Source organism: Bos taurus, chromosome 21 (genome assembly GCF_002263795.3).
Source record: "Bos taurus isolate L1 Dominette 01449 registration number 42190680 breed Hereford chromosome 21, ARS-UCD2.0, whole genome shotgun sequence".
Taxonomy (NCBI): Eukaryota; Metazoa; Chordata; class Mammalia; order Artiodactyla; family Bovidae; genus Bos; species Bos taurus.
In genome coordinates, this window is record NC_037348.1 from 60,882,732 (window position 1) to 61,026,910 (window position 144,179).

Here is a 144,179-nt window from a genome sequence, read left to right on the forward strand (position 1 = left end):
TCTCCATTTACGGACTTGGTACACTTTCCTCCCATGGAACTATGGCCCAGCGAGGCTGTGGTTCACCCCTCCAGGGAGCCTTGCATAGACCTGGCCCTTGGTAGGAACTTAGGAATTGTTTTCGAGTGAGTGAATGAATTTAGGAAGGTCTCTCTGCCTTTGTATTAAGAAGTGATACCAGGGGAATGCCCTGGCTGTTCAGTGGTTACAACTTGGCACTTTCACAGCTGTCACCCCTGGTTTAATCTCTGATGGGGAACAAAAATTCTGCAAGCCACAGGGCAAGGCAAAAAATAAATAAATAAATAAATAAAAATAAAAAACAAAACCAGAAGTGATGCTAGGAGAGTGCTGCTAGTGAGTCTCTAGCTCTCTGGAAGCAGCAATGGCCCAGGAATCCAGCTCCAGGTTTTTCTTCCATGCTGTAGGAGCCCCTGGCAGCTGAGCTTCTAGCATCTGGCCATCACTCATTGTATATATCAGCCCTGATGTATATACATGGGCAAAGGAAAGCAGGTAAGGGGACATGGGGAGATGTTTTACTTCCTACTTCCTCCTCCTAAATTCCATCCATTCATTTATTCAAACATAAGCGCTTATTAGCGCATTAGTTTGTTCATCTGGGAAACATTCCCAAAGCACTTTATTTAAGCCAGGCAATTGCTAGGTGCTGGTGCATTTCGTGGATAAGTAAGAAACCATTCTTCCCCTCTCTCCTTCTCTGTAATTCCCTGGAGTACTTGTTCTAGCAGAACATGTGTTTAACTAGAATAAACATAAACAAACGTGCAATCTCTGTACCAAACCAACACGCTCCCCTCTCCCCGTGGACTTGAATTAACTTTCCTTCCCTCCTTCCATGGACAGCACACCTACTATCTGCAGGTTCAGTGCTAGGCGCTCCTTCCGTGGTCTCAGTCAGTACTCCACTTCTAGAGAGGAAAAAACTGGCTCAGAGGAACCTGGCAGGCTATAGTCCATGGGGTCGCAAGAGTCCGACCCCACTTAGTGACTACGCCACCGCCATCAGGAGGTGCCAGTGGTAAAGAGCCTGTCTGCTAATGCAGAAGACTTAAGAGACGTGGTTTCAACCCCTGGGTCGGGAAGATCCCCTGGAGGAGGGCAAGGCAACCCGCTCCAGCATTCTTGCCTGGAAAATCCCATGGACAAAGGAGCCTGCTGGGCTACATTCCATAGGGTCGCAAAGAGTGGGACACGACTGAAGTAACTTCACGCACATGAAATAGGTAACTAATGAGAACCTACTGTCTAGCACAGGGAGCTCGACTCAATGCTCTGTGGTGAATTAAATGGGAAAGAAATCCAAAAAAAGAGGAGATACATGTAAACATGTAGCTGAATCACTTTGCAGTACAGCAGAAACTAACACAGCATTGTAAAGCATCGATACTCTAATAAACATTTTTTAAATAATGAAAATAAATAAAGAGGTGGGTCCTGGGCCATCTTCACCCCTGAGATGTGCTATAAATAATTTATCAGGTGGCTTAGTGAGAAGCTCATGAATTCTTAAACCGTTTGTAAAGGCCTCCCAGGAAAAACGGCATCTGGGTCTCCTGACCCCTACCCTCTCCAGGGTCAGTTTCCCTGGTGTGGCCTTCAAGTCGAGAGTCTTCTAAGGAATGGAATGTTCCTCCCCCACAGGATCCCAAGTTCTCTGTGCTCATGAATTATGCATTCAGTACTTGGCAGAACAGCAGTCAGGAGACTATCCCTGGAACCCAAATCCTCTAAGAGTTCTGTGCAAAAACTCATCCCCTACCCTTGTTCCCATGCCAAGCTGCCAGGACCAAGAGCCGGCAGGTGGCCTGAGGCTCAGGACTCTCAGAGCCCATGGTAGACTGCCTCTCCCAGCAAGTTGTTCTTGTTCAGCTGCTAAATCATCTCCAACTCTTTGCAACATGTACTGCAGCACGCCAGGCTCCCCTGTCCTTCACCATCTCCGGAGCTTGCTCAGACTTATGTCCATTGAGTTGCTGATGCCATCCAACCATCTCATCTTCTGACAACTCCTTTCTCCTTCTGCTCTCAATCTTTCCCAGCATCAGGGTCTTTTCCAATGAGTCAGCTCTTCTCATCAGGTGGCCAAAGTATTGGAGTTTCTGCTTCAGCATCAGTCCTTCCAATGAATATTTAGGGTTGATTTCCTTTAGGATTGGAAAGGACTCTTAAGACTCTCAAGAGTCTTCTCCAATACCACAGATAGAAAGGATCAATTCTTCAGTGCTCAGCCTTCTTTAAGGTCCAACTTTCTCATCTGTACATGACTAGTGGAAAAACCATAGCTTTGACTATACTGACCTTTGTTGGCAAAGTGATGTCTCAGCTTTCAGTATGCTGTATAGGTTTGTCATAGCATTTCTTCCAAGGAGCAAGTGTCTTTTAATTTTGTGACTGCAGTCACCATCTGCAGTGATTTGGGGGCCCAAGAAAATAAAATCTATCACTGTTTCCACTTTTCCCCCATCTATCTGCCATGAAGTGATGCAAATAAATGCACTCAAAAAGGGAGAGGTGCTATAGAAAAAAATAAAAGCTGTTTTTATTTTAAGGATGGGTTACTTAAGGTTGGAAAGACTTCCCAGAGGAGGTGACTTTTGAAATGAAACCTGAACGATCAAAAGAAAGATTTGGAGAAAAAGAGTTTGAAGTAGAAGGAATAGCAAAGACTATGCCCTTCTGGGAAATGTGCTTGGTTTGTTGCTAAGACAGAAATAATAATAATAATAAAAAAGGCCTGTGTGGGCCAGAGCACAGTGAAAAAGAGGGTTGGTGGGTTGAGAGTGAAGTGCAAGGAAGAGAGGACTGAAGGACAACTCCTGCATGTACTAGGAGGCCTTCGGGGGAATTAGCAAAGGCACTCCTTCCTTGGGACAGATGTGGCCTCTAACCCAAGCACAGGATTCCACAAGAGGAACATGGCTGGATTTTAACCCCACCTGCCTCTCTGCTTGGCACTCTTGTGCAGTGTGCAACATGCAGAACAGTACATGGAGGACCTGGGTAGAGCCATTACCTGCTTGTGATGGAGCCCAGTGGAAATCAGAGCTCAGTGCTGGCCAGGTTAAATCTGAGATGCCATTAGCCATCCAGGGTCTTCCCTGATGGCTCAGCTGGTAAAGAATCTGCCTGCAATGCAGGAGACCCTGGTTCAATTCCTGGATCAGGAAGATCTGCTGAAGGGGGGATAGGCTACCCAGTCCAGTATTCTTGGGCTTCCCTTGTGGCTCAGCTGGTAAAGAATCCACCTGCAATGTGGGAAACCTGGGTTCAATCCCTGGGTTGGGAAGATCCCCTGGAGAAGGAAGAGGCTACCCACTCCAGTACTCTGGCTTGGAGAATTCCATGGATAGAGGACCGGGCAGGCTACAGTCCATGGGATTGCAGAATCGGACATGACTGTGGGACTAACTTTCCACTTTCAGAGGTTGCTGAATAGACAGTTGGATGGGCCCATCTGGAGCTCAGGACAGAAGTCTGGGAGTCCTCACTGGATCATTACATGCCTGGATGCAGTCACCCAGGGAGAGCTATAGAGTGATATTTCTAATATGCAGACATACCTGTGAGATGATTAATCAGTGGGTGAGGCCAGGAAGCTGCCTAGGAATTAAAATTTAAGGAGATCCACTCAAGGTCCCACAAGTACAAAGCTGGTACCTGAGAGTACGTGCCACCTTAAATTTTGTGTCTTCTTTCATCTAATCCTGGTCTGGGGTAATTCAACAGAGAAAGGATAGTTGGTGGTGCTGGCACAAATGAAAATTCATTTGGGAATGAAATAAAAAGGAACCTCAACCTTTATTTTACACCATATGTAAAAACAAAAAACTAGATCATAGACCTAAACACAAAAGCTTTAACTATAAAACCTTTGCGGGGAGGGGTAGGGGGATGGGGGAAATGGGGAAAATCTTCATGACCTTGAGAAAGGCAAAGATTTCTTAAATAGAACACAAAAAGCATGAACCATAATTGAGAAAAAAAAAAAAAAAAGACCAGGTGGATTTTATCAAAACTCAGAACTTTTCTTTGAAATACATCATTAAGAAAATTTAACAAATCACAGGCTGGGAGAAATCACGTGTAGTACATATATCTGACAAAGGACTTGTACCCGAAACACATAAGGAACTCTTACAATTCAGTAGTAAAAAGACTCAGTGGACATGAGTGTGAGCAAACTCCCAGAGACGGTGAAGGACAGGGAAGCCAGGTGCACTGCAGTCCACGGGGTCACAAAGAGTCAGACACGACTCAGCGACTGAACAACGACAACAGTAAAAAGACAACTGATTCAATTTTTTAAAACAGAGATTAGAATAGACCCTTCATAAAAGAAAATATACAAATGGCCAATAACTAGCAAGTAAAAGAGAGGTTCAACATTATTGAGGAAATACAAATTTAGACTGTAAAAAAGTACCACCTTATAACTGACAGAACAGTTTAAGTTAAAAATGATGAAAATATCAAGTATTGTGACTTCCCTGGTGGTCCAGTGGCTAAGACTCCCAATGCAGGGGGCCCAAGGTTCGATCCCTGGTCAGGGAACGAGATCCCACATGCCACACCTAAGTGTTCCCAGGCCACAGCTAGAGATCCTGCGTGCCACAACAAAGATCAAAGACCCTGTGTGTCTCAACTAAGACCCAGTGCTGCCAAATAAATAAAGAAATAAAAAAAAATATCTCTTTAGAAAAGAAAATATCAAGTGATGGTGACAATATGAAGCAACTGGGATTCTCATACACTATTGGTGGGAACACAAAATGTGTGAAACACTTGGAAAACAGTTTGGCAGCTAATTATAAACATACAAGTAAGCAGTTCCATTCTCTGGTTTTTACCCAAGAAAATGAAAACAAAATGCTTATACAGTGACTTGTGCACAGAAGTTCACAGGTGCTTTATTCATAACAGCTCACAGCTCAGCCAAGAAGAATGGATAAACAAGTTGGTATATATCCATACATAAGATGCTTTTCAGAAAAAAATGGAACTACCAATACATGCAACACTATGAATCAGTCTCAGAAACATTACACTTCACGAAGGAAGTCCAACAAAGAAAAGGGTACAATCGATAAGATACCATCTGTAGAAAAATCTAGAAAAGACAAATCTGACCTGCAATTATGGAAACGTGATCAGTGTTTGCCTGAGGCTGGAGCTGGGGGCTAGGGATTGACCGCAAAAAAGACAAGAGGGAATTTTTGGGGGAGAGTGGAACGTTCTATATCTTGATCATAGTTCTGGTTCCACGGGTGTGTATCAAGATTCATCAACCTGTGTATATAAATCAGGTACATTTATGTAAGTTACACCTCAATAGAGTGTCTTAAAAACACTTTAAAAAGCCTGACTTAAAAGTTCGGGCTTTTGCTGACAACCCATCCTCTGGTCATCCTTGTCACTATGAGTGTGGTAACAGAAGAATGTTTTGTTAAAGGACAGGGTGATTAAATAGTTCTGTTCACCTCCAGGGCATGGTGGGTGTTAAAAATGGACGCAAGAGGGGCTTCCTTGGCGGTCCACTGCTTAAGAATCCACCTGCCGATGCAGGGGACATGGATTTGATGCCTGGTCTGGGAGGATCCCACATGCCTTGAGGCAGCTGAGCCCGTGTGCCACACCTACGGTGCCTGTGCTCTAGAGCCTAAAAACCACAACTACTGAGTCTGCCCCCCACAACCACTGAAGCCCCGTGCTCTAGAGCCGTGCTCCCCAACAGGAGAAGCCACCACAGTGAGAAGCCTGCACACCGCAACTAAGAAAGACCACACGCAGCAACGAAGACCAGGCACAGCCACAAATCATAATTAATAAATACAATCAAAAACCGACTTACGATTGGGCCCGTGCCTGTTCTTTTGATTAGAGATGAAGGGACTAGGGCCCAGAGAGCAGGAAAGACTCATCCAAGAAGACACACTTGACGTAGGTGTGGCCTACAGGGTGTCCCTTCTCTTTCTTCAGAGCCCAGTCCTGGGAGAGGTCTGTGTTCCCCTGAGCAAGGCCACGCCTACAGGTAACTGCACAAACCTTTTGTCTGTAGAGCATCTTCTAGATGAGCCGCCGGTCCAAGTGTTACCTAAAGAGTGTGTGGATCTGGCTGCTCACCGCTCAAAAGCCAATAAACAGGCCAGCCTGGTGGAAAGGAAAGTTTGCTTTATTTCAAATGCCGGCAGCTGGGGGAGGGGGAGGGTGGCAGACATCTGTCCAAAGGCCGACTCCCCTCCACCTGGCAACCAGCTGGGTAAGAGCTCTTATAGACAGAGTGTGGGGGGGCGGGCTATATGCAGAAATAGCACAGTCATCTCTGACAGTCATCTTCAAATTGGTCACCAGTGGTCTGACCAGCGTCATCTTGGTTGTTCTAGGTGCAGTTAATCATCAGTTCTAGGGTCTATTTTTTCCCCATTTCTCTGAAGCCAATTCTGAGAACTGTGGCAGTTCATGTCCTGTGTACAGTTTGGTCATCATGTACTTAATTTCTCCACCTGGAGTTTTAGTATCTATAAGACAGCTCACAGGATATGGCTTAGAATATTATCTATAGCCCTTGGAAAGAACTAAAGTTCCTTGACTATGCTTAATGAGTATGTTATTATTATTTAGTCTCCTTTGAAGATTTTCCTTTGTTTTCCCATTTCTCACTTCTCTTGATCAAATTTATTCTTTGACCAAAGTTTTCCACAGAGAAAAGGCAGGCAGAGAATATGGTATGGAGGGCCAAGGACCACAGGGCCCTGTTCTGCTTCACAAGTACACCGTCCTCACAAAGCAGTGACGGTACAGGAGAGTGAGCCCCGCTTTCCAGCTGGCACCACCTCGTGCTGGTCTCCCCACCTTCATCATTGCTTTGCTCACCTCCTGGGGTCCTCATGAGAACATGGAAACGTGGATGTCTGCTCTCAACAGTCTTACTGAACCTAGATGTCTGGTCAGGGCTATAAAGCACAAAGCAAGGAAATAACAAACAGATCAGAAAGGAATAAGTAAAATGGTTCCTATTTGCAGATGACATAATTGTCTACACAGAAAATCCCAAGAAATTTATACAGAAAAAAATTCCAAGAACTAATAAGTTCTAGGTTCTAGGATACCAGACAAACAAAAAAAAATCAATGATATCATATTAGCAATGAACACATGAACAATAAAATGAAAAGTACAATACATAAAAATTTACAATCACTAAAAAAAGGAAAGAAAAGGAAGAAATGTTTAGGTGTGCATTTAGCAAACATATCCAGGCTTTGTATACTGTAAACTCTACAACACTGATGAAAAAAATCAAAGAAGGTCTAAATAAATGGAGACACATACTGTCTTCATGGACTGGAAACCTAACATACTAAAGGTGTAATTTCCCCAAAATCTGATACAGAATAATGTTTAATCAGCTATCTGAGCATCCTATGGCCCAGTGAAGTTGACAGGTGTGGTCAGAATAGCGTTACTGTAGGGATAGACAGGGAAGCCAGCATGCTACAGTCCATGGGGTTGCAAAGAGTCAGACTGAACAGCAACAAAAGAACTAGGACAGACAAGCCATAAACGAGCCCACACCGGGACTGAAAACTTGACAAACTTGGTGTCACCGATCATCACCAATCAAAACAGGCTGGACTGGTTCATAAAAGGGGTGGGATAATAGGTTATTAACATGGGAAAGGTGAAATTGCTGCCTTAACCCAGACCAAAAAATAATCAGTAAGAAAAGGGCTGAAATATGAAAACACAAAATTAAAGTTAAAAAACTAGAGTATCTCTATGATTTCCAGTTGGGAAGGCATTTCTTCCACAAGGGTCAACTCTAAAGTTAAGTATTAATAAACTCAATTAAAATGAAGAACTGTGTTGATGTCTCTTCTTATAAGGGCACTCATCCCATTATGAGAGCTCCACGCTCATGTCCAAGTGACCTAATTGCTTCTCCCTCACTTCCAAATACTATCAGATTGGGGATTAGGGTGAATTTTGGTGGCACAGAACATTGTCAGTAAGGCGCTGGTCCCATTCCCTTGCTAAACTGTGGTCTGTGCTGCCACCATGGGGTCGGGGGTCGGGAGTGGCAGGGTGTGTGTGTGTTGGGGGGAGGAGGCTTGTTCCTTGCATGACCTTCTCCAGGACAGCTGTGCAGGCAGCTGGACCAGAACCAGCAGCAGCAGCAAGGACTCGGCACAGGTGGCAGCACAGGTAACACACAGCCTATTCCCTACCAGGGAGCCCTTTGAGAAGGACAAAACTCCCACCTTCTCGTCTGTGTTCCAGCCACCAGGTCAGGGTATCACACAGACATGCACACACAAGGGATAAGCCCCTTCTGGCATCTCTGCTACCATCCTCATCTGAGCTATGGCATGGGCTCAGCTTGGGATATTGTTGAAGGTAAGGAAAGATAGAAACAGAGCCGTAAGGTATCAGTTGTGCGAGGTGCACACTGTGCAATTCTAGAAGGCATCATTCACAGCTGAGTCTCCGTTCTGCTATTAGCCACGTTGAAGCTCACATTTATTGAAGACACTATGTCCCAGATACATGATCTCATTAAATTCTCTGCTTGTTTTCTTCCTTTTACAGACGATGAAACCCAGGCTCAGAAAGCCACTCCCTTGCCCAAACGGCAAAAGCAGAGCTATGATTTAAACCTCCTTCTGACCAGCTTCAGAGTCCCCAGGACACTGGACTCTGGGCACAGGGTTGGCACAAAAATCTGTTAACCCTGACCCTGGCGAGCCAGCCCCATAAAAGCCCTGCTGGCCGCCCCTGGGGCTTGGGCACCACAGCACGGGGCAGGGTGCCCAGGGCGCTGGACTCGGATTCAGCGCTGGCTCTTGCAAGGACCAGACACGGGACCTCGGGCCTCAGCAGACCCCTGTGCCCACTTCTTCGCACCCCTCCCCGCAGGGAAGCGAGTGGGAGCGCTCCAGGGGTTCCGCCGAGTCCCGCCCTCGGGGGCGGGGCTGGGAGCGGTCACGTGGAGGGGCGTCCAGTTCCCCCGCCCAGCCCGAGCCCCGCCCCGCCCCCAGGCTCCAAGCCCCCCACCCGCCCTCCACCAGCCGAGAGCTCAGAGCCAGAGCAGGGCACCGCGCGGGCTCGGGACCGGCCGCCACCACCCAGCTGCCGAGGGTGCCGCGCGGTTTCAAGAACCCCTGCTCGCTGCGTGGCCTTCTCTGGCCAGCTGTGCGGGCGGCTGGACAGCAGCGGCAGCGACAGCGAGGACTCGAGCGCGGGCGGCAGCAGCGACACCATGGATCTGTCCTTTATGGCCGCACAGGTAAGGGGTCGCCTTCCACGCGCGCCTCTGGCAGCCAAGTTTGAGCAGGTTCGGGGCCACGGTCTCGCCCTCCCCTCCGGGGCTGGGCGCGCCGGGAGGGGTCAGGCCAGGAGGTGGCGCCCGCCGGCGATCCGAGTCCCGGTCCTTTGTCCGGAGCTGGCATCGCCACCTGGTGCGCGCGTCTGGGGCTGCGAGCGCGGCTCCCAGGGGTGGGGCCGGCCTGAGCTCCCCGCGTCGACCTGAGCTCGGGGCCTGGGCAGCAGTCCTCTCCCGGCCCATCCCCAACCCGCGGGGTCCCCCTTCCGTTGCCCCAGAGCCCTTCAAGGCGAGGCAGCCCCAGATCCGTGCGAGCCCGGGTTGGGCAGGCAACCTGGCTCTTCCCCATTCTGTTTCTTTCCGAGGCGCCGGGTAACCTGCCACTTGCTCTGACCTCCGGCGCCTCCCACCTCACTTTTCTCGCCTTTGATGGAGACCACAGACTGTAGCCCGAAGAAGGCGGCGAGACCCGCTATGTGACCCGCCAAGAGCCAGAGCTTAGAGTACAGCAGCGGCTCTATCCTTGTTTTGCTTCGTGCTGAGTCTGTAGCCTTGAGTGCCGGGCGCGATTGTTCTTTCCTCGGCACAGAACAGGTTCCCAGTGGCAGACAAAACAGATGACCTCTCATCGCTTGGTTTTGCTCCAGGAGAATCCCCCGGAGCCTTCATCGTGGAGTGTCGTTTGGTGCCTTAACTGTGAAGCCAGAACAAAGGCAAACGCCTGCTTTCCAGAGCTGTCTGTGGCCTTTCGGAGTTGCAGTCTGGTTCTCGGGAAGGTTCACCGCGTTTGGGTTGGGGAGTAAGTCCCCATGTACCGAGTTCAGACGTTGCACCTTCTGCCAGGTTGGTTATGTTGAGAGGCCAGTGGCAAGAAGGACCCCCAGGTTCCCTCTGTCCCCTGGGTATGTGGCAGGAGCCCCGCTGGCTGCTGTTTACTTTTCCAGGGAATGGCGTTTCAGAGGATATCTCCCTTTCCCCCCAAACTTCACCCTGGTGGAGGCCTCTTTAAAAAGTAACAGCACAACCTAGGCTATGGGGACAGTGAGTCCCCAATGCAGGTGATAATGGGTGCAGAATTCCCCAGGTTGGCTAAAGGGAACCCAGATTCCAGCTCTTGGCAGCCTCTTTACAGGTTTTCCATAATGCCAGTTGCTTTCATGAGCCATGCTGGTCTTTTTTTGCCTAATTTTCTCTCTCTTATTTCTAAATGCATGTTTAGAAATATTGTCTCATGGACATCATTTCAGGCAGTGGTGATGGTAGCTGTGTGGTGATTGATGAGACTTCACCACGTTTATTTCTGCAGGGGAGAGGGGCTCACACAATGTACCTCTGCCTCCCCCTCTCGTGGTTTAGTTGCTAAGTCGTGTTCGACTCTTGCAACCTCATGGACTATAGCCCCCCAGGCTCCTCTGTCCATGGGATTTTCCAGGCAAGAATACTGGAGTGGGTTGCCATTTCCTCCTCTAGGGGATCTTCCCGATCCCGGGATCAAACCCTGGGATTGAACCCCAGTCTCCTGCACTGCAGGCAGATTCTTTACCGACTGATCCCCTCTAGAGCCCACCAAACAGCTGACATTGCCATGGTTACAGGATAAATTGATTACTGCTAACCCTAGGACTGGCTGAAGCTTTAGGAGTTGCTATGGTAACTTGACAAAATAAACTGGGCTTTTCAACACCTACAGGCAGAGCCTGCTCAGAGGTTGAGCTCTGTTTTTTTCTTTTTTGTTTACAATTCATGTTTAATGTGGTCAGTTTATTTCTGAGGACGGTTGTTTGGGCATTGTTACTGCTCAGTCCTGAGCTAGCTGCAAGGACAGAAACATGAAGTGCCATCAAATGTGGAAAGACATTTACTGAGCACCTGCTCTGTGCCAGACATGGACACTTGCATACTTGATTATAGTAAATTCTAACACGTCTGACAAGTCTATGACGTTGGTATTGTTGTCTGCATTTTATAGATCGGGATACCACACTTAAATGAAATGAAGCAACTTCATTTAAAAAACAATTTCAAAAAAAAAAAAATTTCATTGGGTTAGCAGTAACCCAGGACACATCATTAGCAAGGAGGAACATGGGTTTCAAGCCTGGCTCTGAGGATTTGCAAAGCTGCTAGATTTTCCACCTTATTGCTTCCCTCCCCCTGAGAAAGACACAAAATAAGGGACTAGGCAGACATATTTACAGATGGCTCTTCTCTTCTCCAAGCTTCCCAGGTAGCTCAGTGGTAAAGAACTCACCTGCCAATGCAGGAAGCATAAGAGACATGGGTTCGATCCCTGGGTCGGGAAGATCCCCTCGAGGAGGGCATGACCACCCGCTCCAGTATTCTTGCCTGGAAAATCCCATGGACAGAGGAAGCCTGGGAAGCTATAGTCCATGGGGTCTCAGAAGAGTTGGACATAGCTTAGCGACTGAACAACAACAGCCGCAGCACTTATGCTTGGTCACAGTGTGTGCTCAGCGCAAGCTGTGGGTGTGCAGTGACCACCAGGTGGGTGTGTGTGTGACCAAGCTGCTGTCCCCACACATCAGCAGGGGACAGTTGGACAGAGACACGTGAATGCCTCCATCCACTTGTTCGGCTAATGCTGAGTGCTGGCCTGATGGATGCCAAGCTCTGTGTCAGGCACTGGGACGGGGATTCTGGGGGAGCACTTGAATAGGATGTACATTTTCTTTCTGGACCCTTGGAGAGCAGTGGAGAATGCCAGACCAGGCCGTTCCCAGATACAGCGACCAAAATGCCTGTCATATAGTAGACCCTCCATAAGCATCTGTGAGATGATTGGAAGAGGGTAAGACAAGATGTATGTACTAGAAAAGACGATCACAGGAAAAGACAGTGAATTGGAGGGGCCACATGCCCCCGCCCCTGAACACCTGCTCATCAGTTCTTGAGCCTGGGGGTTCTGATGGATGAGAACTAGAGGCAGATCCCCCCCGGTGGGCCTGGGAATAAAGGTATTCTAAACAGAGAGGCACGGAACTTCCCTGGTGGTCCAGTGGTTAGGAGCTGGTGCTTTCACTGCCATGGGCTGAGGTTCAGTCCCTGGTCAGGGAGCTAAGATCCTGAAAGCCATGCGGTGCGACCAAAAAAAAAAAAGGCAGAGAGGCATGGAGACAGGAAAGCCCAGAACGTATTCACAGAATCCTCCAGGAACCTGGAGGGTAGGGGGTATCGTAGAATTGGGAGAGAGAGGCCAGGACCTGGTGGCAGAAGGTACTGACTGCCTGGGATGAGAAGTTCACACTGAAGCAGGAGACAGTGGGAGCCATGGTAGGGGACTGAGCACAAATGGTCTCTAACTGAACAGCGCCCTGGGAAGACCTCAGCCTCAGCAGAGCCCAGAGCTGGAGGGATGGATGGAGTAGAAAGCGCACACCTATTTGAGTCACTGATGGAGTAGAAGAAACCACATCCTTGTGACTCCAAACCCCAAGTCTCTCTCCCTTCGCCAAGTTGTGAAATATGATTTCTCTTTGTGGCTTAAAAAATATCTGGAGGATACACACCATTTTAGATAAACACCCCTCTCAGAAGTTAAGCATCAAGAAGACACTGTTGTTGGATGTACAAGAGTGGACGTCAGTTATCCAGCAGATCCTTTTATGCAGATGCACCCTCCCTAGTGCATGTACATGGGGCTGTGGGTCTGGGTTTAGAAGATGCTGCGGGTTCTGAAGACATAAAGACTCAGCTCGCTCCTGAACCTTGGAGGCACTCTGCTGTCCTTTTCCACAACTCTGAAAACACCCCAGCCCCTCTCTACACAGTCCCTGGGTCCCTGGAGATTCTAGAAGGTTGAATGGTGAACAGGGGTGTATGTTTTTCTATGGCCAGAGATGGCCAGAAGAGGAAGGCTACCCAGACCCCTGGTAGCCGGGAGGAGGGGAGAAGCACAGATCTTGAAGACCGATCCTCAGAGCCCTGTGTTGGCAATGGGTAGCCTGTCTCCAAAAACGGCCCCAACCATTCCTTCCCTACCTCCTGGAGGCGCCTGCTGGCTACCCATTAGGGGGTGGGAGATCTGAGTCCCTCCCTTTGATCTGAGCCCGGCTTAGTGACTTTTCTGACCAAGACAAGTAGTGTGAGTGACATTCTGAGATGAGCTTGTAAGGAACCTGCAGCTTCTACCTGGGACTCTTGGAGCGCTTGCTCTGGAGTAAGTCCTTGAGCTTCCGTCATGCATGAAATGTGGAGATACTGAGACAGCCAGACTGAGGAAAGGGAAGGAACACTTAAGGGACCTACTGTGTGCTGGGCCAACACATGGAATGAACTAGAGGTACAAGGAGCCCTGTTCACATGTTTCTAGGTTGTGACCCCCTATAGAAAAAAACAGGCCTAGGGCATAAGAACTCACTTTTATTTTTGTCTTCTGTTGTCCCTACAGTGACAAATCTAAACCCCGGAGTTCCCAAATGTTGCGACCATTAGAATCACCTGGAAACTTTTAAGAGTCCTGCTGCCCAGGTCCCTCCCTAGACACTCCCATCCGAGTCTGGAGCTGGGAGCCAGCATCAGTATTTTATTGTCATCCCCTAGCTGCTCCCAGTGTGCAGTCAAGGTTGAGACCTGGGCCTGAAACCCACACTGTAGGGCTGTTCCCCTCCCACCTCTCTGGATGGAGCAAATCTTTGGCTCTCTGGTCCCTGTTAGGTCATAAAAAGCCATGTTGTCCCTGGAAGTCACTTCAGTATCAATTCAGCAAATTCAAATGTTGAGGCCCAGAATAATGGGAACTTGCTCCAAAATAGAGATCCTTATTTGCGATTAGCAGATACAAACTATTATGCAGAGAATGGGTTAACAATGAGGTCCTACTGTTATAACACAGGGAAGTATATTCAATACTGTTATGAACCTTAATGGAAAAGAATATGAAAAAGGATATCTATCTGTCTATCTATCTGTGTATCTATATCTCAATCATTTTGATGTACAGCAGAAACTAACACAGTATTGTAAATAAAATTTAAAAGAAGAAAAATTAAAATTGAGGTTCTCCCTTCTTCCAGACCACCCCTGCCGCAGGTGGGACATTTGGAGCCGGAGTGGGTGCCTTTATTATTCTCAAGGTACAGGCAGGGAGGAGATGGAGAGAAAGAGTGGTTCGGCTGACAGGCAGGGGAGCCAGGAAGGGAGCCTCGTCTGCTGACCACAGACCTGTCCTTCCCGTCCCAGAGCAGTCCAGATGCTGGGGGACAGGGGGGACCCAAGACCCTCCATGGATCAGCTTCAGGGAATCATCAAGCCTCCAAGGAACATGAAGTATCATGATCAGATACATTTTGAAACAAATTCTTAAATCTGTATTCATTTCCTATGGCTGCCGTAACAAATGACCATAATCCGGGTAACTTAAAACAACAGAAATGTAATCTCTCCCAGTTCCGGAGGCTCCAAGTCCAAAGTCAAGGTGTTGACAGGGCTGTGGTCTCTTCGAAGGCTCCCAGGAGGACAATCCCAAGCCTGTCTCTTAACTTCATGGTCTGCAATCACTGTGTCCATGGCTGGCAGCCACACTCTGGTCTCTACCTCCGTGGTTACCTGGCCCTCTCCCCATGTCTCTGCGTCTCTTCTCTTCCTCTTCTCAGCACACTAGTCATATTGGACTAGGCCCACCCTACTAATGTCACCCTCACTTGAGAGCATCTGCATAGATCTTATTTTCAGTTCAGTTCAGTCGCTCAGTCCTGTCCAACTCTTTGTGACCCCATGGACTGCAGCACGCCAGGCCTCCCTGTCCATCACCAACTCCCGGAGTTTACCTAAACTCATGTCCATTGAGTCGATGATGCCATCCAACCATCTCATCCTCTGTCACCCCCTTCTCCTCCAGCCTTCAATTTTTCCCAGCATCAGGGTCTTTTCAAATGAGTCAGCTCTTCGCATCAGGTGGCCAAAGTATTGGATTTTCAGTTTTAACATCAGTCCTTCCAATGAACACCCAGGACTGATCTCCTTTAGGATGGACTGGTTGGATCTCCTTGCAGTCCAAGGAACTCTCAAGAGTCTTCTCCAACACCACAGTTCAAAAGCATCAATTCTTCTGTGCTCAGCTTTCTTTATAGTCCAACTCTCACATCCATACATGACTACTGGAAAAACCATAGCCTTGACTAGACGGACCTTTGTTGGCAGAGCAATGTCTCTGCTTTTGAATATGCTGTCTAGGTTTCAAGTAAGTTCAAATTCACAGGTCCTGGGAGTTAGGACTTCACTATATCTTTGGGGGAGGCATAATTTAACCTATAATAGCATATTTTTAAAATTTTTATTTATTTTATTATGTTTTGGTTGCACTGGGTCTTCGTTGCTGCATGGGCTTTCTCTAGTTGCAACGAGCGGGGCTACTTTTCCTTGTAGTGCTCGGGCTTCTCATTGTGGTGGCTCCTCTTGTTGAGAAGGCTCTAGGCACGTGGGCTTCAGTGGCTGTGGCCTGCAGGCTCTGGAGCGCAGGCTCAGTAGTTGTGGCCCATGGGCTGAGTTGCTCCCCGGCATGTGTGATCTTCCTGGACCAGGGATTGAGTCCATGTCCCCTGCATTGGCAGGAGGATTTGTATCCTCTGTGCCACTAGGGAAGCCCTAAAATAGGGTCTTAAGATCCCTAAAGAGTGCAGTCTTGGTTCCTGTGTTAGTGAGCCCTGGTCTTTGAGAGGCAGTGGAAAGATCACTTCTCTAAACCTCAGTTTTCTCCCCTGTGAAATGGGGACACAATGCCTTCCTCGTGGAACTGTTCATCTAGTCATTCAGCAAACATCTCCTGTGTGGCAGGCCCTCCCCCTGGAGCACTGAGGGGCAGAGGGTCACAGGCCCTGCCGTGTGATAATGTGACAGGCTGGAGTAAACGCAGTTGCCCTGTACCCCAGAAGAGGCATCTCCTCCAGCTTAGGGGTTCAGGGAGGCTTCCGGAGGTCCCAATTGAGCTGAGTTTGAAGGATGCATAGCGGGTTATGTAGACAAAGGAGTGAGGACCCTCCAGGCTGGGGCAATGACGTGACACGGATGGGACTTGAATGGTGTCTCTTGTTGGGAATGAGGGGTGCAAGCACTTATTCCTTTGGGCCGAGCAGCAGGTCGTGGGGTAGTGGAGATAAAGCCAGCGGGCAGGGAAGGGGGGACTGGGGCCAGGTGGGTGGACTCATGGAGTGGAGCAAGATGGGGTGGGGGACTGCGGTGACCCGGGGCAGGGTCCTGGCCTGGACAGGTAGCAGCCCTGAGCTCCCGGAGCGTGCTCGTGCTGTGCAGACACACAGGCCGGGGGCTGCAGGTGCTTGTGGGTGTTTTAAGAAAACCGAAAACGCCGATGCTTCCAAGCAGTCTGGATTTTCCAATGTCGACAGCTAATTAAAATCTTTCTCTTAATTGGAATATAATTGCTTTACAATGTTGTGTTAGTTTCTGCTGTACAGCGAAGTGAATCACCTACATATGTACATATATCCCCTCCTTCCCCTCCCCGCCCCGCCCCTCTAGATCATCACAGAGCACCGAGCTGAACTCCCTGTGCTGCACACAGCAGCGCCAGGGACTGGCTTCGTGGAAGACCGTGTTTCCATGGATGGGGTGGGAGTGGGGGAGGCTGCCGGCGGTGGGGCGCAGCAGATGAAGGTGTGAAGGTTCGCTCGCTCACCCCACCTCCTGCTATACAGCCTGATTCCTAACAGGCTGCGGACTGGTACTACTTGCTAGGCAGCAGGTTCCCACTCGTTGTCTATTTTACACATGGTGGTGTATTTATTGGGCTTCCCTGGTGGCTCAGAGGGTAAAGTATCTGCCTGCAATGCGGGAGACCTGGGTTTGATCCCTGGGTCAGGAAGATCCCCTGGAGAAGGAAATGGCAACCCACTCCAATACTCTTGCTTATGTCAGGCCTAATCCCCCAATTCAACCGACCAACCATGAAGTGATCTGTTTTAATTACTTATTGCTTTCCCTGGTGGTTCAGCTGGTAAAGAATCCGCCTGCAATGCAGAAGACCTGGGTTCGATCCCTGGGTTGGGAATATCCCCTGGTGAAAGGAAAGGCCACTCACTCCAGTATTCTGGCCTAGAGAATTCCATAGACTGTATAGTCCATGGGGTCGCAAAGAGTCAGACATGACTGAGTGACTTTCACTTCAATATAATTTCAGCTAGTTCGTGGCTTAAAGCAATCATTTCATTCATGGGACCAGAATTTGGAAAGAAGTGGGCTGGGCAGTTTGTGCTGTGATGGTGTCATCTGGGGCCGCGGGGCTGAAGTCTAGACGTGCATCACAGCTTTCCTTGTGTGTCTAACACCGTTGTGCAGCCTGACCCTTCTCTGCACTTGGACTTTCATCCTGCAAATGTTTCTTTAGGCAGGTGGGGCTCCTCCCACCCCTCCCCACATGGTGGTCTCGGGGTCATTGCCTGGTACTGCCTTACCTCTCCAATCAGCATTCCCAGGGGGACCCTACGAAGTTTCTTATGTTCCAGATTTGGAAGTCCCAGAATGTCACAAACTGCACATTCATTTGGTCAAGAAAATCCTGAGTGCAGCCCAGATTGAAGGACAGGAGAATCAGAATCCACCTCTCATGTAGAAAGTAGCACACACACCCGGGGGGAAAGGATGGATGGCAGACATCTTTGGAGGCAGGCTACACCCGGACCAAACAGAATAGGTTTGTGAACTGGATTCATCCTGGGACTGCCAGTGCAGTAAGGATCTCTAGACTAGACAGATGTGTGTAGAGCTTGGCAACACCTTGTACATTTCCAAGCCCAGGAGAGAAGTAGATTATTGCTAAGTAACTAGACCAAAACTTTATCAGGCTGAACCGTATGAAGTTGCTGATATTTGACCATTTTGACCTACAAAGTGACAATTTCTTATCGTTCAGCCTATTAGGTACTAACTAGAAAGACAGTAAGTTATTTTGGTTTGTTTTGATATTAATTACATGCTAAGTTTATTTTTTATATTTATTTTAATTTTTAAAATTAATGGTTTAACTTTCTATTTTGCACTGGGGTATAGCGACTAACAATGCTGTGCCAGTTTCAGGTACGCGGTGAAAGAACTCAGCCCTACATGTACAGGTATCCGTTCTCCCCTAAACCCCCTCCCATCCCGGCTGCCACATAACACTGGGCAGAGTTCCGTGTGCTATACAGTAGGTCCTTGTTTAAACCTACAGTAGGTCCATTTTAAACATAGCAGTGTGTACATGACCTTCCCAAACTCCCTAACAATACCTTATCCCCATCCTTCCCCCAGTCAACCATAAGTTTGTTCTCTAAGTCTGTGAGTCTCTTTCTGTTTTGTAAGTTCGTGATCACTTTTTTTTTTTGCTTCCACGTATAAGAGACCTTGTCCACTGTTTTTCCTTCTCTGTCTGACTTATTTCACTCAGTGTGACAACCTCTAGGTCCATCCACATCGCTGCAAGTGACAGTCAGTTTTTTGCTTTATGGAGGGCAAAGGGCTGTGAAACCTAGGAAAGGAGGGTCACTGCCTGCTGGGGAGACTTGAGGGGGCTTCCTGGGTTTGAGGACCATGGGCCTCCCCACCGCTGTCTCCCTCCGTAGCCCAGCTGTTAGAAGCTTGTCCTTGCTGGTGGGAAGACACAGTCACATCTGGATGGATCTTCCCTTGGGTGGGTCTTTCTAGAAGACAGACGCATGATCTAATCATAGCTGAGATGCTGATACATCCACTTCCATCCCCTCTTCTCCCACCCTGCCTCCCCTGGGACCTGGAGATGCTCACAGTTAGTTTGTATTTTAATCATTTTTCACAGAAGGGGAAAAAAAAAAAACCCACAAAAGGCTTCTGGTCAAGCTGAAGAGATGAGTCTGTTATCTCTTGAAATGGTCATAGCTATACTCAAAGGCCTGAGGGAGCATTCTGAAAGATCTGCAGGAAGCCAGCAGAAGTTTCCCCTCCCCAGAGGAGGCACGCGCTGCCCAGAGAATTCTAGGGAGTCTGGAAGTCTGCTGCTTAGAAAATGTTTTCCACAGCCAGTGACTGCTCCTTTTTCTTTAAGCAAGAATTATCATTAAAATACAAATGGTCTATCATCTCAGATGTTTTTAACCAAAGGGCTTGTCTTGGTGTGCTTTGAATTGTCATTTAAAAGATTTAAATATTTTATCATTTTAATTAGACTTGCCTCAGGAGAGCATATAGTGCTACAGTTTTGCAGCAGTGTAATGAGAAGTTAAGGAAGATGTAAAAATCTGTAATAAGTTTTGTAGACCAAATTTCTAGATAGTGTGCTAAGAGTCAGGATATTCCATCTGACTTGAAACAATTGCAGTTCCCAGAGCTGAGAGAGCCAGGACATTTGGAGATGGATTGCACATTTCCAACTGAACACTTGAGTGTTTGTGGAGCACCTGCTGTCTGCTCCGCCCAGCTTTGGAGGGTCTGAACCCAGCTCTTTCTACTCTGAGATGATGGAAACCCATCTCTGTTTACTCCACTCTGATTCTCTTCTCTCAAGATGTCACAGTACCTTCTCAACTTGTGCTCAGTTGCTTTACATTGCTGCCCTTTATCAAATGGTCAGGAAGTACCAGGCAGACCCTGGGTTGAATAAGACGTAGAATCTCACTTCCTAATCCTATGACAGCCCCAAGGAATAGGCCATTTTAAGGTCCATTTTATAGGTGAAGAAACTGAGGCTTAGTGAGGCAAAGTCACATGCCCAGGGCCACTGGAAGAATTCAGACTCAGATCTCTGTGCCTCTTCAGCTTATTTTTTTAAATCCAGTCTCATAATCTCTGCCTTCTGACTGGAGTGTGTGTAAACCACTTATATTTAATGTAATCGTCTATATGAAAAGTGAAAGTGTTAGTCACTCAGACCTGTCTGACTCTTTGTGACCCCATGGACTGTAGTCCACCAGGCTCCTCTGTCCATGGAATTTTCTGGGCAAGGATACTGTAGTGGGTAGCCATTCCCTTCTCTAGGGGATCTTCTGGACCCAGGGATTGAACCCAGGTCTCCTGCACTGCTGCTGCTGCTGCTGCTAAGTTGCTTCAGTCGTGTCTGACTCTGTGCGACCCCATAGATGGCAGCTCACCAGGCTTTCCTGTCCCTGGGATTCTCCAGGCAAGAATACTGGAGTGGGTTGCCATTTCCTTCTCCAGTGCATGAAAGTGAAAAGTCAAAGTGAAGTCGCTCAGTTGTGTCCAACTCTTAGCGACCTCGTGGACTGCAATCCTCTGTTCATGGACTTTCCAGGCAAGAGTACTGGAGTAGGGTGCCATCATATTCTTTACCATCTGAGCCACCAGGGAAGCCCGACTGTCTTCAAAGTTGGGTTTAAATTTCCTATCTATCTCACTGTTTCCTATTGGTCCCATCTGTTCTTTGTTTCCCTTTCCCTCTCTTTCTTCCTTCTTTTGGATTCAATGAGAATTTAATTCTCCCCATGTTATCTCCTCTCTTGGCCTATTAGCTGTAACTGTTTTGTTATTTTGGTGGTTGCTTTTATAGGATTTATCTTTAGCTTATCACAGTCTATCTACAAGTGGTATTATGCCACTTAACATGCAGTGTAAGAACCGTATAACAATACACTTCTATTTCTCCCCTCTCAGCTTTTGTGGTATTAAATTGACTTTGCACATTTCATTTCTACATATGTTTTAAACCTCATGTTACATTGTTATTATTTTTTTAAGTCAGGATTTAAAGGGATTTAAATAGTAAGGAAAAAACTTAAATATTTTCCCATATAGGTACTATTTCCAGTGCTCTTTATTGCTTTGTGTAGATCCATATTTCCATGCGTTATCATTTTCTTTCTGCCTAAAAGACTTTCGCATTTCTAGTAGTGCAAAACGCTGGTGATGGATTCTTTCAGCTTTTGTATGTCTGGGGAAACATGTCTTTTTTTGGCTTTCATATTTGTTTGAATGCATTTGTGTATTTGGCTGAGCCTGTGTTGGCTGCAGTGTGTGGGATCTTTGATGCTTGCTGCCTCATGCAGGATCTGTAGCTGCAGTTTGTGAACTCGTTAGTTGCAGCAGACGGGATCTCATTCCCCGACCGGGGACTGAACCAGGGCTCCCTGTGCTGAAAGTGCACCAGGGACGTCCCCTGGCTTTCCTATTTGAATACTTAGTTTTTATTGAGCATAGAATTCTAAGTTGACTGTTTTTCAGTGTTTTAAAAATATTGTTCCACCATCTTCCTGCTTCCACTCATTCCACTGAGAAATCTGCTACCATCCTTATCCTGTTTCTTCCAGCATAATGTGCCTTTTTTCGCCCCTTTGGCTATTCACAGTTTTCTCCTTATTGATTTTGGACGCTTTCATTATAATGTACCTTAGTGTAGTTTTCTTCATGCTGCTCATCTTTAGGGTTTGGGAGCTTCTTGTATCTGTGAGTTTATACTTTTCATCACAGTTGAGAAAGTTCTCTGCCATTCTTTCTCTCCCCTCCTCCCAGTTTTATTAAGATATAGTTGGCATATGACATTGCATACTTTTAGGGTATACAACACAATGATTTCATACATGTATATATTGCAAAAAAGATTACCACAATGAGTTTAGTTAACATCTGTCAATTCACATATTTACAGTTCTGTTTTTCTTGGGATGAGAACTTCTAAGATCTACTGTCTTAGCAACGTTTGTATATACAATGCAGTATTGCTAACTATAGTCACTGTCCTTGACATTACATCTCCAGACCTTATTTATCTTATAACTGAAAGTCTGTACTTTTTAACTAACTTCATCCAGTTCCCCAGCCACCTGCCTTTGGAAAGCACCAGTCTGCTCTGTTTATATGTTTGTTTGTTTGTTTGTTTTTTTCAAGATTCTATGTATAAGAGAGATAATACAGTATTTGTCTTTCTCTATCTGGTTTGTTTCACTTAGCATGATGCCCTCAGAGTCCTTCCAATGTGTCTCAAATGACAAGATTTCCTTCTTTTTCAATGTCTGAATTATATATATATATATATATATATATTATATAATTATATTACTAATAATATATGTACACACACATGGGGCTTCCGAGATGGTGCTAGTGGCAAAGAATTGACTTTCCAATGCAGGAGATGCAGGATATGTGGGTTTGATCCATGGGTTGGGAAAATCCCCTGGAGTAGGAAGTGGCAACCCACTCCAGTACTCTTGCTTGGAAAATCCCATGAACAGAGGAGCCTGGAAGCCTGCAGTCCATGGGGTCGCTGAGGGTCGGACACGACTGAGTGACTTCAGTTTCACATTTCACTTTCCTGCATTGGAGCAGGAAATGGCGACCCACTCCAGTGTTCTTGCCTGGAGAATCCCAGGGTTGGGGGAGCCTGGTGAGCTGCCGTCTATGGGGTAGCACAGAGTTGGACAAGACTGAAGCGACTTAGTAGTAGTAATATACAACTTAATTTTATTAATTAAATTAATTAATTTAGTTAAAATTTTAATTTAATGTTTGAATCCCTGTGCTGTTTTCCATAGTGGCTGAATCAATTTACGTTCCCATTAGAGGTGTACAAGTAACCTATTTTCTGCACATCCTCACCAACACTTGTCATTCCTGTTTTGATACTAGTCATTCTAATAGGCACAAGGTGATGTCTCACTGTGGTCTGCTTTTCATTTCCCTGATGCTCTGTGATGTTAAACACCTTTTCATGTTCCTGTTAGCCATTTGAATATCTTCTTTGGAAAAACGCCTATTCGGGTCATGTGCTCATTTTTAATTAGATTATTATTCTTTTATTACTGTGTTCTGAGTTTTCTATTATTTCTTTACACATTTTTCTGTTCCTCCCTCTCTCTTTTCTCCTTTGGTGGTTCTATTTATATGTATATTCAGTTCAGTTCAGTTCAGTCACTCAGTTGTGTCCGACTCTTTGCAACCCCATGAATCGCAGCATGCTAGGCTTCCTTGTCCATCACCAACTCCCGGAGTTACCCAAACTCATCTCCACTGAGTCAGTGATGCCATCCACCCATCTCATCCTCTGTTGTTCCCTTCTCCTCCTGCCTTCAATCTTTCCCAGCATCAGGGTCTTTTCAAATGAGTCAGCTCTTGGCATCAGGTGGCCAAAGTATTAGAGTTTCAGCTTCAACATCAGTCCTTCCAACGAACACCCAGGACTGATCTCCTTTAGGGTGGACCAGTTGGATCTCCTTGCAGTCCAACGGACTCTGAAAAGTCTTCTCCAACATCACAGTTCAAAAGCGTCAATTCTTCGGCACTCAGCTTTCTTTATAGTCCATATCGCACATCCATACATGACTACTGAAAAAACCATAGCCTTGACTGGATGGACCTTTGTTGGCCAAGTAATATCTCTGCTTTTTGATATGTTGTCTAGGTTGGTCATAGCTTTTCTTCCAAGGAGCAAGCATCTTTTAATTTCATGGCTGCAGTCACCATCTGCAGTGGTTTTGGAGCCCCAAAAAATAAAGTCTGACACTGTTTCCACTGCTTCCCCATCTATTTCCCACGAAGTGATGGGACCAGATGCCATGATCTTTGTTTTCTGAATGTTGAGCTTTAAGCCAAGTTATCCACTCTCCTCTCTCACTTTCATCAAGAGGCTCTTTAGTTCTTCTTCACTTTCTACCATAAGGGTGGTGTCATCTGCCTATGGGTTATTTATATTTCTCCCGACAATCTTGATTCCAGCTTGTGCTTCATCCAGCCCAGCATTTCTCATGATGTACTCTGCATATAAGTTAAATAAGCAGGGTGACAATATATAGCCTTGACGTACTCCTTTTCTTATTTGGAACCAGTCTATTGTTCCATGTCCAGTTCTAACTGTTGCTTCCTGACCTGCATACGGATTTCTCAAGAGGCAGGTCAGGTGGTCTGGTATTCCCATCTCTTTCAGAATTTTCCACAGTTTGAAGTGATCCACACAGCCAAAGGCTTTGGCATAGTCAATAAAGCAGAAATAAATGTTTTTCTGGAACTCTCTTGCTTTTTCCATGATCCAGCAGATGTTGGCAATTTGATCTCTGGTTCCTCTGCCTTTTCTAAAACCAGCTTGAACATCTGCTAGTTCATGGTTCACGTACTGTTGAAGCCTGGCTTGGAGAATTTTGAGCATTACTTCACTAGCGTGTAAGATGAGTACAATTGTGCGGTAGTTTGACCATTCTTTGGCATTGCCTTTCTTTGGGATTGGAATGAAAACTGACCTTTTCCAGTCCCATGGCCATTGCTGAGTTTTCCAAATTTGCTGGCATATTGAGTGTAGCACTTTCACAGCATCATCTTTTAGGATTTGAAATAGCTCAACTGGAATTCCATCACCTCCACTAGCTTTGTTCATAGTGATGCTTCCTAAGGCCCACTTGACTTCACATTCCAGGATGTCTGACTCTAGGTGAGTGATCATACCACTGTGATTATCTGGGTCATGAAGATCTTTTTTATATAGTTCTTCTGTGTATTCTTGCCACCTCTTCTTAATATCTTCTGCTTCTGTTAGGTCCGTACCATTTATTATGCTAACTAATATAGTCTCACAACTCCCTGATGATTGTTCACTTTTTTAAAATCTTTTTTTCTGTTCGTGTTTCATTTTGGATAATTGTTACTGATGTATCTTTAAAGTTCACCAACATTTTTTTTTAATATCTAATCTTTGCTAATCCTATTCAGTGTATTTTTTACCTCCGACATTGTAGTTTTCATGTCTAGAGGTTTAACTTGGGTCTTTTTAAAAATATTTTCATCCTCTTCTGAACATGTTCAGTTTTTCCCACAGCCCTTTGAACATATGGGATACCATTATAACAATGTTCAAATGTCCTCATATACTGGTTCTAAATTTGCTTCAGCTCTGGGCTGGTTTTGATTGATAGCTTTTCCTTCTCATGAATCACATCTTCCTGCTGCTTTTCATGCCTGATAATTTTTGATTGGATGCCAAACATTGTGAATTTCACCATGTTGGATGCTAGATGTTTTCGTAGTCCTGTAAATATTCTCAAGCTTTGTTCTGAGATGCACTTACATTACTTGGAAACAGTTTGATCCTTTTGGGTCTTGCTTTTAAGATGTGTTAGGCAGGACCAGAGCCATTTTTAGTCCAAGAGTAATATTTTCCCATTACCGAGGTGAGGCTGCTCTGAGTGTTCTTCTCAATACCCTGTGAATTATGAGAGTTTTCAAAATGGCTGGTGGAAACAGATACTATTTCTGGCCTGTATGAATGCCAGGCATTATTCCCTGTCATCTTTTCTGGTGATTCTTTTTGCTGCCTTGGGTGTTTTCGTCACACACCTGTGCTCACCAGTCCTCTGCTAAATGTTTGAGTGGTCTTTTTACAGATCTCTGTCCAGCTCTCTCCTCTCCACCCTCTGCCTCCTGGTTCTCCAGCTGCCCCCAGGCTGCCCAGACGCTCAGTCCCATCTCTTCAGTGCCGGAGTCCACCAGGCTCTGCCTGGATTCCCCTTTCCTGCTCTGCCGCTTGGAAACTTCGCAGGCGGTAAACACAGTCAAAGGCGGGGCTTTCTTGCCTTGCTTCCCATCTGTCAAGGTCACTGTCCCTCACTGCCTGATATCCAGTGTCTTGGAAAACATTTCCCCGCGTTTTGTTCTTTTTTATTGTTTCCCTTGGGAGGGTAAGTCTAGTCCCTGTTACTCCATCTTGGCTGGAAGCAGAATTTTCTTACCCCTGTGTTTTTAACAAGTATGTTTCACCCCTACTCCTTTCCTCCCACTGGGGGAAGAGTAGTATAGTGCTAAGTCTGAATCTGGTCCCCGCTGTGGAACCTTGATCTGCACATCTCTCTTGTGAGTGCTGTAAAATGTAACCTCACAGGTGAGTCTCTGATACCAGACTTCGCCAGAACGTGCCTGGACTGCCCCAGTTAGTTCCTTTCTGCACCACTCTGCTGCTTGCGTTCCTTCAGCAAGTCCTGTGACAGAATACTCCACGGGATGTTGAGAGAGCCAGGTTGTCATCCAGGGCTTGAGTATCGCAGCTGGGAGGTGGGCAGCCTAATGAGCAGGGCCAGTTCCCTCTCGCCTCCATCCCAGGGACCTAGTCTTGGAGGAGTCTCCTTCCCTGGGAGGATGAAAGTGAGGGGGTGGGGAGCAGGTTGCTCCAGCCCCAGGCCCACCCAGGGTAGCAGCCAGCAGCCGAAACTGTTAGTCCTCTCCAGACCCCATTACAGCTCCGTATCCATCTCCTCAACACAGAGCTCTCGGAGGTGATTAGAAATGTATTAAGGCTTGGCTTCCAGCAGCTTTGAGGGGGACCTCAGGGAGGTGACTAATGCATTCCCCAGCCCCCTGCACCCCCGCCTCTCTGCCCTGAGCTGAGGCTCTGCCGCCTGCATCTCCTGCCTGCTCCCTGACATCCTGCCAGCCCTTCTTCACTCCCACCAGAGATTCCACCTGGGCCCCGCTGCGTATCCCAGCAACCACATCAATCAGGTAGAGGGGGCGGGTGGGACGCAGGCAGCATGCCTGGAACATCTCCTGTCTTATGTTGGGGGATGTCAAGGAGCCAAAAAGAAGCTATCACCAGCCTCTGTCATCTCTGTCACCCTCACCAACATCATGTGAGCATGAATTAAATACATGGGCTTCCCTGGTGGCTCAGATGGTAAAGAATCTGCCTGCAATGCAGGAGAACCCGGGTTGGATCCCTGGATAGGGAAGATCCCCTGGAGGAGGGCATGGCAACCACTCCAGTATTCTTGCCTGGAGAATTCCATGGACAGAGGAGCCTGGCGGGCACAGTCCATGGGGTGGCAAAGAGATGGACACGACTGAGCGACTAGTACTTTTGCTTTCACGAGTCTTTCACATTCAGTCTCAGGCTCACAGGTGAGGCAGGATCCACCCTCGGGTGGAAGAAGAAGGGGCAGGTGGTGTTGGTGAACTTGAGCACCTGCTGAGGGCCAGGATCTGTGCTGGGTGATGCCCCTATGAGAGCAGGGCTATCACGTGCCCATTTCAGAGAGCCCGAGGGTCTGGCCCAAAGTCCCTAGGCAGGAAGGACTAAGACAAGCTGGATCTGAGCCCAGGGCCTGGGTGTCAATGCTGAGTGGCAGCTGATGGATTGCAGAGTGTTGAAGTGGAAAGTGGAGAGGGACCCGAGCCCCAAGCAGGTGTGAGTCTGTGTCACAAACCTCTGCAGCCCGGCCTGCTATTAGCCTGGGTCTTCCTTCCCTGGGGCCTGTGTGGGCAGAGTGGATTGTGGCTGAAGTAAGCTCTTCCAGAGCTCAAACAGGCTGGCACCAGAGGCAAAGGCAGAGCCCACAGGAGGCTGAAAGAGCCTGCGAAGGGCTGGGGAGGGGAGGCTTGCTCCCTCTGGAAGGGATCAGCCCTCTTTCCTCTTCTGAGCCCCTGAGACTCTATCCTGGTCTCCATCAGAGCATCCCTGTGTCTGAGGTTCCCTGAAGACAAACGTTTGTGTTTCATTTATGCCAGGGTTGCTGCTGCCTAGTCCCAGGGCCAGAGCTGGTTAATAAATAATAAATGAATCAAAAGAGAGCAAGGAATCAATACAAGCCTGAGCTGGGTAGAAAACCATGTGCTGCATCAGCCTCTGGGCCCTTGCTTCTTGGCTGCATCGTGCCTTCCCCGAAGGTGCCGGTTACTGACAACACCCAATCTTGCCGCTGCACCCTGCACCTCGTCCTTCAAACTCCCAGGCCCCAGCACCCTCCCTTGGCCCCTGCAGAGTGTCTGCCACCTGTGGGGCCCAGGACTAGGGTTTTTCATTCAGCTCAAGATAGCCTGTCTTAGCCCTTCCTGCCTGGGTGACTTTGGGCCAGACCCTTGGGCTCTCTGAGCCTCGCTACCCTCTCTGAAATGCGTGTGTGATGGGCCCTCACAGAGGGCTTGTGCAGCATCGAGCACCCTCAGCACGTGCTCAAATTTATCTTCAGTTACATCTGCCACCTTCTTTCTCCACCCCAGGGCGCCTCCTGCCTCAGCCGAGTGTGCATGAGTTCTCACTCGTGTGTTAGCATCACTCTAGAACCCTGGCCAGGTAACCTGGGCAGATCTGCCACGAAATGCCAGCTTCCCTCCCCAGCATTCCTGGGAAGGTTGAGTCACCCTCTGTATATCTTCATCACAGGGAGCTCACACCACCTCACAAGGCAGTGACTTCCATGGGAGGCAGATAGCCTTGGGCTCAAACATGGCCCTGCCACTGTGCATCTGGGAAAATCACCCCATTTCTTCGAAGCCCCGGCATTCTCAGCTGTGCAGCAGGATGACGGTCACTGTGTTAAGTTATGATCAGTCAGGATTTTGAGACTTCAGTATGGTAATGTGGCACCTGGTAAGGGGTCAGTAAATGGGTGTTCCTCACTATGAACTTCCTCTCGAGTCAAAAATCATCTTCCCTTTAATTCTGCCCATTGGTCCTCGAAAGAGAGTCTAATCCTATTTGCACTTGGTAGCCTGTTCTGTGACTGTCTATGGCCACAGAGAGCATCAGAGATGGGGAGGCCGAATGCCCAAGTTCCAGGCCTGACTCTGCCCCTCATGACTTGCAGCGAGATGCTTAACTTCTTAGAGCCTCGATTTTTCTGTCTGTCAAATGGGAATAGTATCACCTATCTCACAGCATAGGCAGGAGAATGAAATGAGACGATTAATGTAAAACTGCACAGAATTACTTAAGTCCCGATAATAATTATTATGTTTTGAACCATCATCCTGTAATCCTCCTCCTGCATCATCCATTTTTTTTTTTTAATTAAATGTGGCCATTTCCTTCAACTGTTTTTCCAAATGACTTATCTCTCTGGAATCTTCACACGGTCAGAGTCTAGTCTGTCTTCTTCTCAGAACAAGACATGATGCTCTAGAAGAATCTATCACCTCCTTGGATCTAGCTCTGATATACTCATTAATATGGCCACTGGACACTGAATGACAGGTCCATCTTTCCTGAGTGCTACTCTTCAGCAGTTCTCCCAGAATTTGTGCAACTGATTTTTTTGAACTTCAGCACAGATATGTCAAGAGCTGTGAAGGGTCTGAAATTTTACCTTGTTTGCAAGCTAGCCTGCCATGATGTAAAAGATGCTGACCCAAGATGTGAGCCTTCCAGACAGGGGGCTTAATTGCTCACAGCACAGTCAGCAGCATGACCTTCACGTTCACATCGGTGCTCCTCGAGGCCCACAGGAGCCGGGCAGAGCCCTGGTGGATTCTGTGCCGTGGGTTTGTGTAACAGTGAGCAACCCCATGCTTAGGAAACCCTGCTTTTTCAAAGGGAGCCGTTAGCGAACCTGCTTAACCTTTGTCCTTCGTCTCAGAGGGAGATGTTATTGTCTCAGAGGAGGATAATTGTCTTGGTCGGGTAACAAATGTTCTTTCTGCCCCCAAGGGGATGCTGTTGTTGTCTGTTTCTTAGGAGATTAAGCTTGCTGTCCAAACATCATTGCTGTACAGACATTGAAAAAATAGTCCGGAACAAGAGCTGGCATGCCTTTACTGAGAAAGCAGGCAGAACTTGAAGACTCAAGAACTGTCTCCCAGCAATGTGTTTATACTTATCCCTAGAAACTGCACAGATCTGGGCTTGCATCTCCCTTGGCCATTCCAGAGCTGCTGTGCCACCTCGAGCGAATTCCTAGCCTCTCTGATCTTCAGTTTCTATAGCCAGAAAAAGGCATAATTCCTACTTTCCCAGAGTGCTCTAAGGAATTCTTTGTAGTAGTATCCTCGGAGCACCCTTGCTGTGCCTGGTATCGAGCAGACCACAGAGGGAAGTCACTGAATCCGCAGTCACCGTTATCTGGAGGTCTTCCTTCCCCCTCCATCTTTACCATCCCCCACTGCTGACCTAGTCCTCAGGGCTCCAGTCAGATGGGATAGAGTACGCTGTCCTGGCCCTGAGGCCATCGGCCAGTGGCAAGGACTTGGGAAGCTGGGGAGCGGGGGTCTGGGACAGAGAGAGCAGAGCCTGGATCACATCAGGGCTCCGGGACCCAAATGGGTTAGTGTCCTAGCCTCAGCTTCCTCGTCTGTAGCACAGAACCCACCTCGCGGGACTGAAGGAAGAATGAAAGGAGATGATAAACGGAGTGTATGGAACACATGTGTCAAGCGCTCAGCGGAGCCATTAGGATGCCCTTTTGTTTCAGTAGCCTGAGACTGCCAAGCGCAGTGCGGGGCTGAAGACAGGAGCTTGCTGCCTGGGGAGCAAAGCGGCCCCTGCAGCTGCTCCTTGGAGGGACCTGATTAGGAAAAGCAAAACAAAGAAGGCTGGGGGGTGCGAGCTTATTTTGCAGGCTCCTTGCAGATCGCTCAGCATGCCTGCAGCACTCAGTAGCCGTATTCACGGGGGCAGGACCCTCTGTGCTCTGCCTCCCGCAGGGAGTACAGAATTAACTCCCCAAGGCATCCTTCTGTGGGTCCAGAGTTGAGGAGCTTGGAACTGCAGAGACCCGCTCTCTGGCCTTGGTGATGGCTGTTCACCTACTGTGTGACCCTGGGGCGGGGTGACTAACATCCCCTCTCTGGGCCCCATTGAGGAACTCAGTGTAGCTTGATGGTGAAGGGTTTGAGAGGCAGAGTCAGGCAGACCCGGGTTTGAATCCTGAGCCTGAAACCAGCTGGAAGATTCCAGCATGTCATATAGTTTCCTGAGCCTCAGTTTCCTCATCTCTAAAGTGGGATGATGATGGCCTTTCCTGCTTGGAGGAGTCTGATCCTTGGGAGGATCAGACAAGGCCATGTGGAGCCTGGCCAGGAAATGGTGCCTTTTACGACATTGCATTATTTTCTGTTTATTGGTCTAGGAAAATGGGGTGGGAGGGTAAGACCACAAAATCTCTTACTAGGTAGAGGGATGGAAGACTCTGGAATCATGGTCAAGGGATCCTGGTCCAAATTCTCTTTAGCCTTCCTGGATGTGTGTGACCTGGACAAGTCGCTTTACTTCTCTGCACTGCACCACGAGTGATACCAACCGATCACACCTCTCTCCACCATGTTCAGGGAAAGCACTCAACACCATGCCTGGCCCAGGACCCTGGTCAGTGTTCAAGGGCCCTCCCAGCTCCCAGCTTGTCAGTCAGCAAGGCTGCTGGCTTCAGAGAGTGCCCCACGCATGCACAGGGTAGCAAGTAAAGGTGAGACGCGCACGGGATATTGGATGGGCCAGAGGAGCACGCAGGGTTGTTAAAGTGGACTACAGGCAAGTCCTGATGAATGGAACTGCCTGTTCTGTCCCTGACCCAGGGATTAGTCCTTGGGATGTTCTCAGAGCCGCTAGAGTAGCTCAGGCTGCTGGACCCTGTAGCTCGTGGCACCCCAGTGGCAAGCAAGGTGGACTGTCCCGTGGGCAGACGGGGACGAGCAGCATTTCTGCAAAAGCAAAATCTGCTCGTCTCCTGACAAATGATGTTTACTGGGTCTGTGGGGAGTGAAGTCCATTTTTCATACTTCCGGTCAGGAAAATTAAGTGGATATTCTGGGGGGAGAGGGAGCATGTGGCCTCCGTATCCTGGGTCCATCGCAGAGGAGGCTCTTTCTGTCTCTTGAGTCACGTGACCTGGGCTGGAGGAATGGACCATCCAGGATCTGGTAGTCTCTTGGGTCACTGTGACTGTCCTGACCAGGTTCTTGCTGAAAGCCTTACCTGGATCAACGCAGCCAAGCCTCACCATCAAAGTCCCAAGTGGAAATTCCAATTCTGCCCATTTTTCAGATGAAGCAACTGAGGCTTAGGGAGGGGAAGTAAGTAGCAGACTGGGATTTGAACTGGCCACCAGGCAGCCAGACTCTTTCCCTTGGCTTCTTCCCTGGGTTCAGCAGCTCTGCAGTTGGCCTGCTTGGTTTTTTTGATCTGAGCTCAGCGTCTGCAGAGAATCAGAGCGTGGTAGTAATAGGTGACCTCACATTTCCACCATGATTTGCAACATAGAGTTTGGGGTCCAGAGAGAGGGGAACAGGGTTACCACCTTTGTTTTCCAAGCAGAAACCAAGGTGCGGAGCGGGGAACTGGGACCCCTCTAGACAAACAGGATGCAATCTCCAGGCCAGGCTGGAGCCCGGCCATTCTGAAGGGTGTAGACAGTGATAATAATGGAAGCAGGTGGGACACGCAGGAAGCTGCTCCGTGGGAGCTGAGGAAACGTCTGGCGAGTGCCCCGGGAAGGTTCCTGAGCCACATCTGAAGGGTGCTCTCTGCGTGCAGAGAAGGAAGGGGGCTGGCAGACGAGAGTGGTACCGAGGACCAAGGCAGGGCACGTGTGGGTCCTTCGGACGAGTCCCCAGGCCTGCAGAGCAAAGGCACTCAGACCACAGAATAAGCAGAAGATGCCACTCAGGGCTTCCTGCCAAGCCTTGTTTTTGTTCCTTAATCCACTTAACTCATTCAAAGGTCATCCCCCGGGCTTGGCTGGCTCCCTGCTGGGAATTGAGAGAAGAGGTGATGAGGACAGTCTTTGCCACCAAGGCCAGCCATTTGGAGGGATAGCAGAGGAGCCAAGCGAGCTGACAGTACTCAAGAGAGAAGGGTGGGCTGGGCCACAGAGCAGCATGACCTAGGAGGGCTTCCTGGAGGAGGCGGCATCTCAAGCCTGCCATTTTGGGGCTTCCTCTCCTGCGGCTCTGCTTCTGCACACTTGAGCCCTCCTTGTAGGTGGCGACAGCTCTGACATGGTCACAGGCTCTGGAGGGAACACGCTGGCAGGTCCCTGAGTTCTGTAATTTCTGGATTCCAGCTGGTTTAGGTTCAGTGTGGTTTGGAGCATCCAAAATTTGACATTGGGGCAGTGAGAGCTTCTCAGCAAGGAAGGAAGGAAGGAAGGAGGGGAAGCCGGGATAGAGGTGAAGTCTGGATTGTCCCTCCCATCTTCTCCTCCCACCCGGCGAGGCTCAGAACCACTTCCTTTGTCCCCCTCGCTGTCCCCCTCTGTAATGCACCGCCCACTGTCAGAGGCCAGCTCTGAGCTCGGGGGGCCCCATGCCCGCCAGGTTCACTCTGGACTCGGCCTGAGCTCCTGCCTGAGACTCTGGGTGTCTGCTCTGGGGCATTTGCCACCTGGGAGCGTTGGTTCTCCAATCAGGCAGGAGATGCGAAGAGGGAGAGTGAGACGGGGGCTCGGTCGTGCATCACACACTTGTGTGCATCCTGCTGCCCCAGGAGCAGCTTGGCCTGGGGGCTGTGTCCGCAGAGCCAACGCGAGTCCTGCAGGCGACAGCTTTGGGGTAGCAGGGACAAGCCCAGGGCCGGGTGTGCACCCTGGGTGGGAACTGGCCTCTAGAAGAGGTGCCGCCTTAGGCCCCCTGCCCCTCCTCTACTTCTGTCGTCAACCTCAACAGTGGTCCCATGCTCACAGACCCCTGAAAAGCCTCCGGTTTGGGGGAACATGTTGCTCCCCTGCGTTCCCTGCCCCAGCTGGGCTTCTGCCTTTGGAGGAAGACGCCGGCCTTCAAACTCTGGTTCCACCATCCAGGCTGGCACGTGCCTTGAGGCTCCACACCTGTTTCCTTGCCTGCATAGCTGAGCAAATGACTTTGGTCTGGAAGGATTGAGTGCGGATGAGGAAGATCAAGGGTCCAGCTCCCGGCATAGACCTGGGAGTGAGCATTATCTAGAAAGGGGCGACAGAGGATGAGACGACTCATTGACTCAATCGATGGACATGAGTTTGAGCAAACTCCAGGGGAGAGTGAAGGACAGGGAAACCTGGCGAGCTACAGTCCATGGGGTCACGAACAGTCAGACACGACTTGAACAACGGAAAAACAAAGGAAGGGAAGCCCAGGGATGGGAAGGGCGGTGTGCCATCACTATTTCAAGGATACAAACCCATAGCATTGGGCTCACCCGTCACCCACGCTTGGACCTGCTGACTGCCCTGTGCTCCCTCTGACCAGCCTGACCCCAGCTGCCCCCTGCTCAGGCCAGCCCCTCCTCCCAGAACATCGTCTTAAATACCATGATCAGTTTCCATTTTTCAGCTCCTTCTGGAGGTCACGGGTGGTGCTGAGTGGAAGGGTGAGAATCAACATTGCATTTGAAAGCTCATCCGTCAGCCACACTGTTTTACTTGCAAAATAATTGTGTGTCAGGCAGCCAAAGCTGTTAGCTGTGGTCCTGATTTTAATTCAAACAGCACCATCCCCACTGAGCTCATTCTTACCAGTTTAGGAAATTAGCCATCAGCAGCCATATAGCCAGGTTGGTGCAAAAAAATCCTTCTGAAGCAAACAGTTCATAACCTTAGGTGCCCAGAGTTTTCTACAGCAAATATTCTAACAAATGATAACAAATATCCATAGACTCAAGGTTATAAGTCAGCAGTCCTTAGAACTGTGAAAGCAAAAGAGTCATTATAACAGCAAAGCTGGTAGCTTTTCTTGGTAAATAGAAGCTTGACCTTTTGAGGACAAGATACAAGATCGCTACAGTTTTAACTTAAATGTTATGGTACCTTACGTAAATATTAGATAATCTTTTATCTTTTAAAACCACGATTAGAAACCCAGTATCTTTCAAATTGCATGTAGACATAGCTGCAGATTCTACTTTATTGTTTATTTTTTTAATTGAAGGATAGCTTACAGGCAATACAGAACACAACTCAAGTGTCCAGGCTGATGTATCTACATATTGTGCAGATAATTTACATAGCAAGCCTGATTGCCATCCTGGAAAAGCTTTGCTTACCAGATTGGCCCTTGGCCGGGATTCCCAAGATTCTGACTGATAAGAATGGTTCTCTGTGCCTGCGCTGTTCGTGCAAATAATACGGTTTGTGTGGAGTACCCGCCTTCCTCCTGAGAGTCCGGGATTGGGTACCTCCTGGCAGAGGGTGCCTACCGGCCAGCCCCCAGCAAAAACCCTGGGCACTACCTTGAGCTGGCTACATATTAGCTGTTTCATCACAACCTGTTGCTGGGGAATTAGGATCGTCCTGTGTGACTCCACTGGGAAGGAGGCTTCACAGCTTGTGCCTGGTTCCCGTGACCTTTTCACGTGCCCTTTCCCTTCACTGGCTTGGCGTTGTGTCCTGTGCTGCAGGAAGTGGGGACCATGCCTCCTTCCGGAGAATCACTGAATGTGGGTTGCTCTTTGGGACCCCAACATACAAATGCGGGGTGTTCTTGGGGGTCGCAACATACATACGTAGACACCCCTGTAACTGCCCCCCAGATCAAGAAGCGGGACTTTTCCTTATGTCCTCTCCCAATTAGTGCCCCCACTGCTCTCACTGTCCCCCAGTCTCTGCCAGTAGTTCTTGGGGGTACATCCTTCTCACTCGACCACTCCTCCATATCTCTGATTCACACAGAAGAGCCAGCCCCCTTTGTTTGCACACAGCTTACTCACATCTTTTGTCTCCTGGAAATCGCTGTGCCCTGTTCCAGTAATGCTTTATCCACTGGAAGAGGGTTCCGTAATGACATCGTCACTGCCTGCCTCTCCCCTGACCCCCAACCCTTAACTCTCCCTTCTGACTTTTAAAAGCCTCGTGAATATTGGTTTATTGAAAACTATGAAACTTATTAAAATGCTGCCAGGGGTTTTAAATGTCCGTCTCCTTGCTTGAGACTTCTTGCTGCTGCTGCTGCTGCTGCTAAGTCGCTTCAGTCGTATCCGACTCTGTGCGACCCCATAGACGGCAGCCCACCAGGCTCCCCCGTTCCTGAGATTCTCCAGGCAAGAACACTGGAGTGGGTTTCCATTTCCTTCTGCAATGCATGAAAGTGAAAAAATAAAGTGAAGTCGCTCAGTCGTGTCAGACTCCTAGTGACCCCATGGACTGCAGCCCACCAGGCCCCTCCATCCGTGGGATTTTCCAGGCAAGAGTACTGGAGTGGGTTGCCTTTGCCTTCTCTGTGAGACTTCTTAAAAGGCTCTAATACTTTACTTGCTCCGAGAACACTTTAAAGCAAAGCAGGATTTATCAGAACAGGTTTTAATCAAAGTTAACTTTTAGTTTTTCCCACACAGCACAGCACTTAAGCACGCTGCAGAGATTTCCATGTGATGTTGGAAATACTGGCCCATGAGATAACATCCCAAATACTTGGGCTGACCCTCCATCCCTAAGAGCAGACCCAGGTGGCCTCTCTCACTTGGGGCCTCATATGCATCTCCCTGGTCCCTGCTTCAACCAGATGCTGCCCAAACCCTTTGTGCTTTCCCCAGAATGCCCCCTGCTTCAAGGCCAGGTTCAAACCCCTCTCCGGGAAACCAGGTGCCCTGAACCCCGGGGGCCAAGGCGGTGCTCTCCTGTTCCAGCCTCTCGGCACTGCTCCTTCCCATCGCTGGGCTGGCATCGGTGCAGCCAGACGTCGAGGGCAGCCCCCGTGGCCCAGACTGTGTCATTCTTCCCAACCTGTCCCGAGGGCGGGGCATGGGGATAGTGTGAAGGCGAAAGTATCGGATCTGGTTCTGAGCTGCACCCCCCCACCACCACGCCCACTGGGGCCCTCAGGCAAGTCCTTGTACCCCAGAGCCGCAGTCTTTTGGCCAGTACCGACGGAGAGTGGCCGTGTTACACCGTGAGCCCTGAATGAGCAGAGCCAGTGGAGATGCGCTTTGCAAGGTGTAGAAGCTTCCAGTGCTGTACATGTTTGTTGGTCTCATGGATAAACAGTTAGTGAGTTCAGTCGCTCAGTCATGTCCAACTCTTTGCAACCCCATGGACTGTAGTACGCCAGGCTTCCCTGTCCTTCACCAACTCCTGGAGCCTACTCAAACTCACATCCATTGTGTCGGTGATGCCATCCAACCATCTCATCCTCTGTCGTCCTCTTCTCCTCACGCCTTCATTCTTCCCCAGCATCAGGGTCTTTTCCAGTGAGTTGGTTCTTTACATCAGGTGGCCAAAGTATTGGCGTTTTAGTTTCAGCATCAGTCCTTACAATGAATATTCAGGACTGATTTCCTTTAAGATGGACTGGCTGGATCTCCTAGCAGTCCAAGGGACTCTAAAGAGTGTTCTCCAACACCACAGTTCAAAAGCATCAATTCTTCAGCGCTCAGCTTTCTTTATAGTCCAACTCTCACATCCATACATGACTACTGGAAAAACCACAGCTTTGACTAGATGGACCTTTGTTGGCAAAGTAATGTCTCTGCTTTTTAATATGCTGTCTAGGTTGGCCATAGCTTTTCTTCCAAGAAGCAAGCGTATTTTAATTTCATGTCTGCAGTCACCATCTGCAGTGATTTTGGAGCCCGGGGAAATAAAGTCTCTCACTGTTTCCACTGTTTCCCCATCTATTTGCCGTGAAATGATGGGACTGGATGCCATGATCTTAGCTTTCTGAATGTTGAATTTTAAGCCAACTTTTTCACTCTCCTCTTTCACTTTCATCAAGAGGCTCTTTAGTTCCTCTTCACTTTCTGCCATAAGGGTGGTGTCATCTGCATATCTGAGGTTATTGATGTTTCTCATAGGTTGAGTTTATTCCAGCAGCTGGTTTGCATCCCCCTCATTCTCTCTTGCTGTGAGCTGGGAATTCGGGGCTCGGCTCACCCTCTGTCTTCCCCTCCTCCTGCCTCACCCACACACTTACTTTCCTCCCCGGCCAGGCATCTCTTCCCTCCCCCTCACCACCAGCCCCAGGGAATCTGCCCACCACCAGCCCATCAACACACATCTGTCCAAAGAGGAATAAGCCCTCCATCCCGTCCATCCCCCAAACATCAGAGGGTCCAAGATGCTCTCTGGGGGAGGGAGTGAGCCAAGGGTTCCCGGATGCCCCGGCACACCCCTGCAGCCCATTTCCCCAGCTCATTGCTTGTTCGCTACAGATTCTAGAGTTGGAAGGAAAATACTGAGCTCCTAATTCCAGAGTTTGAAAAAGTTCTTTTCAGAGATGCACAATCTTAAAGTAGTAAAACTAAAGTGGCGAGAACCATCAACTACTACTGCTGATAATAGTAGTGATGACAATCATTGCTAGAAAGTCGGTTGCTTATTATATTATTAACCATGCGGTGCCAGGCCCTGTGCTTAACACCCTGGGCCAAGCATTGAGCTCAGGTCTTTACATCTGAAAGCTCGTGAAGTCCTCACAGCATCCCAAGGAGGGAAGTGTTCTCATTGGTCCCATCTTACAGCTGAGAAAAATAGGGCTCGGAGAGGGTGAGGGACTCTTCTCTGGTCACACAGCTCTGCGGTAGCCAAGTCGGGTGTTGAAATCCGGACGGCCTGACCCCTTGTCCTGCCCTTTCTCTCTGTTGGGGTAGCTGGGGTTTGGTATAATCTGTTGCCGTTGGGCATGTGTGCTGTTGCCCCAGGTTTAAGTTGGTGAGTTCAAAGAGCTGCCTGCTCTTGGTTAAGTGACAGACAGCAAACGGGGCCACCAGGACTGCCGAGAGCAGCCGCTCAGGCTGGTGTGAGGACTAGCCAAGCTGCAGTGGCAAATGTGATGCTTGTGGGTGTGTGTTTAATTTACTGTGTTTTTTTTTTTTAAGTATACTGTGTTAGCCACAGTATAACCAGTGTATAACAGATGATGCCTGCGGGTGAGGAAGATTTAAGGAAATAAACGCCTCGCACAATTCCCCAGCTTTCTCACTCATTCTCAAAGAGGTAATTCCTCCACCACTGAGTCGTCTATCTTGGTAACAACACATCTCCTTAATGAGAAAAGTGAAAATGAAAGTCGCTCAGTTGTGTCCGACTCTTTGGGACCCCATAAACTATACAGTCCATGGAATTCTCAAGGCTAGAATACTGGATTGGGTAGCCTTTCCAATCTCCAGGGGATCTTCCCAACCCAGGGATGGAACCCAGGTCTCCCACCTTGCAGGTGGATTCTTTACCAGCTGAGCTGCAAGGGAAGCCCAAGAATAGTGGAGTGGGTAGCAATGGCACCCCACTCCAGTGGGTAGCAATGGCACCCCACTGCAGTACTCTTGCCTGGAAAAATCCCATGGATGGAAGAGCCTGGTGGGCTGAAGTCCATGGGGTTGCTGAGAGTTGGACACAACTGAGCGACTTCACTTTCACTTTTCACTTTCATGCATTGGAGAAGGAAATGGCAACCCACTCCAGTGTTCTTGCCTGGAGAATCCCAGGGACGGGGAAGCCTGGTGGGCTGCCATCTATGGGGTTGCATAGAGTCGGACATGCTAAGTAGCAGCAGCAGCAGCAGCAGCAGCAGCAGCAGCAGCAGCCTGTCCCTTCTCCAGCGGGTCTTCCCGACCCAGGAATTGAACCAGGGTCTCCTGCATTGCAGGAGAATTCTTTTACCAACTGAGCTATCAGGGAAAATTCCTGATGATAAATCCTCTCTCTATCTGCCTTGGACCTCTGGCACCTTTTGAAGTCAAAAGCCCTCGCAGGCAGCTTTCTTATTTGCTTACTCCTTCTCTCCGACCAGTCGCTTCCCTTACTAAGTGCCTGCTGTGTGCACATCACCTCTGAACTTCCCCATGAGCTGGCAGTCCAGGGGTTGCCCCACACACATGTCAGGTGAAGAAAATGGGCTTGGGGTGAGGTGGTATGCCTATGGCCACACCCTCCATGGGAGACAGAGCCTGAATCTGCACCCTGGCCGGAACCCCAGCCCTTCTTCCCACTTCACTTATGTGATGAGTGTCATGGTCTTTGCTCCCAGTTCATCAGGACAGAAAGCCAAAAGGACCAGTGGTTCTTTGTCTTACTCACCCTTTCATTTATCTGCCCTTCTTTCTTTTGCATGTTGCAAAAGCTGACATGGAGATTACAGTCACCAATGGGTATCTTTAGGTTTCTCAAGTGGCTCAGTGGTAAAGAATCCACCTGCCAATGCAGGGACTGCAGGAGACACAGGTTCGATCCCTGGGTCAGGAAGATCCTCTAGAGAAGGAACTGGCAACGCACTCCAGTATTCTTGCTTGGAAAATCCCACGGACAGAGGAGCCTGGCTACAGTCTACGGGGTTATAAAGAGTCGGACATGACTGAGCACATGAACCTGTGTGTGTTTGTACTTTACTCATTTGAAACAAGAGGGCTGTCTTTTCTGATTGAAAAGGAGGCGTTTTCTGCCTCTTCTTAGAACAAATTCCTCCTCCCACCCTCCTCCCTTGCCTCCAGCTGCTGGTGACAATCAGATTCTCTTAACCCCAATCTTCAGAGTGGCATCTTTGTCAGATTCTGCAGGAAATAAGCCCAGATCCCTTTCCCAAGCTTTTCAGCTGAAACTGAACCAGGGTTTTTCCACGGAGGACTGAAATGCTTTCTTGGGCCACCCCAGTCCTCGTTAGCCTTGGAGTATCCTTAAATACTCTTGGGAAGAATACAACCTCATTTCTAAAATGACTTCTCTCCAACAGAGAAATTTCCTGTGGCGCATAATACAGACTTGATTTTGCCCAAACAAGTCAGTGAGTATTTATTGAGTGCCTACTATGTGCAAAGCACTCAGGATCAAAGATAGCACAAGTGCTTCTGAATCTCAAAACAAGAGGGTGTCAGTACACAGTAAAACCATGACTGTTAGTGCATAGAAAAAAAATTTAATCTACTGTTTGAAAAAAAACACAAAACTCTGGGCAGTTATGAAGCGGTGGTCAGGAGGTGAGAGATGCTTGTTTGTTAAGTTGAGGCCAGAGAGGTTCTTAAGCACCTGTTGATTTGCAGCTGTGGACAAGGTCGCAGCCCTGCTCGTCCCTGCAAGCCTGCGGATGGTGGATGTTACCCTCGGGGACAGAGGATCACGATGGAGTAGCCTCTTGGCCATGCCAGTTGATCAGGGATTAAGCGTCCTTGTGAGCAATTACTTCTTAAAAAGTCCTCTTGATCCAAAAACAGGACGGTGGGGACTTTGGGGGAATAATAGAAGTCACGCCTGGGTCTTCTTGACTTGCTTTCCTGGCACTCTGGGACTCTGTTCAGGCCATCTCTGGATGCAAGGCCGTGCTTGCTGGAAGGAATTAGGCATTTGGCCTCAGCCTCTTATATCTTTGACTTCCCAGGTGGCTCAGAGGGTAAAGAGTCTGCCTGCAGTGCGGGAGACCCGGGTTCAATCCCTGGGTCGGGAATATCTCCTGGAGAAGGAAATAGCAACCCACTCCGGTATTCTTGCCTGGAAAGTTCCATGGATGGAGGAGCCTGGTGGGCTACAGTCCATGGGGTCGCAAAGAGTCAGATACGACTGAGCAACTTCACATTCACTTTCTTATATCTTCTCTGCCCTGTTTTCTTCACAACACACTGGGCTGTCCTTCTCTCCTGTGCCCAGGCAGGGGGCTTCAACATGGCTTCTCAATGGACCAGAAGAGTCTTTGTCTTCAGACAGGAACACCTGTCATCGAGGCTTCTTTCCAAGATGGTACCCGACACAGCCAATGAAGGATGGGGTGAGATTGCTATGAACTAGGTCCTATCTCATAGTATCAGAAGAATTTGGACAGATCAACCCCTTCTCTCTGCCTGACAGACTCCTCCCTGTCCATCTATCAGGATCCGTATTGAGGGACAGCTCCTTGTGAAAACCTTCTGGAAGCTTCCCAGGACATTGGTCATGCCTTGTCTTGTGCTGTGTCTGCCCCTTTTTCCTGCACACACAGGTGTCCCTGGGGAGGAGGGGTGTGGCGATACACCAGGACCTTTATAGATTGAAGGAGACTCTGGTGTCTTAAAACATTAAAAACATTCCATGGAGATGCCAGTCTTTCCTGCCAAGGATGTTGTTATTTGTTTCTTGTTGTGAGTACTCTGAAAATGATTTTGTCATTTTGTCACATAGAGGAGGGAAGGTTTTAAAAATCATCCAAAAGGACCCACTTAGGGGGGTAAAGAGGCTGGTGTACTGTCGCCCCATCTTCCCTTCTCTCTGGTATGCACACACCCACTGATGCAGAACGCACTCTATTCAAATTTTATTTCATTAGTTAATTCTGTCCCCACCTGTCTCCCTCCCTCTCTTTCTCCCGGCTTCTCTCTCTTTCCCTTTCTCCTTCTCTCTTCCTCCAAAATTGGGTTCACATGTTTTTTCTCTTGCACCTCAGGCTTTCACCCCGCCCCCTGGCGAATAGTAGATGCTTGTTTAGCCAGTGAACGAATAAATGAACAGTGGCATAAATTTCTTGCCATCACCCTCAGGCCCTGAGATTTTATTCTACTGGATAAAGAGAATTTGATACAATAAAGGCCCCCTCAGGAAAGGATGTGGGCTGCCACAGGGGATGCTCAGTTCATTGTTGAGATGCTATGGAATTACTCAGAAGATGCTATTGAATTCACTGGGGCAGAATAGGTACTAATTTATGACAACCTTTGCCTGCTGTTCTCTCAGGGAGAATTTCAAAACTCCCCATTGTTTTGTGTTTGCTCAGCAAATAGTCAGTAAGGTGGCATCAACTTGAACTGGTCTTGGCTGTTTCTCCTTAAGGTTCTTAGCCAGCTTCCTCTAAAAACAAGTGATGGCCTCTGCGTTCTCACTGTGGACAGGGTCCTGGAAGTCTGGACCCCCACACTGCTGTCTGGCATTTCTGTCTCCAAGGCAAGCATTCTCTTTATTCCTCGTAATCAAAGATGATGGGTTCTGACGAGACAGTGTTTGCTCCTGCTGCGTTGTGCTGAGTTTCTATGGCAACGGTTTCAAAGATGGTGAATTTGATTTTTCCTCTTAATTCTGTAATGCTCCCAGGCTTTCCAAAAATATCCTTATTTTCCTAGGCCTTCTGTGGGTCTAGAAATATTCAGCCACAACCAATAGAACCACCGCGCCCACCGGGTAGCTATTGTATCAAAGAGTGCAAGGTGCAGCAAGTAATTGAGAAAATATTTTTTAATAAAAAAATAGTTTTAGCATCTAGTCTGTGTGAATTGATGTGCTTGGCACCAGGGATTCAAAGAGAAATTAAACTCAGCTTGTGTCCTGAAAAAGCTCAGCCCTTAAGAAAGATATACAAGCACACAGCTAGCCCTAATACAGTGTACTGATAGTATAGTGAACTTGACATTATATACTATAATGTAACCCAAGTACAGAGCTAACTATGATGTAATGTAATGTAATGTAACATAACATGATGTAATGTGCTAAGTCTTGTGTGCTAAGTCGCTTCAGTCGTGTCTAACTCTTTTGACCCCGTGAGCTGTAGCCTGCCAGGCTCTTCTGTCCATGGGAATTCTCCAGGCAAGAATACTGGAGTGGATTGCCATGCCCTCCTCCAGGGGATCTTCAAGACCCAGGGATCAAACCCACGTCTCTTACGTCTCCTGCATTGGCCCGCAGGTTCTTTACCGCTATCGCCACCTGGGAAGCCCTCATGTAATGTTAGTACATGGCTAACTATAATAGAATGTAATGCAACATGATACAATAAATAAAATATAGTGTGATAAATGTAATGTAACATAATAAATATTTCATCAGTTGTAGGAATGAATTAGCGTGGGGCCCCAGTGGAGAAAGCCACACAGCCTGGAGTGACAACAGGGGTTAGGAGTTGGCAGATGTTGCTGGTTTCTGATCACTTATAGCTGTGCAAGCTCAGGGAAACGACTGCCCCTCTCTGAGCCCCCAGCCAGCCCCCTGCTGCTGGGCTGGTGTGAGGGTGAAATAGCTCTTCGTTGGGACTTCCTGCTCATCCCTGCTGGGCCCCTGGATGCTCAGGAGAGCCTCAGGAGAGGACATGAGCCCAGGTGGAGGACAGGTAGGCAGGTGAGCAGCCTGAGCCATGAGGCAGTTTCATGAAAATGCCTGGAACATAGAGCTCAGGGGTAAGTAAGAAGGACGGTGTGGCCCCTGCAGTTGGTGGGATCTGACCCATCACCATCCCTGGTCAGGAAACTTTTTGAGAGTCACCGTTGCACAAGACTAATGTCACAGTGGCCCCATGCTGCGAGGGGGGCACCAAATAAACACAGAGGTTGCTCTAAAAGTTCTCAGCATGTCGGAACTTCCCTGGTGGCCCAGGGGTTAAGTTTTCACCGTCCAGTGCAGGAGGCGCAGGTTCGATCCCTGGTTAGGGAGCTAAGATCCCCCGTGCCTTGAAACCAAAAAGCCAAAACATAAAGCAGAAGAAGTAGTGTAGCAAATTCAATGAAGACTTTTAAAACTCGCTGACATTTAAAAAAAAGTTCTCTGTGTGCACTCAGCATTGGCCTGGATGGCATTCTGCCTGGTCACATTTGGGGGTGCCGCATGGCTCCCCTCTCTCTTTGAGGGAATAAAGCGTCTCTCCTCTTGGCCCTGCGCAGCATCAGCATCCATGTACAGTGGCTGTGGAGTTGGCTGTGGGGCGATGCTTCACCCCTCACATACATGATGATGGTACCCAACCCAGGGGGTTCGTTGTTCATGATAAAATGCAGCCATGCCCATAAGGTGCCCAGGGCATACCTGGCATAGAGCAGGCTCTCGATAAATGGTAGCTACTGTTTTTATTTCCTCCACTTTGTCTTTAATTAAACCTCTTCAGGGTGTAAACACTAGCCAACAGGAGTGTCAAATATTGCCTTTAATTTCAGCCTCCGCGGAAGAAACACATAGGGAGGTGGGTGGCTGCCTGAGCGCCCTCAAGTTTGATGGAAGGGCAGGACGGCTCTTTTGCTTTGTGCTCTTTGAACAAAAGAGCCAAGTGTGGACGTCACTTCTCTGCTGGGGTAGCATCGCCAGGGGTCACGTGACTTCATGAGACAGCCAGCGGGCTTGGTGTTCCGGAGGCCTGGATGCCAGTCCCGGGTGTGTGATGCTCATTAGTGGTTTTAGACAAGATGCCTAAAGCCTGGGGCTGGAGGCGGTCACTGCAGACTAGCCCTGGCGCTGATCCTGACCCTGAGCTGCTGTGGAAGGAGGCAGACCCCTCCCGCTAATAGCCTCAGGGGGAGGAGAAAAGGATTTCCCACTTTCCAGGGAGCCCAAAGCAGGTCTGTTTGGAGCTCTTAGTTTCTGCCTGGATCAGAGCAAGCACGTGTCTGGGGTCACGTGGGGCATCTGCTGGTTGCCACGACTGGTAGAGAAGGTGGGCAGAACACAGCCGTGGTTGTTAGCCCAGTTACATTTGAATGTCAGATAATTTTTTACTACACGTATAATTTTTTTTTGCTCAAAATATGTCTAATATGACATTTGAGATATACTAAAATTATTTAGGGCTTCCTAGGGGCCTTCTGCGGAGAAGGCAATGGCAACCCACTCCAGTACTCTTGCCTGGAGAATCCCATGGACGGAGGAGCCTGGTAGGCTGCAGTCCATGGGGTTGCTAAGAGTCAGACACGACTGAGCGACTTCACTTTCACTTTTCACTTTCATGCATTGGAGAAGGAAATGGCAACCCACTCCAGTGTTCTTGCCTGGAGAATCCCAGGGACAGAGGAGCCTGTTGGGTTGCCGTCTATGGGGTCGCACAGAGTCGGACATGACTGACGAGACTTAGCAGCAGCAGCAGCAGCAGGGGCCTTCTGGGAGAAGGCAACGGCACCCCACTCCAGTACTCTTGCCTGGAAAATCCCACGGACAGAGGAGCCTCGTAGGCTGCAGTACCTGGGGTCCCTGTGAGTCGGACACGACTGAGCGGCTTTACTTTCACTTTTCACTTTCATACATTGGAGAAGGAAATGGCAACCCACTCCAGTGTTCTTGCCTGGAGAGTCCCAGGGATGTCGGAGCCTGGTGGGCTGCCCTCTATGGGGTCGCACAGAGTCGGACATGACTGAAGCAACTTAGCAGCAGCAGCAGCAGGTGGTGCTAATGGTAAAAAATCCGCCTGCCAATGCAGGAGACAGAAGAGATACGGGTTTGATCCCTAGGTCCAGAAGATCCCCTGGAGGAGGGCATGACAGCCCACTCCAGTGTTCTTGCCTGCAGAATCCCATGGACAGAGGAGCCTAGTGGGCTACAGTCCACAGGGTCACAGAGTCAGACTCTACTGAAGCAACTTCACACACACACACACAGAGACACATACACAAAATTATTTTCCTCAGTTCACTTCAGTCACTTAGTTGTGTCGGATTCTTTTCGACCCCATGGACTGCAGCACGCTAGGCCTCCTTGTCCATCATCAGCTCCCAGAGTATTTTACTACTATTACACACAAAAAAATTATTTTGTTGTTTATCTGAAATTCACATTTAACTGGGTGCCCTGTATTTTGTCTGAGGAATATTTTAAAAATTTTATTGGAGTCTAGTTGATTTACAATATTGTGTTCATTTTAGGAGGACAGCAAAATGAATCAGTTATATATATATATATCTGCTCTTTTTTTAAGATTCTTCTCCCATGTAAGCTGTTACAGAGTATATTGTCAAGTTCCTGTGCTGTGCAGGAGGTCCTTATTAGTTCTGAGGACTTTATCTAAGTGATTATCTGACGATCTCACCACTCAGGTCTCACTTTACAGCCATTTATAACTGACTCTTGCCTTCTTAGTGTCTGGCAGGCTTCTGAGCACTGGGCTTGAACCTTGGTGATGGCTCATCTGAGCTTCCTCCCTGGTGAATGAGGCTTGGAAAGAGGGGCAGGGCTGCAGCGGCCAGACCCCAAGTCTCCCGGCCCCAAAGGGATGTAGAACAATAGGAATGTTTTTGCGTCTTAGTTGCTCAGTCATATCTGACTCTTTGCAACCCCATAGACTGTAGCCCACCAGGCTCCTCTGTCCATGGGATTCTCCCGGCAAGCGTACTGGAGTGGGTTGCCATTTCCTTCTCCACGGGATCTTCCTGACCCAGGGATCGAACCCTGGTCTCCTGCATTGCAGGCAGATTCTTTACCCTCTGAGCTACCAGGAATGTTTTTACTCTAGTACAAATTTAACTTTTTCATCCACACTGTTGGGGTCACCGTGGGGCACACATGGCCAAGCGTGGTGTGGACTGGCTCCAGGGGGGTATGGCTGCCGTGGGCACTGGGACCCCATCCTCCAGAGTCTAGTTGAATCTACATGCGCCTGTGCCGGAACCCTGCAGTGCCAGGGCCCTGAGGAGGGCCTTCGAGGGGGCAGAGTCCGGTGGAGCCCGGGGTACAGCCAGCAAGCTCCCTTCATCAGCCACCGCCAACAAACCTCCCCTCCTCTGCCAGGTGCTCATTATTCAGGAGAGTGTCTGGCTGGTCTCTGGTGACTGCTCTTTGAAGATTTTCTTTTGAAAGCATCTTCTGCTCCTTCCCCTGGAGGGGCCCAGCTTAGGGGAGATTCATGTCACTTCTGACTCCTCGATGGAAACAGATGGGACCTGGAGGCCTTGCCTCCACGGAGCGGCACTGCTGTAGGGGGTGGGGTGGGCACTGCGTGGACCCTGGAGGACGGGGCCGCAGTGTCCATGACAGCCCTCCTGGATCCCTTTCACACCATAATGGGCCACACATGCCACACGGTGACCCCAACATGGAAGGACAGGCACCCCAAGGCAGGGGTACCACCCTGGCTTCCGAGGGGTCTGGTCCTAAGCATCCCGTGTGTGGTGCTCTCCTGTGTTGAAAGCATTGAACTGATGTGATGAAGTTTAAAACACCAGAAGGCAACAGGCATCCATATGCCCACCAACCAGAACAGACCCCTTTTAATATTTAATCATGCTTCCTCATCTTTCTTTTCTTAGAATAACATATTACAAACAGAATCAGTCTCCTTCCCCCCCATATCCTCCTTTCTCAGATAAATTACAGCTGCTGCTGCTGTTGTAAATCTGGCTGATATGTTTACCGTCCTTGTCTGTACATTTACCTATATGTGGATCCATGCATAATATATAGGATTATTTTTAAGGCACGTTTTTAATTTCAGGGATGATAACTAAGTTTATCTCGAGACTCGCTTTTTCCTCCCAAAAAGTGTTTTTCACATAGTATAAGGCCCTCCCAGCATCTCCCTTCTTCTATGAGGCTGTCTGCATTTTTCTTCCCCCGTTTTAATTTTTTTTTAATTAATTGATTTCTTTTTGCCCATGCCGGTTCTTCGTTGCTGTGTGCGGGCTTCCTCTAATTGTGGCTTCTTATTGTGGTGGCTCCTCTTGTTGAGGAGCACAGGCTCCAGGGCACACGGGCTTCAGTAGCTGTGACTCTCCGGCTCTAGAGCACAGGCTTAGTAGTTGGGTACATGGGCCTAGTTGCTCCGAAGCATGTTGAATCTTCTCGGACTAGGGATTGAACCCGTCCGTGTTCCCTGCAGTGTAGGCAGATTCTTAACCATGCGGCCACCAGGGAAGCCCCTCCCCAGTTTAAATGAAAAATCTGAACCTCAGATTAAGAAATGGGTCTTGAGCCCACAAAAAGGGAAACGTTGGCTCCAGGCCCAAATCTCAGCATGCTTGTGGGATTCTTGGCCGATGGCCCTGGAATTCATTCACTCACCAAGTGTTATAGTTTGGAGTGTCTGCCCTGTTCTAGGCTCCAAGACGCTGTGGGAAGGAGGGAAGGTCCCCACTGTCCTGGCAGTTATGGTCAGGAAATCTGTGCAGGTAACACTGACCTTCAACACTCTCTTCTGCTATCCCCGCTTCAATAAACCAACAAGACTTTTTCTGAACTTGACAAGATCATCCCTGATGAGGAAATGAGTTCCTTGCTCCCAGCCCCATCCTCACCCCATGCAGTGTCCTTCTGATTGCTAGCATCTAAGTGAGCAAGGGGCTTCCTGGGTGGCTCAGTGGTAAAGAACCCACCTGCCAAGTAGGAGACAGAGGTTCGATCCCTGGGTTGGGAAGAGCCCCTGGAGAAGGAAATGGCAAGCTGCTTCAGTATTCTTGCCTGAGAAATCCCATGGACAGAGGAGTTTGGCGGGCTCCAGTCCATGGGGTCGCAAGAGGGCTGAACATGACTTAGCAATTAAATGACTGAGCAAGAGAAGACTTCTTCTCTTGTTCTTTCTCCTCAAGCCATGCTCTTTTCTGCATGAGGGACCTCCTGGTGTTTGAAGTTAGGAATCATCACCCCCAGATCTGAGCTGTGAACTCATCCAGGCCACTCATCCCCTCCTCAGGGCTCCAGTGACGACACCTGCCCACGGGTATGAGAAGGCCCGGTTACTCATCTCCACAAGACTGTGACATCCAGGGGTCAGTTCCGGAAGCAGCTTAAAGTTAGACCTGGCTGGCTGGAGGAGCTTTCAGAAAGACCTTCCAGAGGCTTCTGGGGTCACCTGACTCTGAAGGGACTTTAGCCGTTATTCCCTCATTCTTACCAGGAGTCAGTTTCTGGTCAGATCGTCCCAACTCCCAGATGGTGGAATTGAGGCCAACCTTTTTTGGTTTTCTATTCATGGGGTTTTGCTGTCTATAGTTATTTTCATGTCTTACCTGGCACTTTGAAGTAGACTCTGTTTCACAACGGGAAAAAACCGTTAAAACCAACGAAGCTGAGGAGGTGGACTGAGCAACAGCGTGGACTGGACTCAGAGCATCTCTTGGCAGGTGGTCTCAACAAGACCTGTGGGGACGTGGAGGGTGGTCTGTACAGTCACAAAGGAGCATCTGATTAACTGATCGCACAAAAACTCACACCCGGAAAGGCCAGGTTCTCCACTCCCTCACTTCAGCTGAAGCAGCTGAATAACCGAGAATAATCTCGGTTTTGAATTACTACACAAACAGGAGAAGAAAAGAATATTCGAAATGACTGAGTGACCGGTGCCACATTTTATTTATCCTAGATGACCTGATTCTCTCCTTAGGAGAATCCAGCAGTTCTACCATATTATCTCCGTCACTTACAGGGAAGGAGATGGGGGCGAGTTGGGTAAACGATTCGCTCGGCTATACTCTCTGTAACAAAGCAGGGTTCACCCCCAAGTCTTTCTGACACCAGAGCCCACCCCTCCCCCACACCCTGAGGTGGCAGAATCAGACACGGGCTGTGACCCTGAGGTTTAGGGCAGAGAGGGGCTCACCGTGGAGAATGAGCTGTCCCATCGCCCGGGAGCTCTGGGATCAGGAGTAGGAAATTGGCCATCTGCTGATTTCAAGTTCAGTAATTCCACACGGTCGTCCTTGTCACTTTCTCTGTGTTATGAGGGGGACTGAGATGAGAGGACCGTGGCCTTGCCTTCAAGAGTTCCCCGTGTGGTGGGAGATCCACCTCCAGTCAGCCAGGCCTGTGGTGGGTACCTTATGTGGCCAGAGACCTTGCAGGCGTGAGGAAGATTAAGGGTCTTGAGATGGGAGATGGCCCGAGGGAGCCCAGTATAATGAGTGCAGTCAGACTTTGGACCTCCAGAACTGTAAGATAATAAATGCGTGTCATTTTAATTTTTTATTTTTGCCATACTGAGTGCCCCGTGGAACTTCCCTGACTGGGGGTGGGGTGGGGAGGGAGGGCAGGGATTGAACCCATGGCCCCTGCAGGGGGAGCATGGAGTCTTAACCACTAGAGCACCAGGGAAGTCAAATGTGTGTTGTTTTAAGCCACTGAGTTTGTGGCAATAGGAAACTTAAACGACATTAACTACCCACAGAACTGGATAGGGAGGGGCACAGGTGAGGCCTCTGGGAGGAGAAGTTAGCAGCCCCTTTGCAAGTAGGTGGCAGAGCTGCGTCAGCCTGGGGGGCTGCTCCCTCCTCCCCCCACCAACCAAAGGCTCTGGCCAGTGCCCCGCCTTTTCCCCCAACGATTTGGATGAAAATACCCACTGTGCCTCCATATCCCCTGAAGAGAGGAGAGGGGGGATCAGGCTAACGTCCAGAGATCTCAACGGAAGTGGAGTCAGGGGGCAGGGAGTGGTCTGTCTAAGAACCCAGGGCCCTGGGAGTTGGGAGAAGGAGAGGCTGAGATGGTCGCTGGGCAGAGGACAATGAGTGTGTGATTAATTCCGGGGAGGGGCGTGCAGCAGAGGTGTCAGGGAAGGGGGCTAAACCAACCTCGAAGTCCAGGCTTGCTCGGGAGGGAGAAATTCAGCTTCTGGCCTGGCCTGAGCCCCACCTTCTAAGAGGCCACCAGCTAACAGTGTCTTCGGCTTCACCTGATGTAAGGGTGGGCGGGTCAGATGAAGACCCTAGAGAAGGGTGGTGCCATGTCAGGGCTGCTGGAGGAGAGGGTACTCCCCCAGGTAGGGGTGGGATCAGCGGGGAGATGCTGGAGGGGTAGAATCGGCCAACAGTGTTGTCAGTCTGGTTGAGGGTGGTCGTCACTCATCTGTCAATCAGCAGGATTTATCAGGCACCACTGTGCTGATGATCTGGGCAAGGCTTTAGAAATTCCACAATGAGAAGTAACTTGTCTGCTCCTTGCTGAGAGCTTCCAGACCTCTGGGAGGGTCGAGATAAGAACTGCATCTTGAGACAGGAGCCCCCAAGGAGAGGTTGTGGTCTGGGGGGTACACAGGATGGAAGGCTATAGTGGACAGGACCATCAGCTAAGATCCAAAGGGTGAGTAGGTTTCATGGGAAAGTCTGGGCCCCTCCCTGCAGGACAGTCGATCACTGCCTCTGCTGACCCCCTAGAATGGATGTGCGTGATTCATCTGTAACCCGTCTCATCTATATCACCAGCTGAGGGGCAAAACAAGGTCACAGCTCTTCTATTTAAACTTTTGATTGTATTTTTAATAGAAGATACGTTAATTATTATTCTCATTTGTGTTTGTCATCCTATCTATTAAAATATACTAAGTATAACATACACTAATTTAATAATTTAATACACTGTTATAATAGACACATATAATAAGGAGGTTACTGTTTAATCACTATGTCGTGTCTGGCTCTTTGCAACCCCATGGACTGTAGCCCACCAGGCTCCTCTGTCCATGAAATTTCCCAGACAAGAATGCTGGAGTGGATTGCTGTTTACTTCTCCAGGGGATCTTCCCGACCCAGGGATTGAACCCACGTCTCCTACATTGGCAGGCGGATTCTACACCACTGAGTTACCAGGGAAGCCCAGAAAGAAATATACATAAGTAAAAAGATCATGTCAGTTAATCCCACTGTTCAGTTAACCAGTTCACATCTAGTGTCTTTCCAGATTTTTCTGATGCACATGTACACATATAGGGCTTCCCTGGTGTCTCATACGGTAGAGAATCTGCCTGCAATGTGGGAGACCTGGGTTTGATCCCTGGGTTGGGAACATCCCCTGGAGAAGGGAATGGCAACCCATTCCAGTATTCTTGCCTAGAGAATCCCCATGGACAGAGGAGCCTGGTGGGCTACAGTCTATGGTGTTGCAAAAAGTCGGACATGACTGAGCAACTAATACACACACACACATACATGTATAAATACTTTTACAAAAATATCATACTGTTAATACCATGTATAATGTTATTGTGTTATCTGTATTTTACTTGACCTGTGTATAGGTCTGTATCATTAAGACTGTGTAATCTGCTGGATAGATACACTAGAATTTATTTAATTCCCTCCACTGAACATTTTGTGTAATATTTAGACAACATCTTTGTGTATCTTTGGTATAATTGTTTCCCTAGGATAAAGTTCTAGAAATAGAACTGCAAGGTCTAAGAAAGGAGGACCCGAGTATAAATGCAGCCCCAGATAAATTCTCACAAAGTGAACTCACCGCTGTGACCTGCAGCGCCACCCTGCCGCCTGCCCCTTTAAAGGATCAGCAGGAGGCCTCTCCTGGTCGCCCCCTGGTGGCCTGTGTTTGTCACTACAGCTCCCAGATTGACACCTGTCTGGTCCCCACCTAAATAAAGGACCAAGCTGTGCTGTGGATGAAATGCCGAGCTCCTCTGAGTGTGAGCCAGTCAAAGGCTGCTCTTTGCAGCCCATAAAGATGCTCAAAAGCACCCGTTGCCCCAGTCATGGGGCATCCTTTAAAAAGAGGCCACTGAGATTCGGAGCAGGCGGCACACGGAACTGCCTGCAAGTAGCCTCTCAGTGTGAATTCGCTAATGGTTCGGGTTCCTCTCAGATATTCCTTCTTTTTTATTCCATCCCTCCCTCCTGCCCCTCTTTTTTGCTCCTTCCCCTTTCCTGCTCTCATCCCCAGCCCAGAACGTGGACCCCCAGAAGCAGGGGCCTCCCTGATCTGGCTTACTGCTGCAGAGTCTAGAACTGTGGCCCCTAATTAATAGTCCCTAGGAAATGGCAGCCCACTCCAGTATTCTTGCCTGGAGAATCCCAGGGACAGTGGAGCCTGGTGGGCTGCCGTCTATGGGGTCGCACAGAGTCGGACACGACTGAAGCGACTTAGCAGCAGCAGCAGCAGCAGTACAAGTCAGACGAATGGCTGAATGAGGCAGTCCCTGCTCTGCTCCCATCATCCCTCCAGGCAGTACACACATCCCCGCTGGAGCATGGTCCCAGGGGGTAGTGACTGTGCCAAGGCCCAGTACTGAGTCTGATCCAGGAATGGGGAAGGCTGTGGATATAACAGGAAGCACCCTGACCCCCAACCAGTGTGTCTGACTGGTCTCCGACTTGACCCCAGCACAGATGAGTGCAGTGGTCTTGACCCTTACTTACCCATCTGTGAAATAGGGGTACCATGGTACCCTGCAGTTGGAGACTAAATGATTAAATGAGAGTGTTTTAAGATCTCCAACACATTCCCTGACCATAGCTGGGTCTCTGTATGGGCAGTAGTAGTAATAGCTCGGTAAATGTTATCCAAGGAAGGCTTAACTGTCTAGTGCTCATTCATTGATGTGCCATTAAAAAAAGTTTATTATGGGCCTAAAAGTTGCCAAGGGGTTTCCCTGGTGGCCCAGTGATATAGAACCCACCTGCCAATATGGCTGACTCAGGTTCAATCCCTGGGTCGGGAATATCCCCTGGAGAAGGAAATGGCATCCCACTCCAGTATTCTTGCCTGAGAAATCCTATGGACAGAGGAGTCTGGTAGACTGCAGTCTAAACAATGACAGTAGCTGCCAAAGCCAACTCTGGGACTTAAGGCATATCAGCCTGTAAATGTGTCTGGAAGGGTCTGGACGGCCTGGACATTGATCTTCTGGACCGTATCCAGGGCCAAGCCCTCCCCTTGAGCAACCCACCTCCACAACACCCCCCCTCCCCTGCCACCCCGTCACCAAGTCTCAGGAGCAAAAGCCTTTACAAATGGAAGGAGAAGCTCTGATCCCTAGAGTGCAAACATGTGGCATCTTCCTGGGCAGTAAAGCATCCTTTACTTTAGTCATTCTTCTGAGGGGAATTAGTCATCCTTCTGAGAATTTTGTCCCTGAGTACTAGAAGCTCTGAAACAGTCATTGACTGGGAAATTCCGTATCTGGGTCTGCTCCAAAAAATAAATATGCACATGCAAGCCTGTGTGGATGCCCAAGTGTATGAACAAGGATGTTGTTGCTGTTCAGTCACCAAGTCGTGTCCAACTCTTCCTGACCCCATGGACTGCAGCACGCCAGGCCTCCCTGTCCTTTACCATTTCCCAGAGTTTGCCCAAGTTCCTGTCCTTTGAATCAGTGATGCCGTCCAACCATCTCACCCTCTGTCACCCCCGTCTCCTCCTGCCTTCAGTCTTTCCCAGCATCAGGGTCTTTTCCAATGACCAGCTATTTGGATCAGATGGCCAAAGTATTAGAGCTTCAGCTTCAACATCAGTCCTTCCAGAGAGTATTCAGGGTTTATTTCCTTTAAGATTGACTGGTTAGATCTCCTTGCTATCCAAGGGACTCAAGAGTCTTCTCCAACACCACAGTTCAAAAGCATCAATTCTTTGGCGCTCTGCCTTCCTTATTGTCCAACTCTCACGTCCTTACATGATTACTGGAAAGATCATAGCCTTGACTGTCCTGACCTTTGTCGGCAAAGCGATATCTTTGCTTTTTAACATACTGTCTAGGTTTGCCATATTTATAATAGGAAAACATTCAAATTCCTAAATCTCCAGTTCTGGGGAAATTATTAAATTATGGCTTGTATTTAGGATAGAATATTATTCAACTGTAAAATCACATTTTGATAGGCTTTTTAATACAGGAGTATAAAACAACATGTTTAAATGTTTTCTCTCTCATACACACACACACACACACAAAATTGGAAAGGAAAATTTCACAATATTGTTTATCCCAAAGTGGTGAAATTGCGATTCTCTTTTTTCCTCTCCTTTTGTATTTTCTTAATGTTCTGTGCTGAGCCCATATTATTTTTACAGTTAGGAGAAGAATAAAGACATGTGCGGATGTGTGCTGTCCGGGGGCTGGGGGCTGGTGTTTAGAGAGGGAGGGTCTGTACGTCCCAGTGAATTGCCAACTAGCCATGGGATTGTCACCTGCAAGGTTGCCGTGAACGTCTGCCTCAAAAGGTTGCTGTGAGCGCTCCTTTTTCTAGCTGAAAAGACGCGCTGTCGTTTATTTAAGGGCCAGACGCAAAGCCCGGTTTAGGGCTTTATCTTCACGCGGGGCTGCCGGACCAGCCACCCTCCCCTCTGCGGGCGGCCCTCCAGCCCCAGGCCCTGGTTAATTCTCTCTCTCTCCTTCTTCCCAGCTCCCCATGATGGGAGGCGCCTTCATGGACTCGCCCAATGAGGACTTCAGCACCGAGTACTCCCTCTTTAACTCCTCCACCAACGTGCACGCGGCCTCCAACGGCCAAGGGCAGCCGGAGGAGCCGCCCAGGTCCTCCAACGACGCTGTGCTGCTCTGGATCGCCATCATAGCGACACTGGGGAACATCGTGGTGGTGGGGGTGGTGTACGCCTTCACCTTCTGAGACACGGGAGCTCCGGGCCGGCTCGCCTGCGCTGGGCTCACCGCGGGCGCAGTCCCCATTGGCCTGTGACCGCACCCATGTTCTAGAACCAGGAGTTCTGACCGGGAGCACAGCCTCTCAAGCGGAGCGACCATGCATCGGAATTTACCCCAAGCAGCCCCGATTTCAAAAACCCCCTGCTGTGGTTCTGCTGATCCAGAAAATGTGGAAGCCTGGGCATCCAGCCCCTGGAGGCACGACAAGGCAAAACCTTCGGGGAACAGGTTGGAAAATTCTTGAAACTGCATTCCCCGAACATGAGACCGGAGGGAGCAGTCAAGTTTGGTTTAAAATACAGACATGATTGGATGATCCCTTGCTGGCACTGAATCATCACTCACGTGTCTCGTTTTTACGCAAACGTATTAATATCACACCCGGGTTGTGGGGTGCTGGGGCAAGGGAGGCCTTCAGCACCCGAGTGTTTCCACCCCAATCTGGTTTCTCACTCGGCCCCTCGGAGTATCCGTGGTGGTCCCTGGAAATGTCATAGAACATTCCTCCTTTGACTTGGAAATGGCGTCTTTGATGCCAGTCACCTGACCCCTTATGAAACCCAAGGATGGGGGAATTCCTGGTGACGTGGATCTCAGGGGTGGTAGTGATGGTGATTTTTATCTTCTGGATGGACTTTCTCAGCTTTGTAAAGAGAAGAGAAGGCGCCTTTAAAAATTAGACTTGCCAGGTGGATGCTGGCTACCCGCTCAAGAGGCTCTTTCTTCTCTCAGAAGTCACGGAACTCTAGAGATGAGGTCTGTGCATCTCGTGAATTGGTGGGTGGGAGAGAGAGGGGCGTGACTTGCCTGTGGTCCCAAAGTATGGAACAGCAGGGGTCAGAGCAGGAGAGACATTTCCTGACTCTGATTCAAGGCTGTCTCTGCCCCACCTCAGCCCTTTCTTGAGTACATTCCTGCCTTCTCAGCTGCCCTGGGTGGGGACAGACTATCCAGATGGTTCTGAAGCTGTGTGCAGGGTGGGCAGTGCGTTAAGACACCCACACTTTAGACTCCGCTAGCTACCATGCACTCTTGTGATCTGCCTGAGTCAGTTCCTGATATGCTTAAAAATCAGTGGCTGGGGAATTCTGGCTAGCCTGGGAGCCCTCTCATTAAGACCACAGGCCTGTCGGCCTTTTGAGTGCACCCATATGCTGGAGGAGATTCACACAGCAAAGGACTCGTTTTTCTTCCGTCCTTAGGAAAGTCCATGGCAAAGCACCCCCCTTCCCCAAGACAGCCCTCCCTGTCCTCCCAAGAGTAGGGGGAGCTAGGACACAGGCTGGCTTGCCCACAAGCCCAGAGTGGCTTTTTCTTTGCTTCCTGCCTGCAGTTGTACAAAAGGAAATAGATGGCATAAACTCCCTCTCGGAGGCTGAGAAACTTCAAAGACTGGTAAAGAAGCCCATATGTGTATTTGGGGACAATTATAAAAAAAAAAAAAAGAAGGCTGAATTCGTCGCTGTGGTGTCAGGAGAAAAGAATGTTCTTGATGACAGGTGAAGGGACATCTTAAATGTCCGGAGGCGGCCACTCGTCTCTGGGAGGTTGGCCCCGAGCTGCTGCATTAATGGGGTTACCAGCCTGACCTCCAGGTGGCTTTGACCTTCACTTGACCTGCAGCTCAAGTGGCGGTCATGAACGCTGAGCATTAGCGTGGCCTTTGGGGATTGGGAGAAGGGATGTTGCACCGCCTCTCTGGACTCTTTGTGGAACCGCTGAGCAGAGCGGGCCTCGCCGTCTGCAGGTAGGACCAGCTTAGAGGCAGGGCTCGGGGGTGGCCGTTTCGAGCACAGCATCTGAGATGCTTCTCCAGTAACCTTCTCTCTGTCAAGGCCTGGGCCCTGCCTGCCCCGTGAGCAAGGTCTTCATTAGATAGACACATGTCTTCATGAGCAAACCCAAGGAGTGAAGTCCAGAGCCAGGGTTGGGGAGACAAGCTGTCTTCATGGGGCTCACTCCTGTCCAAACACCCCCATTCTTTGCCTTCTGAACCCGCGTTCCCTGGAAGCCTGCAGCCCTGTCCGAGGTAGGTAGCGGCTCCCTGTACTCAAAGGGCCTGTGGGGATGGCCCTGGGAGAGAAGGTTCTATGTTGGTAACACTGGGAGGAGAGGGAAAGAGTGGAAAGGTTGACCTTTAGCTCTAAGGAGGCCTCCAGCCTTCCAGGGCAGCCCTGGGGGGCCCCATGGTCCCTGGGTGTTTCTGGGCATGGGAGTCTCTCCTATGAAGGTTTTCTTTCCCCTGACGAGAATGTTAGTTAAATTCAACTTTCAAGTCTCTCTCTCTTCTTAATGTCAGGGCCAGAGATGATCAGGAGTTTCAGGGACCTTCTCACGCAAACTTGACATCCGTACAGATCGCAGTGTCTTACCCAGGGTCAGCCCACTCCATCTCCTATGATTTTGTTTATTTTTTTCCAACTTTACTCAGATAACATTGGGGATTGACGTGCCTGTTAATTTCCAGCCAGAGTGCGCTGTCTTCTCCCTCTGGCCACAGAAGGGGTTCTGTCTTTGATGTTAAGTAAAGGCCGTACTGCTTGAGTCTGTCCAAGCCTTGTGCCCTGTTAACAGGCACAGATGTAATCTTCACCATTACCTTCGGTGGCGCTAGTGGTAAAGAACCCACCTGCCAATGCAGGACACCTAAGAGATGCGGGTTCAATTCCTGGGTCAGGAAGACCCCCTGCAAGACGGCATGGCAACCCACTCCAGTATCCTTGCCTGGAGAATCCCATGGACAGAGGAGCCTGGCGGGCTACAGTCCCTGGGGTTGCAAAGAGTCAGACATGACTGAAGTGACTGAGCATGTAGGCATTACTCCACATCATTGTCCTGAAATACAGATAAGGGACCAGAAGCTCAGAGGAGTGGAATAACTTGCCTGAGGCCACAGCAGCAAAGTGACCATCGAGATGAACCTGACCTATCTGGTCCCAAAGCCAGGCTCTTTCTGGAACGCCATGCAGCCTTTAGTGGCTGTGTGGCATCTCCAGGCACCTTTAAACCAGGCCGAGTCTCTAGAGGCCATTTCCCGAGGTCCCACGTTGTGGTATGGCCTGGCCGGCTCTGATCTCTGCAGGTGGAAGTGTCTGACCATCCTGGGCTGGGACATGCTCAGCCTCCTTGGGAAGGGGGTCCCTATTGCCTGCCCGCCTCTTTAAGTTGAACTCAAGTCTCTTTCCTTGGCCAGAGAAGCGCCCAGAGACCAGCGTTCTCAGGACACACACAGAAGGGCCCTGACTCAGAGCCCCACAGGGGGGCCCACACGAGGAGGGGCTCACACAGCCAGAGTCGATAAGGACAATCCTGGGACGGTTGGCGCTGCAGGTTGGGCCCCAACCCTGGGCTCAGGCCTTCTGCTGAGCGCCAAGACTCTCCTGAGCAAGGGGGACGGATGCTTCTCCCTTGGACCCTATTCTGGGGCTCCCGTTCTGGCTTCTCCCGGGTGAGGCTGGCTCCTGAGCCCACCCTGGCTTGACAGGCCCATGGTGAGGAAGGAGGGACTTGCCTCTTCAGTGGCTGCTCCTCGGAGGAGGCGTCCTACCTTTTCTGGAATGTTCTCTGTACTTGCTTCTCCCCGTGCCCCTCCACTTCCCCTCGGCAAGCTGTGAGCGTCCCACATCCCACACCTGCGTGTGCTTGCGTCTCACCGTGCACAGCAACACTTGATTTAGGAGGGCAGGAGCTGCGGTCCCTGGAGCTTTTGAGGAGCAGCCAAGCCGGAGGACACTGGAGCCAGGTGTGTCCCCAGGGGATTCGTAGGCCCTGGGGGAGATGATCGCTCTGCAGGCTCCCGCTCTGTCATCACTGCCCTTTCCCTGGGTCCAAGGTCAAGAGGCAGATGAGGCTACCTTGGCCCCATCTACCCATCTATCCCCCAGAGAAAGAAGCTCGTTTCTCCTTTAGGGAGTCCTCCGGGATCCAGGGGGAGAACTTGCTAGTAAGTACCGCTGGGCTCAAGAGACACAGGCCACTTTCCAGCTTGTTCTAAATGGAAGGCCTGGCTGCCTGCCGGCCCACTAGCATCCCTTGGAAGCTGTCCTTGGAGACTGGAGAGACTTAGCTGCTGTCTGCACTGCAGCCCGACTCCTTCCAGACAAACCGTCCTCTCCTCCTGCAGGAAACTGACCTTCACTCCTTATTAATAGTGATACCATTAACCGTGATTATTTTTCCTGCTGTCAGCCTACACACCTTCCTTGTGCTGTGAGCCATATCTCATTTACTTCTCCAGTCATCCCTCGGCAGGGGTGAGGGTGCAGAGACGTGCACGAGGATCATTGTCATTTTTTTTGTAGAGGAAGCTGAGGCCAGGCTGTGTGGCTGAGGAGCTGTGATCAGACTGTAGGCTTGCTGGTTACCTGACGTCTCCCTGCATCCACACCCTCTGTGATGAGCCCTCTGGGATGGAGCAACATCGATAGGCCTCTGAGGCTGGGCTCTGCTGGTCCTAGAGCATGGATTTCGATGGAAGTCCTAGAAAGGGACAGACAGCCGTGCACAGGTATTTGTCAGTCTCAGAATCTCGCAGCAGCTGGAGGCCTTAGAGAGTGTTTAATCAGGACTTTCGGGAGGTCAGCTGGGGCCAGGCTGTAAGTTAATGGAGAGCTGACAGGCCCCTGGATGGATGCCAGGCTGCGGGTCTCGTGCATTCGCCCGGGATCACTGAGGGAACCCAGATTCCCTGCCCCCAGCCTCAGGATGGGTATCCATTGTGTTCTCAGCCAAGCTGTTATCTGGCCCCCGTTGCCCCTTTGACTGTCCTCTGGGGCTTCCATCATGGCTCAGATGGTAAAGAGTCTGCCTGCAATGCGAGAGACCCAGGTTCGATCCCTGGGTCAGGAAGATCCCCTGGAGAAGGAAATGGCACTCCACTCCAGTGTTCTTGCCTGAGAAATCCCATGGACAGAGGAGCCTGGTGGGCTACAGTCTAAACAATAGCAATAGCTACCAAAGCCAACTCTGGCATTTAAAGCATATCAGCCTGTAAACGTGTCTGGAAGGGTCTGGATGGCCTGGACATCGATCTTCTGGACCATATCCAGGGCCAAGCCCTGCCTTGGAGCAACCCATCACCCTAACACCTCCTCACTTCCCCCCAGTCCCCTCCCCGAGTCTCAGGAGCAAAAGCCTTTACAAATGGAAGGAAAAGCTCTGATCCCTGGAGTGCAGACATGTGGCATCTTCCAGGGCAGTAAAGCAGGAATGGGGAATTAATCACCCTTCTGAGAATTCTGTCCCTGAGCGCTAGAAGCTCTGAAACAGCCATACCCGTTGACTGGGAGATTCTGTATCTGGGTCTGCCCAAAAAATAAATATGGAAGATCCCATAGACAGAGGAGCTTGGTGTGCCATAGTCCATGGGGTTGACAAGAGTCGGACGTGACAGCAGCTAACACACACACACACACACCCCACACACACACACAGAGCAAGTCCTGGATGTGCTGGGCTGTCCTGATGGAGACGCCCTGGGAGCTGCGCCCCTGGCCTGAGGGAGCATCGGGAGCCTGGCTGTCCCGTGTGCGCCCGTCCTGCCCCGCCTGCTCCATGGGGCCCTGGTCTTGGTCAGCAGTGAGAGGGTGAAGGACAGCCAGGGGACGGAGCACTGGGAATGCATGGGGCTGGAGTCAAAAATCTCCAAGTGGAAAAAGAAGCCCCTCCAAGAAACTCAGGAAATCAGAGTTCTTCAGTGGTGGCTGGGTGTCCCCAGCAAGTCGCTTCTGGAGATCAGACCTTGAGCATTTTCTTGCCCTTTTTTTGAATGGGAGGATGGAGGTGGGCAGGGGCAAAACAGTGCAGACCGTAGTGACTACAGGGAGGAACGTTCCTCCCAGAGTGAGAAGACAGCAGCTCTTGGGACTGCAATGAAATGAATGGTTGTTGCTGCTGCTGCTAAGTCGCTTCAGTCGTGTCCAACTCTGTGCGACCCCATAGACGGCAGCCCACCAGGCTCTGCAATCCCTGGGATTCTCCAGGCAAGAACACTGGAGTGGGTTGTCATTTCCTTCTCCAATGAATGAAAGTGAAAAGTGAAAGTGAAGTCAGTCTCTCAGTCGTGTCCGACTCTTAGCGACCCCATGGACTGCAGCCTACCAGGCTCCTCCATTCATGGGATTTTCCAGGCAAGAGTACTGGAGTGGGTTGCCCTTGCCTTCTCCGGAATGAATGGTTAAGAGTACTTAAAACTGACTATGTAAATTTTGGAATATAAGTCCGCATGGCTTGTTCTGAGTCATGGTAAAAGTTGTATATTTTTTGTCAACATAGAGAATAAAGGCAGAGAAAGCCCTTGGAGAGGTTGGTCGGGCTGCCCAGTTCCCAGCATGTGCGGGCCCCTGCTTTTTGACCACTGTGCGCACTCATGCCTGCCCAGACCTCTCCAGCCAGCTGTCGGGTGAAGCCTTTCATCTGCTCCTGGGCCCTTTTGCAAGCTGACTTCCCGCCTTCCCAGGAGGAGGTTTGAGACCGCTGCTGCCTTGGGAAGAAGTCCTGACAGATGTATGAGGCACATCCACAGGGAATCTGTGACTGCTGGGGGGATCCAGAGCCCTCCCCGCCACCGAGCCCCCTCCACGTGGTAAGCGGCCACCAGGGGCCTCAGTGTCAGTTTCATCAGCTCTCTTTCCCCCAATGTCATTATGAACCAGAGAATCACCACGTGTATAGGTTAAAGGGCAGCAGAGGATGGGGTGGTTAGATAGCATCACTGACTCAATGGAAGGAATTTGAGTAAACTCCAGGAGATAGTGAAGGACAGGGGAGCCTGGTGTGCCACCGTCGGTGGTGTCGCCAAGAGTCAAGACACGACTGAGCAACTGAACAACATCAGTGTAGTTTAAAGTATTGTCCCAGCAATCCAGATGGTTCTGACCTGGGCTCTGTAAGCTGGCAGGAAGGCAGCTTCTGAACTTTCACACTTTCTCGAGGAAACAGAGTCTCCCAGAGGCTTGGGAGCATTGCCAGGCCACCCTGGTGAGCAGGAGAGTGGGGTCTGGCGCCCAGGGCTTCTATCTATGAAGTTTCTCAACCACCAGGACTGTGGTTCTCATCTGGGAGCAGTTTCATCTCCCAAAGGACCATTGGCAATGTCTGGAGACAGTTTTGATTTTCATGATATGGCGGGGCGGGAGGGGGGTGGGGGGAGGGTGTGCTCTGATAGCACCTAGTGGGTGGAAGCCAGGGGTGCCGCTGACCAGCCCCCGGGACAAGGAAGTGTCCATCCCCCCAAGTGCCGATCATGCTGAGGTTGGGAAACCCAGCACTGGACCACGCCTTCTCTAGTTCCCAGCTATGGGAATCTTCCAAAGCGCCTCTTTCCCTGACTGTGAGTCATTGAATAAATCAAAGGTCTTCTGAGCTACAGAAGTGATCAGGGTTGCTGCCTCAAGTTAAAAAAAAAAAAATTCCAGTTGGAAGGCAACGAATTGGAATCTAGCAAGTTGTTCGAAAATCCAAGTCCTCTTGCTTTCCATTGTCTTGGGCTTTCATGGGGAGTCACCCTGGATGGAGCGCTCTACAAAGTGGATGTGACAGGGAGGCTGAGCTTGTCCCGTGTCCCCCCCCTTAGCCAGTAACTGTGAGTCTCCGGACCCTGAGGCACCCGACCCCTCATCAGTCTATCTGAGAGATGCTTCTCGGGGAAAATCTTAGAAGGGGTGGAGATGAGGGAGCTGGCTAACAGACTCGGACAAATCTACATCCTCGCTTGTTTCTGATCTTTTCTCACCCTGTGTCCCCCAGTTGAAACCACACTAACACTCTTTCTACTGTTTCAAGTTTCTACTATTTAAAGTTTTAAACCTTATTCTTGGAACTAGCCACCATCCAGATGCCAATTCTTCATGCCGAGAAAATTGGAAATATTTCTGTGTCTTACTAATGTTTTCATATTCAACTTGTACATGTAAGTAGTTTACTTAATAAAAAGGTATTTTAACTATTCTTTTAGTCCTTTGCTACTGAAGCCCCCGGGGCTTCACAATGGGATCACTAACTTTTACTACAGTGAAAAGGCTCTTTCTTAATGTAGGGTTTCCATGTGCTCTTTGGACTCCAAACCTATAACCTTAATGGATGTAAACAATGTGGCCACGTGGAATTGTGTCCCTTTGACCATTGGCACGGTTGCTGTTGTTGTCGTTTTCTATTATGATAATTAAAAAAAGAAAACAATTAATTCCTCTGTGTCTGAATCCAACCTGTGCTTTGTCTGAAGGATGCTGTCGACTCATCTTTGAGAGCTTCACCACCAGCGTCGCCTCCCTTCTTGTGCTCCTTCTCATAGGGACAGAGTAAAGGGGCAAAGTAGGTGATTACATAGTCAACCCCACTAAGGGATCATAGATAAAGGAAAAAGTATGGGAGACCCCCGTAAACTAATGATCACTCAAGAAAGCAGGTTTGCTTAACCACAACACTATGCAACAGGAGCAGGGGTCATGCCCCCTAGAACAGTAAAACGATGGTGGCCTGAGACCCACCTCCTGCCCAGGAGGCCAGTAAGTTAATGATTCCTGCGACAGGTTTCTCTGCAGAAACTAAAAACAAAAGTGTAAGCAAAAGGTGACATTACACTGAAACCATACGACTCACGATTTGGGCCCAGCCCACTTCCTTTTTGCTCATTTCCACTGTGCCATGTTGGGAATGATTGAAGGCAGGAGGAGAAGGGGACGACAGAGGATGAGATGGCTGGATGGCATCACCGACTCGATGCACGTGAGTTCGAGCGAACTCCGGGAGTTGGTGATGGAGAGGGAGGCCTGGAGTGCTGCGATTCATGGGGTCGCAAAGAGTCGGACATGACTGAGCGACTGAACTGAACTGAACTGTGCCATGGCAGACTCAGTTTGACCTTGTAGAGACAAGAAACAAGGAGGACAGGGAGGAGGAGCTGATGAGGAAGGGTGAGCTCTGGAAGGGTGACGTCTGCTCAAGAAGGAGGGAGAGGTGGTCTTCTCCTCCTCCCCACTTTTCCTTTGATTATAAAACCATAGCCCACAAAGTTCTCAGGGCCGCACTCTCTTGCCCACCCCCTTATAAACCTCATGGGTGTGCGTGCTCAGTCGTGTCCAACTCTGTGTGACCCCATGGACTATAGCCCACCAGGCTCCTCTGTCCATGGGATTCTCCAGGCAAAAACACTGGAGTGGATTGCCACTTCCTTCTCCAGCGGATCTTCCTGACCCCAGGGATCAAATCCATGTCTCTCGCATCTCCTGCATCGACAGGCAGGTTCTTTAACCACTGCACCACCTGGAAAGCACGAGCATCCTTTTCTAATGAATCACTTCTTATGTATCATTTTGCCTCTCGCTGAATTCATTCTGTGATGAGACATAAAGGACTGGAGCTACTCGGAGCCCCCCATCCCAGAAGCATTTCTGCCTCCCGCCACTTCCCAGGCAGAACAGAGTCCCTCCTCCCCTATCCCACACCTCCCCCTCATCACATCACCTGCAGCGAATCACAGAAGCTACATTCACTCACCCATCAGTTTCCCCACTCTGAGTCATCTGTGAGCAAAATTTATCTTACTCAATTTTTTATCCCCCACACCTAGCACAGTGCCAGGCTCATGGTAAACACGAAACAGACATGCAGGTAATAAATGAATGGTATGTGAAGGCCCAGCCCAGTAAATTTCAGCACGACTTGGCACAGTGAGTGTGCAGGTATGTAGCAGCTTTATTCATTCATTCACTGGTAACAGCAAACAAGCAGCCCTGACTAGGTGTTCTGTGCAGTTCTGAGCTCTTTCCGTGTATATTAGCTCATTTGATCTCCACAGCAGTTGTTTAAAGTAGGTTCTGTTGTCACCTTGTCGATTGGAAAAAATGTACAACCTAAAAGTTGAGAAGTATGTGTTATTTAGCAGACAAAAGTGAGGACTCAAGCCTGGAAGAAAGCCTCTAAGATACCCGGAGGGACTTCTCTGAAGAAGTGAGGGGAGAGCCAGGATAAACAGGAATTTTTGCTGTGAAAACCAGGTAGTCGAACATCAAAAGATTAACGCTGATTAAAGAAAACCAGACATTTCAAGTTAATACATTCAGCACTTTTGTATGGACTGGAAGATGCCAGGGTCTAGGCGCACTGAGTCATGCATCTGATGTGAACGTCAGCTGTCTAGGGTCAGTATTCTGGTTTTTCCATCCCGAGTCTCCCGGGTGCACAGCTGGGAGCAGTTCCAGTGGCTTCTTGGTTTCCCAGGTGGTGCTAGTGGTAAAGAATCTGCCTGCCAGCGTAGGAGATGCAAGAGCCAAGGGTTCAATCCCTGGGTCAGGAAGATCTCCTGGAGTAGGAAATGGCAAACCACTCCAGCGTTCTTGCCAGGAAAATGCCATGGACAGAGTCCATTCCATGGATAGCTGAGCTACAGTCCATGGGGTTGCCAAGAGTCAGACATGAGTGACTGAGCATGCATTGAGGTCATCCAGACATCCTAAAATATAGGAGGGGCCACCCATGGGGCCGTCACAGGAGGGGGCAGACCAGTCAAAAGATTCATGGCTCGAGTTTCAGGCTCTTTTGATTGGGAAGCCTTGGGCTGCAGAGTATCCCCCTCCCTCAACCATCACCTTGGACTGGTTCCAGCTCTTCTCGTCTCTGTCCAGCAAGAAGAGCCCGCCCAGAGCAGGGTCGTTCAGCACTGAGCAGATAACCAACACCTGCCATGCTCAGGTCCAGTTACCTCATTTGAAGAACCCATTGTAGAGTGAAAATGCAGAGCTCTTGTTCAGAGTTATGAAGAATTTCAAGATGGCGACTGCGGGGCATAAAACCGAGTGTGGGGCCCTTCTGAGCTTGGCAATACGGGTTACCTGCCCACCAGGCAGGCCTGGCCACTGCTGCTCTGAACCCCGCAGCCAGGGGAGGAAAGGGCAGACTAACTCGCTTCACACCACACTGCGATCCTCTCCCCTAGGCTGCTCTTCAGGGAAACCCATGTTGACTGCTTGTGGGAGATGCAGAAAGGGCCAGGAAATATTCCCATGCCTGCATGCCAGCTCCTTTCCCAGTGTGACTTCACAGCTGCCCTATTCGGGTGGGGGGCCCTGTCTCCCCAACATGTGACTCTATTGACTGGCCTTGTGACCTGTGTCCACCAAGAGGGTTTGATGGGATGGACACTGGGCCAGTCCTGGGCATAGGCCTCGGGAAGGTTTACAGCTTTCTCTCCTGATGACCTGGGAGCCCTGCAGAATGAGGTTAGCCTGCCTGAGGAAGGGAGCCCAGAGCCCAGGCACCCCTCTGTCCCAGCTGACAGCCTGTCAACTGCCCCACAGCTGAGTGAGCCAAGCGAAAGAAGGGGTTCCAAATGTAAGTCTGCACGGGCTTCTAAGGGGGCAAAGCCAAATAAATCACAGAAGGCTGCCTGGAGGAGGCAAAATTCAACCTAGCTTAAAGTCTGGAGCAGCAGGTCCATAGCAGAGGGGTCCATGGATCCTGGGGTGGGGGTGAGAGTTCAGGCTGGAGCCTGGAGGTCAAGGCTGTGATGGGCATCAAGCCAGCTTGAAGGGCCCAGAATGTCAGGGTGAGAGTCATGGTAGGCTGTGGGCTGCCATCGGCTGTACCCAAGCAGGTCTGGTCCTCAGAGAGAAGAGCACAGCCTCTGAAACAAGGAGGGAACAAGGATGCTAGGAAAGAAAGTGTAATCACTCAGTCGTGTCCGACTCTTTGCAACCCCACGGACTGTAGCCTGCCAGGCTCCTCTGTGCATGGGAGTTTTCCAGGCAAGAATACTGGAATGGGTTGCCATTTCCTTCTCCAGCAGATCTTCTGGACCCGGGGATCAAACTCAGGTCTCCCAAAGTGCAGGCTGACTCTTTACCTCTGAGCCACCAGGGGATTCCCAAGATGCTGGGAAGTGACTCCTGAATTGACTTTTCAAACTTGCACCTCCCACCATCTCCTCAGCACCTCCTGCTCCCCCAGCTTGGGCCAGTAGCCTGGGGCCTTCCTCCCCACAGTGCAGCCTGTGAGGACAGCAGCAGTTTTCACACAACCCAACACACCGTGTTCTCAAGATGGATGAGCATCACTTTGAAATAAGGAAGAAGGCAGACAGCAAGATTTTTCAAGTGAAGGAGGCAGCCACAGTCCAAGCTGCTATATTTCCATTTTAAAAGGCAGCAGCCAGGCCGTATATGCATGGTCCGTTGCTCAGTTGTGTCTGACTCTCTGCGACCCCATAGACTGCAGTCCGCCAGGCCCCTCTGTCCATGGGATTCTCCAGGCAAGAGTATTGGAGTGGGTAGCCATTCCCTTCTCCAAGGGATCTTCCCACCCCAGGGATTGAACCCACGTCTCCTGCATCTCCTGTGCTGGCAGGCAGATTCTTTACCACTGAGCCACCTGGGAAGCCTGCAGCCAGGCTAGCCTTTACCAAAAAACGCCCCACTGCCCGCTGCCTACCATCCCTACCAGCATGCATAGTAAACTTCTGGTTTTACAAATTTGGTTGATAAATACATCTGTTCACATTCTATTTGCCTGCTACTGATCAGCCTTGATAGTTTAATGGTCTGATAATGCGTTTCCTGGGGCAGAATGTCCAGATGCAACACTGAGCCTGTAAAGAAATAACCTTTTGAACAACCACAGCTCCTCCATTTCCTCTAGGAGCCGCGCGCTTTGGAGGGGGGCTGTCATGCTCCCGTCTCCATGGAGGACAAAGGCTCCTGTGGGCTCCCCCTGTGTCTCCCACAGGGCCCAGTGGGGACAGTGCCATGCCTCCACATACATGGGCGAATAAATGAACAGAAGAGCTGGGATGAAAAACACCGTGGGACCTGGGTGCCTGGCAGGAGGGCCACACCCCGCATCACCTGTGGAGTTATCAGAGCCTTGAGGGTGGAGGAAAGCGAGGAAAGCAGAAGGGCCCTCTAGTGATTCCGGGAGCGCGGCCTGTTTACGGAGCTCAGGAGCCCACCCTCTGCGAGTATCTTTCCTTTGGCCCGGCCAGGCCCCTGTTAGCCCAGGTTCCAGCTGGGTGCTGGCCTGACCCGGGCAGCAGAAATATCCCCATGATTAATATTTATACAAGCCAGCCTGCTGGGGCCTTTTCTGCAAACTGAACAAATAACATTAACTACCATGGCAACCAGCACTCCAGAGGTGCTGCCCTGGAGGTTGACAAAGCACTTTCCAGTCCAGCCTCGATTCTGGATGGGCCTTTCCCAACCAACGCCTACCTGGCTCCATCTGGGCTGGAATGAGGCCGGGCCCCTACTCTGTCTTGGGGGGACGGGAGGGTACAAAGGGTCAGCTGAAGACAAAAGTGTGAAATGTGGACTGTGGGAAGCCTGTGGGGTAGGGGCAGCCAGAGGAGGGTCTCCTTACCAGGCTGGCAGCCCAGACGAGAGGCCGAGATCCAGTTTTTAGAAAAGAAACCTGAAGTTCGTGTGCTTATTCATTCGATCATTAATGACTGAGCACCAACTATGTTGCCGAGTCACTCGGTCGTGTCCGACTCTTTGCAACCTCGTGGACTGGCCCGCCAGGCTCCTCAGTCCTTGGGATTCTCCAGGCAAGAATCCTGGAGCGGGTTGCCATTTCCTTCTCTGGCACCTACTGTGGGCCAGACTCTATTCTAGACAGAAAGGGTGCAGAAGTGACCAAACCAAGGTCTGTGTAGCACCCTCTCATGGGGATGGGAGATAAGAAACAAATAAGGGAATAGTTAAATAATGGATCTGTGACATCATAAGAAATATATCTGTGTCTATAGCTAACAATACTGAAACGGAGCAGGACCTGTGGTCCTTGCCCCCTCACCATGTCCTGGGCCTGCCTTTGGTCTGTGGAAAACTTTAGTCAAAGAATAAGCTTAATCACAGAAGTGAAAAATACAGAATGAAAGGAAAACCGTCAGAGGAGACTAAATAAGAGTGTTGTCATTAAGCATAGTCAAGGACCTTTAGTTCTTTCTCAAGGGCTGTAGATAATATTCTGAGCCATATCCTGTGAGCTGTCTTACAGATGCTAGAACATCAGTATTCTGGAGAAGTTAACTGTGTGATGACCAGACTGTACCCATGACCTGAGCTGCCACGATTCCGAGAACAGGCCTCAAAGAAATGGGAACCAACAAACAAACCCTGGAACTGAAGATTAACCGTACTTCAAACGACTTAAAACGACCAAGACAATGCTGGTCAGACCAGCAGGGTTGATTGTGCTGTTTCCCAATCTTTCTGTAAAAGCTCTCACCACAGCTTGTCAGCCAGGGGTGGGGGTGGAATCGGCCTCTGGACAGATGTCTGACAACCCCCTTCAACCAGTTGCCCGCATCTGAAATAAAGCAAAAAACCAAGCTTTCCTTTCCACCAGCCTGGCCTGTGTGGCTTTTGAGCTCTTGCAGCCAGACCACAGAACACCCTTTCGGTAACAACACTGCATTGTGTACTTAAAATTTGCTAAGAAGGTAGATCTTATGTTAAGTGTTCTAACACTAAGAAGAACAACAATAATAATAAAGGGATGAAGGAAACATTGGGAGGTGTGGATTTATCTATGGCCTTGATGGCGGTGATGGTTTCATGGATGTGTATTTATCCAGAATAGCATATGAAAAACCTGAATGAACATTTTGGCCAACCCGATATTTTTTTAATAAAAGAAAATATATATTTGGTCTCTGTCCCTGGTCTCTGACATAGAACTCCTAAGACCCTTGTCACATCCTGAGTGATAAGAGCAACTCACCCAGAGACCCTAAATCCCTGGGGACTTCCTGGGTGATGGAACAACTCACCCAGAGACCCTAAATCCCTGGGGACTTCCTGGGCGATGGAACAACTCACCCAGAGACCCTAAATCCCTGGGGACTTCCTGGGTGATGGAACAACTCACCCAGAGACCCTAAATCCCTGGGGACTTCCTGGGCGATGGAACAACTCACCCAGAGACCCTAAATCCCTGGGGACTTCCTGGGCGATGGAACAACTCACCCAGAGACCCTAAATCCCTGGGGACTTCCTGGGCGATGGAACAACTCACCCAGAGACCCTAAATCCCTGGGGACTTCCTGGGCGATGGAACAACTCACCCAGAGACCCTAAATCCCTGGGGACTTCCTGGGCGATGGAACAACTCACCCAGAGACCCTAAATCCCTGGGGACTTCCTGGGCGATGGAACAACTCACCCAGAGACCCTAAATCCCTGGGGACTTCCTGGGCGATGGAACAACTCACCCAGAGACCCTAAATCCCTGGGGACTTCCTGGGCGATGGAACAACTCACCCAGAGACCCTAAATCCCTGGGGACTTCCTGGGCGATGGAACAACTCACCCAGAGACCCTAAATCCCTGGGGACTTCCTGGGCGATGGAACAACTCACCCAGAGACCCTAAATCCCTGGGGACTTCCTGGGCGATGGAACAACTCACCCAGAGACCCTAAATCCCTGGGGACTTCCTGGGCGATGGAACAACTCACCCAGAGACCCTAAATCCCTGGGGACTTCCTGGGCGATGGAACAACTCACCCAGAGACCCTAAATCCCTGGGGACTTCCTGGGCGATGGAACAACTCACCCAGAGACCCTAAATCCCTGGGGACTTCCTGGGCGATGGAACAACTCACCCAGAGACCCTAAATCCCTGGGGACTTCCTGGGCGATGGAACAACTCACCCAGAGACCCTAAATCCCTGGGGACTTCCTGGGCGATGGAACAACTCACCCAGAGACCCTAAATCCCTGGGGACTTCCTGGGCGATGGAACAACTCACCCAGAGACCCTAAATCCCTGGGGACTTCCTGGGCGATGGAACAACTCACCCAGAGACCCTAAATCCCTGGGGACTTCCTGGGCGATGGAACAACTCACCCAGAGACCCTAAATCCCTGGGGACTTCCTGGGCGATGGAACAACTCACCCAGAGACCCTAAATCCCTGGGGACTTCCTGGGCGATGGAACAACTCACCCAGAGACCCTAAATCCCTGGGGACTTCCTGGGCGATGGAACAACTCACCCAGAGACCCTAAATCCCTGGGACTTCCTGGGCGATGGAACAACTCACCCAGAGACCCTAAATCCCTGGGGACTTCCTGGGCGATGGAACAACTCACCCAGAGACCCTAAATCCCTGGGGACTTCCTGGGCGATGGAACAACTCACCCAGAGACCCTAAATCCCTGGGGACTTCCTGGGCGATGGAACAACTCACCCAGAGACCCTAAATCCCTGGGGACTTCCTGGGCGATGGAACAACTCACCCAGAGACCCTAAATCCCTGGGGACTTCCTGGGCGATGGAACAACTCACCCAGAGACCCTAAATCCCTGGGGACTTCCTGGGCGATGGAACAACTCACCCAGAGACCCTAAATCCCTGGGGACTTCCTGGGCGATGGAACAACTCACCCAGAGACCCTAAATCCCTGGGGACTTCCTGGGCGATGGAACAACTCACCCAGAGACCCTAAATCCCTGGGGACTTCCTGGGCGATGGAACAACTCACCCAGAGACCCTAAATCCCTGGGGACTTCCTGGGCGATGGAACAACTCACCCAGAGACCCTAAATCCCTGGGGACTTCCTGGGCGATGGAACAACTCACCCAGAGACCCTAAATCCCTGGGGACTTCCTGGGCGACGGAACAACTCACCCAGAGACCCTAAATCCCTGGGGACTTCCTGGGCGACGGAACAACTCACCCAGAGACCCTAAATCCCTGGGGACTTCCTGGGCGATGGAACAACTCACCCAGAGACCCTAAATCCCTGGGGACTTCCTGGGCGATGGAACAACTCACCCAGAGACCCTAAATCCCTGGGGACTTCCTGGGCGATGGAACAACTCACCCAGAGACCCTAAATCCCTGGGGACTTCCTGGGCGATGGAAGCACCCCTTGTTCTAGTGGGTGTTTCTAGGTGGGCTTCTGGGTGGGGACTGATCACCAGAAAAGCCAAGCCGTAATCAGAAGCTTGGAGCTTTCCAACCCACCCCCATCCTCAGTTCATCATTGATCTTGCCTACTCGGTAAAGCCTCTGTAAACACCCCCAAACTGGGGTGGGAAAACTTCCTGGGTGATAAACACATCCATGTCCCAGGAGGGGTGCACCCCAAACTCCACAGGGACAGAGCTCCTCCCTCGGACTCTTCTAGGCCTTGCTCTGTGCTCCTGTTCATCCAACTGTTCATCTGGATCCTTTATAACATTCTTTATGTGTGGGGGTGCGTTCAGCCACTCGGTCATGTCCAGCTCTTTGCAACCCCATGGACTGTAGCCCACCAGGCTCCTCTGTCCATGGGATTTCCCAGGCAAGAATACTGGAGCAGGTTGCCATTTCCTCTTCCAGGGAATCTTCCCGACCCAGGGATGGAATCTGCCTCTCCTGTGTTGGCAGGCAGATCCTTTACCACGGAACCACCTGGGGAGTTTAGTGTGCTTTATGATAAACCAGTAAATGTTATTCTGTGACCTGTTTAGCAAACTATCAAACCTGAGGAAGGGGGTGGTGGGAACCCCCTATTTACAGCCAGTCAGAGAGAAGTATGGAGGGTCTGGGGACCCAGTACTTGTGACTGGTGTCTGCAATGGGGGCAGTATTTGGGACTGAGCCATTAAATCTGGGATTTGACACTAAACCTAGGTAGTGTCAGAATTGAATTAAATTACAAGACTGGATACCCAGTAGGTTCTAAGAGTCATTTTGCATGGGGAAAATAGCCCCATACACTTGGTGTCAGAAGTATTTTAAGTGGAAGAACAATTTCCCTTTAATGTCATATGGTGCTGGGACCTCCCTGATGGCCCAGTGGTTAAGACTCCGCAACTTCATTGCAGAGGGGCACAGGTTCGATCTGTGGTTAGGGGACTAAGATCCCACATGGCATTCTACCCAGCCAATAATAATAATAATAATAATAAAAGATAAAATATATTTTAAATAAACATTAAAGAAAAGATCAAATGGTACTCAGTGTCATAGGAAAAAAATAAAGCTAGGGATGGGCTAGGATGAAAAGGCAGGCTGTCCAGAGAGAGAGTTGTCAGGAAACTGACAAAGACAAACAGAGCTGGCAGGAGTTCAAGCTGTGAGAACAGAGCTTCTTTAGTAACGATGGGCCGCGGGGACCCTCTGACTTGTCCAGAGGTGACAGCTTCTAAAGCGAGGGGGAGGGGGAGGAGAGAGGCTAGGGACAGCAGGGTGTTGGCGGGGGGCGGCTCATGGAAGTGAAAATTCACAAAGGCAGGATCAGGGTAAATGCACCGAGGCCAGCGGTGCCCGCTGGCTGGCAATTCTATGCAATCTCCCCTCAACCCAGGGAATGGGGGACAGAAGCCCCCTCCGTCCTGAAGATCACTTTTTAGTGCCTTGAGAAAGACCCTCCTGTGTTGTAAGAGGGCCACAGACCTCTCAAAGGGACAGACGGAGGATTCACAATTGTTAAGCCTTTTGAAAGACAGCAATCTAAGAAAAGTCAGGAGGTGTTAGCTAGAAAAAAATGGCAAATTCTTCTGCTAGCCGGGAGCTTTTCCGGACAGGAACTCACTCGGAGGGGGCTGGGTCATGCCAGGGACACAGCCTCAGGCAGCTGGCAGCCTGCTGGTGTTGGTCAGGTGTCTGAGAGTTGGGGTTTGGATGGGGTTGGCATGTGCAGAGAGAGACAGTTGCAGTTCTCAGACTTCTGCTCCCGGGGGAGGTTGGGGAGGAGGGGGTTGCTGGTGCAGCCCAGGATGACCGTTCAAAGAGGAGATCCGAGGCGCCCAGCCACCCTGAGGAGCTGGGTGGGGAGGAGAGTTTTGTACCTAGTTCTCACAAAGTGTTGTCTTGTTCCAAAATTGCCTTTGGAAATTCATTCAACCAGAAGCATTCACTGAGTTTCGACTGAAGCGACTTGGCACGCACGCACCGCTCTGAGTTGCACAGACAAGAGCAGGACTCAGTTCCTGGACCTGAGAGTCCTACTCTCTAGTTTTCAAGACCTGCTCAGAGATGGTCATGTGACATGACCCAGCTGTCCCCTGAGATGAAACCTCTGAAGGTATTTTTCCCAGCAGGGGTCTATATTGGGGAAACACTGGTAGGGAACGGATGTCCTTGGGGCATGGCAGTGGCTGGCGGGGGTGGTGGTATGTTGGCCCTTCTGCTAAGTGGAAAAGGCACCCCAATATGACTCTTGCGGGTGTTCCCCTGGGATCTAGCATGTCTAGAATTCAGGCTTTGCTTCCGGGCTCTGAGGCAGATTGTGCTGGTCTTAGAACTTCTCAGCACCTGTTGTCCCCCCTTTTGCTAGAGCACCCATCTTCTTTTGGGGACCCACTCCCCTCAGTTATGTGCTTGGTCCTTCCCAGGCTCAGTGGCCACAGTGTGAAGGGCAGGCACGTGGTCCTAGCCTGGCCACCTATGACTTTCCACCCCACTGGCACCAGTGACTGGGCCAGGCACGGTTACACAACCCAGTGGGTGCAGGCAGGACGATCCCCTGACTTGCATGAGAACACTGAGAGGCGGCTATTTCTGCTGGATGGGCAGTCACGGGGATGTGAGCCTGCAGTGGAGCAGCCATCTTACAATGGAAGAATAGTCTAAGAATGGAGCCACAGAGGAAGCAGAGCCCAGGGATGTAAAGGAAAACATTGGCTCCTCATGGGTCTGACTGGATCAAGCCACACCTGAAGGCCTACCCTTGGGATTCTCAGCTGCATGAGCTAATACATTCTCTGTTTGTCCGAGTCAGTTTGAGTTGGGTTTCTTCCCCTTGTAACATAAAGAGTCTTGATTGATACTCCCTCTGTGCACGCTGACCTTAACTCCCATGAGAGCTGGCCCTGTGGGTGCTCCAGAGGCCCTGTCTTATTCATCATCAACCATCTTGTGTTCTTTACCCTGCTGCTACCTCAGTCCATTCTTGCTCCCACTCTAGCATCCCCTGCCTCCAGCATCTTGCACTCTCAATCTAACCACAGGTTTGACTTTTCTGGCTTTAATCATAGCCTCTGCCTTTGGCCTTTTTATGGCTTCTGATGGCCCCAAGTATGGGCTTCCCATTTGACGCAGTGGTAGAGAATCTGCCTGTCAATTCAGGAGACACAAGAGACCCAGGTTCAATGCCTGGGTTGGGAAGATTCCCTGGAGGAGGAAATGGCAACCCACTCCAGTATTCTTGCCTGGAGAATTCCATGGGCGGAGGAGTCTGGTACGCTGCAGTCCATTGGGTCACAAAGAGTCGGACACGACTGAGCGACTTCACTTTCAGTTTTCACTTTCATGCATTGGAGATGGAAATGGCAACCCACTCCAGTGTTCTTGCCTGGAGAATCCCAGGGACGGGGGAGCCTGGTGGGCTGCCATCTCTGGGGTCGCACAGAGTCGGACACGACTGAAGCGACTTAGCAGCAAGATTAATACATTATCAATACAGTTTGGAATTCGCTACTTTTCTTACTCTCTTTTGTTGTGTATGGGAAGGGAAGTCAAAGGGATTATAAATTGGAGTAAAATTTAAAACCATATATTTTACAAGCTTCTCTGGTGGCTCAGGAGTAAAGAACCCTCCTGCTAATGCAGGAGCCTTGGGTTTGATCTCTGGGTGGGGAAGATCCCTTGGAGAAGGAGATGACAACCCACTCCAGTATTCTTGCCTTGGACATCCCACGGGCAGAAAAGCCTGGTGGGTTAGAGTCCAAGGGGTCACAAAGTGTCAGATATGACTTAGTGACTAAGCAACAACAGCAATTTTAAGACAAAGGGCCTTTAACTTAAAATGGCCAAAGCACTGATAATATATATTTGCTGTAGAGAGACTAGTAAGTCTCATAGTAATGAGCTTGCATTTTCTAATGTTAAATTTACTTAATAAAGACTTACTTTCATTGGGCTTTCCTGCTGGTTCAGTCGGTAAAGAATCCACCTGCAACGAGAGAGACCTGGGTTTGATCCCTGGGTTGGGAAGATCCCTGGAGGAGCGCATGGCAACCAACTCCAGTGTTCTTGCCTGGAGAATCCCCATGGACAGAGGAACCTGGTGGCCTGCAGTCCATGGAATCACAGAGAGTCAAACACGACTAAGCACAGCATAGCACATGGGGTGGGGAAAGATGCTGGGTACAAAGTCACTTAATTTCCTTGGGAGAAAAGTTATGACCAACCTAGACAGCATTTTAAAAGGCAGAGATATTACTTTGCCAACAAAGGTCTGTCTAGTCAAGGCTATGGTTTTTCCAGTGGTCATGTATGGATGTGAGAGTTGGACTATAAAGAAAGCTGAGCACCGAAGAATTGATGCTTTTGAATTATGGTATTGGAGAAGACTCTTGAGAGTCCCTTGGACTGCAAGGAAATCTAACCAGTCCATCCTAAAGGAAATCAGTCCTGAATATTCATTGGAAGGACTGATGCTGAAGCTCAAACTCTAATACTTTGGCCACCTAATGCAAAGAACTGACTCATTTGAAAAGACCCTGATGCTGGGAAAGATCAAAGGCAGGAAGAAAGGGGGATGACAGAGGATGAGATGGTTGGATGGCATCACCGAGTCAAAGGACATGAGTTTGAGTAAACTCCGGTAGTTGGTGATGGACAGGGAGGCCTGGTGTGCTGCGATTCATGGGGTCACAAAGAGTCGGACACGACCGAGCTACTAAACTGAACTGAACTGAACTGAACAAAGTCACTTGCAAAGTTGTCCTTATGTCCACTCAAGACTTCCCCTCCTTAGGGTTGTTTTATTATGAGTGGGGCAAGGGAAAGGAGAGATGAGGCATTATTTGTCAAGTATGAGGATGAAAGTGCAGTGTGACTAGCTCAGCTGAGGTCACAGAATGAACCTGTGATGACCCTTGTTAATTCCACTGGGGCATCAGGCACAGCGATGGAGGGCCCTGAGGGCCACTAGGCTCCGAGGTGGTGGCATCTGAGCTCTTAATCACGCACTTCGGCCTGGAGGGGCAAGGAGCATCCCGCGGAGTTCTGGCTGTCTTCAGAGGAGCATTTGGCAAGAGCCGTAAGTACCTCTCCCTTCCCCTGCCTGTGGGACCCTCCTATGGGAGGGGAGTATGTACATGTGTCCGTACCTGTATTAATGCTTACTTTTCCACACCCTGGAAACCCATGCAAAATCCTGCCTTGCCCAGAAAACTCCGGTGAACTGAATTCATTCTCCAAATTTGCCCCAAGAGGGCACCAAGGTTTGTGGGGCCTGGAAAGATGGATAAACGCGGTGAGCTGGGACCAGCAGGGGGCAGTGTAGCTCTAGGGATGTGAGCAGGTGGACTTGGCCAGCTGGGCAAGTGGGTTCCAGGTACCTGTCTGTTGCTTTGTGGGTAAGACCGGTGTGAGAAAACATGCCTGCAGGAAGTGCCAGCAGGAACTCTGGTACCTTTCAGCAGATTATTGTCCCACAGGGAGGAAACTGATCAAACCTTGTTGTGCCCAGACCTTGCCCTGCAAATGCCAAGCAGACGTTAAAGCCGGGGTCCAAACTGGTGGACCTTCAGATGATCTTAGCCAGCAGACCTCTTCTGATGTGCCCGGGCATGGCTCTGTTTTGACAAAGTTTTATATTGGAGTATGATACACACATATAAAATGCACATATCATAGGCACACAGTTCAGTGAATTTTTGAGGTCATCATACACATAAATCAAAGACTCAGGTCCCGTAAGCCAAATGGTCTCAGCTCATCCAGGAACCCCTTCAGCCTGCACAATGCTGTAAACTTCAATGTAATTAGTTGCCAACAACAACAGCAGTAGAAAAATCTGAATTTCTTGACAAAAAAAGAGGTGGAGGAACTGAGGTTGGCTGCCAACTTCAAAGGAGGTGAGCACATATCAGTTCGTGCCAGTATCCCCATGCTAGGCCAGGCAAGAGGGAACCCGTTCCTGAGCCCACATTTTAAAGGCCCCATTCCTAAGTTAAAACCACAATGAAACATCACTCACACATATCAGAATGGCCATCATCCAAAGGAACACAAATAACAATGTTGGAGAGAATGTGAACAGGGAGCCCTCATACATTGTCGATGGGAATGTAAGTTGTTGCAGCCACTGTGTAAAACAGCAAGGAGGCTTCTCAAAACCCCAAAAATGGAGTTACCATATAATCCAGTTACTGGGCATATATTCAGACTCCTGGGCATACATCCACAACATAGATGGAGTTGGAGGGTGTTATACTAAGTGAGTGTGTGTCGGAGAAGGCAATGGCACCCCACTCCAGTACTCTTGCCTGGAAAATCCCATGGATGGAGAAGCCTGGTAGGCTGTAGTCCATGGGGTTGCTAAGAGTCGGGCATGACTGAGCAACTTCACTTTCAATTTTCACTTTCATGCATTGGAGAAGGAAATGGCAACCCACTCCAGTATTCTTGCCTGGAGAATCCCAGGGACGGGGGAGCCTGGTGGGCTGCCGTCTGTGGGGTCGCACAGAGTCAGACACGACTGAAGTGACTTAGCAGTAGCAGTTAGCAGCATACTAAGTGAAATAAGTGAGACAGAGTGAGTGAGTGAGTGAATGAAGTCACTCAGTTGTGTCTGACTCTTTGCAACTCTGTGGGCTGTAGTCTACCAAGCTCCTCTGTCCATGGGATTTCTCAGGCAAGAAGACTGGAGTGAGTTGCCATTTCCTTCTCCAGGGGATCTTCCTGACCCAGGGACAGAACCTGGGTCTCCTGCATTGCAGGCAGGCGCTTTACCCTCTGAGCCACCAGGGAAGCCCAGGTGAGACAGAGGAAAGACAAATATTAATACTATATGATATCACTTATAAGTAGAATCAAAAAATACAACAAACTAATGAATATAACAAAAAAGAAACAGACTCACAGATATAGAAAACTAACTAGCTAGTTACCAGTGGGGAGATGGTGGGAGGAGGGAGCCAATATAGGAGTAGGGGAGTTAGAGGCACACAATATTAGGCTTTAAATAATCTACAAGGTACACAGGGATCATAGCCAATATTTTAGAATAATTACAAATGGAGTATAAACTTTAAAAGTTGTGAATCAATATATTGTACTCCTGTAACTTATATACTATTGTATACCAACCATACTTCGGTAAAAATAAAATGAAATAAAACAAAAAGCCCTTCCCTGTTCTCCTTTGCATGCCCTGTAGGATTAAGGGCCCAAAGAGACCTGTCCATTTAGAGCCCCCACTCTTCCTCATAGACCACACTCCTGGCTTGGGACCCCAGGACTCTGTGCTCTCTGCTAGGTCTGGGTGGTGAGTGTTGCTGACAACTGCCTTCTGAGGTGTTTGCACCCTTAGGACCTAGGGTTGGGTCTGCAGCCTTAGGATTCAGGACCCAGTTGCTGAGGGCAATTGCCTGTGAGATGAACAGAGGGGCATTGGTTGGAACTCAGATGTGCAGGATCTGAGGGAGGGTAGGAAGTGGGTACAAGCCTCAGGCCAGAGCCCACTCTCCCTGGAGACTGTGTTCTAGCACAGAGCCACGTAGACTCTATTAGTCAGGATTCTCCAGACAAACAGAAGCAAGGGAATATAGATAGATTTATTTCAAGGCATCGACTCATGCTGTTGTGGGATGTGGCAGGTCTAAAATCTATCGGACAACTCAGCAGGCTGTAAACTCAGGCAGGGTCTCTAGGCTTCAGCCTGAAGGATTTCTTCTTCTCCTGGGAAAAGATTCCCTCAGTCTTTGCTCTTAGGGCCTTCAACTGATGGGGTGAGGCCCACCCACATTATGGAGGGCAATCTGCTTTCCTTGGCATCTACTATGCAAACGTTAATAACAGCTACAAAACGCCTGCACAGCCGTAGCTCCTGCCTCTCCTCTTGGCCATCTTTGGGGGCAGCTACTCCTGGGACCTTGGGACTGGGAGATCTGTGCTCAACTGGCACAGGGAAGGTGACCCCACATCATCTCCTCCATCTTTCCCCCAAATAACCCGCCCACCAGTCCTTGGGTTAAGAGGGGACATCCATGGAGGCAACCCTGGTGGCCACATAAGGCTGCACAGGTTATCATGAAATGAAGGCATTTGGCCTAGGGGGCATCTGGTGTGTTAATATCCAGCTTGGGCCACTCACCAAGCCGTGTACCTGGCATGGGCTACATCTGTCCAGAGAAGAGGGCACTTTTTAATTCTTATTATGAGCTAGAGTGGTGGCTTCGGTGGCAGCTGGGGCTGTGATTGCAGTCTTAGACCTGACCTTGAGCAAGAGAACACACATTGTCCAAATCTCAGGTTCCCCATCTATAAATGGCAAAAGGAGCAGTACTATGATAGGCTGAATAAAGACCCCCAAATATGTGCTCATCCTGGCCCCTCACACTTACAACTGTGTTACCTTGAGTGGTGGTGGTGGTGGTTTAGTCATTAAGTCGTGCCTTGCCTCTTTGTGACCCCCTGGACTGTAGCCCACCAGGCTCCTCTGTCCATGGGATTTTCCAGGAAAGAATCCTGGAGTGGTCTGTCACTTCCTCCTCGAGGGGATCTTCCTGAGCCAGGGATCAAACCTGGGTCTCCTGCACTCCAAGCAGATTCTTTATCAACTGAGCCACGAGGGAAGCCCTTGCATAGATGTGATTAAAGATCTTGAGTTGGGAGATGGTCCTGGATTTTCCAGGGGACCTAATATAATCTCAGGGTCCTTATACAAGGAGGGCAGATCACAGTGAGTAGTAAGAGATGGGAAGAGGGAAGCAGGAGGAAGGACGGATAAAAGGAAGGGGCCACAAGCCAAGGAATGTGGATGCCTTGAGAAGCTGAAAAAGGCAAAGCAAAGGGCTCTTCCTTGGAGCCTCCACAAAAAGGCAGCCCTGCCAACACCTTGACTTTAGCCCAGTGAAACTGGTTTTGGGCTTCTAGTTTCAGAACTGTAAAATCTTACATTTGTGTTGCTTTCAGCTGCTAAAGGTATGTTGATCTTTTACAGGCAGCAGAGGTGACTCACACAAGCACCTCTCTCAGGGGATGGTTTTAAAGATGAAAGAGACAGCACCCTAAACATACAGTACCTGGGGATACCCCGTGGAACTCAGTAATGGGAGCTGCTGACACTGTAGTGATAACCAGGCCTCCTCACCTCCGCCTTCCCTCACTTCCCTGCTGCTCCTCCTGACCCTGGGGATGACTGTCATCCCAGGAAGCTTCTGGGAAGATAAGGGGTGAACTCTGACCCATGTGAGGAAGGACAGGAGGGCACAGACAGCCGGATGGTGGAGATGACAGTAACTACATCCCCTAGCCCTTTCCAAAGGTGCCAAACCGTGGAAGGTGGGCCAGAATGGCAATAAAGTCCTTGTTGACCAATGCAACAGCCTGTGTAATAAGTTCCAAGTGCAGCAAGCCAGAGGAAAGCAAAAGTTATTTTCAGACTGGTCATTGGTGGCCGGCAGGCCGGGCCAGTCCCTACAAAAACAAACCATGCAGGATGCAGGAACAGAGTCACCCACGCATGCATTCCCTCTGCTGGCTCAGCCCCACCCCCTTCCTGGACCAGCCACAGCTCTCCCTCCCCCAGCGGCTTTGCATGGTACCCAGCCCCCAGGGTGACTGACTCATCCGGTTAGCTGGAGACCCTTCTGATTTTAGTGCTGAAGGCCCCATGTCCAGGGAAGCCCCTGAGTCTGGGTAGACCAGGACAACTGGTCACCTGACTCAGCCCTCAGCCCCAAGACAGCCCACCCCACTGTGGCTCCCATAGGGTCCAGCCTCTCCTCTGGAAAGGTGTCTTTATTTGGGGTTGGGAGCCATCTTGCGAATGCAGAGGGTTCTGCTTGGCCTCAGCCCCTCTGCCTAGAACCTTCTTCCTTCTGGGGTACCGCGGCTGGCCCTGTCCAGGCGTCCTGACCACCTCGTCTGTACAGGCTGATTTGTAGGTGTCGCTGCTCCCTTCCCTCTTGTGTTACAGGCTGTGACCCAAACCAAAACTACATATGATGTTTGTGTCCCAGAGTAGATCTTTGCTTTATCCATCTGAATCCTCAGTACCCATTGCAGTGCCTGATATACACTTGGCATTCAGTAAATATTGTTTTGAAGAATGGAGGGAAGAAGAGAAGGAGGGGAAAAGGGGAGAGGAGGAAGAATCCCCAAGGGGTTCATGTCCTTCAGATTCAAAGACTCAAGGTGACCGATTCGTGGAAACACAGTCCAGGCAGAAGATGGGCTGTGTGGCATCTAACGGGGGTGGATGCAGTGACCAGGTTGCTGCATAAGTCTAACTGCTGAAGACCACAGTAGAAGAGGTGGGACTCGCCATGTACTCACAGGAGTCTGGGGTGCCTGGCTTTCAGGTCAGGTAGACACAATCCCATCCTCAGAACGACTGTTGTTGTTCAGTCGCTAAGTTGTTTCCGACCCTTGGCAACCCCATGGATTGCAGCATGCCAGGCTTCCCTGTCCTTTGCTATCTCCCAGAGTTTGCTCAAACTCATGTCCATTGAGTTGGTGATGCCATCCAACTATCTCATCCTCTGTCGCCCTCAATCTTTCCCAGCATCAGAGTCAGCTCTTCGCATCAGGTGGCCAGAGTATTGGAGCTTCAGCTTCAGCATAAGTCCTTCCAATGAATATTCAGGGTTGATTTCCTTTAGGAAAAGGAAACTTTTCCTCAAAGCTATAATAGGCACCACCTACATGTAGACATAAACCAGAGCACCTGAGATGTCCCCAGCCCAGATCAGGACAAGGCAGAACAGAACTCTGGTCCTCTGAAGGTGAGCTCCCTGCCTTCCCAGATTCCCCTCCCCTGAATGCTGATATTGCCCTTCTGCTCCCCCACCCTCGGCAAGCACATTCATCCTAGTGACCATGGCAATGACCGTGGGCTTCAAAATCCCTCTTCTCCTTCTCCCAAGAGATGCCAGGGCCGTGCATAGGGGACTCCTCTCAGAAGCTCTTGGGTGGTGGGGAAGCAGTTAACCTTGGAGACAGGACTGTGCGTACCTGGGAGGCACAGGTGTGGTTCAGGCAGGGATGGTGATGCTGTGGGAGTTCCTGCCACAGAGACTTACTGAGCATGTGCTGTGCGCTGGATCCTGGACAGGGAGACAGACATGGCAGAAAGAAATAAGCTCATCTTGCTGTGGATATGACAAAGAAGAGAAAAGCAAGACCGGTCCATTTTGCCACTGGCTGAACCGGTGAGATAGCAAAGCTTCCTCCCATGCCTGGAATTTGAGCCAAAAAATCAAAGACTGGGGCTTCCCAGTTGGTGCTATTGGTAAAGAATCTGCCTGCCAATGCAGGAAATACAGGAGATTCAGGTTCAATCCCCGGGTGGAGAAGATCCCCTGGAGGAGGAAATGGCAACCCACTCCAGTATTCTTGCTGGGAGAATCCCATGGACAGAGAAGCCTGGTGGGCTACAGTCCATGAGGTCTCAAAGAATCAGACACGACTGAGTGACTGAGCACACACAGCTCACACACAAAGATTAAGGATAATATCATACATTGTGAAGGGTATGGGTAAGGAGACGGGAACACAATTAGAGTCACCTATCAGGACAGATTTGAAAGAGCTGTGAAACTTTTAAATGTGTTTACAGCCCTGTCCCCCAGAAATTCCACCTCCAGCTGTATCTACTCTGGAGAAATCTCTCCAAGTATGCACAGAAGATTCACACAGCATGTGTGAATTCACACAGATTCACACACAACATTTATTACAGCATGGCTTGAAATACCAATAAACTGGAACCGCTGTCTATTGATCCACGATATAAGAACAGTTTTAAAAAGGAAGGGGATTTAGCTGCACCAAAGTGAAGAATCTCCAAGATGCGAGCATTGGATAAAAGAACAAGCTGTAGAAAAACAAGTGTGACATGGCAGTATTAGTCCAGTCTTCTTGGCTCCCTCGATATAAATGCAAATGCACAAAGGTGGTAACCACGGTTACCTCTGGAAAGAAAGCTAGAGGGAAGATGTGGTCAAAGCCCACAGACTCCAATGTTCCAGTTTTTACAAAGAGAATTTTGCATGGATTATCTGTGTCAATTAAACATTTGAAGGGAAGGAAAACAAGGTCAAAGAACAATTCCCAAGTTGCACACCTCAATACCAGCTCAGATGTCATTTCATTATCTAGTTTGACGATAGAGACAAACGCCCTGATTGCCACATAGAGACTACATATCCCCACGCTCCACTCAGATGGGCAGATATTAGCACTGCTACTTACTTTTTATCTTACTGGATTAAAAAACAACAACTGCAAAGTGTCATGCTTAAAACCACAATCTTTGCATTTAGTTCACAAACCTGTAGGTCAGCTGAGTGATGATTCTGCTCTAGGCCAGCCAGGCTCATGTTTGCTGGGTTTGCCCACGAGTCTGGTCAGCGGGCAGCCAGACAGTCCAGAATAATTGAACTCTTGTGTCTGGAGTGTGACAACTCTGAGCTCCTTTGCCTGGCCCTCATCCTCCAAGAGGCTAACTCGGGCTTATTCTCGTGGGGGTGTCTGAAGTCCAAGAGAATCACAGTGGAAGCAGCCATGCCTCTCAAGGCCCTGAAATTCAGTGTCGCTTCCACCACATTCCATCAGCCCTGAGACCTGACCAATCCATGTTCAAGTGGCGGGAAATAGACTCCACTTCACCTCTCTAATAATAGGAACCGCTGCTGTGTGCCAGGCCCTGCACTAAGCATTCTAGGTATATTTTCTTGTCTGCTTATAGCAACCCTGCAAGGAAGGTGTATAATCTCACTTTATAGATGAAGAATCAGACGCATCAGGGCTCAGAGAAGGGACTCTCTCCAGGGATCTCAGGAAGCTGATACCCCACCCGCAAACTCTCCCCTGCAGATGTCTCAAATGCCACCATTCTTAGTTCTCTTCTGCTCTGGGCTGAACTATGTCCCCCCAACCCCCAAGATTCATATCGTTGTTCATTGTTGTTGTTTAGTCTCTAAGTCATATCCAACTCTTTGCAACCCCATGGGCTGTAGCCCACCTGGCCCCTCTCATGGGATTCTCTAGGCAAGAATACTGGAGTGGGTTGCCATTCCCTTCTGCAGGGCATCTTCCCCACCCAGGGACTGAACCCATGTCTCTTGCATTGCAGGCAGATACTTTACCGTCTGAGCCACCAAGGAAGCCCGAAGATGGAGTCACTTGTGCTAAATCCAAGGCTTAATATTTAACCTTATTGCAGCTATAACCATCCCCAGGAACGTAGTCCTAACCAGTCAGTGTGGAATATTCTGGTCAGCACCAGTGAGGTCATCTTTTCCATCTCCCAAGGGAAGATGAGGTCATCTGCCACTTAGGTCCCCAAGGGGAGGTTACCCAAGCCTGAAACCCTTTTTGTTTATGATGTCCTTGTATTGCCTTTAAAAGCCTTTCTCTTTCTGTAGCCCTTGAGAGCTCCCTTCTACTCACTGGATGGGATGCTGCCTGACTTATGAATCATTCAATAAAGACAATTAGATCTTTAAAATTTACTCAGTTGAATTTTGTTTTTTAACAGATGGGTGGCATTAACAGAGGTGGCTGGTGTAAACTTCTGATGGTGTTCAGGGACAATGAGGAGGGCAGGCGTGGTAGCCACAAAGCCTTTTTTGAATTCACTGTCTTTCTCACTGTTCCTGAGGGCTGTAGGTACGTTCCTCTTGGTTCTGAGCTCTGCTGTCTTTGCATCGAGCTCCTTATACCATTGGCTTTCCAGTCAGTTCCCTGTGTGTCTGGAATCACTAATTCCACATTGGGAGCTTCTGCTAGTTTAGAGTACATTCCCCATTGGATTGGAAATTCCAGCCCTTCATTCTGGTCCCAGATTCCACACTGGGCACCCTCGCAGGCAGCTGTGGTGCCTCGCTTGAGGTCCACTGGTTCAATCCTTTCCCCAGTCCCAGGTTCCCCTGATCTAGGAACTTGTGGGTGGTGCGCAGACGCGCTTTTTCTTGGATAGGCTGCAGTGACTGGTCACTGCTGGCTGCTTAAGGTGCACATGTGTGTTTGTTTTGTTCTGTGCAGATGAAGTCTAACCAAAAGAGATGAGATATTTCATTCAAAACAGTCAAGTGCACTGCTTTCTGGCACACCTGTTTATTTTATATCTAAGAACTATAATCCCAGAAGCTGTAAATATCTACAAAAATGGCCAAATCTTACTAAAAACAACCTAGAGGTACAATGGCCATTAAAAGCAATGTTCCAATTAGATAAAATCATATAAGAAGTGCATTTAAAAATATGTTTTTATAAAAAAATAGTTGATTTACAATGTTAATTTCTACTGTACAGCAAAGTGAGTCAGTTATACATATATATATACACACACATTATTCTTCATGCTCTTTTCCATGATGGTTTATCACAGGGTACTGAATACAGCTCCCTGTGCTATACCGTAGGACCTTGTTTACACAGTCTGTATGTCATGGTTTGCATCTGCTAATCCCAACTGCATCTCTCTGCATCCCCCTGTCCCCTTGGCAACCACACGTCTGTTCGTAACGCCTGTGAGTCAGTTTCTATTTTGTAGATAAGTTCGTTTATGTCATAAGAAGTGCATTTGAAAGTAAGAATTCCCCAATTAAACAAACAGAACGGGACACCTATTTTATCAGCAGAACCTTCTAAAAGGCTTCAAAGTCCCCAAATAGCTTCATTTTAAAATATTGCTACAAAAGGTTAATAAAAGCTTAGAGACCACAAGACCTGAAACAAAAATCCACCAAACTAAGAGCCTCATAGATACCCCGACCTCTAGCTTCAAAGGAAGGCCCTCATCTGGGGCCCTCCCAGAGTCGATGACTCAGAAATTCTCTAGTAAGTGGATACAATATTCCCTTAAACACCCAAGGGAAAAACTAAAATTTAAAAAATTTTTTTAATCTTGCCAAACTCTGGTAAATATCAAAGCTGTGTTCTCTGCCTTAAACCCCACTCGGAGCCTGCAGAGGGGATCTGGGGAGAGCTGACTGAAACTGGCCAAGAGTGAAAATTGTAGCCAGAATCAGCTTCCCTAAATCTCTGTCTTCAGCACCCAGTCGGGAAAGGAAAATAAAATTTCATGTTGTTCCTCCCTTTCCAAATCCAGACCCATTGGTCATTGATCCTTTCTCCCCCAGGGACAGCTACTGCCTTCTTGCTTTCCTTGTTTTGTGTCCAGCTTGGCTTGGCTTTCCACCTCCCTGGGACATACAGGCTGTTGCTTCTTTCTTCTGTCTCTGCTTGAGAGTGACTCTGGATCTTGGGAAGCTAATAACTTTTACAGCTTCTTTGAGGATGCCTTGTTTGTCTATGAAATTGTTTAATACTGTTTGAAATATTTACTCTTTGTTCCAGCTGAAAGCTAACCAGACTATATATTTTAAAGTTGTTTTTTTTTTTTTTCTCCGTAGCTCTGTAAGTCAAAAGTTATGGGCTTTCCACATGGCTCAATGGCGAAGAACCTGCCTGCCAATGCAGGAGACGCAGGTTCAGTCTCTGCGTTGGGAAGATCCCTGGAGAAGGAAGTGGCAACACGCTCCAGGATTCTTGCCTGGGAAATCCCATGGACAGAGAAACCTGGTGGGCTACAGTCCATGGGGTCACAAAAGAGTCAGACACGACTTAGCAACTATTGACAACAGCAAAGTCAAAAGTTGGCCAGATTAGAAGCTGGTATTCAGAGCCTGCTAGGAAAAAAAATGTAAGTCTTCTCTCCTAATCTAAAATAAAATTATGTACCCAGAGGGAAAGAAGCAGCAGACTTGAGAGAGGTTCTGAAGGAGTTTCACTTTTGTAAGAAACACTGACGTTTATAAAGGAAATCTCCATTTGTAAGGGTGTCTCCCTTCCTGTACCAGGAAAATCTGGATGACTCTAAATCTCTGGAAATTCTCATCAAGGGACCTCAGTCTGCATCGCAGCCATGCCCTTGGTTCCTGTGCTTTCCTGGTCGCCTTCCGTAACTGACTCCACTGCAACAGCTTCCGCTGGCTTTAGCTGAAGATGGTATTTATGGTGAAGGCTTGGGCCATTTGGGAGGGTCACTCAGTCTTTCCGAGGATCTTCTGGGTATACGAGGTATACCTGTTATTAAACTTTCATGTATTTTTCTCCTGCTAATCTGCCTTATATCAGTTTAATTATTAGAGCTGCCAAAGAACAGAGATGGGAGAAAGGAAACATTTCTCCACCTGTTTATATGGATTAAATTAGATATGTTGTTGTTCTTTAGTTGCTAAATCGTGTCTGACTCTTTACAAGAATCCCTCTGTCCATACGATTCTCCAGGCAAGAATACTGGAGTAGGATACCATTTCTTTCTCCAAGGGATCTTCTCGACCCAGAGATCAAACCCACGTCTCCTGCATTGGTAGGTGAGTTCCTTACCATTGAGCCACTAGGGAAGCCCATTAAATTAGATACTTCAGGGAATAATCCTTATAAAGTAAATGGTCAGCAGAATTTCATGTTCTTCCCTGCTGACAGATGCAGAAGACAGTGGTGCCAAACGAAACTGGGGCCCACTCGCCCACCAGTGTACTCACACTGCATTGTGGTGAAGCCAAGCACAGCGTTGTCTGCAGGGCCCAGCAAGGATGATGGGCGGTTCCTGATCAAAAGAGCTGAACTGCCCGATGGTCTTCAGGGAAGAGTGTTTAAAGGCAACATTTGGGATGAGGGCTACAGAGTGCAAGGCTCTCCTCTGATAGGTGGGTGGTGAGGTAATGGGGTGATATTTCAAGAATATGGATCATCAACCTTCTGGTTCCAATCAGTCTGCATGATGGTGTTCAACTTGTAGTCCTCATCTCCCACGTGGTTGGAAGCCTTCATTTCTGCAGATGGACTCAAAGACACATATTAGATTGTTGAGTGTATTCTTTGGGGAAGAACTAGGACTCCGTTTTATTGCTGAGCTATTTCTTCTTGACTGCTTTTCTTTCGTTTCTGCCTCCCCTCACTTCCCTAAGGATTGATGAGTCTGTTATTTGAAACTCGAGGAAGGCCTAGGAGACTGAAGTCTTTTTCTGCAAACAAGAAATGGGGGGCTCAGAGGGGCTTTTGTAGCCAGGAGTGCTCTGCAGGATCCCACTTGGCTGCAGTGGGAGAAGAGACCCAAAGTCATGGGGCCGCCACCTGCCCCAGGCCAAACATTTCAGAGCTCCTGGGCTCTCTTCCAAGGGCCTGGGTGCTGGCTGCAGGATTCCTCCAGGGATTTGCTGGTAAACATCTTAATCTGCTCTGAGAGGCCCTGTATCAAAGGGGAAATTAACATTTTGGAAGCAAGTCTGTTAGCAGTGGGTCTAATGGAAGGTATTTGAAAGCCTCTTTATCAGTCCCTTTCTGTACTTTTTCAAGTCAAATGCTTCTCAATTTCCAATTTCCTGAAAAATCATTCTTTCAGCCTTCCATTGAATAAGCATTCCTTGAGCACCTACTGTGCACTGATCCCCATACTAATCACTAAAGAGGCAAGAGCACCTTCTCTCTCTCATTTGTTCAAAGGACATTTCCTGAGTGCCTACTATGTGCTGTGAAGAGTGTAGGGGAGGAAAAATTAATTTTTCTTTTACACTTGTGAGCTCCTGGCTGAGACCTCTTTTAATAAAGACTGATTAATGAAAGAAATCTTTTATTTTTCCAGAGGATCTTCCTGACCTGGGAATCGAACCTGTGTCTCTTGAGTCTCTTGCATTGGCAGGCAGATTCTTTACCACTGTACCATCTGGGAAGCCCCCAATAAAAGAAAGATAAACAGATGTTTATTAACATGTATACTTCATGTGTACATGCAAATATCTAGGGAAAACATAAGAAATTTCTCAAGGTGACTTAAACCACCAGCTTGAATACCATCATCTTCAACAAAAGACAAAGGAAAGTGTGAGTGGGGACAGTCATAGAATGTGATCAGAAAGAGGTCAAGGGTATGTCATGCAGATTGAAGTCAAGCTTTCTCCACTGATAAAAGTTTGTAGGGATTTATAGCCATTCTCTTTCTGGCACAGAGCAAGAGACAGACATGCTTACAAGTAGAGATTTCCTTTAAATGTAAATGTTCCTTACAAAAGGGTGTTGTTTTCAGAGCCTCTATTGTATCTTCCATTTCTCAAAATAATCCTTATGTCAGAGAGTCATGTTTTGGGATGGCATATTCTTCTACCTTTTGTCAACTACAAATCTGTGCTTGCCAAGGGCATTTGCATCTGCCTCTGTGGGGACTGGCTTCCCTGGTGGCTCAGATGGTAAAGAATCTACCTGCAATGCAGGGGACCTGGGTTCAATCCCTGGGTTGGGAAGATCCCTTGGAGAAGGGAATGGCTACCCATTCTAGTATTCTTGTCTGGAGAATCCCTTGGACAGAGGAGCCTGGCAGGCTATAGTCCATGGGGTGGCAAAGAGTCAGACACAACTGAGGGACTGACACTTTCACTTTCTGCAATCTCTTTCTGATTGAATCCTGCGTTACTGCAGCTGTTGTACATCAACAAGGCCTAAAGGGAGTTCAAGATGGAGAATGAGGCACTTTGTGCTCCAGGGAAACTGGTGGAACAGGTTTTGGATAGTTAGATATTTTCAGAAACTGATTTCATGATCCCAATCCTTGCACCTCCTTGTTTCTAAGTTCAGTTCAGTTCAGTCGCTCAGTCATGTCCGACTCTTTGCGACCCCATGAATCGCAGCACGCCAGGCCTCCCTGTCCATCACCAACTCCTGGAGTTTACTCAAACTCATGTCCACTGAGTCGGGGATGCCATCCAACCATCTCATCCTCTGTCATCCCCTTCTCCTCCTGCCTTCAATCTTTCCCAGCATCAGGGTCTCCTCAGATGAGTCAGTTCTTCACATCCTTGTATCTAGAAAAGCACTAAATCCCTTCATGCTGACATCAGCTCCTCATGACCAGCAGAAGACCTTGTGTGAAATAAGTGCTTGGTTATATGACCTTCCCCTTCACCAAAATCACATATATTGACCTTCCCCCGCTGCCTCTTTGGAGCAGTCTCTTAGAGCTATCTGAGGTGCTGTCTCCCAGACTGCACTCCTCATTTTGCCCCAAGTAAAATTTAATTTGCAGCTCCCACTTGTGCATCTTTTTTCTTTTTCGTAGACACTTTCAAGTGCAAGACACAGTGGACATGAAGATGAAATTCCTCATCCCTGACACCGAAGGATTTCACAGTTCCACACGCAGACAGCAAGAAACAACAAAGACAGAAAGCTCACTCCTACCATCTGCTCTCCAGAGCCTCACTTTACACTCAATACTAGTAACAACCACCTTCCTCTTGGGAGAACCATTGCCATTATTAATTCAAGAACGTCTTAGAGAAATCACGCTTTGTCAGGGGTATCAGTGTAGGGATGGAAAATTTTCCCCATTTTTCTCTTGGTTTCTTTGGCTGGTCGAATAATTAATTTGACATAAGATAGATTAAAAAGGAGAAAACAAATTTAATTTTGTATGTATATATAGGAGCCCCATAAAAATATGAGACTCAAAGAAATGATCAAAGCAAGAAGCTTTTATACCTTTTAGACAAAGAAACAATAAATTTAAGAAGAACTGAAAAGACAAAGGAGTTTGGTCTCAAAGTAGTAAATTGCTGAATAAATGACAAGTCTTGTTTATATAGGATTCTTGGCCTTAAATTCCCTGTAGCTGGTGATAAACATAGCCCTAACCCTCCTACTACAGGAAGGGTTCCTTCACAAGGAAGATTTATCTCTTGCTTTTGGGACACTAAGGAAGGTCAGGGTATCCTTTTGTACTGCTGTTTCTCAAGTACCTACAATTCAAAATAATTAATGTTGCAAAATGGCATATTTGAGGGGTGGCATATTCTGCTCCTCTTCCTCAGTTTGGGGAGAAAGTCACTCCCTCTCCCATCAAAACTCAGACTGTGCTGCATGGGCATCTCTTGCTTGTCTTTACAGCTTTTGGATAAATAAGCCCCAAATCAACTTGGCTTCCATATTAAACTACTAAGGTGTGCCAACTAAAGAATGTCACTGAAAACAAACAGAAGCCCGTGGGACCCCCTGGTACAAAGGCCCCTCTGTGCCATCTCTTCTCTTGTTTGCAGATAAAGGCTTTAGTCTCCTAGGCCTTCTCTGAGCTCCAAAGAGCGGAGTGAAGCAGTTGCTAATTAGGGAGGTGAGAGGATGCAGGAACAAAGGGAAAGTAGTCAAGAAATCGGAGAAGGCAATGGCACCCCACTCCAGTACTCTTGCCTGGAAAATCCCATGGACGGAGGAGCCTGGTGGGCTGCAGTCCATGGGGTCGCTAGAGTCGGACACGCCTGAGCGACTTCACTTTCACTTTTCACTTTCATGCATTGGAGAAGGAAATGGCAACCCACTCCAGTGTTCTTGCCTGGAGAATCCCAGGGATGGGGAAGCCTGGTGGGCTGCCATCTATGGGGTCACACAGAGTCGGACACGACTGAAGTGACTCAGCAGCAATAGCAGCAGCAGTCAAGAAATGAGAGTTCAGCAATAAAACAGGCTCCAAGTTCCTCCTCAGGGGATATACTTAACAATATGACATGTACCCTTGAGTTGTTCTGCAGAAACTAAGCCCCGACCCCCACCAATCCAGGTGGAGGATCGTTAACTGCATGCCAAATACAGGCACACAGAAACCAAACGTCCATCAAACCAGAAGGCTGATGATCAAGATTCCTGAAACATCACCCTGTTATCTCATCACCCACCAAGCAGAGGAAAGTCATGCACCCTGCAGCCCTCACCCCCAAATGTTGCCTTTAAAAGCCCTTCCCTAGAAGCCTTGGGGGAGTTCAGGCCTTTGGAACACTAGCTGCCCATACTCCTGGCTTGGCCCTGCAGTCAAAGTGGTACTTCCCTTCCCCACACACAGTGTCAGTGCGCCGGCTTTGCTGCATAGCAGGCAGGGAGTGGGCCTAAGTTTGATTCAGTAACAGTTAAAACCTCTGATCTGTAGCCAGTTGGCCACAAGCACAGGAGAAAGCCTGGACTTGCAGTTGCTGTATGAATCAGTGGAAGGTGGTGGTGGTGGAATCAGAGTGGGGCCTTTACCACGTGGGATCTGATGCTATCTCCAAGGTCAAGACTGAGTTGAAATGGAGGACACCTGTTGCCAGCCAAAATCTTGGCTTTCTCTGCCACTGAAGTCAAATGAAAAATACGGAGACAGAGTTTGGAGGAAATAGAAAGGTGGCTTTAATTCTCAGCTGACAGAGAGGGACACGGAGTCAGCTCATGCCTCAGGAACTGGGCCTCCCCTCCACGAGGAGTCTAGGGACTTACGTGCAATGAGGGCTTGCAGTCAGGAGTTGGCGGTGAGCAACCAAGGTGTTCGGATCTTGATTTCCTTCTCTTGCATTGTTTCAAAGACAGTTACAGACCCAGTAACTGAGTCTGGCAGTCGGGTGGCTCCGTGGCCTCCTTTCTGATATGGAACTACAAGGGGAAGCGTGTTTAAGGGTAAACACCAGATGCGGGATGTATCTAGCGTAGAGTCCAAGGAAAATAGGTGCAAAGTGTAGCTCCTGCAGAGTCAGGGGGCAGAAATGCAAACCTAGTTACAGACATGCAGAGTTGGCAGCAGTTAAAAAAAAAACAAAAGCTAGCAATGTTCAGGCCTGCTCACTGTCCTCTTTATCTTCTTTGTTCTCGGGAAAGGGAAAGAAAAAACTCATTCCTCTTTTTGTCCTTTTCACTGCAACACACCCAACTGGTGTCAGAGACTTGTATGGTGATGTGGGGAGAAAAGGTCACAGATTGGAATTGGAATCCTAAAATTATATGTAATATGTATATATATACTCAATTATTTCCCAGCCCTATCACATAGCAGAGCTCAATGAGTTTGCCAAAAGGAAAAACTGAAAAGATAGAATAAGGCAGCCCACAGTTGCATGTCAAGGCAGAGAGTCAAAGCCTGATGTTGAACAGATGCCAGAGAAGGGAGCAGACAGGCTGGGCAGCTGCCCGGGGCTCCTGCCATCTGTCACAAGGGCTCCCTGCTTACCTGGGCTCTATGCTGGGCTTCTGTTTTCTTTTTATCTTATAAGTTTTTGAATAAACATAAAAGTAGAGTGAGTTATATAATGACCTCTCCATCACCAGCTTCAATAATTATCCACATTGAGCTCATCTAATTTCATCCTTGTCTCTTTTCCCAGAGTATTTTAAAGCAAATCCCAGATATCATATTGTTTCATCCATAAATACTTCTTTGTATCACCAACTGATAAGGCTTTTAAAAATATATAACCAAAAAATTATTGTCATATGTAATAAAACTAAAAGTATTTCCTAAGCATAGCCATTAATACATAGCCAAGGTCCAGATTCCTCCAAGTGTCTCATTATTGTTCTAATCAGGATCCAAATACAGTTGACACATTGCATTTGGTTGATGTGTCTCTTAAACTTCTTTGAATCTATACCAATCCCTTTCTCCCCTTTCCCCTCTGGGAAAATCAAGCCATCTGTCCAGTAGAATTTCCCACCTCCTTGTAATCTCCTTGAATGGTTTCCTCTAATCTTTGGATTTCCTGTGAGCTGGACCTCTAGTCTGGATACATGATTATATTCAGGTTGAATGATTTTTGCTGAGTTCACAGGTGGTCCTGGGTATTTCCTATTGCATCACTTACCAGAAACACGTAAGGTGAGTAGGGTTATGTCTCCCCATACGAAATCCCTCATTAACCTTGATGCTTCTGACATCCAATGGTGGCTCTTAACTAGCTCGTGGGAGGTTGCAAAATTCCAGCTGAACTTTTAAAAGACAGGATTGCCTTGAGCTGAGTTTCTGTGCCTCATTTATATGTAAGGTTAGACATTGGTGTCTCACTCTCTGAATATAGCCTGCAGATGTATTGCATTTAAAATTAGTGCTGTTTTTTAAACAGCTGAACCAATATTTTTAAAAAAATAATGTATTTGGCTGTGCTGGGTCCTCACTGCTGCCAAGGCTTTCTTCCAGTTGTGGTGAGCCGGGGCTGCTCTCGAGCTTAAGTATGTGGGCTTCTCATTGCGATGGTTTCTCTTGCTGCTGAGCACAGGCTCTAGAACATGTGGGCGTCAGTAGTACAGGGCAGGAGCTCACTAGTTATGGTTTCTGGCCTCTAAAGCACAGGCTCAATAGCCGTGGTGCACAGGCTTAGTTGCTCCAGAGTATGTGGGGTCTTCCCAGATCGGGGATTGAACCCGTGTCTCCTGTACTGGCAGACAGATTTTCTACCACTGAGCCACCAGGGAAGCCCTGACCCAATATTTCAATGGGAGTGTATTGTGCTGGGTCAGGCCTTCCACAGGGTGACAGTCTACAGGATCTGACAAGTGGCCGACGCTTTAGATGCCATGTGTTCTGCTGGCTCTTCACGTCCTTGCCACACCCTCCTGTGTCCCGGAAGCTCAGATTATGCCTCAGTTGTATCTGCTTGCTGCGTTGTTTTCCTTATGATAGAGAAATTGTTCTCTAAGGCCTCCATCAAAAGTTGTAAGCCAGAAGGTATACCAGAAGGGAAGCTGATTTCAAGAAAACTAACAAAGAGAACATTTTCTTGTGAAAATGACTTTAAAAAAATGCAGTCAAATTAAAATGTCCCTATGTTAAAAAAGTATAATTTGAGATGCTATTGGGTTACTATTAGTACTGATTTGTTCATTAATCTCTAAGCCATTGAGTGTGCACCTCTGTTTACCCTTTACCTTTATCTCAGTAAGATCATCCATTCCCATGACTTCAGCTACCACCTTGTTATGGACTGAATTGGGCTCCCCCCAAATTCAGGTTGAAACCATACCACCCTAGTGTAGAATTTGACTGTATTTGGAGATAGAGCCATTAAAGAGGCAATTACATTAAAATGAGGTCATATGTGCAGGCTCTAATCCAGCATGACTGGTGTCCTTATAGGGAGAGGCGATCAGGACACAGAGAGAGACACCAAATGATGCTAAAAACTCGGCTCTGCGCACTGGTGCTAAATTGAATCTTGGAGACAGAGTTTGGCGTGAAGGAAAACAGAATAGCTTTATTGTTTTTTCAGGCAAAGGGGGATACAGCAGGCTTGTGCTCCTCAACACTGAGTGTCCCTGGTGGCTCAGACAGTAAAGCATCTGCCTACAAAGCCAGAGACCCGGGTTCAATCCCTGGGTTGGGAAGATCTCCTGGAGAAGGAAATGGCAACCCACTCCAATATTCTTGCCTGGAAAATCCCAAGGATGGAGGAGCCTGGGAGGCTACAGTCCATGGGGTCGCAAAGAGTCGGACATGACTGAGCGACTTCACTCCACCTTCTAGCAATAGTCCAAGGTCAAGGTTGCTGATAAAGATCAGGGTGTGTGCAGGGCCTGCATCCTTTCTTCTGGCTTCAGGTGGTCTCCTGACGAGCTTGTAAAGGTTATCAAACTGTGACCTTCTCTAGAAGGAAGAGTGCTTCATCAAGAAGTTAACATCTTCCACGTGGTGGGGGTTTTCTTTCTGCAGATGACCCCAAGGATATTGTTCTGTGTATCCCTGAGGCAGAGCAAGGACCCTGCCCCAAGGCTTCACTATTGTTTCTTGGCTGCTCCTCCCTTGTCTCTTCGTCCCCTCCCTTTCCTAATCAACAATGGTTTGAACCTACCCTTTGGAACTCAAGGAAGGTCATGGAGGCTGGAGTCTATTCCCTGCAAATAAGAAATGGGGGACACAGAAAAGCTTCCACGCCCAGGAGCCCCACATGATCCTGCTTGGTTTCACAAGGGTTTGTGTTCATAGAGAGAATAGGTGAAGAAGCAGGGAGAGGGTGGCGGTCTGCAAGCCAAAGAGAGAGACCTCAAAGGAAACCAACCCTGGTGGCACCTTGATCTCAGACTCCCAACCTTCAGGACTGTGAGCAAACAGATTTCTGCTGTTTAGGTCACCCAGTCTATGATATTCCATTACAGCAGCCTTAGCAAACCCACACAGATTTCTATGTCGAAGATCCCAAATACATGTCCCCAGCTCACATGACTGCCCTAAGTGCAGACTGGAATATCCAACAGCCTGCCTTGTCAGTTCACAGGCAAAAATCTCACAGATTGGAGCCACGGAGCAGAGGCAGAAATTAACTATGGTAGAAGGAGACAGGTGTAGCTAGATTAGAGAGTAAAGAGAAAGAAGTCTGGACAAGCAGTGAGATTATGAAGTGCCAAGGAGCAGCAGGTTTTCTGGAGGCCACCAAAGACTTCAAATGAAGTGCCATTTGAGTGACTGAATGAATTGGATCCTGCCGTTCACTGCTTACAAAATCAATATTTACAGATGTTGATAGAAAGGAAAGGTACTTTTAATTAGAATGTTGTCAATCTGGGGAGATGGTAGACTCAAATCTCCCCTAAACTGCCTCCAAAGATTCTGTTTGGCCAATTAAAGTTTTAAAGGAAAGGAAAGAGGAGAGTGAAAAAGTTGGCTTAAAGCTCAACATTCAGAAAACGAAGATCATGGCATCTGGTCCCATCACTCCACGGGAAATAGATGGGGAAACAGTGGAAACAGTGTCAGACTTTATTTTGGGGGGCTCCAATATCACTGCAGATGGTAACTACAGCCATGAAATCAAAAGACACTTACTCCTTGGAAGGAAAGTTATGACCAACCTAGATAGCATATTCAAAAGCAGAGACATTACTTTGTCAACAAAGGTCCATCTAGTCAAGGCTATGGTTTTTCCAGTGGTCATGTATGGATGTGAGAGTTGGACTGTGAAGAAAGCTGAACGCTGAAGAATTGATGCTTTTGAACTGTGGTGTTGGAGAAGACTCTTGAGAGTCCCTTGGACTTCAAGGAGATCCAACGAGTCCATTCTAAAGGAGATCAGTCCTGGGTGTTCTTTGGAAGGAATGATGCTGAAGCTGAAACTCCAGTACTTTGGCCACCTCATGTGAAGAGCTGACTCATTGGAAAAGACTCTGATGCTGGGAGGGATTGCGGGCAGGAGGAGAAGGGGACAACAGAGGATGAAATGGCTGGATGGCGTCACTGACTCGATGGACGTGAGTTTGAGTGAACTCTGGGAGTTGGTGATGGACAGGGAGGCCTGGTGTGCTGCGATTCATGGGGTTGCAAAGAGTCGGACACGACTGAGCAACTGAACTAACTAACTGAACTAACTAACTGAACTAACTAATCTCAGTTAATCACTGAGATAGGGAGTCATCATCATCACCACTCCTGCCATGTGCAGGCTTCTATGAGGCTCATTGGCCGCCTGTTGACAATCTTCCTCTAGATGCCATCTCGTTCACACAGTCTGCTCACTCCGTTTTTTTCATGAGATTACTTAAAGGGAAGCTAGGGAAGCGATCTGGTCATCTCTTAATTACTTATTCTTCATTTCTATTTTGATTTATAGAAAGAACCGACAAGTTAGGCAAGGTATTGTGTGATTAAAAGATTTGTAAGGTGTGCTTGGGCAGGAGATGAATAGAGCATGGAGGTGTCTGGTTTAAAAGTTAGTTACAATATAGCTTTGCTAAAGTTGTAAGAAAGGGGCTTTTGGCTGAGGGTGATTTCCAGCAAAGAGCTGCTTATATTTGGGGAAGATAAATCGTGTAACTGTTACCTTTCCTTATTAGGAGCTGTCGACAAGCTTTAAAAGAACTTTTTGTTGTGTTTTAGGCCTCAATCCTGCCAACCAAACATAGTAGCCTACAATAAACATTTCTTGATTTCAACTGACTGAAGTCATCCCATGTGGAAACAAAAGGGCAGACTTGAATTATCGGGTTTGCCAGATTGTGCAAACAAACACCATTTCCTGTGCTAGCTACCCCAGGGGGAAAGGGCTTGGGTTTTGGACCAAGTTAGGGTGGGGTGTGGCATGCAAACCTTCCGGAAGAATGAGTTCTACCTGGGTCAGGTTAAGCATTGGGCCCTCAGTGGAGATGGGGGAGTTCATGCTTGAACATCACTCCCAGATGGGTAGCAACGAGAGAAGAAAATATAAGAAAGAGACACCCAAAGAAGACATAAGTGAAGTGAAATCGCTCAGTCATGTCCGACTCTGCGACCCCATGGACTGTAGCCTACCAGGCTCTTCCCTCCATGGGATTCTCCAGGCAAGAGTACAGAGTGGGTTGCCATTTCCTTCTCCAAAAGAAGACATAATGAGATGCAAAAGAAAGAGAAGCACATTTTTACTAAAAAGAGAACAAGACATGCAAAGCACTGAATGCCATTCAGTGTAATAAAAAAGAAGCTCAGAGCTAGACTCACAAGCTAAAGCCAGGGCTTGGGGTTGAGGGTGGTGCGATGAGGGAACAGACCTGGAGGGCTCAATTCAGAAGGAGTTGGGGGAGAAAATGGCCCATTGCCTGTGACTATAGCTTTATCACATCTTTTATCTCACTATCTCTGTAATTGGATTGTGGTATCCTTGGTATCAATAAGAGTCAAGAGCTCCAAAACCCAATGTAGGTCCAGGTTTTACTCTGACAGTCCATAGACCAGCTGGAAGCAACAGAATAATAATTTTTAAAAAAGCACATAGATAGGGAAAGTGAGAAGCATAAAAGATGCAAATCCAAAAAACACTCAAATTTACTTTGAGTTTGTAAACCAAATATCAGAAATACATGAAAAACAAAAGAAATAAATCAATATGCTGAGCAAAAGCCTCTTCATTCTAGATGAAAAAAGTTTTATGAAACACCACATATGATAAGACTATAAACTAAATTTGTTTAGAATGGTCATAGAGTTAAAGAAAAGTGTATTTTCTAAGAGAGGATATAACAAAAGCAGGCAGAAATTAAACAAGGTGGATATTGTTAACTGAAAAAGAAAAGCCCAGTCTAAAAGTTGGAACTTGTGTTTCATTCAGTAAACAAAACTGAGGACTTAAGTTCCGGACAGCATCTCAGATAATTCTGAGAGACCATTTCAAAGAGGCAAGGGAGGAATTAAGATATATAGGTTGTTTGGGTTTTTTTTTTTTGCAACAAAAGACCAGGTTGTTGGAACATCAAAAGATTACCGTTAATAAAAGAAATCCAGACAGTTAAGGAATTAAGCATTTTTTCTTTGCATGGGATGATGCAAGAGTCTGGGCTCGCTGAAATCATTCCTTTGATGTGCTCCTCTGCTATCTGGGGCCAGTATCCTGTGTTTTCTCATCCTGAGTTTCCTCAGGGCTCACTGTCTGGGTGACGGTAATGTGAAGACTTGATAACCGCAGCATCCTTTGTTTACTGATGTTGCAGGTATTATTTTAGTTCATAATGTGAAAAGGAAAAAATGAAATTGTAGTGTCTGCTACATCCAAACTTAAAGTCTCAAACAACATAGCAAAGGGGGAAAAACGTGTTCATTTCCACTAGAAATCAATATAAAATAGACAAAACTTGAAAAAATGAAAACAACTCAATGTTAATAAAGTGGTGACATTAAGAGTGTTCCAGAAAACAATTCATAAAATATATATATAAGACAATATATAAAATATATACATAAAATAATATATAAAAATATATAAAGAGCTGTGAAGCTGTTCATAATTTTGACTCAAAAATTTCACATTGAAGAATTTTTTCCGTAGACATAACCAAACAAAAGCCAAAGGCTACATGAACAACATTTTTTGTTGTCTACCAGAGGCTGATTCCTGAAAATAGTCCCAATGTGCATTATGAGATGAATCATTAAAACATGGTACATCAAACAAGTGAAAGAAGATATATTCATTAAACAATTATGATGACCACATGAAGATGTTTTCACTTACTTATGAGAAAAAAAGTTAAAATTTAAAAGCTTATTTTTCTTTCTGGCCACAATGGAATAACTCTGCCAACCCCATAATCAACCATAGGACTGAACAGGAGATATGAAGCAACTGCTTGTCAGCATTTGTCCTCAAGCAGTGTGAGAATGCTGGTTCTGAAAGAAGAGAACTTCCAGGATGGGCCTTTTTATAATAACAGTTTCTCCAAGGGGACATTTTCCCAACGGTCACAGCAAGTTGGAGACTAAACAGACCTCTGATCTGAGGAAACAGAAGTCAGCCTTCAGAGAAGCTGAAGTGGTTGGAATCTGTGGGACAGAGCATCACAGAGGAGAGGACTGTGCAGAGGGGTGGGTTTAAGCCTGTTTTGGGGGTCTTCGTGAAACAGGAGGGGAGGGGGCAGGGCACAACCTCTCGAAGAATGACATAGCCCTTGAGGATATAACAGAGATGTGTCACAGCCAGCTACGTCCAAGATTCGACTTCCAGTGGACCTTAAGCCACATTATGCGATCCTTGCAGCACATTAGCATCCAAATGATACACCTATAGGTACCTAGACAGTCCCAAGGCTGAATAAAAGGTCAAAAAGTGGGCGGTGGCCTAATTTTCGGAAATTTCTGCCCCTTCCCCCAAATAGTTGGAATAATCCTCCCACTCATTAGCCTATGAAATGAACCCATAAAACGCGCCACCCCACGTTTCAGGACCTCTCACCTTCTGAGACGGCCCACACTCTGTGGAGTATGTTTCTTCCAGGGCTGTTCTCATCTTTTGAGACAGACTGCATTCTGCCTATGAAATGTTTCAGTTCAGTTCAGTTCAGTCGCTCAGTCGTGTCCGACTCTTTGTGACCCCATGGACTGCAGCACACCAGGCTTTCCTGTCCATCCAACTTCTGGAGCTTACTCGAGCTCATGTCCATTGAGTCGGTGATGCCATCCAACCATCTCATCCTCTGTCGTCCCCTTCTCCTCCCGCCTTCAATCATTCCCAGCATCAGGGTCTTTTTCAAATGAGTCAGTTCTTCACATCAGGTGGCCAAAATATTGTCTTTAAATAGATCCATTTCTTACCTATCACTTTGTATCTTACATAATTCTTTCTGTGATCAGATACAAAGAATCTGAGCTTTATTAATTTCTGAGACCAGGTATGTGATCTCAATTAACGAACAGTTGGTTCAAGTCCCAATCTGTGTTTTGACTGGGTTTGAGTCCCAGCCTATAGATTTAAGTCCCAGTCCGGGTTGTGCAGTTTCACTCACAAGTCCTCTGATGAGTTCTGGCTGCATATGTGCAGGCTGAGACTAGCCAGTTTTTCCAAGTAGTAGCTGCTGTGGGGTTGAGAGCAGAATTAAGATACCCCAGGTGAGTGGTGCTTGGCGATCTTAGAGTTTCATCCCCGCCAGATGCCAAAAATGTTAGTCACTCAGTCATATCCGACTTTTTGTGACCCCATAGACTGTAGCTCACCAGGCTCCTCTGTCCATGGAATTCTCCTGGCAAGAATACTGGAGTGGGTTGCCTTCCCTTCTCCGGGGATCTTCCCAACCCAGGGATGGAATCTAGTCTCCAGGCAGAATTGCAGGCAGATTTGTTGCAGTCTGAGCCATAGTATTGCCTCAGATGCCACAAACATTTAGAGAAAATTAAGATACATTGTGAAAAATGTAGGGCCAATATATTCAATAACTCAAAGCACTCAGTTTACCAATACTGATTCATGAAGAAATAGATCATCTAACGACCCTACGTATCTATTAAAGAAGTTGAATTAGTTATAAAACACACACACACAAAGTCCAGGTTCAAATTGCTTCAGTGGTGAATTATATTAAATGCTTCAAAAAGAAATCATACCAGTATTGCACTAATTCTTTCAGAAAATAGAGCAAGAGGAAACTTTTTTTCACTTGTTTTGTAAGGTTAGCATTACCTTGATTCCAAAATAAGCAAAGACATTTCCAGAAAAGTACAAATCAATTTTATTCATGAATATGATGCAAAAATCTTTCAAAAAACTAACAGATCAAATTAACAATATGAGTAAAAAAGAAAAGTATACTATATCATGATCAAAGGAGGTTTATCCTAGGGCATCAAGTTTGATTTCAAATTCAGAAAATCCATCAATGTAGCCAGTTGGAGAAACAGTTTGACAATTTTTCAAAAAGTTAAACACAGAACTACTATAAAGTCCAGCAATTCCACTTGTGGGTATCTATCCAAGGGAAATTAATATGCTTACACAAACAACTGCACAAAAATATTCATAACAGCATTGTTCAGAAAAGCCAAAAACTGAAAGCAACCTAAATGCCCATCAGTGATGAGTGTATCTATCTATCTATCTATATCCCTGCAATGGAATATTATTCAGCAGTTAAAAGGGGGACGAACTGTTGAAACATGCTACATTATGGGTAAAAATGAAAAACAATATGCTAAGTGAAAGAAGCCAGATGCAAGACACCATGTACTGTATAATCCCATTTATATATGAAATGTCCAGAAAAGGCCAGTGTATGAATGGAGAAAGTAGATTAGTAGTTTCCGAGGAACAAAGAGGGGGTCAAGGATCAACTGAAATGGGCATGAAGGGGTCTTATGAGGGGAACAAAGATGCTCTAAAACTAATTTGTGGGGATGGTCGCACCATTCAGTAAAGTTAATACAAATCATTGAGTTGTGTACTTGAAAGACGTGAATTCCATATAAGTATAAAGTTATTTGTAACTTAAACCTACTTTTAAAAAAATCAGTCAAAATAATTCAGATCAATAGAATGGGGAGAAAAACGAAGTGATCATCTTAATACATACAAAGGACACTTATGTGGAGCTGGAAATGCATTTATTTTGACTGACATGGTGTAGGGTGTATGCAATTGTTGAATCCCTCCAACTGTACATTTGTGGTATGTAAATTATACTCCGATAGGTTGAATAAAAATAGATTTCATTGTGAGACTTTTGTTTACTTAAGGAGCCAAACTAGCAGGCATTTTACATAATGAATGTCTTGGAGTCAATTATAGGCAGACCTCGGAGATACTGGGAGTTTGGCTCCAGACCACTGCAATAAAATGACTATCACAATAAAAATGAGTCACATGAATTTTTGGTTTCCAAGGACATATAAAAGTTATGTTTACACCATACTGAAGTCGATTAAGTGTGCAATATCGCTTTGTCTTAAAAAAAAAAAAAAAAAAACTATGTACATACCTTAATTTAAAAATGCATGCACTAAGTTGCTTCAGTCGTGTCTGACTCTGTGATCCCATGGACTGTGGCCCACCAGGCTCCTCTGCCCATGGGATTCTCCAGGCAAGAATACTGGGGTTGGTTGTCATGCGCTCCTCCAGAAGATCTTCCTGACCCAGAGATCTAACCCACATCTCTTACGTCTCCCGCCTTGGCAGGCAGGTTCTTTACCACTCGTGACACCTGGGAAGCCCAATTTAAAAATAGTTTACTGCTAAAAAATGCTAACCATCATCTGAGCCTTCAGAGAGTCAAAGGCTTCGGGTAATAGTAATAGCAAAGACCACTGACCACAGATCACCATAGCAAATATAAAAATAATGAAAAAGTTTGAACTATTTCAAGGATTACCGGAATATGACACAAAGATATGAAGTGAGCAAATGCTGTTGGAAACATGGCACTAGTAGCCTTGCTCAATACAGGGTGTCACTAACCTTCAGTTTGTAAAACATGCAGTGTCTGTGACGTACAATAAACTGAAGTTCAATAAAAAGAGATACGCCTGCTTATGACCTGCTGAAGATAACAAGGAGTAGCAGGAAGGCAGAAAGGAAGGCAGCAGCTAGTTCATGACCTTGAAAGATTCTGCAAGTCCTGCTAAGGCACTTGGACTTCATCTGATTTTTTTTTTTTTTTTGGTTAGTGAGAGCAAAATAAGTACCAATAAAATGTAAAAATGTGGAAATTTTGTAAAAATTAAATACTTTTCTTTCAAGCATAAACTTCCAAATATTATTATTGTTAAACATTTTATCTTGTATTAGAGTATAGCCAATTAACAAACAACGCTGTGATAGTTTCAGATGAACAGCAAAGCGACTCAACCATACGTTTACACGTATCCATTCTCCCCCAAACTCCACTCCCATCTTGGCTGCCACGTAACATTGAGCAGAATTCTGTGTTCTCTACAGTAGGCCCTTGTTTGTTATCCATTTTAAATACAGCAGTGTGCACACTGAACTGCATCTGATTTTAGAGGCAGTAGGATGATAGTTAAGTTTTATGAGTTCTTTTTAAAACGTTGCATGTATGTTGTTGTCAGACGTTTTCAGGGAAATGTATTTATTTTATTTTCGTGAGCACATATAAGTTTGTGTAAATGGAGAGACAGAGCTCTAGAAGGATACTCATCAAGCCGTTAACCATGGTTACCTCTAGAATGAAAGAGAGGAAGCAGAGGTAAGGGTGGTCAAGGGGAATCTCATCTTTAGCTGTGTCCCTTTATAAAAATTTTTTAATTTTTATTGGGAAAATAGTTGCTTTACAATGTTGTATTAATTTCTGCTGTAAAACAAAGTGAATCAACACTTAATTAGGCCATGACACAGGGAGGAATGGCACTGAAAACGGAAACTTGTAGGACCTGAGCAGGAAACTAACACTGAGAAGCATGGAACACGTGCAAAAAAAAAATGCACACGTTGCTGATAATTGAATGAAAGACAAAACAGCCCACCATGGCCTCCCCATTCTTGTAGTCAAGGATATTTTCAGGAGGTCTCAGAGTGCCCTCCAGTAACCTTAGCCACATTATCATATCTTTATAATATCAGCAGCATTGAAGTTTTGACACGTCACCCCCACCCCCATGGGTTTTGCTCAGATGTTCACAGGAAAGATTCAAAGTGGTGCTTGCCCTCATCATACACTCCTTGCTAGCAAGGATGCCCACACTCTTCTTCCCCAAGTGTGTAATGTCAGCTTCTGCCCTAAAGAAAATTGTTAGGAGCACATGTACTGTGCTTCTAACATACGCTGTGCCTGCGGTACAATCTCTGCTTGTGGAATTCTTTCTTTAAAGAAGATACAGACCAAGGTCCTCTTACCACCAAAACCAGGTTCACTTATGCCTCTCTGCTCACTAAAGACTGACTGATCTCGAATGGCCTCCACCCAAGCAGCTCATTTCTGCCCCATGTGCCTTTCATCTTCCAGTAGGATATCATATATTTGCCCACATGTCACTTGAGCAGGGTTCCATGATGGAGCAGAAGTGGGCAGTGCTTCTTGAGCCTTGAAACTAGCATTCACCATTCTCTTAGCCAAAGCAAATTAAAAGGTGAAACCAGATTCAGAGGGGCAGGAAATGGATACTTTATTGATGGGAGGACTGACAGAGCACACTGAAAAGTGTGAGATTTGGGGAGAGGTGGAGGACTGTGACCATTTTTTAATCTACCACGGTCATTATCTTCCCTTTATATAGCAAAAGAAAACCAAGTTTCAGAGAAGTTAAGTAACTTCTGTGGTCACACAGCCAGTAAAAGAGAGACCTGCCAGGCTCCAGTTCCAAACTTTGCCTCAACAAAATGTAGGCAGTCATTTTAAGGAACTTACAGTATTTCTGCTTCTTGAGAAATTTGTATGCAGATCAGGAAGCAACAGTTAGAACTGGACATGGAACAACAGACTGGTTCCAAATAGGAAAAGGAGTACATCAAGGCTATATATTGTCACCCTGCTTACTTAACTTCTATGCAGAGTACATCATGAGAAATGCTGGGCTGGAAGAAGCACAAGCTGGAATCAAGATTGCCGGGAGAAATATCAGTAACCTCAGATATGCAAATGACACCACCCTTATGGCAGAAAGTGAAGAGGAACTAAAAAGCCTCTTGATGAAAGTGAAAGTGGAGAGTGAAAAAGTTGGCTTAAAACTCAACATTCAGAAAATGAAGATCATGGCATCTGGTCCCATCACTTCATGGGAAATAGATGGGGAAACAGTGAAAACAGTGTCAGACTTTATTTTTTTTGGCTCCAATATCACTGCAGATGGTGACTGCAGCCATGAAATTAAAAGACGCTTACTCCTTGGAAGGAAAGTTATGACCAACCTAGATAGCATATTCAAAAGCAGAGACATTACTTTGTCAACAAAGGTCTGTCTAGTCAAGGCTATGGTTTTTCCAGTGGTCATGTATGGATGTGAGAGTTGGACTGTGAAGAAGGCTGAGCGCCGAAGAATTGATGCTTTTGAACTGTGGTGTTGGAGAAGACTCTTGAGAGTCCCTTGGACTGCAAGGAGATCCAACCAGTCCATTCTGAAGGAGATCAGCCCTGGGATTTCTTTGGAAGGAATGATGCTAAAGCTGAAACTCCAGTACTTTGGCCACCTCATGCGAAGAGTTGACTCATTGGAAAAGACTCTGATGCTGGGAGGGATTGGGGGCAGGAGGAGAAGGGGACGACAGAGGATGAGATGGCTGGATGGCATTACTGACTCGATGGACGTGAGTCTGGGTGAACTCCAGGAGTTGGTGATGGACAGGGAGGCCTGGCGTGCTGCGATTCATGGGGTCACAAAGAGTCGGACACGACTGAGTGACTGAACTGAACTGACAGTATTTCGTGCTGTCAAAACCATTCTCCTTCTTTCTGTAATGTTACAGGATCAACCGATTGGAAGAAAAAGGAACAGGAAGTTTATGGGCAGTAAATATTTCTGAAACAATTTCAAATGTGATAGATTATTTCCTGAGACCTAAACAGAAGGTTTCACTTCCTCTGGCAGCATCCGAACTAAGAATTTTCCCTCCAAATATTCCATCTGGCCCCACGTTTCCTCATCCTTCAGAAAAAGAAGAACATAAAAATCCAAGCAGTTTGTTTACAAGAGCTGTTTGGGACACACAAGCACGTGCGTGTCCATGGATGCAGCTACAATGTTTGTGAGTAGTCACAGCCTCTGGGGGGAAGGGAAAATTGCCTTGTCTCTGTAACTATGCTACCTGTCCCTGAGTAGCAATCTCAAGAGTCAGGCAAGATTCTCTGGTGGTCCAGTGGTTAAGAATCCACCTGCCAATGCAGGGAACACGGGTTCAATCCCTGGTCCGGGAAGATTCCACACACCGCAGGGCAACTAAGCCCATGTGCCACAACTACTGAGCCTGAGCTCTAGAGCCTATGAGCGGCAGCTACGGAGCCCCCATGCCCTAGGACTTGTGCTCCACAACAAGAGAAGCCACAGCTACGACAAGCCTGCGAACCACAGCAAAGTGGCGCCCCTGCTCTCCGCATCTAAAGAAAACCAGTGCAAGGCAGTGAAGACCCAGCACAGTCAAAAATAAATTAAATAAATAAATATTTTTAAAAATTCCAGGCAAGATAACAGAAGGAAAAATTCCCTGCATTTAGAAACTTTATCAGATCGTTGCCAAAACAAGCAACTTTGGGACTGAGCTCAACAATGAAGACTTTTGGGGTTGCATGCCTGCAGGGCAGCCTGCTGTTTCCAAGATCCCAACAATGGGGTAGGAAAAGGCAGAGAAAAGAGAGACTGAATTGCTGAACTCAACTGATTTCTGTTGAATGCTCGGCGACCATCCAGTAGAGACTGAGCAGAGAGGCCATTGCAGGAAGTGGGGTAGGACCGGAAGTCTGGAAATGTACACATATATATAGACAAAGGGAGGAAGTGGCTGTAGAGAAGTGGAAATCATTAGAGTTGGGAATTTTTGTTTATAAATTTGCTCATGTGTGAGAACAAGAGAGAGTACCTAACTGTTACACTCTCAAATCTGAATGAGCCAGGCCTTCTTACCAAAATCAATGGAATGGTGCAGTGATCCCCAAATTTTCTCAATCATGGGACTTAGCTGAAGAGTTTGTGCAGGATACACTGTCCTGGGTCCCTGCCTATAGCGGGTCACGGTGGGCCTAGAAGTTGGTGATTTACAAAGAGCTCCAGGTGGTTTGCCTTGGAAACGAACGGAGATCATTCTGTCATTTTTGAGATTGCACCCAAGTACTGCATTTCAGGCTCTTTTGTTGACTATGATGGCTACTCCATTTCTTCTAAGGGATGCTTGCCCACAGTAGTAGATATAATGGTCATCTGAATTAAATTCACTCATTCCCATCCATTTTAATTCACTGATTTCTAAAATGTGGATGTTCCCTCTTGCCATGTCCTGTTTGACCGTGTCTAAATTATCCTGATTCATGGACCTAACATTCCAGGTTTCTATGCAATATTATTCTTTACAGCATCGGACTTTACTGTCACCATCAGACACATCTACAACTGGGCATGGTCTCTGATATGGCTTAGCCTCTTCATTCCTTCTGAAGCTATTTCTCTGCTCTTCTCCACTAGCATATGGACACCTACTGACCTGGGGGGTTCATTTTGCAGTGTCAAATCTTTTTGCCTTTTCATACCATTCATGGGGTTCTCAAGGTGAGAATGCTGAAGTATTTAACTCATATGCAGAGTACATCATGCGAAATGTCAGGTTGGATGAAGCTCAGGCTGAAATCAAGATTGCCAGGAGAAATATCAATAACCTCAGATATGCAGATGACATCAAGCTAATGGCAGAAAGTGAAGAGGAACTAAAGAGCATCTTGATAAAGGTGAAAGAAGAGAGTGAAAAAGCTGGCTTAAAACTCACCATTCAAAAAATGAAGATCATGGCATTTGGACCTATCACTTTACGGCAAATAGATGGGAAAAAAATGGAAATGGTGAGAGGCTTCATTTTCTGGGGCTCCAAAATCACTGCAGATGGTGACTGCAGCCATGAAATTAAAAGACGCTTGCTGCTTGGAAGAAAAGCTATGACAAACCTAGACAGCATATTAAAAACAAGAGATGTCACTTTGCCAACAAAGGGCTGTATAGTCAAAGCTATGGTTTTTCCAGTGGTCATGTATGGATGTGAGAGTTGGACCATAAAGAAGGCTGAGTGTTGAAAAACATGCTTTCAAACTGTGGTGCTGGAGAAGATGCTTGAGAGTTCATTGGACAGCAAGGAGATCAAACCAGTCAATCCTAAAGGAAATCAGTCCTGAATATTCATTGGAAAGACCGACGCTGAAGCTGAAGCTCCAATATTTTGACCACCTGATGCAAAGAGCTGACCACTTGGAAAAGACCCTGATGCTGGGAAAGATTGAAGGCAGGAGGAGAAGGGGATGACAGAGGATGAGATGGTTGGATGACATCATTGACTCAAAGGTCGTGAGTTTGAGCAAACTCCTGAAGATTGTGAAGAACAGGGAAAGCTGGCGTGCTGCAGTCCATGGGGTCGCAGAGTCAGCCACGACTGAGGAACTAGATGGTTTTTGATGTTCAGGAAACCAAGGACTAAACTAGGGTTTAGTCCAAGGGTGCATTGTGTGGAGTCCCCAAACTTTCTGGAGAAGGGAGCATTGTTCTTGGAAGAAGGCAATATGCTCAGGGCCTCTGACCCCCTGAGGCAGTTGGATAATCAACCTTAGCACGCCTTTGAGAGATATGATTAGCCAAAGGCAGACTCTGGCCTCTAGAACTGGAGCAGGATGCCAGAGAACCACTGCTCCAGCCTATGTCTGCCCTTTGGTTGCTGCACTGTTGGAGTCCGCAGGATTCCAGGGGAAGAGCTGGGGCAGCAGAGTAAGGCAGGAGGCCTTGGGATGCTTATAGTCTTTGTTAATTGTCACCATATAAGGAAGAAGTCCAACATCCATCAGAGCTGTACTGGGACATCTGGCTGAATAGCACTGCTGCCTGACCTGCATTCACAGGGCACCAGTGGGGACTTTTTGAGAATATGGAGAGAGTTTGGCATTTGGACTCCCATGCAGGCACCAACATGTACTGGCTATGTGAGGCTGGCCTCAGTTTCCTCATCTGCTAAGGGAGGAGGATGTTGGGTCACCCTCAGCAGGTTGTCATGAGGATCAAACACACAGCGGAGCCTCTGGTATGTACTTTCTTCAGGTCTAAACCTTTGTACAGGGGCTGATGTCTCTCTTCCAATCATGAAATTTAAGAATGGCTCAGATGCCTCCAATTAAATGCTGTTTGGCAGTTTTGTTTTCAAGTCAATAAAGTGTTCTGAAGGGGGACGGGATAGGTAGGGAGTTTTGGATGGACATGCACACTATACTTAAAATGAATAACCAACAAGCACCTACTGTACAGCACAGGGTACTCTGCTCAATGTTACGTGGCTGTCTGGATGAGAGGGGAGCTTGGGGAAGAAAGGATACATGGATCTGTATGGCTGAGTCTCTTCTCTGTTCACCTGAACCTATCACAACATTGTTTATTGGTCATACTCCAATAAAAAATTTTTAATTTAAATAAAAGTAAAATGTTCCGAGAGTGTACACATATTCACAGTCCCTCACTTGCAAAGCCCAAGTCTGACAGCTCTGAATTCTAAAAGACATCCCATATTTGGTGGGATGATTTGACCTGCATGAGTTCCTTTCTTAACAAACCTTGATGTGAGTCTCTTCATGGTTTATTTCTTATCATCATATGGTTGGCTCCAGAAATTCTAGTGTTTCATTTTCGGGAGTTTCTCAAGTTTGCCTAAAGGTATTACATAATGTATGTCATATGCACAGTGTCTCTTTTCTAAACATCTGGAAAGTCCTGAATTCTGGAATAATCTGATCCCTGGATGAGCTGTATCAATTTATAACACCTCTGAGGACTTCTCTGGTGCTCCAGTTGTTAAGACTTCATGCTTTCATTGCAGGGGGCCCTGATTTCATCCCCAGTAAGGGAACTAAGATCCTGCAAGCCACAAGGAGTGGCAGAAAAGGGGGAAGGAGCAATCAGTTACTACAACTTCTGACACAAAATATGTGGGCTTTCTTCCCCACACCAAACAATTCTCCACCTTTCCAGACACCAACAGGGTATCCTGTAATGCAGCTCCATTCTGACACAATGGCTCAGAATCAGCCTCAGACCAACAGGTTTAAGAGCTCAGTCTCGCGAGACTGCTCCCACTTCAATTGCCAGTCACAACTGGCCAGTGCTTCTGTCCATCTTGGCTACCAAGTTAAGGCTTCCCACAACTTCCCTCCCTTTTAGATTTATAGTTTGTTAAAACAACTCACAAAAACTTCAGAAAATACCTTACTTACCATTACTTGTCTATCTTAAAGGATATAAATGAAAAACCACATGAAGATGTATGCAGGACAAGGTCTATCTAAAATAATCTTGGGCACAGGAGTTTCTGTTCCAGTAGAGTTTAGGATACTGCGCACGCCTGGTGGGGTTCCTGGGCACAAAGCCTGTGCCCTCCATTTCTTGATTACAGGAAACAGGCTTCATTCAGCCTCCATGACCTTCCCTGAGTACCAATGGGCAGATTCAAGCAGTTGTTAATTAGGGAGGGAAGGGGATGCGAGATCAAGGAGAAACAAACAGTCCAGAGCAGCCGTGGGGCAAGGTCCTTCTTACCCATCAATGGATACATGCAACAGTATCTTTGAGATATTTTGCAGATACTGAAACCTCCTCCAGGTGGGAGAAGTTAAGCATGTAAACCCCACAAGCATGCAGACCCCAAACCAGTTAGACCTGAAGGTTGATGATGCTGACTTCTACTTACCTCACCACTAACCCATCAGAAGAGTGTCCATGAGCTGTTTGAACAATTACTATAAAACTTTCTCACTATCTTCCTCAAATTGGGACAGATGGTTCTGAGGGCATTGACATGCTGTGTCCCCCTGGACAAAGAAATAAAACTATACTTCTCTACTTGACCCATAGCTCTGTCTCTGAGATATGATTCAGCACTGGTGTAGAGAAATTGAGCTTTCAGAATCATTTGCCAAGGATATACAGAAGAACTATACAAAAAAGGTCTTGATGACCAAGATAACCTCGATGGTGTGAGGTTATGTCACTCTAGGACATAAGAGCCAGACATCCTGGAGTGTGAAGTGAAGGCAGCCTTGGGAGCATTACCACCAATAAAGCTAGTGGAAGTGTTGGAACTCCAACTGAGTTATTTAAAATATAAAAGATGATAGTGTTAAAGTGCTGTACTCAATATGTGCAGCCATAGGACTGGAAAAGGTCAGTTCTCATCCCAATTCCAAAGAAGAGCAGTGCTAAATAATGTTCAAACTACCAGGCAATTACACTCATTTCCCATGCTAGTAAGGCTATTCTCAAAATCCCTCAAGCTAGACTTCAGCAGTACTTGAATTGAGAACTTCCAGATGTACAATCTGAGTTTGGAAAAGGCAGAGGAATCAGAGATCAAATTGCCAACTTTCGTTGGATTGTAGAGAAAGCAAGGGGATTCCAGAAGAACATCTACTTCTATTTCATTGACTACAGGAAAGCCTTTGACTATGGATCACAACAAACTGTGGAAAATTCTGAAAGAGACGGGAATACCAGACCATCTTACCTATCTCCCGAGAAACCTGTATAAGAGTCAAGAAGCAACAATTAGAACCTTACATGGAACAACTGACTGGTTCTAAATTGGGAAAGGAGTACATCAAGGTTGTATATTGTCACCCTGTTTATTTAATTTACATGCAGAGTACACCATGCGAAATGCTGGGCTAGTTGAGTTATGAGCTAGAATCAAGATTGCTGGGAGAAATATCCACAACCTCATATATGCAGATGATACCACTCTAATGGCAGAAAGTGAAGAGGAACTAAAAAGAGCCTCTTGATGAGGGTGAAGGAGGAGAGTGAAAAAGCTGGCATGAAACTCAGCATTCAAAAAACTAAGATCATAGAATCTGGTCCTATCATTCATAACAAATAGAAAGGGACAAAATGCAAGCAGTGACAAATTTTCTCTTCTTGGGCTCCCAAATCAGTGTGGGCAGTGACTGTAGCCATGAAATTAGAAGGTGCTTGCTTCTTGGAAGGAAGCCAATGAAAAACCTAGACAGCATATTAAAAAGCAAAGACATCGATTTGCCAACAAAGGTCAAAGCTATGGTCTTTCCAGTACTCGTGTATGGTTGTGTGAGTTGGAACCATAAAGAAGGCTGAATGCTGAAGAACTGATGCTTTTGAACTGTGGTGTTGGAAAAGACTCTTGAGAGTCCTTTGGATTGCCAGGAGATCAATCCTAAGGGAAATCAACCCTGAATATCGATTGGAAGGACTGATGCTGAAGTTGAAGCTCCAATACTTTGACCACCTGATGCGAAGAGCTGACTATTTGTAAAAGACCCTGATGCTGTGAAAGATTGAAGGCAGAAGGAAGTGGCAGAGGGTGAGATGGTTGGATGGCATCACTGATTCAATGAATAATGAACTTGGACAAACTCCAGGAGATGGTGAGGGATAGGGAGGCCTGATGTGCCGCAGACTACGGAGTCGCAAAGAGTCAAACATGACTTAATGACTGAACAACAATAAAAGCAACAGTCTTCCTAGCATGTGGATGTGCTCCCCAACTCAGAAGCTCCCCCAAGTCCGTCATTTAAAGGTTTTGTGGGGATTCCATTTTGTCAGCATTATTGGCCATTGGTGACTGAATTAAATTTCCAGCCACTCTCCTACCAAGCGGTCCAAAGGTGAGGCTGAATGTTCAACCCTCTAAGTCACATAGTTAGTTCCTCTGGCAACCAGCCCCATCCTGAAATCACAAAGGGTCTACCAAGAGTCACCTCATTAGCATGAAGTCTGGTAAGGTTATGGATAACAATAGGCATTCCTATCACTCAGGAAATTCCAAAGGTTTTAGAAGCTCGGTGTCGGGAGCCAGGGTCAAAAACTGTCTATTTCCTATTCTGTCACACAGGAGTTTCAGAGAAGGGACTGTGAGCCTCTCCCTCTACAATTAAAAATCTTAAAGTTTGCATAATTGTTGTTTTTAAAAAAGTCTCTAAAGTCACTCACATTCATGTCCAGAATCTCTTCTATTACATTCCCTATAGAGATTTTCTAATTTCTGCTTAGAAGCTTCCAGGACCAGAGGCCCCACTATTTAAGTCCTGGATACTCATTCCACTGTTAATCACTTATTTTCTTCAAAGGACTTCCAGAATCGCCACCAAATCTCTCTCCTTTATCCCTGCTCAGTGGCCCCTGTTCTATCATCTGGAGCCCAGAGAATTCAGAAATCCTCTTCAGTCAAGTTCTGCTCTCAGGACTGACTTCATAATTTATAGTATCTGGTTCAAAATGAAAATGTGGGAATTTTGCCCCCCAAACAAAAAACACAGCAGAAAAATGCCTTTGTAATGTACTAAAATACAAAATGTTTCCTTTCTTTCACAATCTCAGTTTGTCATGATGGTTTTTACTTGCTATTTAATGTTGTTCTAAGTAAAGAAAAATCAGAATGTTAAATTATCGGTGTGAGTTTTGTTCAAGTTTACACTGTGAATTTTCAGTCTTAAATGCAAATGTAAGAACACTGAGCTCACATGTGGAATCTCTGAAAAGACACAATTCATATTTCACAGCTCAGAGGTACATGTGTACTTGATTCTTTACCAGAACAGGAGAAACACTGCACAGAATTAACTCAATTGTTTTCACTTCACTTCTCCTCCCCATGATTCATTGTCTTTTTATTATTATTATAAGCTGATTATTTAGAACAGTGTTTAGGTCTACAGAATATTCAGCACAAAACATGGGGAGTTCCCATAAAATTCCTCTGCCTTCCCTAGTTTTTTTCTATTATTAACATTTTACATTATGTAGTGTATTTGTTACTGAGTCCAAGCTTATTCTGCTTGCCAATAAATTGAGAGACGATTTGTTGGTGCAAAGAACAGGAACTTTATTCAGAAAGCCAGCAGACCAAAAGAGGGTGGACTCATGCCCCAAAGAACCATCTTGCCTGAGTTAGAATTTCTGCTTCTTTCAAACTAAAAGGGGAGGAAGTGAAGTCAAACATTTCCTGGTTTTAGACAGTCTTCAGGAGGGATGTGTTAGTTTCTTCCTTCCTGCAGTCATTCACAGGGTGAGCATGGTTAAAATGTTTCCTGTGGAGCTAAACAAAAGTATTTTAGCTTAAGATTTATTATCCAGGAGGCAGGGTTCCCAAAGATGGGCCATTATGTATAATTTAAGTTTATAGGCAGCATCCCTTTAATGATTAACTTAGAATACAAAGGTTCTCCCCTATTACGTATTTGTTAGAATTGATTAGCCAGTATTGATACATTATTATGAACTAAACTTCATAGCTTGCATTAGGGTTTCCTTCACTTCATTTCTCCATATGCACACATTCTAGCTAAACTCTTTACTTTGGGCTTTTCTGATGGCTTAGGAAGTGAGAGAGTCAATTCCTAGGCAGGTTGATAAGAAGCCCGGGGTCCCTGAAGAGGAGAGAGAGGTCTGGGGCTCTTGAGAAGGAGGAAAGGACAAACATCTTTTTTTCCTCTACATTCTGAATAATCCTGTTATCTTAAAATGTATATTATGGGAGTGGGTCTAGAAAGATCTTTCTATTGTTAGTTCTAATCCTGTCATCTTAAAATATAAATCGTGGGAGTGGGTCTAATAAGATCTTTACAACCTTGAGACATTCTTTTGATTTATTGTAATAACCAATTAAAAAAGTATATAACTCTCTTCTTAACACTAGCAAGGGGGGCACTCTCCACCCCCTTTCTGATGTCTGTGTTAGAAGCGTTTTCTGTCCCTTCTCACTTTAATAAAATTCTGCTACACAAAAGCTCTCGAGTGATCAAGCCTGGTCCCTGGTCCTGAAGCTAAATCTTCTTCTTGGGAGATCGGAATCTTACACCCTTCACTATAAGCTATCAGAAGGACTGAGAGGAAAAGGAGCTATGAGGTGCCCTGTTTTTTCCTTTTCTTCTCTGTCACCATTTTCACCTTAACCGATTGGCTAACACAGAGGAATAAAACAAATAAGAAAGGATATGATAAGGTTCCTTGGTTCCTCTTTCTTGAAACACCGTCACCTGACTTTCTGCTTTTGAAGCAAGTTCTGATTGGAAAAGAAAGGGTGGCTCTTGGGGGTGTCAGAGTGCCCTCTTGTCCAGTTGTAGCTATAGGACACTCACCGTGTACTCTGAGTCTCACTGGACTCTCACGCATCACGGTTCATGAGTGTAAGAATGCTATGAATGAACAGGGTGCAGGGAACCGGGACTTGCTACCTGAAACTGAGTTTGCCTCTTGATGGGTGTTGAGCCAAGACCTACAACCAAGCCAAAGTGCGGGAGAAGGAAGCATTTAGTACTTGTGGCAAGTAAAGAGAACACCAGGGACTGCTCCCCTGAACAACAAAATTCGGGACGTTTTAAGCTAGGGGTACATGCATTTTCATGAAGGAGCCTGGGGTGGTTAACAGAGTTCAAGCTTTAGTTGACTGAAGTCGCAAGCATCAGAAAAGGTGGGGCTGGGTTTAGGGGTGGGGCTGGGGGAGGAATGCAAAATAGCCCCTCAATGGCTACAGGATTTTCTTTTGAGGTTATGAAAATGGTTTGTAACTAGGTAGGAACAACCATGGGAAATGAACTAAATGCCACGTATGGCACACTTTTAATTGGCTGATTTTATATTACTGTGAGTTCCACCTTAATTTCAAAACAGAAGAAGGAATATTGGAGGATCTTTTCGTGAAAAAAACAAAACCTCGGCAACTATTTCAAGCTACTCTGTCAGAACTAGTCATGGCGGTCAGGCCCCGCCCCTGCTCTCCCCTGCCCTCCCCTACATCTGATTAATGGGCTGCGAGTCCACAGTCTCTTCCTTAATCACCAACCTCAAAGGCCTCATTGTCCCTCTGCTTCCCTTTTCCTACTTCTATTCTGGAAGGTCCTCGTCCTTTCTGGAAGCCGCCTTTCCCTCAGTGAGTAAAACACCTATTTTGGGAACCAGCCCAGAAGTTAGGAAAACAACCACCATATACGGAGACGTTCTCCCGCGGAGGCGTTCGGTTCTCCAGCCGAGGGAGGTGGGCCCGCCGGCCGGGAGTCCCAGCTTTGCGGAAACGGCACTTCAAAGGTTAGAGGGCTCCTGTCCAGGTTTCCTGGGCTTTGTGGAGGGGCTCAGAAGTCTGTGTTCCTGGCTTCGTCTCCCCCAGTGAACCTGAATGTGTGGAATTAGTCATACTCTGGCTCGGTGTTCAAAAGAGGGACGTCTTCCACAAATTGATTCTCAACCAGTTTTCCTGGAGAACCATGAAGAGGGGGTTATTTTCAACCTCGCCTTGCAATACAAATGGTAGCCTGGATGGCGGGGAAGGTTGGAGGGACAGCAAGCTGGTATCTGGGAATTTATCTGGAGAGGGGCCGACTGGAATTGCACAGGTAACTCACTGGGTGACCCTGAGCAAGGCCCTGCAAATTTAAATTGAGAGGTTTGCCTTAAACCAGAGAAAAGGAAAGAAATTGTTAGGCCCCAGATCAGATGAGTGTGTGCGGTCAGTAGATGCAGCCATGCGTGATGCTGAAACTGATGTGGTCCTTGGGAAGGGTAACGTACTTGTGACCTGGGTATTCCCAGGTAGAATCAACTGAGGGGGCTGGGGTCAATGTAGTCATAAAATATAACACCAATGAGCAATTAATTTCAAGACAAGGAGTGTGTTTGTGTGTGTGTGTGTTAGTTGCTTAGTCGTGTCTGACTCTTTGCAACCCCATAGACTTCAGCCCATCAGGCCCCTCTGTCCATGGGATTCTCCAGGCAAGAACACTGGAGTGGGTTGCCATTTCCTTCTCCAAAAGAAACTATAGAAAGAAAGAAAGTGAAGTCGTTCAGTTGTGTCCAACTCTTTGCGACCCCATGGACTATAGCCTAACAGGCTCCTCCATCCATGGAATTTTTCAGGCAAGAGTGCTGGAGTGGATTGCCATTGCCTTCTCCCAAGACAAGGAAGTGAAATAAAACACTGCAGTCCAGTTGATCTGGGTTTGAATTGCTGGTTGGATCACCTACCAGTTGTGTGGCCTTACTTTTCTCCATCTATAAAATGGAGTATAAACATATGTATCAAAGACATGCGCGTACACACACATACACACACACACACACAATATCTATTAGAATTGTTGTAGAGATAAGAAATCGTGACTGTAACATGCCTAGAACACAGTAGGTTGTTAATAAATAGTGGCTGTTATTCCTCTGGCTTGGTCCCTCACCAGCTGTCAAGGTTTTTCCTGGAGGCCAATTATATGTCAGATACCCAGAGGGAACACCGCTCTCAGAACCTCCAAGTATGTCTTACTGTAGGATGGACAAAGTTAAGGCACTGCAACCCTTTCTCCATATACCAAGAGCTAAAAAAAATTAATTTTTATTAGTTCTCTCCTAAGCCGTGAAATTAAAAGATGCTTGCTCCTTGGAAGAAAAAGTATGACAAACCTAGACAGCATATTAAAAAGCAGAGATATCACTTTGCTGACAAGGTCTGTGTAGTCAAAGCTATGGTTTTTCCAGTAGTCGTGTATGGATGTGAGAGCTGGACCATAAAGAAGGCTGAGCGCCAAAGAATTAGTGAAGGAAACTCTCGAGAGTTCCTTGGACAGCAAGGAGATCAAATCACTCAATCCTAAAGGAAATGCAGGACTGATGCTGAAGCTGGAGCTTCTCTAGTTGTTGACTGTGGACTCAGTGCTCTGGCTGTCTAGCTGCCCTGCAGCAATCCCCTGGTGGGGCTAGAACCTGCATCCCTTGCTTTGGGTGGTGGATTCTTAACCACCTGGACCACCATAAAGAAAAAGAAAGAAAGTGTATTCACTCAGTCATGTCTGATTCTTTGTGACCCCCTGGACTGTAGCTGGCCAGGCTCCTCTGTCCATGGGAGTCTCCAGGGAAGAATACTGGAGTGGGTTGCTATTTCCTCCTGAAGGGGATCTTCCCAAGACCCCTTGAACCTGGGTCTCCCGAACTGCAGGCGGATTCTTTACCATCTGATTCATTGATCTCTAAGACGTCTAGACGTCTCTCTCTAGCATTCTATGGCTGTATATCTCTATTTCATCTTATATTTCCCCATCCATAAAATTATATAGTAGATTTCTAGTGAGAAATCTTTAGACTCATTTGTGTTATTTATCTATTACTGGATAACAAATTACCCCCACATGTAGCAGCTTGAAATAATGAATATTTATTGTCTCACACAGTTTCTGAGAGTCAGAATCAGCAAAAGGCTTAGCTGGGGAGGGGAGGAGGGTGGGCATCTGGTTCAGAGTCTCTCATGTGGCAGCAATCAGGCTGGGGCTGCAGTCATTGAAAGGCTCAGCTGGGCTGGAGAATCCATTTCCAGGCTCACTCTGTGTTGTTGGAGAAATGACCTGGCACTTCACTGCGTGAGCCTTCCAAGAGCTGCTCACAGCGTGGCAACTGGCTCCCATCAGCAGGAATGACTCAAAGGAAAGAGAGCCCCAGACCAAGCCCACAGCTTTCTACAGCCTGATCTTGGAAGGGACCTGCCATCACTTCCACCACTTGTTATAGGTCACACAGGGCATCTCTGAGTCAGTGTGGGAGAGGACCATCCAAGGGTGTGAACCCCAGGATGGGAGGCTCGTTGAGCTCCATGTGGAGGGATGGGTCTCATGTCATATAACAAAATCACGCTCCGTCCTGCACACTCTGATAGACTGTCCACACCTCCCGTGGACTACTGGCCTGTTGGAGATCACATTACCAGCACACTGGATCTAGCAGGTTCCTAAGAAATTTTTACCAAGTGCATAAATGCTTTTCTGCATTCATTAAAAGCAAGTGAGAATTAGAATGTACACAAACTGCCTGGCTTACCGTTATGTGTTAATGAACTCAAGTCTGGCAGCTCACAGCTCAAAAGCCAATAATTCAAGAGACAAGCGTCAGTAGAAAGGAAAGATGCTTTAATCAAGAAAACTGGCAATCTGGGGGAAGGTGAACTCATGTCCAGAGACTAAATCCAAAGATTCTGCCCAGCCATGACAGTTTTTGAAGGGGAGAAAGAGGGAAGAACCTCAGTGACTCAGCAAGGTGGGAGGTTGGGTTTTGTTTCTTTCCCCATTGCGTGTGGACTGGCTGACTCTCCAGATGTTATCTTGCCTGCGTGATCTGCCTGCAGGATTGCTAAGGAGGCTCTTGAGGGTAGAGACCTAGTCATTTTTTTAACTGCTTAATTTTTCCTTTTTACTTCTTTTTATTTAGGAAAAGAATTAAGAGGTTAGACAAATCATGATGTGCATCAAAGGAGCACTAGTCAGGAGTTAGGTTAAATTGCCCAGTTATCTCTTCCCTATAATTAGGTTCCTTCAAGGTTAGAGGGAATAGAAAGTGGTAAATAGGAAAGGGACAGAAGAGCTGCTTTCGGATCTCCTCTTCACACAGATGAAATTGAAACTCAAGGTACCTAAGGTTACAAGCTGGAAGGTAGTGAAGCTTGGGTCCAAACCCAGGCAGACCTGTCTGATTCAGATGCTCTTACTCTTCCCACAGTTGGATGCTGCATTTTCAAACAATAACCATCTCTCTTTCAGGCCGGAGCTGCGATTCATTTTCAGTTGGCTCAGGGATCTCCTTGTTTCCTACATGCCTTTCCACCACCCTTACTCATTGCCAGTGATGTGCTGGTAAATGCTTGCCAGCCATTTCTGTGAGCAAAAAGAAGTCCTTGTCTGTAGTGATTGCTGATTGCCATGGTGTAAATATTCGTACCATGGCCACTTTTAAACTTTCCACCTGGTGTCATCGAATGCAGAGTTAGGAAGAGAGGTAGACCCGATGTTGTGAGCTGGGGAAGCCATCTCTAGCATACTACTTCCCCTCCCCAAGTATATGAAGCTTCCAGAAAGAACATAGAATTGTCCCCAAACAATAGAATGGGAAAGACTAGAGATCTCTTCAAGAAAATTAGAGATACCAAGGGAACATTTCATGCAAAGATGGGCACACTTAAGGGCAGAAATGGTATGGACCTAAAAGAGGCTGAAGATATTAAGAAGAGGTGGCAAGAATACACAGAAGAACTATACGAAAAAGATCTTCATGACCCAGAAAACCACAATGGTGTGATCACTCACCTAGAGCCAGACATCCTGGAATGAGAAGTCAAGTGGGCCTTAGGAAGCATCACTATGAACAAAGCTAATGGAGGTGGTGGAATTCAAGTTGAGCTAATTCAAATCCTAAAATATGATGCTGTGAAAGTGCTACACTCAATATGGCAGCAAATTTGGAAAACTCTGCAAACGGGACTGGAAAAAGTCAATTTTCATTCCAGTCCCAAAGGCAATGCCAAAGAATGTTCAAACTACCACACAATTACACTCATCTCACACTCTAGCAAAGTAATGGCCAAAATTCTCCAAGTGAGGCTTCAACAGTACATGAACCGTGAACTTCCAGATGTTCAAGCAGGATTTAGAAAAGGCAGAGGAACCAGAGATCAAATTGCCAACATCCGTTGGATCACAGGAAAAGCAAGAGAGTTCCAAAAAAGCATCTACTTCTGCTTCATTGACTACACCAAGGCCTTTGACTTTGTGGATCACAACAAACTGTGGAAAATTCTGAAAGAGATGGGAATACCAGACCACTTGACCTGCCTCCTGAGAAATCTGTATGCTGGCCCAGAAGCAAAGTTAGAACCGGACATAGATCAATCTACTGGTTCCAAATTGGGAAAGGAGTACCTCAAGGCCGTATATTGTCACCCTGCTTATTTAACTTATATGCGGAGTACATCATCAGAAATGCCAGGCTGGATGAAGCACAAGTTGGGATCAAGATCGTCAGGAGAAATATCAATAACCTCAGATATGCAGATGACACCACCCTTATGGCAGAAAGTGAAGAACTAAAAAGCTTCTTGATGAAAGAGGAGTGAAAATTTGAACTAAGATCACGGCATCCAGTCCCATCACTTCATGGCAAGTAGATGGGGAAACAATGGAAACAGTGAAATATTTTATTTTCTTGGGCTCCAGAATCACTGCAGATGGTGACTGCAACCATGAAACTAAAAGACCCTTGTCCCTTGGAAGAAAAGTATGACCAACCTAGACAACATATTAAAAAGCAGAGACATTATTTTGTGACAAAGGTCCATCTAGTCAAAGCTGTGGTTTTTCCAGTAATCATGCATGGATGTGAGAGTTGGACCATAAAGAAAGCTGAGTGCCAAAGAATTGATGCTTTTGAACTGTGGTGTTGGAGAAGACTCTTGAGAGTCCCTTGGACTGCAAGGAGATCCAACCAGTCCGTCCTAAAGGAAATCAACCCTGAATATTCACTGGAAGAACTGATGATGAAGCTTAAGCTCCAATACTTTGGCCACCTGATGTGAAGAACTGACTCATTGGAAAATACCCTGAAGCTGGGAAAGATTGAAGGCAGGAGGAGAAGGGGACAACAGAGGATGAGATGGTTGGATGGCATCATCGACTCAATGGACATGAATTTGAGCAAGCTTTGGGAGCTGGTGATGGACAGGGAGGCCTGACATGCTGCAGTCCATGGGGTCATAAAGAGTCAGACATGACTGAGCAACTGACTGAACTGAACTGAGCAACCCCATTTGGGATGTGTTAAGTGTTTCTGCCTTTCTTGTTCCTACTGTGCCTCTTCCTGTGTGAGCCACCTGGTCTGTGGATGTACACATGGCATTTGGAGGCTATGGTCAACCTGGCTCTGGATTTGCTTTCCCATGAGTCTAATCCATTCCTGCAGTTCTAGCCCAGGGCTTGTGAATGTGCAATTTGGAGACCTAGTACTATTCCTTGACCCCTCTCAAAGCAGGTTTGAGATAAAACCTCCAATGTCCTAGCTTATACCACCCCCGCCCCCCACTGGATCCTCTTATACTGCAGCTTCTTCAAGCTCACTGGGAACAGCTGGAATTCTGCCAAGAAGCCTAGCACCGAAACTTCTTCTGTGGGTGGTTGGGGGGCATTTGTTTTTGAACATTCTAGTGTGGGGGCAGTCAAGAGCACACACATGCAAAGTCCAGAAGACTGTCCAGAGCCCATGGGCTTCATCTTGGCTTTGAGTCCCATCTTGAAACCCATCATATCCACAGAGGTGTGAATGTGAGGGGTCAGGAACAGCTCTTTCACTCTTCAGCTCACCTGACTCTAGCTCCTTAATGCACAGGAGTCTCTCCATGATGCTCTGGGCATGAGGCCACCAGGTCACCCTGTTGCAGACACCAGAGAACTGAACCCATCTCTCTTTCTCTTTGCCCACTCTGCTCCCTACCCAGCATCCAGGCTCCTTGAATCTCTGATCAGTCTCCATGCCATCTGGTTCCAGGTTCAAGGGAAATGAACTTCTAAGAGATGCTGAAAAAGCATCAGAAAGAAATACAAGCTTCGCATGATTCAAAGTGGAAGAGTCCATGTCAACCTTTCTTTGGGTCACATTCCTGAGTGTCCCAGCTTGGGCACACAGCAGGTCTCAGGAAGAGGGTTCAGAGGAGTGGGGATACAGCCTGGGGCACATCATCTACTGCTTACAGTGTGGGCAGATTTTCTGATTTCCTGGCAGCTCCAAGAATATCGTCTCCTTCTGGAATTCAGTAAAGGGATCATGAAACTCAACTTGAAGATAGCTTGATTTTCTCCTTCAGGAAAAACTCTGAATCATTTTGCCTCTTGGGTTTCCATTTTCTGTTTTTTTTTCCCTTGGTACTTTTCGCCCCACCTCTAGGTTTCACAAGAAGAATTTCTGTCCGAGAAACTCTGAAAAGGAAACAGAAGCTATTGACTTGAAGATAAAGCCTCATGGAAGCCCTTTGACATTCTAATTTAGGAAACCTTGCACTGTTGATGTTCTCAGTTTCTGAAAGCTCCATTGTAAGGAAGACCTCTATGGAACCTTGGAATAAGTCAGCTTCCTGAAATTCCCCTGTAACTGACCTCAGCTTTTCTGCTCCTTCGAGATCGTGTAGTCCACTCAAGCACCTTATTATCTTAGAGAGGATTGCTGCTGTTCTCCTTATTTGAGTATTTGTGTAAAACTCAGAGATGGGATGTGAATACCAACACAGTAAGCATCCCAAGGCACCCAGAAGCAGTGTTTTGGAAACTGAAAAAATGTAGCCCAAAGTATGGTAGTCTAGAATTTGACAGACTGGATCCAGGACACCACAGGGTACTTCTGTGGGTGGGGTTATGGAGCTCCAGGGCGCCTCTCCTCGTTTCTCCAGGACAGTCTAGACAATGGTCTTCAAATAGGGCTATGCACGCCCCTCGGGGCACAGGAAGAACTCACCCAAGGGATATTGAGACACGTCTCATTTATGGGAATGATGCTCCAGACCCTCCATTTCTGGTTGACTCTGCTGAAGCCCATCTGCCCCAGAACCCAGCGTGCAGTCCAAGAAGCAGGCAGCGTCCTCCTCTCTCCTCCCACCTTCTCCCACCTCACAGGGCAGGCAGACCTCTCGCCCTTTTTCTGCAGTAAATTCCTTGTGTCAATGAAAAATGTTGCCTGCCGTATCGTAAACAAAGGATGTTGCAGCCATCAAGCGGTCACTTTATGGTCGCCCTCACAGTGAGCCCAGAGGAAACTCGGGGTGGAAACAGGATGCCTCCTCATCTCATAGTCAGTCAAAGGAATGATTTCAATGAGCTCAGATTCTTGCATCTTCCCTCATACTGCAATGTGCTAAACTCCTTAATTTGAGATATCCGGTTTTCTTTAATTAACAATTATCTTTTGAGATTCCAACCACCTGGTCTTTGTTGCAAGAATTCCTGTGTATCCCAGCTCTTCCTTTACCTCTTCCAAATGGTCCCTCAGAGCTATCTGAGGGCTAACAAAACTAGGCTAACATCCTCAGTTTTGTCTGCCAAATAAAGCAGAATGCTCAATCTTTAGATTGTGCTTTTCTTTCCAGGTGACCCTTGGGTTGTAAAAACCTCAGAGTGCCAAAGAGATGGATAGAAATACACGTATCTAAATGCCTTTTTTGTTAGAGTGAGGCAGGAGATGGATGGGCCCCGTGCTGAGCAGCTGGAGTTTGACCCCGGTAGGGGAACAGGAGTGAGGAGGAGCTGAGCTCTGCCCAGGAAAGAGATAAAGAGACCACATATTCCTCATTCTTAAGGTCAAGGAGGTCTCCCTGACTACACACACACAGAAAACCTCCTAAGAGACCACATATTCCTCATTCTTAAGGTCAAGGAGGTCTCCCTGACTACACATGCACAGAAAACCTCCTAAAGGTTAAAAAATAGGAGGGGACGCCACCCCATAGTAAATGATGTCAACCTACCCATAAGCCTCTTTGCTAGAATCCATGTTGGCTAAGAGATGTGCACACATATGGGGGAGGGCCCTGAGACACACCAAACAGACCTCAGAACCGACAAAGCAAGATGACTGGCCAAAGGAAATCTGGAAGAAATGCCCCATGTAAGTGACTTAAACCACCATAAGTGGGAAACTCTTTCTCTGAGTCTGCCCATGTGAGTCTACTCATACATACTCTTTTTCCTCCTAATAAGCACTTTACTTGCTTCACTACTTTCTGTCTCTTGTGGAAATTCATTTCTACAAAGCCCCTAGACCAGAGCCTTGTCACTGCCCACTGGCTAGTGGCTAGGGTTCAGCACTCTTGTTAGGGGTAATACACTGACTGTAACCACCCACCCTGGCCAGACACTATAGTAACCATTTCCATGAGTTATTTTATGACAGGAGGTCCTAGGAAGGAACATGGAAGTAACAAGCCACCACCAACTGGAAGAATTTGGGAAAGGTCAAAAGCATATGCTGCGTGTCCTACCACCTCCCAGAATCTTCCTCGCTGGAATCCATCTTGGCCAAGCAATGCATGCACCACCAGGAAGTACCTTAACTCAGAATGATTGGCCAGAGACAACCCGGAAACTAATCCCATCACCATAAAACCTGAGACTGTCAGCCACGTGGCAGAGCAGTCCTTCTGGTTTCTCTTAACCTCCTGCTCTCTGCCTGGGCATCCCTTCCCAGTAAAGTCTCTTGCTTAGTCAGCATGTGTGTCTTCTCAGATAATTCATTTCTGAGTGTTAGACTGAAGAGGAAACGTTAAAATTTTACATAACCTCCTGCTCCTTGTGCCTCTGTAACTCAACTTGCTCCTTGCAAAGTCTGGATCACATAGGTCTCAGAAAATGGGGGTCACAATACTAGGAATTGGAGCTTGTCTCACTCACCGTTGTCATACTCTTTGCAATCATCCAGCCCCTTCAAACCCACAAACTGCTTAATCATGCCAGTCCATGTATGAAAACTTTGTAACCCTTTGTTCGGGGCTCAGAGCTTGAAGTGTTAACTCCTCTGGGCCCACTGGCATAATAAACTCGAGTTCTCCAACTCTCCAGGTGTGGTGCTTGATTTCTCAAGTACTGATTTCTGCAACATTTCTGGGGGCCCCAGCGAAATTCCAACCACACCGGCCCCTTGAGCTGCTGGACTGGTGGGTCGGCTGGGCTGGAGCAAAGGAACCCTGAGATGGACGAGGAGGCGCGCCACCTGATGGTATTCGGGTTCTCTTTAGGACCGGTGTTCTGACTCTCGGGACAGACAAGCCCTGACTGGACTCACTGGAGGGATGGACCAACTCACCAGGAATGGCCACAGGATCAGGTAAGGCCCCAGGGCCAGTCCCCAGTCAGGTCCTACCCCAACAGGTACAAAAGGAGACTGATCACCTCCTTGGAGCTCCCAGGAAGGCAGCGTCAGAGAGGGAGAACTGGGAACTCAGGAGAAGGGAAGCATTGTGATAGCCTCTGAATGATGTTGAGTGAGTGAGTGCTGATTGAACAGAGTGAGAGAAATTTTTCTTTTTGGAAACTGCAAAACCAATTCTTTTTGCATATGCAATTAAAAACAACTAGCTTGTTAAAAGGCCTGCCTAGGAAAAAGCTTGAAGTTAACCCTTTCCATGTCCTTGAAATACACATCCAACTTTGCCTGAGACCTCAGCTTTGGGCAAATTAGAACTTCAAGCAAAGGGGGAAAAAGGGGGGGTCAAAGAGATATTTTAAATCTCAAACAGAAAACTATGAGATCTCTGTCTGTCTGTCTGGATTTATGTATATCTCAGTGTATGTCTTTTTTTTTTTTTCTGATAATACTGTTGAAGTTGTAAATGAGTTCTAATTTAATTGGCCTAAAGAAAAGTAAGCACTTACAAATCAAACAATTCTAAATACAAGAAAAATTAACCTAAACAAATTTCAGATTCATGTGAACTGGGAAATATTCAATATTAAATATCTAGTATTAATGTTTGTTTGCTAATCTAATAAGGAAAATAGGATGTATGTTTTTAATAAAGAAGGTATAAAAATAAAATTAAATTTTATAAAGGGAAAAGAAAGTAGGTCTGACTTACAGGTACCTGTTACAGAAAGTGATTAAAAAGTTTGTGGAAAGTGGACCCTGAAAAAAAAGTGTTGTGCATTGTTAGGACTAAGTTTAAAATAAATTTAATTAAATTCACCTAAATGAGTTTAAAGTAAGCTGGTGCAAAACTTGAATTCGGCCTTTCTCTCTGTTGAGAGAACGTACTTTCTTCAGATGTTAAATTGCTTTTAATAATAGATTTAAATTTCTTTACCTCTTAATTGATCTGTTCTATACTTGCCTTTGAAATCTTTTGTTACCATTGGCTAAGTAAATAACTATTATTTCACAGTGACTTATATGACCCTACTTGACTGTTATAAATCCTTTTGATATTTATCGACAAAACTTCCTAAATAACTTGACTTCTAGCTACCTTTGGGATGCTTCAGAGGGCCCCTGAGACATCCCAAAAAATTGTTAAGGTACCTGGGTTCATTGGACATGTTAAATTACATGAGAAGTACTGTTGAAGGGGTGATAATTCTTTTCAGGTTATACTGTATGATTGACGTTACTAATATAGATAGCCTAAAATTATATGAAATTCATATAGATCTGATATGCCCTGATAAACCTTGGTCAATTATAATTCTAGTTATCATATTAAAGTGTTATGACCAGGTTTCTTTGTCAACTGCAATGGAATCAGATTTTAAACATGCCTTTTCTGGTTTTACTCTCATGCCTTTAGTATACTGCTAGTCCTTCAAGATTTATGGAAAAGACTTTCTAAGATTAAGCAGATAAACAAATTTTGTTATTAATAAATAGTAAGCTGGTACCAGACTGGAATTTGGTTTTCTCTCTATTTAGAGAATATAGTTTTCTTCGATTACAACTTTTGATAACAGATTATGAATTTCTTTGCCTTTAAGTGATTTATATTTGTTTTTAAAATCTTTTTGTTACTTTGGTAAAGTAAATAAACAGTATTTAAGATTATGGTACATGTAGACAAAGATCATTCTGCTTCTACAAAAAGAATAACCCCTCATGGTTAGACTTTTGCTATCTTGATGTCCTTAAAACATGGCAATAGTCTGCTCCTAAATCAGAAAATTAAAAATGGATAAACAACAGCTAAAAATCAAAGAACCAGGGCTATGGGAAATCCAAGACAGCTGCTTGGCTTTCCTGGCTCCCTGAAAGATCTCATTTTTATTTGATGGGTTAAAGCCTTCCCTGTCTACAGTGTTAATCCCCTCACAATGAGTTCTTCAAAAAGAGAAAAAATTATGTTTCACTGAATATTAAGTTCTAGTTTTGTTAATTAAGGTCTGTGCTTAAGACTTGCTTCTGAAATAGTTCCTTGTTATGTTATATTGCTAAAAAGTTTAATTAAGTTATTAAAAAGGACACTCTAAGATTGTTTCTAAAGCTTATCTCAGTAACCAATCTTTGGATAAAGGTAAGATGCTCCGTGATGTACAACCAGGAGATTAACACTTGGCTATAATCATTTAACTGACTCAGATGGCCTGAGGTATACCGTGCTATACCCAGTGAAAGTTCTTGCCTTAAATTCTTGCTTGTGACCTTACTAATAACTGCTAGCTATATTATTTTCTATGTAGCTTGCTTCAGAAGATTATTTCTTATGTTACCAAATGTGTGACTGAGCCCATGATAAAATGCTGATATGCAGTTCCATATGAGATCAATAACTGTAATAATGTAACTCTAGATATGGGAAGAAGCAACAAGAGGAAATATTTTCCTGGACCAAGAGGCTAGTAAGACAGGTATGGCCTAGAGACTTTTGCTACTTACAAGGCCTGGCCTAGTGACAACACATTGGAGCGGCCTGTCAATGGAATCTTTGTTAGACCTGGGAGTAAGCCTTCCCAGCACCGTGGGACACAGTGACCATGAAGTGCCCCCAAAACATGGTCAGATATGTGGCTATGAAGGGGCCCTGCTGACTGGAAGTTGGCTCTTGCCAGCTGCCTCTGCAAAGATTAAATCATGACCACTACAAGATGCTGACCTTCAACACCCCCTTGCAAGGAGCTCAGGATGAAGACAAAAAATAAGGCACTCTGTGCTCTGGGAAAAACCCGGAAAACAGGCTTCAGATAGTCAGATGTTTTCAGGTAAAGATTTTTATGAGTCCAAATTCTTGCATCTTCTCATACCTAGAGAAGTACTAATGTCACAAACCAGTGTCTGGACCTGGTTCTCCTGGCTAGCCCCACAACAGCTTTCCTACTTCCATTAATCTTTGGGCCATATGTCTTTCACTTTCTTGTTAAGTTTGTTTCTCCAAGTAGTAGTACGACAAGAATTTCCCCCGGCCAACACCCACACAGTGATGGAACAAGCTGCCTTATTCTGTGGACTCTTGTCTCCCTCTATAAATGCACCCCAAGGTCCTTAGGCTATTCTCCCCCTGAGATCTCATAAGGAAGACCACCCTCAGTGATAGAAAAGCTCAAGGGAGACCACCAACAACTAGCTGATCTGGAATTGTCCCAACACCTCCAGGCCCTGGGAAAAGTCTTCCACCATATCACCCGATAAACCTTAGAAAGGACACCCATTCCTTTGGGCAATTGGGTTCATCCCTATCAGCCAGAAAATGAGGTATGGGTTAAAGATTAGGAAAAAAAAAAATTTCAGCCAGTTTGGACAGGCCCTCATATGGTTGTCCTGGCAACGCCTACTGCTGTTAAAGTTATAGGTGTCATCCCTTGGATCCACCACACCAGAGTAAAGAAAGCAGCTACTTCCTGTGGTGAGGACACCTGGAAAGCAGTTTGGGACCCCAAAAACTTCCTCAAGGTCTGGTTCCAAAGACAACGGCCCTCAACAAAGGACACTGAGCCCTGCTCTAGTCACTCCGGAAGCTGACTAGTCAACACACGGCAGAAGCTTGAGGATTCTTCAGATTTGCTCCAGCCACACGCCAGCAGCTGGCTGGTCAATGCACGGCGGAAGCTTGAGGATCCGGCTATCAAAATATAGACGGATTTTCATTGTCCACCCTGGCCTCTAACCCTAATTGGTATTATTGCTGTGCTCTTCATTTCAGGACCAACTAGACTCCCTGCCTGAGGTGGTTTTACAGAATAGGAGAGGGCTAGACCTACTGACAGCTGAAAAGGGAGGACTCTGACTCTTCTTGAACAAAGAATGCTGCTTTTATGTAAACCAATCAGGAGTAGTCAGGGACGTGGCCCAACAGCTAAGGGAACGGATCAGGAAGAGGAGAGAGGAACTAGCTAATTTCTGGGGTAACTGGAACAATATCCAGAGCTGGACATCATGACTTCCCCCTTTAACCAGTCCTCTCTTCGTGTTCTTTGTAACGCTCTTGTTTGGCCCTTGTATTCTCAATGCTATTACCCAGTTCATAACCTCTCAAATTGAATCCATAAAGTTACAAATAATAATAGCTCAAATAATAGCTCAATATAGCCCCCTAAGCAACAGAGAGCTCTGAATGTCCTACCAAAACATGAGATGATGCTTTCTACAATGAGTGATAGAAGCATCTAGAAAGGGGAAATGAAGAGGAAAAGTTAAAATTTTACATAAACTCCTGCCCCTTGTGCCTCTGTAACTCAACTTGCTTCCTGCAAAGTCTGGATCACGTAGGTCTCAGAAAGTGGGGACTCAACAATACTAGGAACTGGAGCTTATCTCACTCACCCTTGCCCTACTCTTTACAATTGCCCAGCCCCTGCAAACCCACAAACCCACTTAATCATGCTTGTCCATGTAGAAAAACTCTGTAACCCCTTTGTTCAGGGCTCAGAACTTGGAGTGTTAACTCCTCTGGGCCCGCTGGCATAACAAACCTGAGTTCTCCAAGTCTCCAAGTGTGGGGCTTGGTTTCTCGAGTACTGGTTTCTGCAACAAGGCAAGTGCCTCCTTTCAGGCCCTTCCTGCATCACTCTCACTGCCATTGTTGTAACCACGCGTTCCAGGAAACAAACTCACTCAGAAGGACAATGCAGATAGTGGAGTGCAGTTTATCACACTGGTAGGGCCCAAGGCAGAGTCTCCTCTTAGCCAAGGACCCCAACCACTTTTTGTGAAAACCTTATATACTCTAAGTGTACGTGCCCAAACCCACCTCCCCAAATTCCCTGAAACTGGTCTGAACAAAGGAAGAGAAAGATACAATCAAAGTTAACCCGTGATTCATATGCCTTAAGCCTAGGTACAATTATCAATAGGCCTGTGGTCATACCCCAATAAGCATAATAGAATTTATGATTCTATTTGTTTACACGGATTGTTAGGGTATTCTTTTAGGCAATGGAGAGTCTAGGTATGAGCCCTGGGGTTCTTCCATCCGGGGGGCCTGGTTTTCCAGTTGGTATGTTGTTTCCATAGATACTGGGCATAGAGCTCAAAGTCCACAGTCCGGCCCAAGATGGAGTCCTGCTTTCAAGATGGAGCCTGTTCTGTCTGTTTCCTGCTTCACCATGGCCTGACTTAAGGAGGGCCAGGGAACTGAAATCTGCTGCAAGCCACTGCAGGTTGAGGCCATCTGAGATCAAGAGGATTTCCATTCTTCCAACTAAATTGAAGGACCTAATTGTCCTGATGTGCAGGAGTTAGTCGCCAAGTCATGTCTGACTCTGTGACTCAGTGGACTCTAGCTTGCCTGGTTCCTCTGTCCGTGGAATTCTCCAGGCAAGAATATTGGTGTGGGTTGCCATTCCCTTCTCCAGGGGATCTTTCCAACCCAGGAACTGAACCTGCATTGCAGGCAGATTCTTTACCATCTAAACCACCAAGGAAGCCCAGCTGTCCTGATAGACTATTAAAAATCATTTTTATAAGAGATAACTGACTTTTGGCATAGAACTTGGAAGACAAACTGTTAAAAAACAAAAATTCAGCCAAGTAAATTGACTCTCTTTGGCCTTATTCAATGATTCAGAGATCAGGAAGCATCCTATCCAGCAAGCAGAAAGGTGCTTCAGGAGCTTTGAAACAAAATGAAGCATTTGCACAGAAGGAGGGTGGGGCAAGGAAGTTATTAGCAACAGAAAAGAAATGGTTTCAGGCTGGTCATATTCTTTTGGGGGGAGGGTGATGGTCTACCATGCAAATGACCTCTTCTTCCTTGGGAGGTAAAGAGGGTGCATGTGACAGATAACTTTAATGGAGCCGACAGGAAATTCCAGACTGGCCAATTAAGACTACATTCTAGGCCAAAGTTGAAACTGCAATTAGGGCAGATTTTTAATCTGGGTTTGGTATTGAAACCAACCCTATGTCCATGGTGTAATGGTGAGCACTCTGGACTCTGAAACCAACCCTATGGGGCTCCTGGGCAGGAAAACCTTTCTGTGTCCCCCCATCTTTTGACCTTCCCTGAGTTCCACAGGGAAAGTCAAAACAGTGCTAATCATGCAAGGGAGGGGATGCGGAGACAGAGGATGAGCAGTGGGAGACAATAGTGCAGCCTTGGGGCAGGGTCCCGGTTCCCCCTCAAGGGATACACAGGACAGTATCTTTGAGCTCTTCTACAGAACTAAATCTCCCAATCAATTGAGGATAGTGTTGATGGAGTGTTCTTCATTCCAGAGAGGTTACATTGGGATTTCCCTAGTGGCCCAGTGGTTAAGACTGTGCTTCCATTGCAGGGGGCATGGCTTCAATCCCTGGTTCAGGAACTAAGATTCCATATGTTGCAGTGCAGCCAAAAAAAAAAGAAACAAAAAGAAATATCAGAGAGAAGGTCACAGTTTGATAACCTCAAGAAGCTCATCAGAAAAAAAAAAAAAAAAGAAGCTCATCAGGAGGCCACCTGAGGCCAGGTTAAAGGATGTAGGCTCTGCACACACACTGATTCTTAGCAGCCCCACCCTGGAGCCATCACTATAAAACTTCTCACCAAAAATAAAATAAAATAAAATAAAACTTCTCACCAAATCCACCCAGGTTGTAACACAAAGTTTGGAAGGACACAAGCCTACTGTGTCTCCCTTTGGTTGGCAAAGCAATAATGCTATTCTTTTTACTTCACCCAAAACTGTCTCTGAGATGCGATTCAGCTCTGGTGCCCAGGGGCTGAACTTCTGGCATCTGTATCATGAACTTTAGCACAAGTGATGCCTTTGAGGGGCTTTTCTGGTGGCTCAGATGGTAAACAATCTGCCTGTAATGCAGGAGACCTGGGTTCTATCCCTGAGTCGGGAAGACCCCTTGGAGAAGGGAATGGCAACCCACTCCAGTATTCTTGCCTGGAGAATTCCATGGACAGAGGAGCCTGGTGGAACTATTGGGGACCTGTGGTTTCTCTCTTTAACAACTCAAAGAATTGGGCAGCATCTGAAACAGAACCCCTCCCATTCCCATCTACTTATTTATGTGAGAAAGGCTTCCCAGAACTTACATCTACATAAATGGAAAATAGAAACAGAACTGATGCTGTGTTCTTTCAATAATAAACACTCATGAGTATGAACTAATGGAGAGAGAAACCCTATACATCTCTATTCGTGGAGATACATTTCCAATAACGTTTTACTTTTTTGTTTAATAATTAATGTAATTTACAAAAATGTTCTGTTGTTGAGTCAGTTGTGAACTGCTGATAATCATAATGATAACTCAATTCTGAAGCCCTTTTTAAAATTTGGAGCCCAAGTGTTATGCGGTGCTGTGTATGGTTGCTTAGTTGTGTCCAGCTCTTTGCGGCCCATGCCCAGAGGGAATTATGGTTTTCTGTATTTCTATTTACATCTATATATTCATGGCAGGCAAAGAATGTGTGTTTTATATTGAGACAAGATTGAGAGAGAGAAGTGGAGTGGAAATATGAGTTCAAAGAAAAAAAGAACCGTATCAAACGTGTAACTTCAAGAATCATGTATGTATTTATATAAATGTTTGATAATGGGTATTAAAAGAAACCAGAATATGTCACCCCAAATTATGCTTCTTTTACATGAGAAAAAGTTCTCTCTACTCTTCTCCCTCCTACTAAAGGTGAGGTGTAGATTTTCTTTTATTGGAGACCACTCTAGACTCTTATCAGCCCAGAGATGGCACAAGAGGAATCAGCAAATGAACTTTAATTTCTCCCATGTATTTATCTCGGAGAAGGCAATGACACCCCACTCTAGTACTTTTGCCTGGAAAATCCCATGGACAGAGGAACCTGGTAGGCTGCACTCCATGGGGTCACTAAGAGTCAGGCAGGACACAGCAACTTCACTTTCACTTTTCACTTTCATGCATAGGAGAAGGAAATGGCAACCCACTCCAGAATTCTTGCCTGGAGAATCCCAGGGACAGGGGAGCCTGGTGGGCTGCCGTCTATGGGGTCGCACAGAGTCAGACATAACTGAAGCGACTTAGCATAGCATGTATTTATCTTCCCAGTCTGCTGCCCTTAGAACCTTAAAACCATTTCCCTTGTCCTGTCATTTCTCTACTAACGTCTTGTTCTTTGTTGGAGATGCTAGAGAAGCCCAAGTTTTGGTCACTGCTTTGAGTTACTCACCCCTGAGTTTCTCCCATGCAACTATGAGATAAAAATGCTAATAAATCTCTGTTTTTCTTTCATTAATCTGTCTTTTTTTTTTTTTTTTTATAGCACCCCAGCAAAGAACCTAGAAGATGAAAGGGAAAAAAAGACTTTTTCCCTCTTCTATATAGTATAAGGAGCTTCTCGGGTGGTGCTAGTGGTAAAGAACCCACTTGCCAGTGCAGGAGACATAAGATACATGGGTTCGATCCCTGGGTCAGAAAGATCCCTTGGAGGAGTGCATGGCAACCCACATGAGTATTCATGCCTGGAGAAGCCCCATGACAGAGGAACCTGGCGGGCTACAGTTCACAGGGGCTCAAAGTCAGACACAGCTGAAGTGACTTAGCAGGCACACACAAGACATGATTACTTCAGACATCCAACAGTAATATTTTAGAGAAATAAACTATTGGACAATCATTTAGTGCAATACTCTGGGCAACCACTAAAAATGATAGTGGAGGAAACTACCTAATGATATGAGAAAATGCTCATAATATATTGAAGTTCTAGGAGAATGCTACAAAACAGCATATAAATTGCAAGCAATTTTACTTAAAAAAAAATACAAAGTGTATTCCATAGCTTGACAAGGCATCAACCAACTCCTGCAACCAGTTCATTCTGGGGAAACAAATGCTTCATGAATCTGCTGGGATTTCTACTGAAGACTCATCCTCCAAGGCAAGAACTTGTGTGTCCATGGTTATTTTTAAAGCCATGGTGCAAGCTGGAAAGGAGGTGTGTTTGCCTACAAAGCTCCCTCCAGTCAAGGCTATCAATATCAATAACCTCAGATATGCAGATGACACCACCCTTATGGCAGAAAGCGAAGAATAACTAAAGAGCCTCTTGATGAAAGTGAAAGAGGATGGTGAAAAAGTTGGCTTAAAACTAAACATTCACAAAACTAAGATCATGGCATCTGGTCCCATCACTGCAAGGCAAATGGATGGGGAAACAGAAGAAACAGTGGCTGACTTTATTTTTTTGAGCTCCAAAATCACTGCAGATGGTGACTGCAGTCATGAAATAAAAAGACGCTTACTCCTTGGAAGAAAAGCTATGACCAACCTAGACAGCATATTAAAAAGCATAGACATTACTTTGCCAACAAAGGTCCATCTAGTCAAAGCTGTGGTTTTTCCAGTAATCATGTATGGATGAGGGAGTTGGACTATAAAGAAAGCTGAGCACTGAAGGATTGATGCTTTTGAACTGTGGTGTTGGAGAAGACTCTTGAGAGTCCCTTGGACTGCAAGGAGATCCAACCAGTCCATCCTAAAGGAAATCAATCCTGAATATTCTTTGGAAGGACTGATGCTGAAGCTGAAACTCCAATACTTTGGCCACCTAATGGAAAGAACTGACCTATTGGAAAAGACCCTGATGCTGGGAGGAATTGGGGGCAGGAGGAGAAGGGGACGACAGAGGATGAGATGATTGGATGGCATCACTGATTCAATGGACATGAGTTTGAGCAAGATCTGGGAGTTGGTGATGTACAGGGAGGCCTAGTGTGCTGCAGTCCATGGGGTCATGAAGAGTCAGACATGACTGAGCGACTGAACTGAACTGAACTGAACTGAGTCAAAGCTCTGGTTTTTCCGATAGTCCTGTATGGATGTGAGAGTTCGACTATAAAGAAAACTGAGCACTGAAGAACTAATGCTTTTGAACTGTAGTGTTGGAGAAGACTCTTGAGAGTCCCTTGGACTGCAAGGAGATCCAACCAGTTCATCCTAAAGGAAATCAGTCTCAAATATTCATTGGAAGGACTGATGCTGAAGCTGAAACTCCAATACTTTGGCCACCTAATGGAAAGAACTGACCTATTGGAAAAGACCCTGATGCTGGGAAAGATTGAAGGCAGAAGGAGAAAGGGATGACAGAGGATGAGATGGTTGGATGGCATCATTGACTCAATGGACATGAGTTTGAGCAAGCTCCAGGAGTTGGTGATGGACAAGGAAGCCTGACATGCTGCACTCCATGGGGTCACAGAGTTGGAAATGACTGAGCAACTGAATTGAACTGAACTGCAGTACATTTAGGTAGGATATCTTACCAATTTAGACATGTAGATGTGACATCCACACAGTGGGTCAGAACATAAAGAACTATGATTCTAATACAGAATGGATAAAGATTGTGATTAATCTTTGAACATTTTGATATATGCAACTTTTTAATTTAATTTTTTAAATGTTTGTAACATTGATCCCACTTGGCTAGAAGGCTGAGAGACACAGTAATCATTTTCTGAATCTTAGGAAGATTGAAAGGAGAGAGAAAACACCTTGAAAAATTCATGGAAACGAAGTGAAATTCCCCCTGGATAAATGCGGAAACCACTGGTTGGGTTTGAAAAGCGAGGACAGCTACTTAATATGCTTAGCAACGCTTTGGAACTCAAATACATTTTACCAAATAAATCATTCACCATTGTTTGAGGCCTGCAGCTCCCCTGGACATGGCAGAACAAACACTTCTGTGTGCCAGGAATGGGAAAGTCCAGGCCAGCCAGTTCCCTCTGGACCAGCACATTAGCGGGTGGTGTGTGAGGCTGGACCATCCGTTGTTCCCTTCCCCTACACCATCACCCAGTGTGCAGAGGAGGGAAGTGTTTAATAAGTGGGGCAGAGCCAGCTTCCAAAGCAGGGTTAACAACTCCCAGGCAACCCCATCCTGCATCCTGTAGCTACAACCACAGGAACTCAACAAGGGCGATGCTCCAAGACCTCCAAGATACAAGTCAGGAGTAGGTCTGACTTCACATTTCCCCTGGCATGCCCCGCAGCTCAAGCAAACACATTTGATAAACCTCAAAAATGTTTCTCTGATAGAACGCGTACCCTTCTGGATGACTCCAGAAACCATGGGCCCTTTACAATATCAAGATGTTTGTGTGTGTCCAGTTGCTTGGTCATGTCCGAGTCTTTGTGGCCCTGTGGATGGACTGTAGCCTGCCAGGCTCCTCTGTTCATGGGATTTTCCTGGCAAGAATACTGGAGTGGGTTGCCATTTCCTCCTCCAAGGGATCTTCCCAACTCAGGGAGTGAACCCAGCCTTTGAGTTTCAGTTTGAGAGTCTGCTTCATCTCATTTTCCATTTTAAAAGACATTTACTGAGTGCTTACTAGGGTCTACATATACAATAGATGTTTGAGATACAAAAAAACAAGACAGGTTTCTTCTAGGAGGTTACAGTTCAGAAGAGGAGATACTGAAAAGAACCACTGTAATTCAAGACAGAATCAACCAAGTAATCAAGATCATTGTTACTTCATCATCAAAATACTTTGTGTCATTGAGTGCCTATTACAGGCTAGAGCTGTGGTACTTTACAGGTATCACCTCATTTAATACCGGAACAACTTATGAGAATTTCCAATTATTCATTTTACAGATTAGAAAACAGAGTTTTAGAAAGTTTGGGTAACTGGTTCAGCATCTTAACGTGAACATGTGGCAGTCCCAGGACACAAACCGGAGTGTCTCCAGAGCCTCCATTTATTTCCATTCCTTTACACCAACATAGGATATGAGCAAACTCTAATGGGGCTGGAGAAGCAACTCTGAGAAGAAAATCAAGGAAGGCTTTATGGAGGAGGTGGTATTGAGGCAGGACTTTGATGAGCTCAGTTCCAAAAAGTGAGGAAGAAGGGACATGACATCTTCCACTCAAGGAGCTGCCAGGGTGATTGTGCAAGGGCTGGAGTCTAGAGGTCCTACAGGAGACACCCGAAAGTTTGGCAGTGCCAGAATAAATCAACTCTATTGAACTGTTGATGGCCACTTTACTGGTCTTCAAAGAGGCTTCTCTCTATCCTCACCTGTTCCATAACCGTATCACTTATCTAAAAATGATCTCAAATTCCTCTTCAGAAACTGGAGGGCAGCCCATGTTCTTTGTGATATCACGGTGTCACATTGCTTCCTTCTCACTGCCTGTCTCAGTTTGACAAATAACCAGAAAACAAAGGTTGACATGCTGGGAGCGTGTTTTTTGCCTGCTGAAAACTGCCAGTTGCTAAGTGACGCTCTCAAGCTGCTGTTCCATCGGGGTGCTTTCAAAGGGCCAACACAATGGAAGTCCTTGCGATAGCTGCGGTGTGGCTTGTCACAATCCAGGGAGGCCTGAGAAAATACGTTCTGTTCTCTTGACACTTCCCTTGCTCCTCACATGCTCACTGGCTCCATGAGACCCCTCGTGGACACCCTGGTGGCACTGTGAGCTGACATGTGAGGCTGGAGAAGCTGGCGGGTGGGAGCCTGGAGTCCCTGGAAAGCCGTGCTAGCTATGGGGCTTGGCCTAGCACTGCACACTCTGAGCACCCTTTGCCAGTTTTTGAACAGGAGGGTATCATGATTTAAAGGGAACTCGGGCTATAATCTAAAAAAGGCTAAAAAATCTGTTACCAAACTTAGGTCTGGCTGCTCGCCTTTCAAAAATCAACAATTGAAAGGCAGGTGTTGGCAGAGAGGAAAACACTGTTTTTAATCAGAAAGCTGGCAAACTGGGGAGAAGGTGGACTCAGTGTCTCTGAAAACTGACTTCAAGATTCTTCTTGGCCATGAAAGTTTCAAAGGGAAAGAGGAAGTAATATCGCTGAGATAGGGGATGAGACTTGTAGCCATCCCTGCACTGTGTGCAGAAGTCCTCAAATTTATGGTCTTTCTGGAGATGCTTTTAAAAATTTTTATTTATTTATTTTTGGCTGCACTGAGTCTGTTGCTGCACGCAGGCTTTGCTAGTTGTGGTGAGCTGGGGGCTACTCTTCATTGTGGTGAGTGGGCTTCTCACTGCAGTGGCTTCTCTTATTGCAGAGGACAGGCTCTAGAGCCTGTTGAATAAAAGCTGGACAAAAGTTGAAGAGGCATTTCACAAAAGAAGATATACAAATGGCCAATAAGCATATGACAAGTCTTCAGTGTTACTAGTCACTAGGGAAAAGCAAATTAAAGCAATGAAATACCACTTCAAACTCCTTGAGGAGCAGAAGTTTAAAAATCAAATAACACAAAATGTTGGTGAACATGTGGGGCACCTGGCACTACCATCTTCTCAGAGTTTACACTTACACTTTATACACTCGGATGGTGTAAACGACCACTGTAAACAATCGTACACTTTCTTATGAAGTTCAGTGTCTGCTTACCATAGGACCTAGAATTCTGCTTCTAGATATTTACCCAAGGAAAAGAATGAAAGTATATATTAATACATGCTCACAAACTCTGTAGCAACCAAAGAGGTGGGAAAGGGTGGGAGGTGGGAGGGAGGTTTAAGAGAAACAGGACATATGTACATCTGTAATTAATTCATGTTGCTGTATGGCAGAAATCAAACCAATATTCTAAAGCAATTATCCTTCAATTAAAAATAAATTAAAAACAAACAGATAAAAAATATACCCACAAAAACTCAAGTACAAGAATATTTACAGTAGGTATATTTAAAATACCCCACACTAGAAACAACTCAAACATCTCTCAACAGATGAGTGGATAAATAGATTGCCACATTTTCTTACAAAAGAATACAGCTCAGCAATAGAAAATGACACCAGTACAGACAACAATGCATGTAATTCTAGTTGATATTATACTGAATAAAGGAAGCCACATACAAAAGACCATATGGGATTCTTTTTATATGAAGTTTGAGAACAGGTCAAACCATTCTGTTCAATGGTGATATAAATCCAAGCAGTGGTTGCCTTGGTGAAGTGGAGGCTGAGTAGTGGGGCCACGAGAGAACACTTTGTAGAAATGGACATATTTGTTCCCTTGACTGGGAGTTGGTCCTATGGGCATAGTTCAGTTCAGTTCAGTCTGTCAGTCGTGTCCGACTCTTTGCAAACCCATGAACCGCAGCACACCAGGCCTCCCTGTCCATCACCAACTCCCAGAGTCCACCCAAACCCATGTCCATTGAGTCAGTGATACCATCCAACCATCCCATCCTCTGTCGTCCCCTTCTCCTCCTGCCCCCAATTCCTCCCAGCATCAGGGTCTTTTCCAGTGAGTCAGCTCTTCGCATCAGATGGCCAAAGGACTGGAGTTTCAGCTTCAACATCAGTCCTTCCAATCAACACCCAGGACTAATCTCCTTTAGGATGGACTGGTTGGATCTCCTTGCAGTCTAAGGGACTCTCAAGAGTCTTCTCCAACACCACAGTTCAAAAGCATCAATTCTTCTATGCTCAGCTTTCTTTATAGTCCAACTCTCACATCCATACATGACCACTGGAAAACCAAAGCTTTGACTAGACAGACCTTTGTTGGCAAAGTAATGTCTCTGCTTTTTAATATGCTGTCTAGGTTGGTCATAACTTTCCTTCCAAGGAGTAAGCATCTTTTAATTTCATGACTGCAATCACCATCTGCAGTGATTTTGGAGCCCAGAAAAATAAAGTCAGCTACTGTTTCCACTGTTTCCTCATCTATTTGCCATGAAGTGATGGGACCGGATGCCATGATCTTCGTTTTCTGAATGTTGAGCTTTAAGCCAGCTTTTTCACTCTCCTCTTTCACTTTCATTAAGAGGCACTTTAGTTCTTCACTTTCTGCCATAAGGGTGGTGTCATCTGCATATTTGAGGTTATTGATATTTCTCCCGGCAATCTTGATTCCAGCCAGCGTTTCTCATGATGTACTTGCATGTAAGTTAAATAAGCAGGGTGACAATATACAGCCTTGACATACTCCTTTTCCTATTTGGAACCTCTGTGTCGTTTCATGTCCAAGTCTAACTGTTCTTCCTGACCTGCATACAGATTTCTCAAGAGGCAGTTCAGGTGGTCTGGTATTTCCATCTCTTTCAGAATTTTCCACAGTTGATTGTGATCCACACAGTCAAAGGCTTTGGCATAGTCAATAAAGCAGAGATAGATGTTTTTCTGGAACTCTCTTGCTTTTTCGATGATCCAGCAGATGTTGGCAATTTGATCTCTGGTTCCTCTGCCTTTTCTAAAACCAGCTTGAACATCTGGAAGTTTACGGTTCACGTATTGCTGAAGCCTGGCTTGGAGAATTTTGAGCATTACTTTACTAGCGTGTGAGATGAGTGCAATTGTGCGGTAGTTTGAGCATTCTTTGGCAATGCCTTTCTTTGGGATTGGAATGAAAACTGACCTTTTCCAGTCCTGTGGCCACTGCTGATTTTTCCAAATTTGCTGGCATATTGAGTGCAGCACTTTCACAGCATCATCTTACAGGATTTGAAATAGCTCAACTGGAATTCCATCACCTCCCCTAGCTTTGTTTGTAGTGATGCTTCCTAAGGCCCACTTGACTGAACACTCCGGGATGTCTGGCTCTAGGTGAGTGATCACACCATCGTGATTATCTGGGTTGTGTAGATCTTTTTGTACAGTTCTTCTGTGTATTCTTGCCACCTCTTCTTAATATCTTTTGCTTCTGTTAGATCCCTAGCATTTCTGTCCTTTATTGAGCCCATCTTTGCATGAAATGTTCCCTTGGTATCTCTAATCTTCTTGAAGAGATCTCTAGACTTTCCCATTCTATTGTTTTCCTCTGTTTCTTCACATTGATCACTGAGGAAGGCTTTCTTATCTCTCCTTGCTATTCTTTGGAACTCTGCTTAAAATCCATCACATTGTACATTTAAGATCTGTACACTTCATTGTAAGTTTCTTCTCAGTTTTAAATTTGCCTACATACTATGGTTAAACAATATAAAAAGAAAAAGAAATTTGAATATAGATTATAAAAATTGAATAGTAAAAACGGGGAGGAAAGAAATATAAACAGGACAGAGCTTCTGGAGAGACTATGGTGTAAAGGCATCCTTACACTGTTGGTGGGAGTGTAAATTGGT

The 144,179-nt window shown here is 47.0% G+C and overlaps 1 protein-coding gene across 1 annotated transcript; it reads left to right on the forward strand.

Moving 5' to 3' along the window:
- Positions 1–9,074: 9,074 nt before the first annotated feature.
- Positions 9,075–56,261, forward strand: C21H14orf132 (chromosome 21 C14orf132 homolog). Its single transcript, NM_001252510.1, has 2 exons — positions 9,075–9,307; positions 55,617–56,261. Exons 1-2 carry the CDS (start codon positions 9,281–9,283, stop codon positions 55,839–55,841), a joined length of 252 nt encoding a protein of 83 aa, NP_001239439.1. The 5' UTR covers positions 9,075–9,280; the 3' UTR covers positions 55,842–56,261.
- The last annotated feature ends 87,918 nt before the right edge of the window (positions 56,262–144,179 follow it).

Excerpts from the sequence above, each read along its gene's own strand:
- C21H14orf132 (NM_001252510.1), top strand. The coding sequence starts at position 9,281 with ATGGATCTGTCCTTTATGGCCGCACAG. Across the intron at positions 9,308-55,616 it reads TGTCCTTTATGGCCGCACAG|CTCCCCATGATGGGAGGCGC; the intron begins GTAAGGGGTCGC and ends CCTTCTTCCCAG.